The following is a 144,179-nucleotide window of genomic DNA, read 5'->3' as shown; positions in this document are numbered from 1 at the left end:
GAATATTTTGATTTGTCTAGAATTAAGATCTTAAAGATCAATAAAGAAATAAATATTGAGTATGGGAATTTTATTTTATTTTGCTATTGGCAAGCTATTGTTTGTCTTTATTTTATAATAAAGACAAACACGGCGATTTTTTCGATAGCTTCGTCGTCTATCCGAAAGCGGTATTGTTAACTTTCTGAATATCAACACTAATAAATGGTCAAATTAAGGGCATAAAAATCCCTTATTATTTTACAGCCAGTATGCGAAACTCTGAGATCGAAAACTACGATCTAAGAGTTTCATGCCGAAGAACTATCGGCGAATACAAGCGTAAGTGAACACTTGGTAGTACAACACCAAAGCAACTCGAAGCAAAGGTGGAGAAAGATCCCTCATTATCCTTGATATTTTCTCTTTGTGTAAAACACATCTCCTAGGAGATCTATTACTGCCTTATGAGGAGAGGTGGTCACTACCCAGACCGCTTTCAACATTTTTTTTTTGAGGTCTCATTAGTGAGTACGAAGAACTATCGGCGAATACAAGCGTAAGTGAACACTTGGTAGTACAACACCAAAGCAACTCGAAGCAAAGGTGGAGAAAGATCCCTCATTATCCTTGATATTTTCTCTTTGTGTAAAACACATCTCCTAGGAGATCTATTACTGCCTTATGAGGAGAGGTGGTCACTACCCAGACCGCTTTCAACATTTTTTTTTTAGAGGTCTCATTAGTGAGTACGTAGATCTGGATGATAGATCTGCATTATATCAACTTTTATAGTCCTTATAAGGACTGGCTTAAAGGGGCGAAGCAAGAATGCTTTTCATCTTCCCCGTTATCTGTAGAGGACAGTGTAGGGATAAGGTGTTATTGAGCTATTAAAGCTCTGATCATGGCAGGAGGGTAACAGCAATAGCCGAGCCTCAGTTAGAACTTCATTGGCTACAGCATTGCCATCCATTACCCTCCAAGGGTATTGGATTGAATGAATCAATCACCGCATCTCACGATCGATTGTTCATCCCTCATTATATCAACTTATCGTGAAAAGAATTTACATACCTTTACTATACGAATGCCAGAAAGGTGTACTCATATATTAAAACTAAGATAAAAAGTCAAATGGCTATTTTTTTCTGGTGAAGTTGATTAAATTAAGAGAATAAAATTCCAATATTATTTTAAAGCCATTATGCGAAATTCTGAGATCAAAAACTTCCCGAGACTCTTTGCAGTTTTTTCATTATGCTTCCCAAGTATTTCCAGGACAAAGGAAGGTATTAGTTCAGATTTATAAAGATGGGACACGGGAACCGCACTGATATTAATTTTAGACTTTAGACAGGAAATACCTGATATTTTACGCTTAAGGTCACGGATTTTGCCAGGGGAAGAACCCAATACAGTGTTTATCCCTGAATGGCTGATATACTCAAACGCTTTGAATATCTCATCAAGTACTTATCTCATTCCTCTTCCAAACAAGCAAATGATGATTTAAAACACTGCACTTCCAGCCAAATCACCACACTCTCTGAAATCTGCAAAAACCTTTTATTCCACAAATATTCCACTAAAACATAACCAGAAGTGACGCCTACGAAGGAAAAAAAAATTATAAGAGCACTAAGTAACAAATCGAAAGTTATAGAAGTCTATAACAAAGTTATAGGCTTCTATAACTTTTTAATCATGAGGACGTGATATATCTAATTCTAGAGTGCACCAAAAACCTGTAAAAGATTGGTCCGTATGAGAGCATAATGGGGGACATTTTGGAAGCACACTTTCCACACAGGGGGAAGATTAATTTTTCTTTCACTGTGATGTGCAAAACCGGTGAAAACAGATCGGTAGGTGCTTCCACTTTTTGGCAAATACCAAAGTATACCCCAAGAGGATAGTCGAAATGATTGAGAATAACTTCGGGATGCCCAATACGAAATACTTCGTATTTCATTAGCCATGGATAAAGGCTACTGAAGTCCAAATAGCGAATAACTCCCCCCTTGTGACTGAATTTTGTGATAATTTTTAGCAATCAGTTCTTCCACAATGCAGAACACTACAAAATAAGGTTCGTTGTACACTCCCCCCACACAGAATGTACATGTTGTATGGTTATGTTGTTCTGTTGTTCTTGCCATTTGAGCCAAGCCAAAGTCTTTCGCCTTTGCACATTTGTCCCCCTGTAACCCCGAGCAAGAAGCATGGCCAAAGTGTTAGGTTTTAAAAAGTTGTGGAGGAATACTCTCAAACATACACCTACAATTGTAATGTCATGGAGAAAGGAATCAGTCTGGGTAAGCTGTGTGAAGAGAGTGCAATAAACTAAGAATTCCGCTTTCAGACAGTATTCAGTGTCTAGCCAATTTCCTACCAAGTCTCAAACTCTGTATGAGTTTCTTTGTTCATAAATTCTGGCTGGAAATATGAATTTTCAGAGATGATTATGTGATAATCCAGAGAATCAGATGTGTGAATTGTATGAGTAAAGAAACCCTTACGAACTTCAGGGAGATCAAAGATGGCTGGTAGTTTCCTCAGACCCACACTAATGTAGGAAAAACTACCAAGAAATATGGTGTTTAAAGGGTCATAATAAATAACAAGTATCTTCGATCTGTCAAACACTACACAGCATTTAAAATTTTTTAAAAAAGGATATTCCAAAATAAAATACCCCTAAAAACCATGAAAATTGTGTGCAATACACCGACATTTTTATATTTTGGTTTGATAGTTCGAAGGATCCTACCACCATTATCCCTTTTCATGATATTCTTGACAGAAAACAACTTGGCTAAGAAAGAACCCACATAGGTTTCATCCCAGAACTTGCAATCCTGACTACCAAAATTAGCTATATATAAAAGAGGAACGTGACTATGATTTTTAGCAATAGTTTCTATGTCACAAAAATCATAGAAACATGTTTATGAGACCTGCGATTTTTGCACAAAACACATCTGTTTTGGGCGAACTAACTTGCCGTGGCCACAGTAATTTTCAGGTGGACAGACATGGCTTTTATCTGTAAAGAAATTAGCCAAACACTGTCTGCAATGATGAAGTTTTGAACAAATACTATTTTGTATGTATAAATTCAGACAATCGTTGCCATAGAAAAATCTATTGCCTGACTCACACAAAAGAAGGTTCTGCACACTATGATTGGCATTTGTGCAGCAGTGGGTACACACATTTTTATATTTATGCATTTGCAATTTGATAGGGGTGCTGTATGTCCGAAAGCAACTAGTACAATAATAGTTATTCTCAAACAGAGCCATGACACTACACATAAAATTATAATGAGAGTTGTGGTATAAAAGACAGATCTGTTTACTTGCATATGGCTGCCAAAAAACCACCGAAAAGTCAGCATCTGCAGAAAAAATTATAATCTGATACCACAAGAAATGCGTGGAACCCCTGCAATTTTGGGGAGATTTAAAGCCCTCTTTGTCTGTAAGTTTTGCAATCTAATCTCACTTGTTTGTATGTTTTGGCATCACCGACATGTGATGAAACACCCAGAAAGTGCTCGGGCCATGCAAAGATTGTCTTTGTTGGTAATTTGCAAAATATCTTTTTTTACTTAAATTACTTAAATTAAGGGGATATTAAATCCCACATAGTTTTAAAACCGAAATTAGAAACTTAAAGATTGGAATCAGAGAGTTTCTTGCCGAATATAGTAAACTATAAAGTATCGGCGACACTAGCGTTAGCCAATGCAAGTGAACGTCCCCCACCTTGGCAACGAGTCGTCCGGTATTGTACTACGTACTAGGATCACTTGCATTGGCTAACGCTAGTGTCGCCGATACTTTATAGTTTACTATATTCGACAAGAAACTCTCTGATTCCAATCTTTGAGTTTCTTATTCGGTATTAAAACTATGTGGGATTTAATATCCCCTTAATTTAAGTAATGTTTTCATTGCCGAAATGAAGCTTATTAGCTCTTTATACTTAAGTATCTTTTTTATTTTCACTAATTCATCCAGGCTAAGCAGCATTCTTGTTTTTACATTGAATCTGCCTCCACCATTGTTACTTATGTTAAAGAGTACAATATGAATAGTAAGATCATTTGCTAAAAGAAACTCACCTTTCGATTGGGCTACAGCATAAAATGCATCAACTATCCTTTGGATAGTTAATTCAGAAAGCAACATGAATGGTAAGTTAATATTGCTTTCTAAACTGGATGCACTAATGTCCAACCAAACATGATAAACTCGTTAAACACTGAATGATCTCATTAAGCATATCTCGACACATTCAAAAAAAAAAAAAAAACTGGTGGGAGGAGTTTAAGATCACGAAATCGAATTTGATACTCCATTTGATAAGTATCAAATTTGATACTCGTCAATATTTGATAGAATTACGTGTTCGTTCCAACGAAACAGTATAAAAATCCCTGTAGAGTGAGAGGTCAGTAGTAGTAGTAGAGCTTTTAGTTTCACATGCAGAATATAAAAATTGTTCACGAGAGCTTCCAGCAACACCAGCAAGAGAAACACGTGGATTAACGCCATGACCTGTGTGATGTTGTTCATTTTCACTTACAGTTGAATCTGTTAAATCAACTTCAACAATAACTGGTGTATGATTGTGCACAATGCCACCACTAAGAAATCGAATGACTGACTGGTGATCGCTATAAAAAAATAGTGATTTTGGAATTGCAACATTATGCGATCCTTCCACTAACAAAATTTACTAAACTAAACATACCTGTATCATCTCGAAAACAATTAGTCAAATTAGAAATAATGAATATATACAACCCTGGGAAAAATTTACCTTTGAAGAAACCGTGATATGTCTATGAAAGGAAGTGATTCGAATAACTTAGTTATCATCATCACATGAGGTCAAATTGCAAACCTTTGATGCCCAAAAGTAGTGTATATATTTAGTCACATTAGAAATCATGAGTAATGCACAACCCTGAGAAAATTTTACCTTTGAAGAAACTGGGATATGTCTATGAAAGGAAGTGATTATTTATTACAAATATCTGAATAATGTTCCCAAGCTCTGAACGAGATCTTCCCAGATATGAGTCACTCAGTTATCTACAAACAAGTCTAATGAAAATTAACAGTGTGGGAAAATAATTCACACACAGTTAATTTATTTAATTTACTCGGTTATTCTGGTTATAATATGTAGTTAACTGAATTTCAAAAGTAAAATAGAAAATAACCAATTATTTGAAAAAAAAAGAACCATATCAAAAAAAAATCCACAATGAGAGATGGAAATTACTGATCGCTGGCAGGTTTATTAGTCAGGAAAAGACAGTTTGAGGTTACACTCACCACCGTGGGAATAAAAACATAGTATGACCCAATGCTAAGAAATTAATGGTGTACCAAACGGACAGAAAATCTATGGAACAAAAGTCAAATAGCTTATCAGGTTATTAGAGATATTTCATTCTTTCAAGATTGTGTTTTTGTGTGTTTTGGTGTGGATAAAAATTCATCTATTTCCAGAATGATTCTTCTTAATGCAATATCTATTGCATTAAGAAGAATCATTCTGGAAAGACTGCAAGTAAATTAAAATTATCAGTAGAATTTCTAGACTACACGAAAAAGTTATGGTAAGCTTTTAAGTCTCCCTTTATTTTTAATTTATTTTTTTAAATGCCATTTGGATTTTTCATGTGAACTAAAACAATCACCATTACACAAATATTTGTAAACAAGATAACGTTAATTCGAAAAAGGGTTGTCATTTGCCAATAATCTTTTAGTGATGTCACCTCCTACTGATAGTGATAACTTCGGAGCAAAAAAGAGTGTGTGATTGAGGGATACCAGCATATAATTAAATTATTCAGAAAAGCCTAAACATGGTACCATCATGACTCTACTCTAAGAATTCACTCCCTTTATCAGCAAAGATACACCCCAAAATGTATTGGAAAATTAGTACAGCCATCTATAGACAACCAAAGATAAAACATGACGACAATGACGGATATTTGTCACCCTGGGAAAATTCCAAGATATCTTATCTCAAAAACATTGCCCACAATTCCATAGGCAAACCAAAACAACATGTGATGTCACAGAGACATGTTACACAAAAATTAATTCCAAACACATAACGTCACGATTTCTAATCTCTAAATATCACCCACAATGCGATTCTTGAACAAAACACACGACATGATGTCCCTGACAGAAGGGGGCCCCCAACAAAATTCCGAACATTCCAAATTTTATCTCATCACTATCCATCACCCATAATGCCATATGCAAACCATTTACTTATCTACAACTCATAACAATATACATCCAAAACACTGACAACCCTTCCCCCCATTCAACCTACCCCTATTTTGTTCATAATATCCCACCAATCAAGACACGAATTCTAATCCACTAATATACCTCCCTTTTCCATTCAAACAATAATGTCAGTTATTTACAACTAACAAATGACATCTCTTATCTACGTAAGGAATAAAACTTCTATCCATCATCTTTAATAGAAGTGATGGAGGAGAATAGAAAAATTAAGTCTTTATAAGATCTATTTTCATCCCTTATCCTAAAACTACAGGAATGATTGATTGCAGCAAGCACAGAACTATCAGCTTGATTAGTCACGTTGCAAAAGCCCTAATCAACATAATATATAGAAGAATAGAACAGATGATAGAGAGAGAGAATTAAATGAAGCACAGCTTGTTTTCAGGAGAAAGAAGGAATCAAGGAAGCTCTCACAACAATACGTATATTGGAGGAAAGAATGATCGAGTCCAATAAAGATTTAAATCTATGCACTGTGGACTATGAAAAAGCTTTCGATATTATCACACTGTTTTATTTGATATTTTGCATAAAATAGGAATAAATAAAAATATTACAAGAATTTTGTACAGGATATACAAAGCTCAAGAAGCTAGGGTCAAATTTGATGGAGATGACACCGAATGGATTCCCATAAGAAAGGCTGTGGCATGTACCCACTCCTTTTTAATGTCTATAGTGAATGGATGATAAGGGTGGCTTTGGAAGATATGAAGGATGGAATAAAGATAAATGGACATCTGATAAATAATATAAAGTAAGCAGATGGCATTGTACTTATGAGCGAAACAGAGGAAGGCTTGCAAAGAATTTTGAACAGATTGAACAGGGTTGGAAATGAGAAATATAAAATGGAAATAAACATTCAGAAGGCAAAAGTGATGAAGATTTCAAGTAAAGAAAATGATGGGAAGAAAATCACTTTGAACGGAAGAATAGAAAATGTAAAAAGGTTTGAATATTCCAACTTATACGATGGAATTCCGTGCACTTTTCTGTAAAAAAACCCTTAACAATGTACAAAATTACCATAGCCGATTCATCACTCACCTAATTCAACCATTACATTAGGAAATATGAGCAATTTTCTTAAATTTGATTTTCCCTCAGTAAATCCGTACTGTTCTTTGCAGAATATTAGATCAGTTGTCAACATATTTCCGGATTCCAGCTCTTACTAAATGTAAAATGATTTTTACTCTCTATGTTAATCTTATCTTTCTTAATCATGTGATATTCTCTTATCATATTGTAAACGTTCTAGTATTTAATTTAAATTGTTTTGCTTTATTGTCCTAACTTTGTGCACTCTCTTTGCAGTTTACAATTTTATATGTAATTTTGTTAGTTCAATTCCATTTTTAATCATTCCACGCTAGTACCATACTTATAATAGCATAACCACATCTATAAAAATAAATAAACAAACTTATCGGGGAATACGGGTTCCAAACAATCACTGCTTCTGCAATCTTCATAGACGAGAAGGACGAGCACAGCTGATAGTACTGCAAGACTTAACAAAATGTGTTTGCTTGTTTTTAGTTCATACATACATGAAACCTTTAGATTATGAAGCTCTTTCTTCAATCCAAGTAATGTTCAAGGTAGTAAAGGCATCTTAAATTAATGACGACTTACTGTTGTAACGCTCATGAATGGTGGCAACTTCGTAAAAGCTGTATTGAAAGCACAGAAGGAATACGAGAACAGATATCATTGCTTTAGCTTAATGTATTGAAACATATTTCTTAATTTTCTTTATATACTAGTGGTGCACTCAAGCACTTTATCCAAATTAAATGACTTCAGACGGCAACCGTCATTTAGATATTCTAAAGATTCTGATATGACAAATAGTCATCAGAGATTTCCGTGATCGCAATTTATAAATATTCATGTTTGTCCTTCACATTTGTAACTTATAAATATGATATATATATAGAATGAGTTTTTTATGTTCTGTTTTAAAAAGTAGAATGCAATCATCTTAATATCCATTTGCACTCCATGTTTATCATGCGTGTTAACTGCATGTTTTTTTTTTTTTTTTTTTTTTTTGATAGAGAGAGAGAGAGAGAGAGAGAGAGAGAGAGAGAGAGAAATGCAAATATACGTTATTCATGTCGGCATTATGTTTACTTGAAAAAGCGCCGCACTTATTTTATTTTATAGATTAGTATAGGATGTGTTTCCAAACGAAACCTTGGTCGTCATGAAGATATACATATACCTATAATGTTGGGTCTTCTATTGACATTTATGAAAAGAGATTTCATAAGAGAATCTTTAGCATATAGAGTATACTATCAATATAGGCAACCTGCGCATTTTATTCAATATATGGATCCGTATATTCGACGCGATAGTAGAAAAACAGAGCGACATCTATCGTCAAAACGGACGACACACTTTGCTTGAGATTATACTTCTATACACTAGATTATTATTATTATTATTATTATTATTATTATTATTATTATTATTATTATCATTATTATTATTATTATTATTATTTAAATTAAGGGGATATTAAATCCCACATTGTTTTAAAACCGAATAAGTAACTGGAAGATCGAAATCAAAGAGTTTCATGCTGAATATAGAACCTATAAAAGTATCGGCGACTACTAGCTTAAGCTAAAGCACGTAATCGAAGTACGTAGTACAAACTAGAGCAACTCGTAGCAAACGTGGAGAAAGTTCTAATCGCTATTCTTGGTATTTTCCATAATGTAAAACCCATCTCCTAGAAGATGTGTCATGTTATATACATTATGGTGGGAGGTCACTACCCAGACCGGTTTCGATCTTTATTGAGATTGAAATCTCATTAGTGAGTAACTTTCACCACCTTTACTACGAGTTGCCCTAGTTTGTACTACGTACTTTTACTAGGTGCTTTAGCTTACTCTTGTAGTCGCCGATACTTTTATAGTTACTATATTCGGCATGAACCTCTTTGATTCCGATCTTTGAGTTTCTTATTCGATTTTAAAACAATGTGGGATTTAATATCCCCTTGATATAAATAATGTTTTCATCGCCAAAATGAAGCCTATTGGCTCTTTATTTTAAATAATTTATGGGTTCACCTTTTTGACAACTCGCATAGCAGAGCATATAAGGTCTATTCGCTATACCCTTAGTATTATGTTGGTCTAGCTACTCCCTCATGAGACCCCAATGTGGGTTGAAACCGGTGCCAGGCGGATCTGGCTCTGAGAGACTCCGCTTGGAGGTAGGTTTTTGGGTGTCTCTGAGTGGAGCCACCTCTGAGATTATGGCTCTGCTTGGTGGTGGGGTGAGCCTGCCACTTGGTAGAGCCAATGCTGAGATGTTCTTCTCGGTGATAGGGTGAGTCTATCACTGAATGGAACAATGCTGAGTTGGGAGATCTTTCGGGATCTACTTATTTTTAGAGCCTGCGTCACCTATAGATAAGGCAGATCTGGCTTTGAGAGGCTACACTTTGTGGTAGGTTTTTGCTTGTCTCTGAGTGGGGCCACCGCTGTGATTATGACTGCTTGGTGGTGGCTCTTAACCTGCCACTGGGTAGTGATAATGCTGAGACGTTCTTCTCGATGATAGGGTGAGCCTATCACTGAATGGAACAATGCTGAGTTGGGTGATCTTTCGGGATCTACATATTTATAGAGCCTGCATCACCTATACATAAGGCAGATCTGGCTTTGAGAGGCTACACTTGGAGGTAGGTTTTTGCCTGTCTCTGAGTGGGGCCACCGCTGTGATTATGACTCTGCTTGGTGGTGGCTATAAGCCTGCCACTGGGTAGAGACAATGCTGAGAAATTCTTCTCGGTGATAGGGTGAGCCTGTCATTGAGTGGAACAACGCTGAGTTGGGCGATCTTTCGGGATCGTCTTATTTTTAGAGCCGGGTTCAGCTATACAAAAGGGTTGAAACCATTGGGGGCTGACTCTGCGAGGCTCTGTTTGGGTATAGGTTTTTGCCTGTCTCTGAGTGGTGCTACTGCTGAGATTTTGGCTCTGCTTGGTGGAGGGTGAACCTGCCACTGGATAGTGCAAATGCTTAGAAGTTCTTCTCGGTGGCGGAGTGAGCTTGTCATTGGGTGGAACAATGCGGAGTGGTGATTTTTCGGGATCATCTTATTTTAAGAGCCATTTCACTTATTCAACGATCAAAACCGGTGTGTGATACATAATATAATGAAGCAATATAATATAATATAATATAATATAATATAATATAATATATACAGACCAGGTGTACATACTATATCCACCATCTACTCCATCACCTGGTCTGTAGCAGCACTCAACTATATATTTTCTTCTGCTAGTCTTAATCTCCCACCAAATAGCCTCAAATATGCTTTTTTCTCTATCCTGAAGTTCCACTTCTATTCTCCTTGACTGCAGCTGATGAGCTATCATCAATAACACTCCTCCCCCATTTTATTTTTCCTGTCACTCCTGAACACACCATACCCCTCACATTCAATCCCACTAGCTGGGTCCTCTTCTGTCAGCCATGTTTCACTGATGCCAATAACTTGTGGCCTGAAAGTGCCAACCAAAGTGAAAATTTCTTCCTTCTTGTTCCTAATACTTCTGGCATTAGTATACATGAATTGCAGAAGCCCATTTGTCCCATCACTAATTTGATGTCTTATACTAACTATCCCATTCTGATTTGTTGTCCTTCGTACTCGCTCGGGCATATTACACACATTCATACACTCAACAATGCCAGAGATTGCATTACATCCATTACAAATCATCTAAATATCTTAAGCCAAACCCTTATTAATCGATGTGCAGAGAGCACCAATATATCACATTGCACTCATTATTTCACAAACCCAAATGCAATGTCGCTGTATAGTATGCGTTCTGATACAGATTTGTATATTAGAGTAGTTATAAAATGGATGCATTATATGGTTCTGCAGAGGTCGGTAATTATTTTCAATGTATCAAATGTACACAGTTGTTTCAGAGGAGCTGCACCAGCAAGGCATTTATTAGAAGCCGTAATATAGGTCATTTTGAACAAGATCAAGCTCAAGATAAGATAAGGAATTGTGACCTGATTGACTGATAAGATCAATACGTCATTGTGTGTGTGTGACGTCATCGATTGGAATGTTTGAAATTTTCTGGGGAACATATGTGTCATTGACGTTATTTTGTGTGCAATGTTATCTTTCTGAATATAACATACAGAAATAGGAATTTTCAGACATCACCAGTGCCTGTGGTATTTTTCTTGTCGTAACATTTCTCTAATGAGAGATGTGCGATTGGCTGATTTTGATACTGCTTCCCGTATGAGTATGCCAATTTCCAAATCCATTAATATTAGCAGCACTGCTTTAAAAGCAAGCACTTGTCGCTTTTGTGATGGTTCTTGACTTTCACCTGCAAAGAAAAAAAATCTTATTGTTAGTGATGGAAAAGTTAGCAGATTACTATAATCTTAACACAGTAGTTAGTTTTGGAAGAATCAAAGATTTACAGAACCATACAAATTTACCACATGAGACCGCGAAAAGTTGGTCAGCAACACAGCCTACTTATGTGAGGCATAAACCCATTAGAAGAAAGTTTAAACGCAATCAAATCAAAGTCCTGACACTTTTACACACTTTTCAATGTGATTTCGCTGATATGTCATCCAATGCAAAAGGAAATCGGGGCGTGTGTTTCCTTCTTGTAGGCATTGATGGTTTTTCCCGATTTGCGCGGATTCGAACACTGAAGAAGAAATCAGCAGACGCTGTTCTTAATGCTTTCGAGTCTATTTTTAAAGACTAAGTGAGTGTTACTGGAACACAGATCAAAGAAAAGAGTTTTTCAACAAGAAAATTCGTGCATTGTTTAAGAACCATAATATTCATTTCTACACGACCAGGAGCGAAATGAAAGCACCCATTGTAGAAAGATTTATCAGAACATTGAAAACAAAGATCAACAAATGGATGACGTATACTAAAAGTAAAAGTTAAACGAATGAATTGCCGACCCTTGTACATACTTATAACCTCACACCACACCGTACTATCGGTATGGCTCCTTCGGACGTTAACCTTCACAAAGAGGATCGTGTTTGGAATTTGTACGGAACCCAAGAGGAGGCTACCAAACCAAACTTTCACGAAGGTGATAGTGTGGTTTTAAGTGATGATACCCACAAATTTAGAAAAGGGTTTAGGGGTAACTGGACACGAGAATTGTTCACTATTACTCAGGTTATTAATAGAAAATCTGTAGTATATAGAGTTCGTGGTCGGGATGAAGAGTTATTGGAGGGAACTTTCTATGAACCCCAACTGCAAAAGGCTGATATACCGAATGAACTTCCGGAAGACGTGTATCTAATCGAAAGAGTACTTAAGCAGCACAAACAGAAAGGAAAGCTTCAGTATTTTGTTAAGTGGCTCGGTTATCCTGCATTGTATAATTCTTTGGTTCGTAGCAAGATGTTTTTCTTAACCATTCCCAGTGACGTCAGTATGAAAATGTTTCCTGCTAACACGCAAATGAAATTTCAAGTGGAATTACCACATGAGATCAGACTTATAGATAAATGGGAACTTGCACTTGCCGAAATTCATCTTCTGGGAGAATTTAATAATATCGATTCCGGTTACGATGAGTTTCCTATGATACATGGAGCTGGAGCAGGAGTCAACACTATCGATAACAACAACAACATCACAGGAAATAAAGTTTTCGAAGGGTTAAAGAAGGATTTTACAAAGTGTACAATATTCCCATTGCAGTCACAATTCACCCTCTTAACTTCTTCAAGCAGTGTTTGATGTGAGTTCTGTGATTACTGGAAAAAAGATTCCAAACAACACCATTTCTCTGACAGTCCCAAAAGACTACAACCTATTGTTTCCCAAGGAGACGACGGTTTGGAGTTTTTACTGGGTTTTAATCAGATTGGTGTTAGACTGAAAGGCACAATCACTGGGAAATATCCAGTTGATATAAAGATGGGTGTAGCCGCATATTTTGTTTATTTTGATTTAATCCAAGAACAGATATTTGGTGATACATGTGCACCATTGTTACGAGTTGTTCAGTGAAGCACCAAGTGTTCCTTCGTTTTTGTTCACCCTGATTATTATCCGTTATGTAAACAAACATTTCAGGCAATAAGCATTGAAATTCTTTCTGACAGTGGCGAATTGTTTCACTTTCGTGGCGGGAAGACAATAGTTAAATTACACTTCCGACAAGTGAAGGATGACTGATAATATCAGATATTACACACTGCAGGCAGATGGGGACTCAAGTATTTACGGGGCCCCTATACAGCATGGGTACGGATTAGGTAGCATTTTTTGAAGTATCTTCTCCTTTCTAAATCCACTTTTAAAACTGCAGCTCAATTTGTCGGTCGTCAAGCCTTAAAAGCTGGTCAGCAAATAATAGGAGATGTATCGGAAGAGGTGCCTGTACGTCGAGTCTTTATAAAAAAAACAAAGCATCAGAGGTTGGGAACACCTTTGCTGAAAAAGCTCAGAGCCGATTACTTCAGAGAGGTCACGGAAGCAAGAAGAAGAAAACGAATACTAAAAAGCACAAACGAGATGACATCTTTTGCTGAGGATATGATGTCAGAGTTATATCTTTTTTCCCACCCTCGTGTCAACTTATGTGTGGAAAGACGTTCTTATGTCACCTACCAACCAATATCCACTACTGACGGTGGAGGTCCCATGGAATTTTGCATACCAGGTACATCTGAAGAATACTTGGATTTGGGAAAATCATACCTACGCTTTCGTGTGCGCATCACTAGCAATGATGGTAAACTTATTGAAGATTCTTCAGTTGGTGTCGTGAACAATTTTTTCCATTGCCTGTTCAGTCAAACTGACTCTTTTTTCCAAGATAAACTACTGAATGTGGCATCAGAAACGTATACTTATAGGGCTTATATTGAAAACCTGCTAAATTATGACAAATGCTGAAAGCCGTCAACTGGCAAATGAGCTATTTGTTAAAGATTAGGCACATGCCTAATGTTAGTGATATGTTTACCAAAAATGAATGTGAGATGCGTAGACGACAAGCTCGAATTAGCCAATCGAAAAGTGTCGATATGCTTGGGAAAATGAACGTTGATATCCTGAATCAAGACCGGTACTTGATGAATAACGTATTTTTCATGTTCGTTTGGTCGCAGTTCTCTCGAATTTTGTTTACTGAGTGCAAATCCTGATGCTAAGGCTGAAGTGCAAATTGAAGAGGCTTCACTTTTTGTCCACAAAGTCAAAATAAATCGAAAGATTCAATTGGCTCGCTTTCTGTGTTAGACAAGTCAAACATGGAATATCCCATCAATCGAGTGCAAATGTCTTATTTTTTGATTCCCAAGGGTATGTCAGATGTCACACTATACAATCTGTATCTAGGTGAAATACCATCTAGATTAATTATTGGACTGGTCGCTAGTGATGGATTTAATGGCATTTTCTACAGAAATCCATTTAAGTTTCATCATTTCAATCTGAATTTTCTTTTAGTGACAGCTGACGGTATTCAGTATCCCTCACATCCTTTGACTCCGAACTTCAAAGAAAGGCATTACAGGAGATGCTACATATAAATGTTCACATTGCTGGGCAAATGGAACAGAGACTGTGGTAATAATATTTCTTATAAGGAATGCGTAAAGGGAAACGTTCTCTATGGATTTGACTTATCGCCAGATCAAAATGCCGTTGCCCCCCCCCCCATGTCAGCCTGTTAAGAAGCGGAAGTGTGCGCCTCGAAGTTAAATTTGCTAAGTCTCTTCCTGAAAACATCACAGTGGTTCTTTATACAGAATTTGAATGTAGGTTATCCATAGGAAAGGATCGTTCTGTGTAACTGGACTATGAACACTGAACAATTAGTAGCATACTAGAGTTAGAACCCACCACAAGAAAAGTGGGTTTAGGAGTTTGTGCTCGTGATGAATTGCCACAATATCCGATCAGACAAAAACAGTCGATGTTCGTAGTGAACAGAGATCCGACCTGGTTGCCAGGATAACATTGGCAAGCTATCTATATCAAAGACAAACTTCGGTCGTCGACAAGAAAGCGATATGTTTAACTTTCTGAACATCAACACTAATATATGCCTTATACCTGTACAAGCTAAGGAATCCGTCGCATGTGGTTTGCACAGTGTATATTTTTTTAATATTGAGATGTCGTTGTCTTTCGATGCAAAATATTATTAGCAAATGTTATTCTAATGATTTGTGGTTAAATGATATTGTTGTCACTTATGCTGTAACAGATAATTTACTGAAAATAAAATAATTTTTTTTTAAATGGTTTTTCACTAACCATTTTTTCACACCAGTTTCTTATTCCCGCTCAGTTTTTGTGGAGACAAAAAGACGAAATTGGTATTGGTTCTTCTAGCTCTCCTTCGGGCGGGTAGTGGACTGGAAACATTTTCCTCACTGGGAGTGGCTGATGTTGATGACTGACAAGAAAGAGTCTGGGTATTCTGTAAGCAAACTGTACGTTTCGGATTTGACAGCCGAGGCAGCTGCTCTCCTTCTGTATGAACAAGTTCGTTTTTCAAACTTAAATAGTTCTGTAAAGCACTTAAGTATGCTTTTACTTTTTCATCTGGTTGTTGATTTCCCAATTTTAAAATGGCACTGATCTTATAATCTAATATGTACAGTTCTTTCTGTTCTGATAATTGAAGAGGGGTAAATTTTTTAAACAAACGATTCATTTTCTAATAAGTGAACTCAATAAAGGAACAATAATACTGCCTGATAATGGGAACAGTGCTCTCCCGTGCTGTAAAACCAGTTTTCTTCTAGTAATGAAGGGAAGCAATTTGTTGCTTAGTGCTCTTATAATTTGTTTTTCCTTCGTAGACATGACTTCTGGTGCTTATTTAATGGAATATTGCCAGATATAACATTTTTGCAGATTTCACAGAGTGTCGTGATTTGGCGGGAGGTACAGTGTTTTAGAGAATCATTTGCCTGTTTGGAAGACGAATGAGATAAGCATTTGATGAGATATTCATATCGTTTGAGTCTATCAGCCATTCGGGAGTAAACACTGCGTTGGGTTCTTCTCCTGGCAATATCCATTACCTTAAGCACAAAATATCATGTATTTCCTGTCTAAAGTCTAAAATTAAATATGAGTGGGGTTCCCGTTGCATCTTTATAAATCTGAACTAATACGTTTGTTTGTCCTGGAAATACTTGGGAAACTAAATGAGAAAACTGTAAACAGTCTCAGGGATTTTTTAAAGTAATAACATAATTGCTATTCAGAGAAATTGTCCGAAAATGTGTTCCTTTACAGAATAAATTTTGTGTCAGTAGTATGACGCTGTGGATACGGTGATGTGATCCTTTTATGAAAACATCAGCTATTTCCGTGCTATATTAGCCTGGTGAACCAAATCATCGATTATGAGTAAATTTCTCACTTTAGAATCAAACTCAGGTAGCTTAAAACCGTTCACGAATTCTATGTTGCGAATTTGTTTTAAATGTGTCCTGATTTTTAATGTAACAGTAAACAATTCGATCCGGTGGTGGTTTGATTAATTTTTTACAATTTTCTATGAGAGACAACACGAATGTCCTGACTGAGTACTTACGAAATTATGTATGTAAATGGATGTATGAAAATAGCAAATATGATCACATAATTAGACTGTGGTTAATTTTATATAATCAGAGATCACGTAAAATGGGACACACACACTTGTTTTTCAATCAATAAAATCTCCCCATCAAGACTTTTTTATCACAGTCACCATGTAATCATTCCAAGACGATTTTTTTTAAAATTCTAAACTATTTAAAATATAAGAAAGAAAAAGAGCTATTGTGGAATAATAGTAACAATAACATTGATGTGAAAACTGTACAAGAGAAGGGCAACACTGCAAATTATCGTGTGGGAAACATCCATCGATTTTTACCTACCAGGTAGAATGTTGTTTAGTTTTCTATCCCATAGGTGGCATCTTTTGCTTACATGTGAGTGTAAGGAATTATCCTTTAAAATACCCATAGGGAAAAGTGCATGTGTCTCTTGACACTATGCACTTCGCACTTGTTTTAAAAATAGCTGAGTTTGTAACAAAAAGGAATAAATGTCATATTAAAGCGGCCCCCTCTAGAGAACTTATAAAACGAACTTAATTCAGATACAACGGTGTCTCCATGGAGACAAAAGACTCATCGGAAGACCATACACTAACCATTATTCATACATTACTCATCATACTTCTCCTCATTTATAGACGAAGCACTCACAACCACCCCTGGCAACACATTCTCCACATTCACCACCCTCCAAGTAAAACATTCAGTCCTAACATTCTTGTTAACCACACTCTTACACAGTTCCAAGCAATGACCCCCCCTTGTTCTCTCCCTTCCTCGAATGCACAGAAAAAAAGTCATCACTATCAATCCTATAAAATCTCTTTAATAACTTGTATGCTTCTGCCATACCTCCTCTCTTACTCCTATCAGCTAGTTTATGGAGCCCACAAACTTTCAATCTTTCCTCGTAGGAAACAGTCCTCAGACCTTCAACAATCTTTGTAATTCGCCTCGGGGTCCTCTCCACAATTTCCTCGTCATAAAGAAATCCAGGTGACCAGATCTGTGTGCAGTAGTCTAGAAGTGGTCTTATTAATGCTTTATGAAGTGGGGGAACAATAACTTCCCATCCCTGTTTGTCAATGTGTTCTTCAACAGCCATGTAATTGGATGTGCTGTCTTGGCAACTTTTGCAATATACCCTCTAGACTTAAGTTCTCTGCCCATAATAACCCCAAGTCCCTTGCCTCGTCAACTTCTCGCAGTTCAGTTCAATTAATATGGTACACAGCATGGGATCTCATCCTTCCGACGTGCATCACCTTACACTTAGCCGCGTTAAACTGACAGCCATTTACCTTAGCCCATACCACCAGCATATCTAAGTCATCCTGCAGGATATGACTTGATCTTTCTCTCTTAGAATGATTTTTTCTCAGACCTTTGAAAAATTAATACAGCCACACTTGTTGAGAAGGCAGTGTTTCACATCTGATATAGATTCCAAAAATAGTCTCTCAGATCTATATCGACTTCTATGCGTAATAGATTATGTCTTCTTCATTTACTACTGTGTGACAGTATATCCACAACGAATATAACGCCACAAATTGTAGCGTTATATTCGTTGACGCAGACGTTAACAAATCTATTGGTCTGCCCAAAGCAGGCTAAGTTTTAAGGAGGATACAAGTAACTTTATACGAACTCCAGCATGTGGAAGATGACGAAGCTGTTCGGCTGGAAAACGATGAAGTTTCTAGATAAATGAGTGGTTTGGCAGTGCTCTGGAAATTCTATTTGTGAAGACAGCTGTCTTTTCAAATGTACTCCAGATACTCGTATATTGTATGGATGAGGATAATAGCTTTGCTGTAATCTTTTGTGGTGATTGTAGGAGGGACGGAGACATGCAGTATATTTTCTATTTTATTATGGTAGTCTCTGACAACAAAAAAAAAGCTTTACGAAGTGTTACCTGAGTTCAGTGTAAATATGTGAGTCAAATAGCATTGGCTCTATGTGTAAGTGTTTTGTGATTGTCGGCGGTCGCGCTGTTGATCTGGTTATTGATATGACTGTTTATGTTAGCCAATGCTTCATTCTCCCTCACAGTTTTTGAAAATATTCTGATCACCAATCGAAATCATATTTTCTCATCTTGGAGTAACTCTCACATCTAACCTATCCTCGCGCACGTAGTATCTGCATTCTCCACAATGCACTTAAAAATGCAAAATGCCCCAAGCACTTTACAAAGCTGAAAATCTCCCCGCTCTTAGAATATCTTAGAATATTATTCCTATATTTATGCAATGTTCTTTTTATGTAAAAAAAACAGGTGCAGGACTCATTCTTTGCTAACAGAAAAAATTTAAAATTGAAAATATGAAAACAAAAACAAAAAAGCTAAATAACACTAGCTATACTTTTATTACATTTACTTCACAGTTTGATAGTGGTTTTGAAATAAGAAAAAAATTAAGTAAGTAACTCACAGCTAATTAAGGATAAATTTATTGTACAAGTATATAAAAATAACGTAAATGCATACGATGCATTTCATACAAATTTTATATAGCAAATATAAAAGTTTTATATAACCAATATCTTAACAATATACCTAGAAAAAAATGCAAACTCCATTAAATAACTTCTCGCATACAAGGAGGTTAGCATGTAAAAAAGTGTTGAATATTACGCTTTTCTAAATGGATCGCATTCGTACGTCCGTACGTCTCCCTCGAAGAAGCGTACCAGCACCTTCTTAATGAAATTGCTGATCCGCTCTACCCTACCGTTGCCTACAGTCTCAAAACTTTGTTGGAGTAATGCACCTCGTAACCCACCCAAGGAATGCTTGATTGTATTCAGAAGAGAGCACTTGGCTCAACCGTCCGTACGTCTCCCTCGAAGAAGCGTACCAGCACCTTCTTAATGAAGTTGCTGATCCGCTCTACCCTACCGTTGCCTACAGTCTCAAAACTTTGTTGGAGTAATGCACCTCGTAACCCACCCAAGGAATGCTTGATTGTATTTAGAAGAGAGCACTTGGCTCAACTGATATATTATACATTATTTACTTCCTATAGCTATTTCCATAGGAGCTCGTGTACTGAAAACTGGCTACTGTCTTCTCTCCACTTTACTCTACTCATGTAACAACACGATCAGCTTCTGTTTAACACCCACATATATAGTTCAACCCCAAGCTGATCGAACCAACTTCTCAATCCCCACTTTCATTCCATATACCTCCATCCTGTATTGGGGCTGATATATAAAAGTGCCTTCTAGAGTAAGGGTGGAGTTCATTTAAACAAAGGGATAATGAACAGAAGGATAATTTCGTAAGCGGATAAGTGGTGAGTCTAAGAAAGAAAGATATGCATTGGATTCTTTTTCTAGCAAAGTGTATTTTTGAATGTTTATGTCTGAATGTTGATTAATTCAAATGTCATTTGATTTATTGAAATATTTGAATACTTCAAATACGGAATATCTATATAGAATTTCTTTAAAATAAATCTTCTTCTTCTCTCCTGTAATTAGTCCTAAATGGACCGTTGGGTCACTCATGGCTGGTAGACGATATTCTTTGTTAGCCTCCTCCAATCATCTCGGTCTCTTGTTCTTGATATTAGTTGAGAAACGTAGGAAATTGTCCACTTTTTGATCTTATCGGTCCATGATAATCGAGGTGGGCTCCTAACCCTTGATCACAGAACGATTCCTTCTAGTGGTTGCTTTGGAAAGCCATTAGCCCTCTCCATATGTCCGAACCATTTCATCTGTCGTCTTCTGATGACTGTCAGAATATTTTCGCTTTTTTTCCCCTTCTATTGACTCAATCAGTTTTCGGACATGTTCACTGGTTTCGAGAGCTGTACAGGGAATTCCCAAGAGCCTTTGTAAGTTTTTATTTCAAAAGGCATGGGTCTCCTCTCATCTTCCTTCAATAAAGTCTAGACCTCACAACCATACAAAGGATAGAATTCACCAACATATTAAATAGCCTTAGTCTGGTTGTGATTGCTATTCTGTTATCTCCACACAATGGATTTAAGTTCTGTACTTTCATAGTTGCCTTAGGAATTCGATATTTAATGTCGGTTTTGGAGCGACCATCTTGACTAAACGTGCTTCTCAGATAAGTGAACTTGTTTTATTCCAATTTATTTATTGTCAATTTGTATCTTTAAGAGTTCAATGCCTTATTTTGAGGTTATACATAAATAATCCATATTTATTTAATATTCCGAAAACGCGGCTGGTTATCTCTTGTAATCCTTCTTCACTTTCTGCCAGAAGATCGATATCATCTGCAAAACGTAAGTTATTTATTCTTAGTCCTCCAACTACTATTCCAGTGTCATATTCATGAACAGCTTCATCTATGATATATTCCAGAAAACAATTAAAAAGACGAGGGGACAAGATGCATCCCTGTCTTACCCCTCGTTCTCCTCTGAACGGTTCACTGCTGTAATTTTTAATTTCAATTCTCATATCAGATGTGGAATAAAGAGATTTAATCATCCTAATGATTTTATTGTCTATACCATAATGTTCTAAAATTTTTCATAATGCCTCGTGCCATATTGACTCAAACGCATTTTGAAGGTCTAAAATGTTGAGACAGATTATTTGTTATGTTCTATGTATTTTTCACGTACTATGTGTATTGTACAAATATGGTCGATTGTAGTTTTGGACTTTCGGAAGAACAATCCTGCTTGTTCATCTGATAGTCTGCTTTCTATTTTCTTTTCGATTCTTGACAATAATATTTTTAACAGGATTTTACTTGGATGGCTAATAAGGCTCATTTTTCTATAGTTGATACATTTATTGTTGTTTACCTTTCTAGGAATAGGCACAAGGACAGACGTCTGCCAATCAGAAGGCCAAGTCTCCATACATCCTGAAATAAATGTTCCATACATCCTGAAATAACTTTAGCAAGGTGGAACTGATACAATGGAACTGATACGCGAAGGAGGTGACATCATCATAGACACCTCCTTCGCGTATCAGTTCCATTGTAACACCATTAATTCCCAGTGATTGTTCTATTTTTGAAGAGCTAACTGCTGCAATGACTTCTACTTTCTCCATTCGTAGTAAAACGCAAACATTCTTAATGTAGTTTCAAATAAAAGACGTCATTACTACGGATTGTGGTAACGATATGCTAAACAGCAGAATACAGCACTGTTTGGATTTCACAAGCTTAGACTTGAGGTTTCAGATATATTTTTTCAGATAAAAAATGAGCAATATCAAATTAAAAAGTAAAATTAAATTACCTTTTATAAATAGGTTAAATATAAGTCATTTCAGATAAATCTTGTTCCCTTCGGTTACATTAGCTTCGTTTTTAAGTATATTATATCTGTATTCTTGGAGACGATAGGCCCTTTGCTAAATTATCATATTTTCAATGGATTAGAAAGAATGCTTGCCGAAACATTCGTCTTCAGCCATTACTGTCTTATCAAAAATATTGCCAATCGTGAATAAATAAAGAATCATTGATATTATTGACATTTTTAGAAACGTCTTCTTGATCATAAATGACCATTGGACACCACGGTTTACCAATGTAGATTCCTAGTCTCTGTCACTCTCTCTTTCTCTCTATCTCTAATACCGACTCTCATTTAACTCATCAGCACCTTCTTCTCCTTCTTCTTCTTCTTCTTTATTTTGCACTCCACACTGCAGAAATTATGTCGATACACATGATCTACAGCGTTTTATGTATTCTTCTAATTAATGCATTTCTTTGAGTTTCGCGAATAGTATTTATTACTCGTCAATACGTTGCCGATGTGAATGTAGGCTTGCGAAAGAGAGACGTGGCGATGGAGCCGTCTTCTTTTCGGATATGAGTTTGTATCAAGAACCACAGTGGTATTTCCTTTATTTATAGTATTTATGGCGTACCTAAGCTACACAAAGCTAATGTTCCACCTTAGACCCGTCGTAGACTGTATCAGCAGTCCAACTTACAAGTTATCAAGATTCTTATCTAAACTCCTCCGCCCTCACATAGGCCTCTCAGTCTCTTCAATCAAAGATTCTACTCAGTTTCACACAAAAATTAAAGACATTCAACTATCAAAAACTGACCTGTTAATTAGCTTCGATATTGTCTCCCTATTGACAAACATTCCCCACAAAGAAACAATAGAACTAACTCAAAAATTTCAAAACACCAAGAATTACTAACTCAAAAAAACTTGAACAATTCAACTGATATGGTTGACTTGTTCAAGTTTGTTATTGCATGAAGTCAATTCACCTGGTAAGGTCAAATTTACAAGCAAGAAGAAGGAAAAGCAATGGGATCTCCTTTATCACCAAACCTAGCAACGTGTTTCTAGAAAACCTTGAGGAAAAAAATATTCACTTTTGAACCCAAACCAAAAGTTTGGTTAAGATATGTCGAAGACGTATTTGCAGTCTGGGATCATCCAGAACATGAATTACAACTGTTTCTAGATAAAATTAATCTTCTTCATTATCGCATCAACTTTACGTTAGAAAAAGAATCTCCACAGGGTATCACCTTTTTGGATTTACACATCCAAAGAAAAGAAGACGGTTCCATCGCCACGTCTCTCTTTCGCAATCCTGCATTCTCAGGTCGCTACATTCAAAATTCTTCCGCTCATCATCCATCTCAGAAATCTGGCATTATTTAATCACTATTTTCCAGAGGACACAATTTCTGCTCTTCTTAAGAATCTTTAAACCAGGAATTAGAATTAAAACAGTATAATTGCAATGTATTTGCAAATATTAAGTGATTTACATATTTGTACTTCACAAAAATGTTAATCAGCTATATGCATTAACACCATTTTAACCAGAAGATCAAATCTAGCAATGGTTATGACTGAACGGTAAGTTAGGGAAATTATTTGGAAAACGGGCTATCTATTGTCACGCGTTCTCTAAATTTTCTAAACACATACATACATACCTATAGATTTTAATATGCCTAGTTCTTCAATTTGTTTTTAATAAAAATAAAACTATAAATCCTAATCCTTCTTTTTACCAAAACTCTAAATTTTTGTAAAATAATCACTAGATTTAAATGACTAGTTCCAGCAATTAATTAACTTTTAAAATATTCTGTTTGATGTTTTCTTTTGTGGTGGTAAACAAACATTTAAGGCTTCAGATGTTTTCTGTTCTCCTGTATTGCTTCCTTAATTAGCCAATGAGTAACGTTAGCTTGGAATGCTAATTTTGTCATTCTGCTCTAGCAACACTATGAACATAGCAACTAAAATATTAAGGTATAGGTATACAGGAGATAATAAATACGTACACTAATTTATATATCGAGCATTTAAAATATATATATATAAATAACAAAGCATTTGGGATGTTCGCGATAGCATAACATTGTAGTTAAATTCAATGGATGGCATGATTATATCGAGCGACTGGATTATGATCTGTTATCTGTTTTTAGCAAGATCTTTCCTTACTTTTGCGAGTTTAATTTTCAGTTCCAAATCATATCATCAAGCGCTTCTGTAAATATGCTCTTGATGATATATTTTTTCTATAATAGTTACATGGCAAAAAAAAAGTAGCATAGCGTTAAAGAATTTGAGAGAAATCCATGTTTCAGAAGACGTTTTAAAACAAAAAATCCTTATATTATTCTTGAAATTATCTTTGTAATATTAGGCATTCAAAAACTACATTAACGTTCTGAAAGAGGTTACATAGCTCTTTGGTTTCAATGAAACTGTTTAGTTAGAAAGACTTACATTCGAATGCCATCTAAGAATCAAAGGACCTATTTCGGGGCGTTTCATTTCAATGTGAGTTAGCTAGCATCAAAAGTTGTCAGAGAATTTCTTCCCGGAAACTGGGTTTTTTCATCCAACAACCATGAAAACCGACAGGAGAATATACTCAATTTATGACGAAATTACATTATGGCCAATAACATTATACTGGTTTCATACTTGTCAATCACGGCCGTTGTATCGTTATACGCTAAATAAATGAATATCTTTTCAGTTTTACACTTCTGTTATTATTGAATAATTGTAGATAATATTTAGTTTACATTAAATTTAAGCATTTATTAGTTACAAAAATATTTGTGAGAAAATTTCATCCTAAATATAGAAACATAATCCCATCTTGTCTTAGTTGTTTTATTCTTCAGTAGACTGGTTGCAGTTGATCTTATTTATCGTATACCTGGTGGTTATACGTATCTGTTGCGATTTTCTTTCTTTTGTCTACAGAGGAATGCAATATTTTTTTGAAATTTAACTGTATTTTAAAACAAAATTCCGACTTTCTGCAAAAAGGTTTCGTCAAAGTCCATCTATTCCGATAGAAATTCTAACGTTCTCCTCGTCATAAACGAGATGTAGACAGGTCTTTTCTCTAACAAAACTCGACCAGTCTACTCACACTCTTCCTCTTTAAACATTCCTTCCTCAGTCTCTCATTTCATGAAAAATCAAATTCCGAACTATATATGAATGCTCACATTTAGAGCAGTACAGGTACCTAACATTAGTATTCGACTGTCCCTTTATTACATATACTCTATGATATTTGTCCTGGTTTCCGTAGTCAGAGTCGCCAAGTATGTTTGTATGCAGACTTGATAATTTCCTAAAACCTAGAATAAATGGGCGTTGTAAGCAATAAAATATTCTTTTGTCGGCTGCATTCTGTTCTTCAGATGCAGAAAAACACCAGCATTGATCATTAATTCTTAATATAATTGATCGTTAATAGAAGCAGAAGAGATGATTCATCAATTGCAAGAGTAATAAAGACATGTTATTTACGTCCCTGTTGTATGTGATGGCACTGAATCATAATTTATAGCATAATACGTAAGGTTTAGGAATTTGTTTAATTCTCATTGTCAAAATATGGGCTTTCACCGATAGTCATTTTTGATAAAAACTGCTGAGCATTAAATAATTTATTTCACTCAGTTTATTGTTGCTTACAAATTAAGTGCATCCCATTCATAAAATAATAACAAGTGTATTCAGGAGTAAACTTGTCGATAAAATCAGACCTTGAGAGCTTCGCTAGCTTGACGATTTAGTTTCTCTTTGGATAAAGTGTGATTCAGGATCCATACATTTTTTTACGTACACACGAGCAGTTGGGACTTGTTGGTGAGCTAATATTTTCAGTTCTTTCAGATTTATAGCTTTTAGGAGTATGCTGTTTATGAATGTGTTCCAGTTCACATTGATTTTCACTTCATTGGTCTTATTTGTGAGCACAGGTAAGAATTATTTTTCAATGCCATTCTGTAGATTAGAATATTATCCAAGTTTCGTGAAAACATTTATCGATTAGTAATTCAAATAAAGCAGATAAAAGTTTTCTAGAAAAAGCATATAAAACATTATAATTCGCTTAATTAATTTTAGAATTGCTTTTAAAATATCACAAATTTCTCTTATACTTAATACTATAATAAAGTTTCAATCTACTTTATCAATTATTATGCAGACTTTAATTGTTAATTTGTCCAGTAATCTTCAAAAGTTTTGAATATTTGTTACTAGACATTTTTGTCATTGTTTTAATTTTTCAATATGATCTTTGTTTTATTTTCTTTTTTTAACAACTTCAATTAAATTAATATGCATTTTGAAATGGAACCGATGGTGAAAATATCAATATATCGTTTTACATATCTCTAGAAGGATCTGAAGAAATCTGGAAGTGCTCGGCTGTACAAAAATTGGTGAAAGAAATATATCGTGGAAATATGATTACTGAAAATAAAATCGTCATTTTGTATTCTTCGAAATCAGGTAAAGTTAGATAAGTACACTAACATGACTATAGGTGTGGAATACCTGTTGCACACACTATAGTCATGTTAGTGTAAACGTTTTTATTCTAACGCATTTTGACGGAAAAGTTCGTAATGTCTACTGACCAGTAGATTCAGCTTTCATGTTGTTCTCTATATTATGATTGTAGTCAATATTATAATCCCTGTGCACAATCTTAAAATGATTGATTAAGCAGCTAATATGTATAAAATGTATAAAATTAATATGTATAAAATATATTATTAATCACATGAAAAGATACTCTTCATGCTTAGTATAATAATATTCTGAATGGACATAACAGTGGAAAGAAAGATAAACATAAGATAAATATAAACATAAATAAAGAAATTGAAGTATAAAGATATGTTATATTAATCCCACACACGCACGATTGTAGACCTATCGTATGTTAATATTCATCCTGGATGACTAAGTGTGTGATAATTCAGACACGATGCCCGAAACAAAACATGAACTTTTTTTCAAGCTATTTCAGGCCTTCAGTATGCAGAAGATTCTCACACATGGCGAGGAAATTCATACCCCATCCAAAGACATTTTAAATTGGAGATGAAATTTGTGTTTATTGTTGAGAGAGTTAGTATGTTGTCCCTTATGCCTATGTTTTCGTAAACTATAGAACTGGGAATATCGCACAGTTGGCGGGAGATGAATTTCATCACCAGGTGTGAGACTGCCTCCTCCTCGCTTATTGGAAACCTGAAGTGACTTGAAAACGTTCAATAAATCTCTAGAGCAGGGTTCCAGGATGTAGAAATAAATAAAAAATTACAAAAAAATATAAAATTAAGAAAAATGAAAAAAAAAATAAACATCCTTAACCCACTCACTGTAAATGTACTATAGATTTACCAATAACCTTTCGTTGGTGAATATCACATAAAAGGATATTCTCATGTGACTTAAAATAATCACATTTAATTTTGAGAGAGCACAGAGTTGAAAATTCGAATAATTCGAATTTTCAGTTCTGTGCTCTAAATTCCATAGTTAGACAATTCCATAGTTAGAGAGAGAGAGAGAGAGGGAGAACTAATTTGCCACCTTGCTAACAAATTAGTTCCAAATTCAAGCATATTATTATAATTGCTCATTCTATAGAATTAAGAGAAGCCTTATAAAATCGAAAGCTATCATGCTCATCTTTCACTAGACGTGCATATATAAAAGCAAGCTCTAAACTCTGGGGCATACTTTTCTAAATATTCATGGACCAGATGGGATTTGAACACACAACCTGTTAGTTGGAGAGCGGCTGTATGATAATTACTCGCAAATCAGGTCGGCTACGAGGTATTACTTCTCAACAATCAGCCTATGTTCGGATTCGTTCAAAGGTGAGTTCAATAAAGCAACAGTTTGCTGAATTATTAAGGTAGGTAAAGTACATTAATTCACAATTACAATTTCGGCTTACTGTAGAGCTAGCCAGCTAGATTTCGCAACCAAGATTGTTCTATAAACAATTTTCGTGTGTCATAGAAACATCTAAATTGTAAAAATATTTGGAAATGAAACCATTTAAGACTAAGATAAAAATATCAGTCTCAGCTCAACTCACTTACTCATGCATTTTAAATAGCACAGTTCTAATTGCACCGACGCAACACTCCGTTATTTATGGATTATTTGCTATCGTGAGAACGTTGGCTATGTAAACTGAAACCAAACATCAAATAGTCTTTAATTGCTTATTATTTAAATAATTATTACTTTGATTTATTTTTGTTTTCTGCTAATCTTCGCTTTGGGATATTTCAATCAAGTCGTAGATCGAGTGTTCTTTGAACTATTTTATTTTCACTTTGTATGTTACAGATCCGATAACAGTGGCTTGCGTAACAACTAACCTGTCCTCGTTGGGGTATCCGCACATGCTTTTCGAAATTCAGACAGGTTTAAAGACAATCGCTGACATTTACAATCCGTTTATTATAGAGAAGCGCTACGGTTTAAATATGGAAAAGCTACTGTTACTTTATCTGTGTGACAAAGGCCAAGAAAATTTGGATTATCTAACGAAGGTAATTTCAATTCTGTCGCAATTTGAATTTCTTTAATAAATTAATAACTGCTGACATTTTTGGACGGGACACAATTCCATTAGTTTTAAAATGGAGAAACGTTTACAATTATATAATCCTTCCCTTTCTCTCTCTCTCTCTCTCTCTCTCTCTCACACACACACACACACACACACACACACACACACACACACACACACACACACACACACACACACACACACACTTCTTAAAATAAATAAATAATTACACAGTCGAACTGAATGTGTGCGCACATGGAAATGGAAACGTTCATTCTCACCATATGAGTTCGTATTTATTTTCTTGTATTTCGTTTCTTCCTTAACAGCCTACCTTTTTAAATTTTTCTATTAGTTTTGGTTAATTTATTTTTCTCAAATATTTCATTAAAAAACTCTTCTGAATTTTTATAGCGCAGAATATCTCGGTTTTATGATTTTATTTATTCGATTATCCGGTCTGGTTGGCCGAGTGCTTAGCGTATACGCTCTCCAGTCAAAAGGCTGCAGTTGGAATACCGCTGTGGATATTTGTGATTGTCTGTGGAAATATCAGTGGTGGTCGGCGGTAGATGGCGTTGGTGTAGTTGCGGTCAGTTGGTTAGTGAATTGTGGACAAGAAGTTGTAGAGCAGGTGCCCTGCTTCGATGAGTCTTGGACTTCCTGGAGTGTCAAATTATAATAATTATTATTATCCTTACCATGCTTTAGAAAGAGATGCCCGGACACCAAGCTTGGGGATTGGATAATCCAAAGAGGGAAGGGTCAGCAGCTTACCTATTTGCTTAAACGTTTTGCTATTATTTTAGTGGCTAATATAGCCTACTTTCGTTTAGGAGTGCCCCTTTTTTATAATGTCATTAGCCCTTTACGCAAATTCTAGGGCATTACAGAAGTATTATAAAACTAATATATGAAGAATAAAAATAGGAGAAAATTTGGATGTTGTTTTCTGTCTCCTTATTTCTGCGATCTGATAGAGCACTTGCAGCTTAACAGCTTATTTCATATGCTGTTAAAGGAAGGTTTTTTTTTTTTTTTTTTTTTTTTTTTTGGAGGTGGGGTGGTGGGGATAAAGTAATGTGGGGAAATTATTTGAAAAAACCGGGTTTTTTAATAAATGTATAATATTATTATTATTAAGGGAGGGTAGAGAGCTTTTGGGAGTAGGGGTGAGAAAAGGATCTGAAGCTACAAAATAATTTTTGGGGAAAGTGGAGGAATTTAAGGGAAAAAGTCAGGGGTGGGAGTGTTGACTTCCCCCATCAGTCCCGAAGACGACGGCTGTCGAAACGTCTCACACCCCGTCATTTCCACCCCGGACTTTTTCGCTTAAATTCCTCCTCTTCCCCAAAAAATTATTTTCTATATTCAGATCCTTCTCTCACCTCCCCCAAAACGCTCTCTACCCACCCTTAATAATAATATTATACATATATTAAAACACCCGGCTTTTTTCAAATAATTCTCCCACATTACTTTACCCCACTTCTCCCAAAAAAAAATAAAAAAAAAATAATAATAATCCTTCATTTAACAGCTTAACATCATATGAAGGCACATCGCCCAAATAAGGAGATAGAAAACAACATCCGAAAAGGTATGTCCAAATTTTCCTCCTTTATTATTCTTCATATATTAAATATAACACACACACACACACACACACATATATATATATATATATATATATATATATATATATATATATATATATATATATATATATATATATATATATATATATATATATATATATATATATATATATATATATATATATATATATATATATATATATATATATTCATATATAACACTTCAGTAATACCCTAAGTTTTGGGTAAAGAGCCAATGACATTGTAAAAAAAGGGGCAGTCCTAAACGCAAGTGTGACGAAAGTAGGCTATATTAGCCATTAAAGTAATAGTTTATTTTTTAGTGGAGTAAATAATACCGTTAAACGTTTTATTTAAAACAAAACTTAGGCAATTCAAAAATTAAATCTTTTTTCTTTTTCAGCGCGCAAATTATTCTGGGATAATTTTTTTAGATGACAATAATCATGTTATTTTCATGTAGATCTTTGAATCCATTTTTAGGTTATGCATCTAGCGAGTTCATTTCCAAAAAATAAAATAAAATAAAATAAAATAAAATTAAATTAAATTAAATTAAATTAAAAAACGCATAAGCATCTACTCAGATCATTTTGTCTCCTAATCCATACACTCATGTATAACAACTGTACTCTGATATTTGGAAAGATGTTAGTAAATTTTGACATTTGACATCGATAGTAAATATGTCAAGTCATTCTGGTTTTTCTTTGAATCTGATAATGTTTGCAACGCATGCACAAAGTAGCCAAATGTATTCAGTTGTCGTGTTTAGGAATGATCCGAAAAAACAAATATCCTGTTGCAAAACTTGCTTATTTTGACTTCTTCGGAACCTTTTCATATTTATTTAATATATATGAAAAGGTTCATATTTATTTATAGCTTTGCATAGTTTCCATAAATGCAAATTCTTTTTTTTTTATCAATATGGTTAAATTTCTTTTGAAGAAAGTGCCAATGCCAAGATGTATTTAAATTTCAATGTGTTATATAATGGGGAATGTTGTACATATTTTAGCTGCAGTTTTTATCATTTATAAAATTGTTTAACCAGTTGTTTGTTCGTATGTCTACATTCACTCCCATTAAGTTACGTGCAAATTACAATTTTTTACCTTTCCAGGTGCCAGTTTCTATAAAATATTACATGAGATGGTTCGTGTTTGTTGATGTAGCACAGAGCATAGACAATTTATCAGTCGCCTTTTCCAACATGAGTGGGATTTATTACATTGTTTTTGTTTCATACATGGATGAAGAAAAGAAATGTAATGTAAGCATATTGGAAATTTTATTAATCCCATTAATATAATTCTATAATAATTATTCTATTAATGAAACATTAAACGTTTCATTAGTAGCTCAATTGTAAATGCATGATTCAGTTTTATATAAGCAAATTACACATTTGTATATTACATTTGATAGCTATATGGTGTATATATTATTAAAGATGTAAAAGGAATAAATGATGAATCCCCCCCCCCTGGTTAGTTTTATGTTTATAGTGAGTCAAGTTTCATGAAACTGTTGTACAATATATTTCAAATTTTAAATGAGCCAATTACATTATTAACAATTCATAATAATAAATTTAAAAAATTAAATAAAATGATAATATAAAATAACAAAATAAAGACATTAATACTAATAAACAGATAAATGTTAAAATAAATCGTTCATCCATCAGTTTGTGACAAAAGCGTAGTGATTTTTATGCTATTTAATTTTTTTTTAAATCTGCCTATATTTTTTCTTTCCTTTTTTTATTTGAATTATCATCAGCAATCACGATGCGATACTAATGAAATGAGCGGAGATCGAGATATTTTATATTCCATTCGTTGGTTTAGGAGACCATGTTTTCCCTCAAATTCTCTGGAGGTCACTAGCGAGTTCACCATTGCAATGAGCTTCTCTACACTGAAATCGTCAATGTTCTATCACTGCAGGAAATGGGATAATGCTGTAGTGAACTTAGCTGTCATAGAGGTTAAGTATAGTAAAAATATCATTTAATATATTTGAGATTGTAAACTTGTATGTAATTCTATTAAACTTCCACATTTAATTCTGATCGTCCCCAAATGTACTAGGAACAAGCTCAGCTTTCCGGCGCCTTTACGATAAATCCAACAACTCTCTTGTTATTTTCTTTAAAATTGAATTTACTCATTTTTTAAATAAATTTATATGATATTATAATTTCTATTTTAAAATTAATATATTTTAAATTTATTTTATAAATTTCGCTATTATTGAGTTTTCGCAACAAGGTTTCTATATCCAGATGAATTTTAAGATGACTCTGTATTAAAAGGCATCGCGCTAACAATTTTCTTAGAAAGAGGATGACTTTAATTCCTAAACAATACAAAACTATTCGAAATGATAAAATATATTATGTATGATAGAAATAGATCAATTTGGTCTGCTAATGCGCATGATGAAGACAGCTTAAGTTTGCATTTGTGCTGCATGTTAATGATACAACAATGCTATTGTATTGTATTGTGTTGTATTGTATTGGGGTTTTCTAAAAAAGCCCATGATTTGATTATTATTAAAGAACGAAGAGAATAACTTTGAATAATGCACAAATTTTATATATATGGATCAAAGATACCATTACTTATTGGTTGCTTGTGTTATCTGGATGTGGGCTCTGTTAATCAATTGGAAAATTAAATAATAATAACAAAATAATAATAATGTAAAATAATATGTATTTCAAATACATGCTAATTATATATAATGTATGATGATGAGGTGGATGATGATAATAATAATAATATCAAAGAAGAAGAAGAAGAAGAAGAAGAACAATTACTTGATTTCACATCTATTTTAATACTAAATTAAAATGAATATATTTGAAATATGTGAAAATTTAGGGTTCAAATCAGATATAATCTTGCTTTAGCTTCAGAGAACTCCATTCCCATATTTATCCTAAATTTTATACTCTTTATATCTTTGAAGTTTCCTCAGTATCTTGAAGTTAAAGTGGATGAAGATGGGGAAAAAATTATAACTGGTCGTCCAGATGGAATCATAATGCTTACATTAGCTAAATTCTTAAATTTTAGGTAAGCATTTGACTCATATCTTTCTGAATTTTAGTTCACTCTTTGATTTTATTATATTTATTTATTTTTTTACTATCCGTATTAACATAATTATATACATTTGACTTTGGTAATCTGTGAAAGATTATTTTGATATCAAATATGGGAAAATCAACACATTAGTATATTAAAATCAATCTTTACGATTTCACCCAGTAAGATGATAATATGTAACTACAAACCTACTATAAATATAACCCTATGCTATTGATGAACTTTTTGACCATTTCTATAATATGCAATGAATTCTTCATATGCAATTAGATTGAATAAATCAGCCAGTCAGTCCATTTTCAGGGATTCGAATCATTGGAGATTTTTCATGGTATATATTCATGCACAGATTATTGATTTGCCTGCAGTTGTAATTATAAACTTTATCTGAATTAAAACTTATCATGAAATCCCGTATACTACCAATGTAGAAGAAAAAATAATAAATATTTATTTACAGATATAAGTTAAGAGATACAGTGGATGGACAGTGGGGAATGACTACAAAAGACGGAAATGTTACTGGTATAATTGGCATGCTTCATAGACAGGTAAATACATTTACTTACTTTTCATTAGGCGCCATTTAGAGGCAAATAAAGCATTTTTATAATGGTGCACATGCTTATTAAACATGTGCTCGAACAATGTGAAATGTATATAAGGAGAAATCCTCTTGATACGTTTTTCCTTAATGTTTCCTGCATTAAACAGTAAACATTAAGGAAACATTTTTTATTCTATATATATAGATGACGCGATACATGTTGCAGTAATTATTCGTAAACACCCTGTTTATTCTGGAAACCGCGTATCAGTGACTCTCAATTGCAGATGAAGACGTAACGCAAGGAACGTATGCTAAAAATTGAATGTTATTGTAATACTTAATGTTAACTGCAGTTTAGAGTTAAATATCTTCTAGCAAGTTATTACTTTAGGCTACCATACTATTTATTAAACATTACTTCGACTGTAAATAATTATAGAACTAGAGTTCACATAAAACCATTCTCAACTTCTCAAAGGGTTGACAGAGACACTTCGAACAAGGGAAGCACTGCTGAATCCAGTCTGGAAGGTTATATTTTGATGACGATTACTCAAAGTAATTTACGGATCGAGATTTTTGATCACCTCTCGCATACGGTTGGCATCAATTCCCTTCATCTTAGTAAAAATTGGAATAATGAATGTCAGATTATTTGGTGGAGAGTAACTATTTGGAATATTCCGTGAACAAAAGAAGATGATTATTGCTGCAGATGGTACAGCCAGACTAAAATAATGATTATCTTTTAGCCTTCGAGAGCCACCGCAAACGCCTTCGTAGCTCAGTAAGTACAGATGAAGCCGTTTGGTCGGAGGGACTTGAGTTCGATTCCCGTCAGTGATGTGAGGAACCTTTATCTGGTCTCTTTCGACTAAAGGTGAGTTAGCCGGACACACAAGGAGGTAGAGGGATTTTTCCACCGGGAAACTCGGGATTTTCGTCCTTCAGAACAGGCAAATCGGCCCTGTGAACACACATGGATGACAGTCATGAATACGTCCCAGCCATATGACGGTCCCGAGCCTGGATACAATTCGGGGAAGGAAAGAAATGGTGAACAACCCTGTAAAAATCTCACCAGGAATATTTTGTGAGCAATGCTTACAAACTGACTTACGGTCGGAAACGACTGAAAGGGAAAACCAAGTAACCAGCGCAGTTCATTTGGCAAGGTAAAAGATTTTTAAATGGAAGGAGCTGGGTTTCAAGGCGTTGTAAAGGCTTTTCAACTGGGCAACCTAGTTTTTTCCTCTGGAGGTAGAAAGGCTTTCCTTTACTCCTAGAAACTTAGTTTTTTTTTTAATTATTGCAAAATAGGCGAACAGGATGTAAACACACAGTTAAAAATTAGAATAACACTGCCGTAATGGTTTTTGTTTCTTCGGAGTATTTCCATTAGCTGAACCTTTGCAGAAAGTTATCCAGTTATCCAGTGATCGCATACAATTTGTGACGGACATTTATGTAGTTTTTTTTGTATCGATAGATCTTGATATGTAAATTAACTTTTCTCGAATGGTGCTTCTTTCGTGGTTGTTCCTATGTGAACTGCATTTTCACTTGCGTTTTAAAGAGTCCTTATCGAATTTTTTTATTGCAACAAATGTTCGATAATGAGGTACTGTACATGCTCTTTCGAACTTCAGATGAATGCGTGTTGTTTTTCTTCCTCGAGGACTTTTAAATTTGGTTTCTAATGAAACTGGTGTCGATTAACAGGTATTATTACCAACAGCTGTCCGTAAAGAATCAGTGCAAACACTCAAAACATGGATTGTTCCTAACTATATTACAATGTCAAAATCCGAATCATGAAAATTAACATGATTCATGTTATAAAATATAAAGGAAATTCGATTGGATTAATGATTTTATTCAAGAATATTTTCAGTTAAGAAATGGGCATAATTACAAGCCAAGCAGAATTCTCATTGAAATCAGAATTCATTTTAACAGTAGTTATTTTTATCTAAAAAAAATCATAATTTCTTGAAAATTGAAGTTTTTGGATGACGTATTATAACTATTATTGGCTACCTTTCAGGAAGCTGATATAAACGGACTTACTATGATGATAACTTTCGCTAGAAGTCTTGTAGCTGATGTGGTATTCCAGATTTGGCAATCACCTGTTACCTTCATGATCAGAAGTCCAAGGAAATTTCTATCAACTAAGGCAATAATCCAGCCTTTCTCGCTGGTGGTGAGTTATTCGAATTTATATAACTGGATTTTCGGATTAAACTAATGTACGATTGCATAACAGCTATAATTTGTCTATGAAACATAAACGGCATGAACAGGATGCACAGAGCAGGACTTTAATGTATTTATGTTGCCATTAATAATAAAAGAGTCACATGTGGTTGAGAAAACAGCATGCAAGTAATTCCATTCTAAATACAAGAGTTCATAAAACACGAATCGCGAACACTTTCCAAGAAACTCGAACAATCCTTGATTTTTTCAGGTAAAGAATGAAGTGGTCGTCTTTGTCTTATGAAGAGGATTATATACCCAAAATAAAACAAATCCACATATCTATAGTCATTTTTATTTCTTTGGCTTCGTGTCGATTTTTTTGCCAGAAAATACAGAGAGAGAGTAATTGTTTCTTGCAATTATTAATATTATTATCAAAACTGATTATTAACGGGATATTAATGGGACTATGAAAAGAGCACAAGGTTGCTCATGACTACTTTAAAGGAATCATGAAATCATGAATCCTTTAAACTGTAAAAACATAGAAACAAACAAACGAAACAAAAACATTTTTAATACGTTATTTTTTGTTTCCTTCTATTTCTATTTTATTTTTTTATATTTATATTTATCATATATTAGGTCGGTTCCCTTCGTTAGTCTTCTCATCTTGCACTTAGTATTTTCATTTTTAACCTACATGAAAACACTTTCCATTTACCTTTATGCTTTGATTTTTTCATTTAAACTATAAATGTCTAATTCTCTTCAAATTCTTATTTTTGTAGGAACAAGTTTTGTACCTACATTCATACATTTGGGTCATGCTATAAATCCTCAAAACAAAATTAGAATAAATATCATTATTATGCGGTTGACAACGGAAGCCCTCAACACTAAAATAATGATGAATGGCAGACATATTTAGCACAGAATCCCTCGATTAGTGCGTTATTTTTTTCGATACCCAAATTCGATTATTGCGCCTATATACTGTTTATCTAAAAAAATGTTAGTTACCGATTTAAAACATTTTATAAAGTTATTTTTAATACTATACTAAACTATTTCCATGTACTCTGTGTTTCAAATTTTTACCGCAAAAATTTATGTCGTTTGCTATAGTACGCCCACAGAATCGAGACCCTTCGACACTTTTGCGCATCTCATAAAAAGGAGAATCGATTCTGATAATATGGTAATATATCCGTCTTCTGAAATGCGTTGTTTATTATTACACGTCGGAAAATTAACTTCTCTTTTATGATCCTTATAGTTTTTAAAATGGTAACTATTTTGCTTATATAACAGTTGGGAAATTTTATCTATAAAGCACATGATTTCGCGTGTTGGCAACCAATTCGTACGTTGGGCCTTCATTTCTTTCTCCCCTTCAATGATAACGTCCAAGAGTTAATTAAAGCACATTCTGAAGAATTGAATGATTCCGACCTGCTAAATTTAGATGCACACCAGGAAGATCCCGAAGGATATGAGGAAAATTTAACCACTGATAATTAGCCAAAAGATATTTCACAGAAATAATTTTTAAAATATTTTTCGTACAATCGAAATTTTTAAGCAGCAATGCTTACAGGCTGACCCTGATGAAGAGAGAAACAGTAAAATTTCCAGAAGAATAGAAGATGCAATAGGGCCATACCGTCGGTTGTATGAAAAAAAGAAATAATATGCCCGACAAACTGCGTTAGCTCAATGCTTTGTTAAGAAGTAGAAGATTAAAATTTATATTCTGAATATGTTTTATCTTTCAGCTTCATGGTTTTCCTTTAACTAGGCCCTGAGACATATCTTAATTCTTTTATTAAAAAAATGAGGTCAAAAAAGAAATTTGAGGAACGAATTTTACTTTTTACCATAGGTTATTATATTCGATTAGTGCGTTTGTGATTTTAAATCGCATTAGGCATTAGGAGAGTCTAATGCGATTTAAAGAACGCATTAGGCTCTCCCACTAATCGACGCGATTGAGATATTGCTGTATCTGTTTTTGGAGCAAACTTAAAGTCATATTCGTCTCACTTATTCTTTAGTACTTATTATATGTTGATATCATAGTTGAAATAAATAATAGAATTCAGTCCTTTGTTTTTCTGAAGTTAATGTTTTGTTAATTTTTGCTGACATTCTTCTTCAGATATGGATAGCCATAGTGATATCTTTGGTCCTGTTCAGTTTATTTGCATATTTCGTTCAGGTAATTTCTTCTCGCATCACAGGCTTACGAAGTCATAATTTACTAAATATCATGTGGATGTTTTTTGGAACCCTAACTACCAAAGGTAAGTAGTGTTGCTTAAATATAAATGAAACATTTATTTTTTTATGGATAATTGAATACGTCTTTATGATAAATGAAAATAAAAAGCAAGCTTAATTTATTTTTCCCTTTAAAATTTCATTTTTCTTATGCTGTATACTGTATCTCATAAAATATTTTGAAAAAAAGTATCTACGATCCGCAATATCTCTCAGTGACACTGATACCATTTGTTCCCCCTTCTGTTAATAATATTTTATTTTTATTTATTTATTTTGTGTGTGTGTGTATGTGTGTGTTCTCCTATGCTTGCGTAATTTCAAGAGTGCACAAACTATTTATCAAATTATGAACTAAAAATGACATTTTAAATTCAAGATATTGTTAATGATATGAATAAAAGAATGAAAAATTACTTGAAATTACTTGAAAAAAAGTTTATTCAGTGATATTTAAATATCGCGGAAACAATTACATATTTGTTTTGTTTTGTTGAATTATCTCTTCCATCGAGTTTCGCAGTTTTATTATTTATTTACAAATAATTATTTATAAATAATTTATAAATAATTATTTATAAAACGTTATTTCTTATTTTATTGTTATTATTATTTATTTATTATCTTTTCAGGAATGAAGTCATTTTTTGATTCTGGAGCTTTCAAAGTGCTTGCGTTATTCTGGTGGTTATTTATTTTAATCATGGTGTCATCATACAGTGGTTGTCTACTGTCCTACATGACAATTTTGGAGAAGGAATCACTTATAGAGACAGTTGATCAACTGTCAAGAGCTTTGCAGAATAAAAAAATAGCATGCGGATCAATGGCAGGGAGTTCGACGCACAATACTATCATGGTAATTCGAATTTTGGAAATGTGTATTTTGCCGAACAAACATGCAAAATTATTCATGGCTTGTTTTAATAGAGCATATTCTATCTGGATGCCATACTTTAATTCTACACGTTTAAGAATCTCTTACAGCACTATGTAAAATTACCTTGTCGAAATTATTCCGATTTCCAATAATGAACAAGAAAGTTCAATTTCTAGTCAAGAGCAGTCGTCATTATTATGAGAGAAATTCATTAGATATATATTTTAAAAGTTTTATAAAAGTTATTTGTTTATATTAAATATATAGACAATAACAGCAAAGCAATGTTTAAATCTCATAAAGTAATCGTTTTTTTTTTTTGTTTTTTTCAGTTTATCCCTTTAAAATCTAGTTAAATTCAATAGCAGTAAATTCCTTATTATTAGAATTAAATAATTATATTTAATATTCAATAATATACTTTAATTTTGATAGATAGCATACTTCGTTACAGTAGATTGCATTGTATCGGTAGGCAGTGCAATGTGGATGGTAGATTATGCAGTGTAGGTGATGTCGTTCTGATGAAGTTCTGACTGTTCTTGAGGAGGAGAAGGTTTCTAAGAAAATATTTTTGCCCTTCTAACTCACTGCATCAATTCCGGCTATTTCTGCTACGAAGATAAAATATATAAACAAACAAGCGGGTTAGCTATGGGCAGCCCTCTATCCCTAGTCTTAGCTAAAATGTTTCTAGAAGATTTTGAGGAGAGAGCTATTTCTATAGCTACTTTAAAACCTAATCTGTGGTTACGCCACTTTGATGACATCTTCCTAATCTGGGATCATGGTTTAGAGGAACTTCAAAACTTCCTAAACCATTTAAATAATCAACATGAGAACATCAAGTTCACATCATAACTAGAGCTTAACGGCGTCCACCCCCTTCTTGAATCTAAAGATCAGTAGATTACCTAACTGTCTTAAATTTTCAATTTTTTGAAAAACTACCCACACTGATAGATATTTGCATGCCACTTCTCATCACTTCCCTCGTCAGAAACTGGACATCATCTCCACCCTTGTCCATCGAGCAAGATGTCTCACTTCCACGGCAGAAGACCCTCAAACAGAGCTTAATTCCTGAAAAACACCTTCTTAAATAATGGGTATTCATCTCATAACATCACTAAACGTTTGAGACAACGCCAACAACCTCAACAAGAAGATGAATACAACCCTATCACTCACATACAGTTACCATTTATCAGCTCTCTTACCCCAAACCTTTCTAGGATTATAAAGAATTTGAACATAAAGACCGACTATTCTACTCTGCCAAAACTTCATTCTTTTCAGAGTCGACCAAAACCAAAACACAACCAACTGCATTTTCCTGGTGTTTATAAAGTTATATGCGACTGTGGTCGACCTTATTTTGGCCACACAGATAAATCTGTTTCACTTCGTCTTGAGGCACATAGATGTGACATCTCCTACAGTAGAACACGAGCGAGCGCCCTTTCCAGTCATGATCTCTTCTCCGCAAACTTTAACCCCGAAGAACTGCCACGCCAAGTTGATTGAGACCACAAAACCAATTTATATATATATGCAAGGATGAATTTGAAAGACGAATTATAGAATCCAAAGGAATTGTTCTGGACCCTTCACACTTGAACAACGACCTGAGCTGCAATTTGCCTGATTCCTATAGCGCAATATTCCAATATTGGCGTTCTAAAATTAGCTGTCACACACATTCAACTCATGCCAACAGTAGCACGCGGTCACCTATTCAAATATGACTGTTACTATTCTGCTTCTCTTTATTAAGCTGGAAAGTCCATGTTTTTTACCTTGTTATTTTTATTAGTCTTATGTTATTTCTTACTCAACTGAAGAAGTCGGAACACCGATGAAACTAGTCGTTATTTATTAAAGTTTTTCGTTATAATTTCTCGGGATCTAATCAGCTGAATTTTAATCTTATATATATATATATATATATATTTACAAAATAAGTATCAGTACTTTTGGAACTGGAATTCGAAATGCTCAATCTGTGTTTCTCAGTGTTAATGTGTTTATTATTCGTTCGTCTCTACAGAATTCGCATTCAACTTCGTCCTTATGTTATCCTTTTGCAATAAAATTCCATTCTTGCGAATAATCATCGTCATAAACGCATTTTCCTTTTGGCATTGTTAAGGGCTTAAGGAAAGAAACAAAATTTAATTTACCTTCGTGTAATTAATAAAGAAAATTAGTTTACGTTTAATTATATATTTCATGTATTAAACAAATATCGCAAATTCGAAAAGGGCAGGATATTACATGCCTAGTTGGCCGAGTGGTTAACGTATTCGCTCTCCAACTAAAAGGATTTTGGTACGAATCCCGCAATGGGCATAGATATTTGGGATTTTCTGTGAAAACACTAGTGGTGGTAGTGGGCGGTAGATGGCGTTGGTGTAATTGTGGTTCGTTGTAGTTGGTGGATTTGGGTGGTTCAAAGTTGCAGAGTAGATGCCCTCCCTCGATAAGTCTTTGGACTTCCAGGGGATGTGACGTAATAATTATTATTATTTTTTAATAATTATTCAAATAACATCCACTTACTTTTGGACATCGTGCGATACGATACCGCTCTGCACGATGTCCAAATAAGAACTGTTTGAAAATAAGCAATTACAATATATTTGTACAGAATTATAAATAAAATGCTTATACTAAACAAAGAGACGACCAATTAAAGGGACCGTCGCCGTCATGCCGCCACCATAAACTGTAAACACAATTAATTTTCTCGAATTTTCAGTTTTTATGACTTATAAATCAATTTAAGTTGGATTATTCGAAAATAATACTTAAAATTATAATTTCTTAAGATAATATTTATAATTTTTCCTTTTCATTAAAATACTGGACATTAGGCTGTCCCTACAAGTACAATACGGGACAACAAAATTCGACGTAAAATACAGTACAGTCCCGTATATACGAGACTTCTGGCAAGCTTACATTTGTTAACCTCGTTGGCTTGAACGCTGTAGCTTAATGATTAAAATATATAATAATAATCGAGTGTGTGCTAGTGTAATTCCAAAAACCAAGATAGAAATGGCACATATATGTTAATAAAAACGTACCTGTGTGATATGCTGATGGGAAAAAAGTTCATCGTTCTTTTCCTGTCGTTCACGAACAATTTTTAATACTGACAGTGAATTTCAATGTGTTGAAAAGTAGTTCAATAAAGAAATAAGCAGATTTTAAAATTCACAAAAGAACCAATCTGAAAAGAATAAGTATAAATTAAAACCAAGAAAACACAAACTGAAAAAAAAAAAAAACATGAAAGGTTGACTTGAGAAACTGAATATGGAATAAAAGGTGGAATTAAAATCACAAAAATAAAAATAAATAAATAGATAAAATACCAATGATATAATAAAATTGCGGTATTTGGTGGCTGTATCGCATATGGCTTCGGAATTAGAATATACGAGAATGAAAATTAGGCATTTCTTATATATTTCTTAGTTTCTAAGATCCTTTCTTAATTATGAAAATCAGACATTAAAATGACGTTTTATTTTTATTTTCAAGAATCGATAGCCATAAACTTCTTCGTCGTTGATGACTAAAGGAGAAGACTGGGTGCCAAGCAATATCCAAAATTATTCAGGGATAAAGGAGCTGCACCTACTTTCTTCAGGGAGAAAATCACGTTATAAGATTTATTTCATTTACACTTCATGTTGAATATGAATATATCGTAATTGTTTAATATAGTTGATTAATGCTATTTCCGTTTGTCTTTCAGCGTTCTACCTCTGGTGTTTTTTATTATATTAGAAAAATCAATGAAGAGGATCCTTTGCTTAGTCCTAAGAAATCATCGGACTGTATACCCAAAGTCCTGAATGAGGAGTATTGCTACATTCTGAGTGCAAATGCACTTGACCTCCTTGTCCATGAAAACGGCCCTAAGAATTTTTTCATATCAAATGATGGATTTTATAATTCCATTGTGGGGTTCTACATTCAAAAAGCTCATCCTTGCAAAGAAGCCTTCGCCATAATGTAAGAAAAATTACTATTTGATATAATCGACCATTAATGTTGATTCGACAATTTACATTTATATACACTATAATAAGATATTATATATTTGTGTGTGTGTGTGTGTGTGTGTGTGTGTGTGTGTGTGTGTGTGTGTGTGTGTGTGTGTGTGTGTGTGTGTGTGTGTGTGTGTGTGTGTGTGTGTGTGTGTGAAAATATTATTTCTAATTAATTATTATAAAATTATTATTAACTATTCTTAAATAGTTAGAAATGATTATTTATTATTCATATCACAACACGTGACTTTGTTTGAATTCTAATCGAAGCGACTAAGACTGCAACAAGTCCATTATTTCGGGTAACTGCGTTTCTACTCCAATCAGATTGCCTACCCTTTGGGAATGAAAAACCATGCTGGCATTTATATTTAGCACTGTTTGCTTCTGCTTTAGCTGAGAATTCTAAAGTTCTACAATTCCTAGTAGGATACAATCCCAAAGTGTTATCCATTGAAGGGCAAATGTCGAATAGCTATAACGACTGCGATAAAGAGGTGCTTGTCATAACGATAATATAATTTCACTAAAATTCATGTTTAATTAAATTAATGAAGATAATATTATATCTTATAGCCGCTTTCTCTTGTAATTAAGTTTTAGCATTTATTCTCTTCGATATACTGGTGGTGGTAGGCAGTAGATGGCTTATTCTAGATGATGCAGTTCGCTGTAGTTAACGGATAGGGAGAGTTGTACAGTAGGTGGCCTCCCTCGATGAATCTTTGGACTGTTTAGAGGTGTCACGTAATAATAATAATAATAATAATAATAATAATAATAATAATAATAATAATAATAATAATAATAATAATAATATGGTTGATTTTAAGGCCATGTTTTTTTAATCGATAAATATGAAATGATTGATATGATATCCATAACTATAATAACTATAATAATTAAGAATTAGGAATTATGAGCAAATAAATGTACTATAAAAGGGACTTCAGCTCAGAACGAATATAAAAAATGATAAAATAATCTTCTAATTTTTTAATGTTTGCAGATTGTCACTTTTTTCCTGGCATGAAGGTGAAATACTGAAATATTTCTGGCTTCTAGTTTACTTTGTATCATATTGCAATTCAGTCAAATTGTGTGGGGATTTCTGTGATAATTGCTTAAATGGGTTATTCTTCATATTTCCGTTGGACTATTTTATGGTCGTTAAACATTCTGTAAATCAGTGTGTCTCAAACCTTTCTGACCGTGTATATAACTCAGCGGCCCACACTTTTTCGATGGTTATATTTTACTACTAAAGGCGAGTTTTCACGTAGCGCCCCTAAGACAAATTTGTGGAGTAGTTCTCATAATATACAACCTTAATATACAGGGTGGCCATAAAATAACTTTCCCTCTTTGGAGGCATCTGTAGCTAAAACCAATAAACGGAATGGGATCAAATTTTATATTTAGACTTTTGAAAGCATGGGAAGATGAGAAATTTTTTTTCCGCGAAAAAAAAATTTAGTGCCAAAAGTCGCCGATGCGAAAAACTGGGCTCTGGCGGAGCCGGAAACAAGCTGATAATTATATTAAAGGCAGATAAAATGGAATAATAACATTTCGCGACAGCCGCGACACTCTTTTCAGCTGGTTATGTGGCGCTTTACAATGATAATAATAATAATAATAATTAAACTAAAACAACAAATTGCGAGAGACACAAAAATTAATCTAGTGATTGAACTCACAGGATATAATGTTTTATTCATCAGAATCTGGGCCAAATTGACCAAAAACACGATTTTCAATGTGCTGACCTTTCTGGTGTACAAGAAATTGCATCCAGTGTGCGACATGCTCTACAGGCTGAGCGTAGGGAGTAGGATTGGATGTTTTTAACGCCCTTTTTTATGTTTTTAAGACATGCAAGTTGGGAACGCCACCAACATACACAACGCATTTCAAATAACCCCAAAGCCAAAAGTCACATGAACGTTTCCAATCCCGTTTTAAGTGAAATTGGTGGGGCTGCTGTCACGTACGCACAATGAAATTTGCAAAATCCTTTTTACCTGCGTTTACTGAAATATTTGACTGCTTCTGCTCTGCCAGTGCCTAAATAGTCCCTATCGGCGACTTTTGTTACTTTTGTTTTGTTTTTTCGCGGAATTCATCTCCCCATGCCTTTGAAAGTCTAGTAAAAAATGTGGTCTCATTCTGTTTATTTGTTTTAGATACAGACCACCTATGAGGGAAAGTTAATTTATGGCCACCCTGTATTTCAGTAGAATTAAATAGGATTCCTTGGTGCATTTCTGAGCGTACCATGGCGACAGACAGTGATTGATCTTGTGTACTAGTATACTGCCCTTTTTAAGATATACAACATGCGACAAAATGCATCTTTTTATGTTAAATTGAAGGAATTATGTTAAATAACTTTTTTTCATTAATGGAATTTTAATATATCGTATTTTAAATTATATCTGGAAATTTACAGACTAAGATGGGAAAATGCTGTATTTAATTTACTAAAGTCATTCTTTCGCTGCCCACCAGGAAAAATAAGCAGCTCACTAATAGGCCGTGAACCACACATTGAGAAACGCTGCTATAAAAAATGCTTTAAATTATTATTAAAGTATTATTTATAATAAAGTAAGATTACGTAGCAAATTAAATTCCGTTTTCTAATATATAAATCTACAGTTATAGATTACTCTTTAATCATGAAAGAAATTTAATAATAAAAGAACTTGCTCATGATTGGTCAACATCATAATTCATAACTGGAAACCTGGATATTATCTTGGATCCAGCATGGGAAATCTTCTTTAAGCATTACCTCCATACTCTCTTTTTTTATATATAATTTCACTATTTGTAAGGAGTGGAAAGAATGGATCCAATGCTTATGAATCGTGGCAGTTTTATAGCTAAAATCAAATACTCAGTCAAGTCTTTGCCTCATTTCTTCCTAATATCAACATGTGGATAGTGGTAGAAACATTTATCTGTATATAACATTACATCATGTCATTATAAATTTATTTCTGTATATCGTATTCGTCCGTGCAGTAGCCTAGGGACTATATCCTTAACAATCATATGCCTGGGAAAAGAGTGTCTTAGGTTCGATTCCCGTCGACGACGTAAGGAGTTTAATGAGTTTACCTTAGCCACAGCTAAAGTTATCATTCTTTGGCGTTGACATCATGGATTTTCCAGACGGTTTTTCATCACACAAACCGGCGCCGTGAATACACAGGATACAGCCATAGGATATAGTACGGCATTAAAGGCAACGAGAACCCAACTTGATCATAATCATCTCCCTAGTATGTAGCATATAGCTACTAGCCTCACCAGCCGTATGGCAGAAGGGAATAGAATATCGTTTTCACTGTTACATTTATTTCATTATTGGTTTCATTATGTATATCACTCAAGTCATTTATATAATATTTAATTAATTTTATTTATTTTTATTTAATGTATAATTGCTGTAAAGTAAGAGTCAGGCTGTTATAATTTTGGTTTCTTCACAGGATAATGAAGCTTTGGGAGTCTGGTACGATTAAACAGATTAAATCTTTTGCATTGTTCAAAGAAGAGTTAAAAATGAGAAGAAATAAGACCGGCATACAAGAATTCAGTAAATCGTTTGAAGAACTAAATTTGAATCACTTAAAAATGGCGATGGCATTACTAATTGCAGGATATCTTACTTCGATTTTTGGTCTTTTCTTCGAGATTGTCTTTTTCAAAATAAAGCTCGCTGTAAAGCGCCGAAATTAGACTTTTGCAGTTTCCTAAAGTGTTTACCAAGTTTATGCTCAGTGTATTGCTTTCACATCATGAAGCTTTCGAATGAAATATTTATCGGTATCACTAAGGATGTTATTGAAAGTGATGTCTATTATATATTCCTCATATAAATGTATATACTGAAATGTTACTATTGAAAATGTATAATGAAACTGTTAACATGAGGAAAATATGTATTCTGATTTTGAACTTGTTTCAGTGTTTTGTATGTAAATCCCATCCAAGAAAGGATATGTTTGAAGAAGGCGTGATTTTCATCCCACAAACCGGCACAATCAGTTAATAAATATAACATCAGTGTACGATATCGTACACTGGCTGGTCTCATAGCCTTAATTGATTCGGCCGTCATTCTAAATGGCAAGACAATAATAATCTTATTTATTAAATTATTAGTATTATTTTTAAAATTCCCCATACACCAAAGGCTGCAAACCATATAGATATCAGTCCTTATATGGGTAAGCTAGTGCTCTAACCTATTGAAATTTTTCTTGAAGCTAAAGGTTTCAGATGTTGGCAACGTTTTGGTAGAAAGGCTCCTTCATAGGACTCATTTAAAACGAATAAAAATAGAAGGTGAAAAGAGTTAATTGCTTCAACTATAAAAGGTCTAGTACCTATATGTTCTGCAACCATTTTTCTTGGGAGGGGGCGATGAAAAACTTGACTTCTCGAGGGACTCTGATTTTTCTATCAGGTTTTTGTTAGAATTTCCTTGCGGTACATAACTTTGTAACTTGGTTTCGTTTCCATGGTTATTCTAACGATCAGTCAAATACGGAAAAAAAAACTGGAAATACTGTGAATATGTCACTGAGTGTGAAAGCATTTTCTTCTTTTGAAATTAGAAATTTCAAGATATGAAGTTCAAATTCCTTGCTTAGTTGTCCAAGTTAATGATGTCACAGCTCTCCATGCAACAGGCGGTTGATATGAATCCCACTGTGACATGGATGTTATTGAAAGTTTTTAGAAGGTTCACGAATTTTCATTACAATGAGGAATGATTATTCCGATAAATGTAGGTAAGAAGTGGCTTGAAAAAAAGTTCCATGTTTGTTCTTTAGAGAGGAATTCCCAGATAAACCAATTATTCACCTCTCGGACTAACCGCTTTGAAAAATGCGTTACCAACACTCTTTCTCCTCTAGGGTTGACATAACATAATTTAGTCTGATAAATTTATAACTGACTTAATGTTTAAAAGTAAACTATATCTTAATCAATTCTAATGGTGCGAATTCTGCAATTTCTACGATTGTCATCCTTCACAAACTGCACTTACCATTAAAAATATTATAATTAACTTTCACATAGCACCTTTTCGACAACAGTCCCGCTTTTCGTACAGCAGGGCTGATTTAAAAGTGATTAAATTCGTTTTAAATGATCTGAATTCAGAAGTAACCTCCATCAATCAATCAGAACAAATGACCGCAGTCACATAAACACATATCTCCGATTAAAAATATCTGATTAATATTAATAGGGAAAGATTTGAAACATACGCTCCTAACATCTATAAGATGGTTCACATTAATATTTGACGGAGATGGACGTTTTTAAATTGTTATGAAGACAAAAATATAAATAAAAAATACAGGTTTTGATTGCTTAATAAATTTAATTACTGTAATGTTACTATATTTCCTTCCATACTCTTAAAAAATCAATAAGATGAATATTGTATCCAATAAATGATGAACACTTGTCGTCATTTTGAAATCTGGTTTTTCTGGTGTAACTTGAAATAATAAAATCAATTCTGACTGATTAATTAAATTTTTAGAATTAAAAATAGAAAGTTATGAGTCAGCACTCATCAATTGCAGTCATTTACGCACCACTTTTTATTTATTTTTTTATACAGTGCGATTCCGTTTTTCATTATAGAGGTGCGTTCGTCTTCCTCTTTTCTTCGTCCTTCGGTTATGGTTCGATGCATTTTGTTCTTCCAATAGGTCCTTATCCTTCCAACTGGCATTTTGGTACATAGTTTCTTTTTGTGCATTTTCTTGTAGTTATTCTATTCTTATCCATTCCTTTAAAATGCCTTTATCGTTTTCTTTAGTTGTTTTACTAAACTGTAGAACAGTGATGGCGAACTTATGATACGCGTGTCAGCACTGACACACTTGAGGGTTTCAGGTTACACACCTTGCATGTTGAAAGATAGTGGTATTCTGATGAAAGAACTGCAATAAATCGATCGTGTAAAATCGCTCTCAGTTAAGGCGAAGGGAGGTTTCGGTTCATTGAAAGAATTATATTTTATACTTAGCCTATTTCTATTTTATTTTGTAGTTAGCTTATTTCTACTTTATTTTGTAACTAGCCTATAAATAACGAGCGTTTTAAATTTATGTTTTCTTACTTAATCGTTATAATTTCTGCATAGTCATATGATATTTTAAAGATTTATAAAAATTATTAACAACATTATACGAAACAAACTAATAAATACGTGCTTTATATATTATGAACTTAAAGTTTTCATTTTATTTCAGTGTGAAATTCGTTCATGCACCATTCCAAGTCTCTCGACTGAGTAATATAAGTTCTAAACATAATTAAAATCACTTTAACAGAAAATATAATCGCAGCATTATATGTTGAATTTATCTGAGTAAATAATGAAAACATTTTTATAGTTGCAATAAATTCAGTAAATTTTGTTAAATAATGCAAACAGAAATATCTTACGATGAAGTCGCAAACAAAACCTACTAAATAGCTGCTATTTAGTAGCATGATAGAGAGTAAAACGTAACAAGGTTTCTACGAACGTACCGGTAATAAATCTGGCAACCCTGCTGAAAGAAGTAGTGGTAGACTTGTATGATCTGCCACTTAATTAATTTGAGTTGCTGGTGTATAATTCATTTGTAATTGTTTGTTCTTATTAATTGTTACTGCTTAATTACTGCTGTATATAATTGTGCTCTTTTTTAATTTGTGAACCCTTTTACAATGGCAGCTAGCACTAATAAAAAACTAAAATTATCACAAAAAGGAAGTGGAAGAAATTTCCAAGATGCCTGGGCTGAACAATATGGTGTTATTGATAGAGGCGATAAAGTTCTCTGTAAATTGTGTGGTGAGCTATCTGTGAGTAGAACTTGGAATATAAGAAGATATTTTGAAACTAAACACAAATGGCTCCTAGAAAAAAAATTTGAAGAACGGAAAGAATACATATCGTAACATTTAAAACTGGCAGAATCACAATCAGGGACTTTAATTAGATTTGTTTCAAGATCTTCAAATTTAGTAGCCACAAGTTACAGTATTTCACATACTATTGTTGAACATGGAAATCCACTTAGTGATGGTGATTATATTGAAGAAGCTTTGGTAAAGTGTGCACCATTTTTATTTGAGTACTTTCATAATAAGGAAGTTACTATAAAGCACAGAGTTACCATTAAGTAGAATTACCATTAAAGATATTTATTTATTTATTTAGCGTATGGCATAATAAAGGCACATGACATCAGAATATATAAATACATATTTGTGCACACAAAAATGAAACAAGTAATGCACATGTACAAATATCAGGTAAAAAAAGTCTAAAATTTTAAGTCTAGTTCAGATAGTCAATCAAGAGCTGAAGGATCTGCCTCAAAAACGTCTCTCAGGTTACTAGGGTATGCTCTTATGCTACAGTTCTCCACAATGTGCCGGATGGTTTGATTTATGGCCCCCACAGTCACATTGCGGTGTAGGTGATCTTCCCCACTTGTATAAGCTGTCTGCATAGATACCATATCCTCTGCGTATCCTATTTAGGCTTTTCCATAGGTGACGTGGAAGCTCAATCCCTTTCGGATTTTGGTTGTGAAGTATATTAAATACAGAGTTATATCAATGACTTCAAGTATAGAAAATCAAATACAACAAGACTTGAACTCATGCCGTTGTTTTTCCCTTTGTCTCAACGAAACTACAGATATTACGCAGCTCGATTGGCTATTTTTGCAAAGTACAGGAAAGAATGACTATTAGTTGGGTTTTTTTGGTCAAATATATTTAAATTAAACTAAGTTATACCAACTAGTTCCGTCAACTATGGCTGTTGGCTTCATCAGGGTTAGAATTACATAAATACACAGTTGGCTAAACTAGTTGGTATAACTTAGTTGAAAATAAACATATTTGACCAAAAAAAATCCAAATAGTAATCATTGTCTCCTATATTTCTCGTGGTCAAAAATAACAATTTTATTATTGCAAGGTATGTTCACGGTGATTCTATGCACGAGGAATAAATAAAGTTAGAAAGTTTACCTCAAAATACGACAGGTAAAAATATATCCGACTGTGTTGTTAAAGTTTTCCGTGAGAAACTCATAGATTTATCGAAAATATTTTCGATTACAACTGATGGCGTGCCTAATATGGTTGGCCTAATGTCGCTTTTATCAAATAATTTACAGAATATGTTGGTCATCCCCTGGTTTGTTTGCATTGTATTATGCATTAGGAGACACTGTGTGTGAAATCAGGCTTAAAGGAGTTGGATGATGTGATGACAATTGTGACAAGGGTAACTAATTTTATTGCTGCCAGGGCTTTAAACAAACGAGAATTTAATTCACTTTTAAGTAAAGTTGAATCAGTGTATAATAGTCTAATAATGTACAATAATATTCGATGATTGAGTCGTGTCCAAGTACTTGAACGGTTTGTTGAATATTTAAATGAAATGAAATTATATTTAAATACGAATGGCATGGAGCACTAATTTTCTCAGTTGAACGAATGTGCTTGGCTCAGTAAGCTGATGTTTTTCACAGATTTTTCATTGCACCTGAATGAACTTCATATACAATTGCAAGGTTTCGGAAAATCTGTCGATGTTATGTTTGGCACGATCAAGAGCTTTGAAATATTTTGAGAATAAACTCAAAATATTTCAATATGATTTAGAAAGTAACAATATTAAGTGTTTCCCAAGAGTGAATTTTTTTTAACGAAACCAGCCCCAAAAATCGTGAAAACATATTAATCAATCTATCGAAGTTCTAAAGTCAGTAACTGAGCAATTTTCCTCTAGATTTCAGCAATTTCGAATGCTGGAACAAACAATCCAATTCATAAAATATCCTGATGAAACAGAATTGATGGATCTTAAATTAGATGGCTTTGAGTGGTTGGATTTAAAAGATCTAGAAATGCAACTATCCGACGTCCAGTGTAATCCAATCTGGAAAAGAAAGTTTATTGCTCTTAGAAATTAATTAGAAGAACTTGAGCGGGAAGGTCTGCATTATAGATTGGAGTGAGGAGAGGACACACGGAAGGAAGTAATTGGATTTTATGCGGTTATTAAGGGATAACTATCTGCGACAGCTTGTAATGAAAAATACTAGGGGTCAGAGAGTGCTTGACCTAGTAATTACATCTGAGGATTTGGCTGTAACAAATATGACCACATTGCCACCAATTGGTGAGAGTGATCATAGGGTCACTGGAAAGTATAACAAGCTTAGGAGTTTGATTGGCTCAGTGCCATGGCATGTACAACTGCAAGGACTAGAAGTTGATAGTGCATTGGAGGCAGTTAAGAAGTGTTTGCATGAAGCAATGGCAGACTGTATACCTAGAGTCCGAATAATAAATCAAGCAGGGGTTAAATGGACGAATAACACCATTAAGCTTGAGCTGCAAAAAAAGAAACAACTATGGAGGGAATTTAAGGAGAAAGTGACCTGCAGGTACATGAACGGTATAAAGCGCAAGCCAGAAGGGTAACGAGTGTGGTAAGATAAGCAAAAAAAGGATTACTAAAGAACATTGGCCATGCAGGCTAAAGAGAATCCTAAACAGTTTTTTAGATATGTAGCAAGTAAAAGGAAAAATGTACATGGCAGATTGATTTTTAAGAATGCCGATGGTAGGGAGGTAACTGAATCAGTTGACATAGTTGAGTTACTGAGTGAGCACTTTGCAAGTATATATCAACCAAGTGGTGACATTGCAGAAACGAATAAACCAGTAGATTATACGGGAATTGTGGTGAATGAAGTGGAGGTGAGTAATCTATTGCATAACCTCAATGTCAATACATCCGTGGGATTGGATGGTATACCAGCTCGTGTCGACGAGAAGCAGCTAAAGAATTGTCAGTACCCTTGACCATTTTGTTTAATTTGAGTCTCGGGTCTGGGTTAGTCCCGAGGGGGTGGAAAGAGGGAAAAATAGTTCCACTGCATGAAGGTGGTTCCAAGACTGCTGTTGTAAATTACCGACCGATTAGCATATCAGGAATCATTGTCAAGGTATTAGAGAAATTAGTCAATAAATGTATACAGGATTCGATAGATGAAAATGGGATATTGCATGGGGGGACAACATGGTTTTGTGAAGGGTAGATCGTGCCTCAGTACTTGCTCACACACTTTTTATAACAACTTTTATAACACAGTGACTGCTGAACTGGATAGGGGTAATGGGTTTACAGTGATACTACTGGACCTTTCCAAGGCCTTTGACAGGATACCACATGGAACCCTAATCAGCAAACTGGAGCAGATGGGGATAGATATAGGGTTGGTGAGATGGATAGGAGGGTGGTTGAAGGAGAGATACCAGAGAGTGGTTTATTCAGGAGTAGAGTCTAAAAGACTGCTTGTGACTAGTGGTGTGCCGCAGGGCTCAGTTCTTGGACCACTGCTTTTCAATTTGTTCATCAATGATATAGGAAAGGATTTGAGAGGAAGTATTCACTTGTTTGGGCACAGTAGTCCAGATGGGGTCTTATCAAGGCTTGATACAGAGGAACAACAACTTGTTTGTCTCTGCAAAAGTGACTAAATCAGCTTATCAAATCACTTGGCTTCTGAAAAATACGTTAACATGCAGAGACAAACAAGTTGTTGTTCCTCTGTATCAACCTTGATAAGACCCCATCTGGACTATTGTGCCCAGTTATGGGCATCAGGGTTTCTTCGTGATGGGGAGGAAGTGGAGAGGATCCAGAGACGAGTGACCAAGATGATAGCAGGTCTGTGGAATGAACCTTATGAGAATAGGTTGGAGATTTGTGGGTTGCAGAGATTGGACGATAGGCAAAGGAAGGGTGATATGATTGAGACATTCAAATTACTGAAGGGTTTCTACAAGATTGATCCAGATGATATTTTTGAAAATATGACTGGTGGTGGGAGGACTAGGGGCTATGCATGGAAGATGGGCAAGAACGTGGTTGACATGGGTGTTAGAGCTAGGTTTTTTACTTGGAGAGTGGTGAATGAGTGAAATAAGCTTCCAGAGTCTGTTGTGGGTGCTACGACCGTGAATGAGTTCAAGGCAAGGTATGATAGATACTGTGTCAATGTCGAATAGTTGTTCTTGACATGATGTTAGGGCCTCCCTCGATGAGTCTGTCGACTCCTTGGAGTTGCTAGGAACAATAATAATAATAATAATAATAATAATAATAATAATAATAATAATAATAATAATAATAATAATAATAATAATAATAATAATAATTATTATTATTATTATTATTATTATTATTATTATTATTATTATTATTATTATTATTATTATTATTATTATACCGCGTGTAAAAATTCAGACTGTGAAATTCTAAGCGTGTGGAATAGACTTCCCGAAAACTTTCATGTTCTTAAAATCTTTGGTAAAGCTCCTCTAACAATTTTCTCTTCTATATACTCTTGTGAAACTCAATTTTCTGCCTTAAATAATATCAAATCGAAAGGGAGAAATAGATTGAGCAATGATTTGAGCGCTGCCTGCGTAGCATAAAAATGTACACATCTATTGATGTGTACATTTTTATGCTACACAGGCATATTTTTATGCTACTACTTTTATTTCAAAAAATGTACACATCTATTGCCCTTCTATAAAGCAACTTTATACCAGAACTCAGCAAGAGAAAAGTCATTAAATGTAATGTAAGTTTGTAATTTCACTTTATTAAATTAATTGTATAATATGAAATTCATCGATTTTATATCAATGACCTATTAAATAAATAGCCTAATATGATATGCATAAGTCACCATCTATGATTATGTAGTTAAATTTATAATGCATGTATGCAAGTGGCACATCAACAACGTCAGTATTTAAAAACAAAAGATGTTTGACACACCTGGGTAAAAAGGTTCGCATTACTGGTGTATACCAATGGTTTTGTCTCTATCCTTAAGGATATCACCATCAAAGACATAAAAATCATGACCACTTTCCACATAATTTCCTTATTCACAAATATTCCCACAGAGGAAGTTCTCTCACTATTAAAAGAAAAAATACTCAAGAAGATCTTAGCCTTATTGACACACTGTGTTAATTCCGGATACATCATATTTGAGAAAACAAAATTTGAAGCGAGCTATTGGGAAACCCTTTATCTCCAGTTCTCGCTAACATCCACTGGGAAGAATTTGATGAAAAGGCTATCTCATCTATCCCTTTAAAACCAAGGATTTGGAAACGTTACATTGACGACATCTTTTTAATTTGGGAACATGGGCTTGAATCCCGACGGAACTTCCACTACCTGTATAATATACATTATAACATAAAGTTTAAAACTGAGTTGGAAGTCAACGGTTCTCTGTCTTTTCTCGTTCGCAAACTGACCTGTTTAGCAGATAAATTCAAGATTTCTATTTACATAAAACCTACTCATACGGACCGGTATATTTACGCTCACGCACACCACTAGCCTTCACAAAACTTCGAGATTATTTCTACTCTCGGACGGAGAACTTAACTGTGAACTCAATCTTCTTCTAACTACATTTGAACTAAATGACTATTCAATGAAACTATGAACGAACTCCTGTTCAATCCGTTCCCTCGCCGCAGTGAAGATACTACAGTTTTTAAAGGGAACTTTTGCTATTCCTTACGTCAGCTCTGTCACACCAAAAATGGCGAAGATTCTAAGAAAATATAACATACAGACTTTCTTCATGACACTACCAAAGCTACGTCCATTTTAAGTCTGCCGAAGACTAGATATAACAACCTCAAACCTCAAATATACCGGCGTCTACCAGAATTTCTGCAATTGTGGTAAACCATACATTGGTCAAAAGAAAAATCAATTGAACTTCGCATCGAGTAACATCAAAGAGATATAAATTACGAGAGGACACGAGCCAGTGCTTTATCTAGCCATGTTTTGTTTTCCAACGAAGGGCTTCCACATCCAGTTCTCTAGGAAAAGTCAAATAACATTCATCATTGTTACGACGAAATAGAAAGGAAAATAATAGACTCAAAAGAAATAATACTTAACCCCTGTAAATATCAAGAGTAACCGTAGTTTCAATTTGATAAATTTTAACTGTTCTGCTGTCCAATATTGGCATGCTCGAGATCTTAAACGCATGCGTACGAATAATAATATAGTTAGAGAGAGTTCCTTTTAAACATATCAATGCTGGAACATTAACAGTTATTTGCTAATTCTTTTTTGTACTGTTGAGAACCAGTTCCTGTACGGTTATCTTGCTGGTTATTTCTGTTTGTTTGCAAATTAAGAAGTCTGTGAAAGACGAAACTAGTGGTGCGAATAAAATCTGCTTAAATTTTTTAATTCTCAGTGTTCTAGTCATTAAATCTAGTCACAAAACAACACACACACATCATCATCATCATCATCATCATCAAATTCCTGCCATGTACCCTCAAGGGGATGTACAGGATATGAGAGTACTACATGAAAAATTTCCATCATTACTAACTTGCTATCTACAATTTTCCTGCAGATCAGTTTCTTACTTGTCAAGACATGAATATTATTAGATCTTATATTTCTGTCGTCTAAGGCACTTTGTACCCTATCAAACCACCTATTTCTTGGTCTATCTCTGGGTCGTTTTTCTGCCAACCTGAGAGATAACACTTGTTTTGCCAATCTTTCATCGCCTATTCTGTTTAAATGACCATACCAGCTGAGATTAGCTCTGCTAATCTCAGCTGGTATGGTCATTCTTGGATGGCATTCTTGGATGCTGACAATGTCACGTTCTTTCCTAATATCCTCATTTTTAATATGATATTTCCATTGATGCATCTGTTCACGCCTCAAATCTTTCTCAGGGCTCTCATATCGGCGGTCACTAGTCTTTGGTCAAGTGTTATGCTTCTGACCCAGCCCTCCGATCGATAAGTTTAAACTGGTTTGAACACTGTCTTGTATTCAGCTAATTTAGTGTTCTAACTAATTTCTCTCTTATCCCATATGAATTTATTCAATTGACTTCCTACTATACCAGCTTTATTGATTCTTCTTTTTCCATATTTAATTTACCATCTTCTCTAAACATCGTGCCTAAGTAGCTGAAATGTTTACATATTCCACAGGTTCTCCGTTCACAATGCAGGTGACATTTTCAACGATTCTGCTTATTTTCATTGTCTTTGTCTTTTTATTTCTGACCTTCATACCATATCTATTACAACAATTTTTCAATTTAGTCAGTGAATCTTGCAGACTTGTACCGGATTTATTTAGAAGTATAACATCGTACGCATAAAGCAAAGAGCTGACATTAACATCTTCAATTTTGATATCATGTTTAATACCACTTTCCTTCATAATGTGATCCCTATAGATAACGAATAACAGAGGGGATAATGTACATCCCTGTCTCACACCAGATTTAACATTAAACCATCTTCCTGTACTTCCTTCAATTCTAACTGCTGACTTACAACTCAAATAAAGACTAAGCATTGCTTGATATAATGCTCCATTGACATTAATGGAGCATTATATCAATACACTACATATAACTGTAGCGTATTGAATAGCTTCTCTCTTGGCACCTTATCATATGCCTTTTCCAGATCTACAAAACTCAAATAGAGATCTTTGTTATATTCCCATGATTTCTCCACCATTTGTCGTAAAGTGAAGATCTAATCCTGACAGCCTGTATTTGGCCAGAATTCAACTTGTTCTTCACCAAGCTTTTCTTCTACAATTCTTCTCAACCGTTTCTCAAGTATAGTTACATATATATCTTACCAGGAACACTCAGTAGGGAAATACTTCTGTAATTCTCAGATTCAGTTTTATTTTCCTATTTATATATGGGTACTATGAGAGCTCTACTCCAATCATCAGGAATTCGTCCCTCTGTCCAGGCCTTCTGAACTATGCAGTGCAGCCACTGCAAGACTTTTATACCACCATACTTCAGGCATTTCTGGTCGAATATCATCTACTCCTGCTGACTTTCCACATTTCAAGTCTTTGATGGCTTTTTTTACTTCACGTATGGATATGTATTCCTGACTGTATGCCTTCTGAGTGTTTTTTACCACTGTGCTATCACTGCTTATTTCATTTAGCAATTTCTCGCAGTAAGTACTCCATACTTCAAGGATATGTTTTTCCCCTGTTTTCATGTCACATTTATCATCTCTAACTGCTTTTACAACACTCTTTCCTCCATTTCTAAGTTTCTTCAATAACCTCCAAAATATTTTGCCACCTTCTTGATATTTATTTTCTTTGTTCCTGCCACAGTCCCTCCATGATTTTTGTTTTGCTACTTTTACACAGCGTTTAGCTTTCTTACATTTCTCTCTGTATTCTGTAAGAACACAAGCTGACTTATTTGCCAGGAAGTTTTGATATGCTTTCTTCTTTTCCTTCACTGCCTCTTTAATTTCCTGTGTCCATCATGGAGTTCTGATTTTTCTATCCTTGCAGACAACGTCATGGCATGCCTCTCTGGTTGATTCAATCAGGGTTTTCTTCAAGGCTTGCCACTGAATCTCCAAGTTTTGGTTCCTGTTCTCAAACTCTTTCATTTTCTTTTCAATAATATTTCTGTATTTTAGTCTACAGTTCACATCTGAGAGCTACTCAACTTTTATTCGCCTTAAAACTTTCTTACATGTTATTCTTTTCAATATGAAATTCAATTTTATCCTGCTCAAGACTAAATAATGATCACTTGCAATTTCAAATCCTCTGTACACTCTGGTGTCCTGCACCAGGGAGTAAACATCACTATCAGCAATAACATAGTCAATGAGACTTCTTATTCCTTGCCTCTTCTTTCCATGTGAATTTGTGCCCATTTTTATGTTGGAACATTATGTTAGAAATAACCAGTCCATGTCCTGAGCAGAACTCCTACAAATATTTGCCATTATTATTAGCTTTGCTCTTTTCTCCAAATTTTCCCAATATATCTTTGTATGTTTGACAACCATTTCCTACTCTGCTATTTAGATCCCCAACAAGGACCAACTTTTCCTTTTTATTGTGTCAGATGCTTTCTCTAAAGCATTAAAAAATACCTCCATTTCTACCTTAGTAGAACCTTATGTGGAACCATAGGTACAAATAAGTCTCATTATCCAGTTTGCTATTCTGATGTGTCCACATCACTCTACTTGAGATCGCCCGCCATTCAAGAAGATTAGCCTAGTATTTAGTGTTGAATACAATGGCTACTCCTTCTTTTCCTAGATTGTCATTGCTTGAATATAACATTTTGTATATATTGCTCAGAAATATCTCACCAGTTTTTGTCTTTTTTGATTCGGTCACCACTATTATTTCTATCTGGTACTTATCTATTTCCTCAGCTAGCTCCATTTCTTTGCCATTCAGGCTTCTTATGTTGATAATCCCGATCATTAACTCTGGTGATGTTGAGTTGGGGTGTTTTTTCAGATTTGTTCCAGTAGCTGACTTTTCGCTGTTCACCCTGGTTCCCTGGTGAAAACAACGGGGGCCTTGTTTAACCGGGAGAGGCCCCAGCCGGCATGAAATTCTGTCATATTGTACCATCATTTTATAATTTGGTTTAAGCCAATAAGAATTACAATTTGGTCGGCTAAATCCCAAATGGCCAGCCCATCCTCGTTCGTTCAGTATCCAAGTATATACCCAACAGGGTGTCCCACGAGAAGGTCAGGATTAGACATTAGGTCAGAAGCCCTGGTCGGTTATCCGCATTCCTTTAAAGGAGATGTAGCTGTCTTCTCTCAATTATACTGCTTTGACCCTTAAGCACCCCATATATATATATATAATATATATATAGTTAATAATTTATATTAACTATTTTATATTATATAAATTTATATTATATAAAATAATAAAATAATACTTAATAAAATAAATAATGATAATATTTTTAAATATAATAAAAACCGTAAATAAACTGGAATGATGCACGTGAAAGAGAAAAATCTCTGTACATGTTATCGCTTCGAATAAAAATAAACTATTATTGTTCATAATAGTTTATTCTTACAGTCGATAAACTACTATTATAACAGATTTTTTGTCGTAAATTATTATTATCATTATCATTATTATTATTATTATTGCTGTTGTATCTACTGTATTGTATTTTATTATTATTTTATTTTTAGCAAATGGAGATTTTTAGCAACGCAGGTGGATAAGTAGGACTGTGGATCACAATGACTCTTGCTACCATCCATAGTATTGCTGAACATTAATTATTTTATTTGCTTTTCTTTGTCGACATCATGATAGGAGGAATCAAGAGAATAATGCACATAAAACTACCAAGATACCCATTTAGCTATCATCGGAGACGTGTAGAATGTCAACTGATAATCGAACTCACATAAACTTGTCAACATCTGACCCTTTTGCACATCTTGAATGCGATTCTGTTTGCAAAAAATAAGATTATTTTTATATCTTACGAAATGTGTAAACATCTATTTTTTTTTTTGTTTCGGTCCATGCTTACTTACGCTATTTACAACTCAGTTCTTGATAAATCGAATTTAATTATACTTTATGTTGAGAAAATTAATTTTCGCTTAAGTTCACTTTTGTTTTATTGATAAACTTAGAAAACGTAATCTGAAGTTATACAAAATAACTCCTATATGAATGAGACAAAATGGAGTTATTATTATTTGGACTATTTCATCTAGAAGTCGAGGATTCATCGACGAAGGATTTCTTTCAGATCGCACAATTCATAAATATATCTTCTCTAACTCTCTCCTCTCTCTCTTTAAAAAAAATTCTCTTAAGATACATTAAAGCTCAAAACAACGATTGTTAATCCATTCCACACGGTATTGAAGGAACTTGCACCTAACATGCTTTCTGACCACATACTTATCAGTTTCCATGGAAAATACCGAGTTGTTCTTATACCAGCTATGAACAGTAAAATCTCACTTGTCTCTTCTGTAAGATTTCTGACCAACTTTTGTTTCTGTTATGGTTCCTCTCTTCAATCTAATACACAGACCTTCCCTCAGTCTGTTCTGATAAAGACGAAGCCATAGGCGCCCAATATTATCTTGGGTACTAGCCGCTGAATCTTTGCAAATTCTTTCTCCTCTCACCACTGAACCTAGGTAACCATACGTGAGCACGGTAGACACGATATGGTCTTATCAAATCTTTGTGCAGTGCAAGAATAACTTCTTTACTCTTACAAGTTAGTTCTCTCCTCAACATTGTAATTTATCCGATGTGTTGACGTAACTGCCTTAGAAATGTGATTTATAAACTTAAACTCTTCGTCAACTACCACTCCAGTTATATGATAATTGGTATCATTGTAATTTGCTACAGTTGTTGCAAATTACCATTAATAATATGCTCCAGCCGCAGTGATCTTATTAATATTCATAATCTTGTGCATAGCAATACTGAACTGGTAATTTCTCTTCATTCTTCTTCTTCTTCTTCTTCTTCTTCTTCTTCTCCCGTAGCCCTAAATGGACCGTTGGGTCATTCATGGCTAGTAGGTGATATTCTTTGTTAGCCTCCTCCAATCACCTCGGTCTCATATTCTTGATATCAGTTGAGAAAGGGAGGAATTTGTACATTTTTAGATGTTATCCGTCCATTTTAATCGAGGTTGGCTCCTAATCCTTGACCCTGAATGATTCCATCTTGTGCTTGTTTTGGAATGCCATTATCCCTCTGCACATGTCCGAACCATTTCATCTGTCTTCTTCTGATGACTGTCAGAATATTTTTCCTCTTCCTGAGGTCTATTTAATCAATCAGTTTTCGGACATTTTCATTGGTTTCGTGAGCGGTATAGCGAATTCTCATAAATATTCTATAAGTTTTCATTTCAAAAGACAGGAGTCTCTTCTCATCTTCACTCAATAAAGTCCGGGCCTCACAACCATACAAGAAAACAGAATTCACCAAATTGTCAATTACTTTTAGTCTGGTTGTGATTGCTATTCTGTTATCTCCCCACAATGGTATGGTTTTAACTTCTGTATGGCCACGGTTGCCTTAGCAATTCGGTATTTAATGTCGGTTTTTGAACAACCGTCTTGACTCAACGTTATTTCTAGATAAGTGAACTTGTTTATATTCTTAATTTGTTTATTGCCAATTTGTATCTTTAAGAATTGAGTGTCTGATTATGATGTCTACATTTTTTTGTTTTGTTTTTTTGTAGATTTATGTAGAATCCATGTTTTTTTAATGTTCCGAAAACGCGGCTGGTTATATCTTATAATATTTCTTGACTTTCTGCCGGAAGATTGATATCGTCTGCAAAAAGTTAGTTATTTATTCTTTGTCCTCCAACTAATATTCCAGTGTGATATTCGTGAAAAGCTTTATCTATGACATATTACAGAAAACAATTAAAAAGAAGATGAGACAAGATGCATCCCTATCTTATCCCCCCCCCCATTCTGCCCGGAGCGATTTACTGCTGTAATTTTTAATTTCAATTCTCATATCAGATAAGGAATAAAGCGATTTAATTATCTTACTTATTTTATTGTCAATACCATAATGTTCTAAAATTTTCGATAATGCTTCGTTCCATTTTGAGTGAAAAGGTTATTTAGAGCTATTTATTTAGAGATTACTTAGAGCCATTTTATTCAGATCAGTCTGCAGTATTCAGATTCTTTACCGGAAATATCTGTTATCTCCCTTTCTAACTTTGCGTCATTAGCAAATAATACACTCTATATTATTTTCAGAATGAAACTCGAGTATCATTTTATATAAAAATTAAATAAGAATGGCTGAAGTATAGAACTCTCTTGGTATTCCATTTGACAGGTTTCAATGTGAATTGCTGCGTTATGGAGACGTCACTATGCACGAATGCAATGACAGTTCTGCCTCTGCTCCATTCGCTACTTATCATGAGAAATAAATGTTGGTTTCATTTTATTCTGTGCTTTAACTTTCTTTTTTTGTAACTTTTTAAAAATAGCTTTATATTTCTATATAAAAAAGAACTGTTTATCATATTGATTGCCCAACTATCCGAATACAGTTTAATTCAGTATGGATGCAATGTATTTGCAAATATTAAGTGATTTACATTTTTGTACTTCACAAAAATGTTAATCACCTATATCAATTATACACCATTTTAACCAGGAGATGAAATCTAGCAATGTTTGTGACTGAACTGTCAGTTAGGGAAATTATATGGAAAACGGGCCACCTATTGTCATACGTTTTCTAAATTTTCTAAAAACATACATATATACCTACAGATTTTAATATGCCAAGTTCTTCAATTTGTTTTTAATAAAAATAAAAACTATAAATCTTATTTCTTCTTTTTAACAAACTCTAAAATGTTTGTAAAAGAATCACTAGATTTGAATGACTAGTTCCAGAAATCTCTCTCTCTCTCTCTCTCTCTCTCTCTCTCTCTCTCTCTCTCTCTTGATGTGTACTGGGCTGGTGAGAGGGATCTTGCTTGTGTATCCAAGCGTAATTAATAGCAGACAGATTAGCAGAGTTTCTATTTTACGGTTTCCTTCAAAGAGAGAATGCAGATAGATAGATAGTGCGTTTCATTATATTATTTAATATCCGAGTTACCAGAACTGTTTGTTTGCTAAATTCTCTTAATTAGTATAGCAGCCAATTTGAAAGGAGAAAGTAGGCTATCCATTTTCCTACAAAACCAACTGTATATTTTTTGGTTCAGCAATTAATCCCACTGACGGTCAAGATTGCTATGAAGTCGGCAAGGAAGTCTATCGATGCCCTCAGGAAGCTGCCAATTTCTGTAGAGACATTTTCTGATTTCGGAGCAGCAAATATTGTTAAGTTCAGATGGATTCAAGCATCGCTTTTTCCGAAGAGGAAGTAAAGTAAAAATAGGAATATATTTAGGAATATATAAGAATATATTCGAAATCCAAGATAGATATTGCTGTTACCTCTGCAAACATCTGATTGAGTGCAATTTGCAGGTGTACGATTGACGGCTCAGGAGCAACACGAAGCACGTATTGAGAAGCTTGAACTCGGTCCTGGTAAATGTTGACGTCTTTTTCGCTGGCTTCAGCCAGAGCAGTCAATTAATTGCAAAACCGGCTTTGCAATTAATTGACTATGAAAAGGCTTACCTATTCTGAGTCACTTACTGGAGTAGTGTTTTTAAAGCCGTCATAAAATCTTACCTTAGCTCCGTCATTAGTTTTATTATTATGAGAGATATTTCAGAATTGAACACGTTGTTGGTTTGACAAAAGTCATCAATGAATCGTTTCTGGTCATCAAACCCCAACCTGCTGGAATTGGCCGCCCGGCCAAAACAGGAGAAAAAAGATTCCTCCTTATTTCTGTTGCTTGGTCAACGTGTCCAGGCCATCTCCATAAGGGTTTTATCACCTCCGAGTAACAAATTTCTTGCTCGTTAAGTAGCCAATAACTCTCTCATGCATAATAAATGTTCAGCCGAGAGACTGAATTCGCTTTCATCCTTCCAAAAGCATACCTTAGCCAGAGAATAAACTATTTCAAATAAAGTATCCCACAAACTTTGTCTCATTTCTTCGGTTATTCCATGAAACTACTCGTTTCTCTCATCAACCCATCTGTAATAAAAATTCAAAATTGCTCGAATGTTCCTTTCCTCGTCCTGGCTTTAGCTGACTTAGGAGGAACTTTGTAGAGTATCCATGGATAAGCGAATTTCGTTCAGTAATTTCGAGAAGGCGAGGATGAGTCATATAAGTAGAATATTTCATATCTAAGTTACCAACAAGTGTTAGTGCTAATGGTTAGTAAAAATGAAACCACTTGTAACACTCTGTAATTAATTGACTTCACTCTAATTACATTTTTGCGCATTTATTTTTTCCTATTTTCTTTCTTTTTTTATTTATTTCCTATTATTACCTTCTTTACTTGTTATTTTACTTTTTATCCCTTACTCTTTATATTATCATTTATATAATGCACATATTTTATGACGTTTTTGTTAGCAAAAATATCATAATGGGAGAGCCTCCATAGCTCAATCGGTATAGACGAAGCCATTTGGTCGGAAAGACCTGGGTTCGATTTCCGTCCATGACGTGAAGAACATTTATCTGTTCTCTTTCGGTGGGTAAGCTAAAGGTGGGTTAGCCAGTCTCATACTGAGATAGAGTTTTCCCAAATAAATCATAATGGGAAAAACAAAAGGTCTTTCGGAGTTCGATAAAGGACCCTATTGTGGGTGTTCCTCTGGTTGCAGCCACGATTTTGAAAACAGCAGAGCTGACCTGTTTCTCAAAAATGTGAGAACTCCCGGGAGTTTAATCCCTAGAAAAATAACCCACATATTTTGTCTAAGAGGAGTAACTGTGCTACTAGGAGAGTATATTAGAGAAGGCCTGTATGGCCAAATAGAACTTCCTGTGTCAGCAAATGATTGAAGCATTTAATGAAGGTTGTTCCATTCCCATATCTCACCGAACTATGTCCAGGGAATTAAAGAGGATCGGTAATGGGAGTCGCACGTCTATACGGAAACTACTGATTTCTGTGAAGAACCGGAAAGATCGTACACAGTGGTGTCAGGAACTACTGAACACTGGAAAACTAGAAAAAAGAGGTCATTACTTCTCAGCCACTAGCGATGAGGCAGATGTTATATTACTTATAATAACTTATGTGTTATGTGCAATATGTGTTTTTTTTTCTGTTTTATGGAAGGTTTTGTTCTTATTTTACATATAAAAAACAGTTTCTCAGAGAGGGGAAAATCTTTTTTCATACAAGACCAACTAATTCACGGTCAGCTGAAAAGCAATGTATCAGAGATGTTGTTGAAAGGCAGACAATAATAATTCTCGGACAAACAGAACATTTGTTCTTCTGGATTGCTGTTTATGGCAGTAATTATTCATAATATGTTCATATTATTATTCTGTATTTGCTTAATATATATTATCGTGCACATTCTCTAGATTTTATAATATTAATGACGTCATAATAATTAGAACCGGAAAGATGGCAATATGACAACAATGTACATATTTTTCTCCTTCTTTTCCCCCTCTCCAACAAGTAAATTCAAGTACTAAAAGACTTAATGTCAGCAGATTCAAAGCTAAATGTAAACATTCCTGGACGGAATAAAAAAAGGTAAGAAGGAAACTATGCACTTATTTCGAACTCTTTTGCGTTGAAACTGTTTGCATCATATAAAGGAGAACACAGATTTATTCTCTAAAAAAAGAATACCTATTTCTTTGTACTGCATGCCTTAAGGTAGGACAATTTAAGGTAGGATATTCGTGTTACTATTCAAGGTTTTATAAATTTTCACTTAAGGAAACTTCGAACTCATACGAAGTGTTTCTTGTTCTAGGGGTTGTTTTTAAATCCTTTCCTTGCTCCAATTATTATAAACTGATAAAACTGAAAACAAAATGCGTACTAATCTTTGAAAAAATAACTGAGAAAATCCCCTCCTTCAAAGACTAATATGACTAGTTTCTAGTGATAGCTGGTTATTAATTTATAAATGTGCATACGTCGTCACTTGATTTAACTTTCATTTTTGTTTTATTTATTAAAATAAATATTTTTTTTTTTCAACGGTTAGAGAAGATTGTGGAAACTGTCTTAGAAGCAAGTTGGTATATGTTATTTTCTTTAAAATAACGTTAAAAGCATTGAACTAATCGACCTATACTTCAGAAACCGATGAGAAAACAGCCTTAAATGTGAAACGTATGATAGTATCGGTGTTATTTATGGCTGGGGGATGTCTTATCTCCACTGCGATCCGATCCTTCAATTCGAAATATTATTATTAAAATTTATTTCAAAAAGATATCATAAGAGTCGGATAAACAATTCGGTTGAAATGCGCACCTTAGTCTGAATTTCATCCCAACTGCAATGTTATTGGATTATATTTGTTTCTAAAGTTAAGGGAATAAATGTAATTATGATAGTTTTGAATATGCAATTTTTCTTACTTCATAATTAGCTTTCAAAATATTCTGTTTGGTGTTTTCTTTTGTGCTGGTAAACAAATATTTAAGGCCTCAGATATTTTCTATTCTCCTGTATTGCTTCCTTAGTTGACCAATGAGAAACTGTTAGCGAGGAATGCTAATTTTGTAATGCTGCTCTAGTAACACTATGAACATAGCAACTAAAATATTAAGGTATAGGTATACAGGGGATAATAAATACTGTACACTAATTTATATATCGTACAGTTTTTAAAAAAATATCAATATGAAAGCATTTGGGGTGTTTGAGATAGCATAACATTGCAGTTAAATTCAATGGATGGAACATTTATATCGAGCGACTGGAATATGATCTGTTATCTGTTTTTAGCAAGATCTTTCCTTACTTTAGCGAGTTTAATTTTCAGTTCAAACCCACAACTTCAAGAGCGTCTGTGAATAGTCCAAACACGCCCTGTTATTTCTCTAATAGTTACATAGCAAAACAAAAACAAGGTAGTATAGCATTAAAGAATTTGTGAGAAATGCGTGTTTCAGAAGACGTTTTGGAAAAAAAAATCACTATATTATTCTTGAAATTTTCTTTCTGATCTTAGGCATTCAAAACCTGTATTAGCGTTCTGAAAGAGCTTACATAGCTCTTTCAGATCTTGTCTTAGTTGTTTTTCTCTTTAGTAGACTGGTTGCAGTTGATCTTATTTATCTTATGATAAATAAGATCTGATAAATATGATAAATAAAACAAGGTGGTGATACGTATCAGTTACGATTTTTTTTCTTTTTCTACAGAGGAGTGCAACTTTTTTTTTCAAGTTTGCCTGTTATGTAAAAATTCCGACTTTCTGTAAAAAAGTTTCGTCAAAGTCCATCTATTCCGATTGAAATTCTAACAACGTTCTTGCCGTCATAAATGAGATGTAGGCAGGTCTTTTCTCTAAGAAACTCGACCAGTCTACTCACACTCATACTCAGTTTTTAAACATTTCTTCTTCAGTCTCTCATTTCATGAAAAATTTTAACTCCATCCTACATTTGAATGCTGTTCTCACATTTAGACCAGTGCAGGTACCTAACATTAATATTCTATTATCTTTTTTATTACATATACTCTATCATATTTGTCCTGGTTTCCATAGTCAGACTCGCCAAGTAGCTTTGAATGCAGACTTCATAATTTCGTAGGACCTAGAATAAATTGGCGTTATAAGCAATAAAATATTCTTTTGTCCGCTACGTTCTGTTCTTCTGATGCAGAGAAACACCAGCATTGATCATTAATTCTTAATATGCAAGCACGAGAGAGCATTCATCAATTGTAAGATGAACAAAGACATGATATTTACGTCCCTGTTGTTTGCGATGGCATAGAAGCCTGATTTCTAGCATAATACGTATGAATACGTATGCTGGTCATGAATATATTCCTGTTCACTTTTTTTTCACTTTATTGGCCTTATTTATGAGCACAGGTAAGAATGCTTTTTCGATGCCACTCTGTAGGTTAGAATGTTATCCAAGTTTCGTGAAAACATTTATCGATTAGTAATTCAAATAAAGCCGATAAAATATTACTAGAAAAAGCATATAAAACATTATAAATCGCTTTAATTAATTTTAGAATTGTTTTTAAAATAATCACAAATTATTCTTATTCTTAATACTATAATAAATTATCAATCTACTTTATCAATTATCAAGCAGAAATATTAATATGTCAAAGTAATCCACAAAAGTAGGGAATGTTTGTTGCTAGACATTTTTGTCATTCTGTTGATTATTAAATATGATCTTTGTTTTGTTTTCTTTTTTTATTCGATTAAATTAATATGCATTTTGGAATGCAACAGATGGTAAAATATGAATGTGTCGATTTACATATCTCTAGAAGGTTCTGAAGAAATCTGGAAGTGTTCTGCTGTCCAAAAATTCATGAAAGAAATATATCGTAGAAATATGATTACTGAAAATGAAATAGTCATTTTGCATTCTTAGAAATCAGGTAAAGTTAGATAAGTACACTAACGTGTCTATGGGTGTGGAATAGCTGTTGCACAACTGATAACCAAGCCGTTAACAGATTTACTATGTGTAGGTTTGCGGTACAGTTAATATTTGTTTATACAGATAAGGGATGAATTTCAGCTATTCTAACGCAATTTGACGGTAATTTTCGTGATGTTTACTGACCAGCAGATTCAGCTTTCATGTTGTTCTCTATATTATGATTGTAATCATTAATGTAACCCCTGGGCACAATCTTAAAATAATTGATTAAGCAGCTACTGTGTATAAAATATATTATTAAGCACATGAAAATAAACTCTTCATGATTAGTATAATAATATTCTGAATGGATATAACAGGGGAAAGAAAGATAAACATAAGATAAATATAAATATAAATATACAAATTCAAGTATAAAGACATTTTATATGACTCTCTCACACACGCACGTTTGTAGACCTATCGTATGTTAATATTAATCCTGGATGTCTAAGTGTGTGATAATTCAGAAACGATGCCTGGAACAAAACATGAACTATTTTTTCACGCCACTTCAGGCCTTCAGTATTCAGAACATTCTCTGCCATCCGAAGACATTTTTAATGGGAGATGAAATTTGTGTTTATTGTTGAGAGATGCTGTCCCTTATGCCAATGTTTTCGTAAACTATACAACTGGGAATATTGCGCAGTTGGTGGGGAGATGAATTTCATCACCCAGTGTGTGACTCCCTCCTCGCTTATTGGAGGCCTGAAGTAGCTTGAAAACGTTTAATAAGCCTCTAGAGAAGGGGTTACAGGAAGATGTAGAAATAAATAGAAAATTACAAAAATAAATAAAATTAATAAAAATGGAGGAAAAAACATCTTTAACCCACCCACTGTAGAAATGAACTATATATTTTCCAATAACCTTTCGTGGGTGAAAACGATATGAAACGTTATTTTCGTGTGACTTAGAATAATCACATTTATCCACTTAATACTTTAGTACTTTGAATTTCGACTCCGAATATTTTGAAAGAGCACAGAGTTCAAAATTTGAATACTTCGAATTTTGAACGCTGTGCTCTAAATTCCATAGTTAGACAAATAATGAGTCTAACAAGAGAGAAAGAGAGAGAGAAATGAAGGCTCTTTCATTTTAAACGTTATTATTCTTACATAAACGAACAAAACGTAAGAAAACTAGAAAGACTTCCATCCATTCTTACTGAGTGAGGTTTACAGTCCAGAAGTAGTGTATCTTCTAAAATCGTTAGAAATGCATTTTTATCTTCAAATAGGTAAAGTGGTAGTTTTTACAGTGTAGAAGGCGTGTTGGTGGTGGAATACAAGAATCATTGACGGCTAAGAGGAAGGCAAAGCAGAAGTGGGACGAGTCAAGAGTGGAAGAGGAGAGAGAGGAATACAGAGAGAAAAAGAGAGAAGCCGAGAGAGTTGTTGCGCAGGCGAAGGCCATGGCATGTCAAGACCTTTATGATCAATTAGAAACAAAGGAGGACAGAAAATTATTTATCGATTGACAATATGTAGAATGATGACTTCAAAGGACATCTTATATATGATGCAAATCAAAGACGCTGAAGGAAGAATATTACCGGAGGGATGTGGACATAAGAAATAGATGGAGAATATACTTTGAGGGACTTTTGAATGAGGAAATTGCGAGGACTCACTGAGAAGATGGGCAGCCTTGATAGGGGATGCTGCAGACCATCAGTAGAATTGAAGAGAATGAGGCCATGAAGAGGATGAAGAATGGAAAATTGGTGGGTCCAGACAGCATTCCATTGGAGGCATAGAAGGCTTTGACGGAAGAGGGTATTGACCTGGTGTGTGATCTGTTCATGAAAGTTTACCAACAGGAAAATATACACGAGGAATGGAGGAAACGTACTCTTCTCCCCATCTACAAGGGTAAAGTAATGCACAAGACTGTTAAGAATTACAGAGGAATAAAGTTGATGTCCCACACAATGAAAATCCTGAAAGCTTTCTTGATGGAAGACTGAGGAAGGAGGTTACTTTGGAGATAGCAAAGGATCAATTTCGCATCATGCCTAGTCGATCGGCCACAGATGCTATTTGGGGGTATGACAGACGATGGAAAAAATTCGAGAGAAGCAACGGGAGCTACATCTGGTATTTATTGATCTGGAGAAAGCCTATGATAGAGTGCCGAAGCAAGAATTCTGGAGATGTCTGAGGAAGAAGACGGTACCAGAGAAATATATCAGGTTGGTGCAGGAGATGTACAGAAATGTGAAGACAAGTATTCTAACCTGCCTGGTAGTGAAAGAAATATTTTCAGTGACAGTTCGTTTGCATCAAGGATCTGTATTAAGTCCTTTCATGTTTAATATTGTGATGGCAGTGGTGACAGAGAAAGTGAGAGAAGCCGCGCCTTGGATTATGTTGTATGCAGATGTCATCGTACTCTGTGCAGAATCAAGAGAGGAAGTGCAGCCAAAATGGAAAGCTGGACGAAAATAAGAACGAGTATATATGTTACATAGTGGATGGTAACCAGGAAACAGATCTAGAGGAAATGTCATCATTAAGGTCAGTGACTTTAGATACTTAGGTTCAACAACGAAAGAGGATGGTGAGGCTGAGTAGGAAGTGGGATGCAGGATAAAAGAAAGATGGAGGAACTGGAGAGAGAGAGAGAAAGAGATGTCTGGAGTGCTATGTGATAAGAGGGTGCCAATCAATCTAAAATGCAAACGTTGCAACACAGTAGTGAGTGACCAACTATGACGTATGCTTTGGAAACCGTGGCCCTGAGGAAAAATAACATCGCAAGATGGAGGTAGCGGAGATGAGAATGCTTAGGTGGATGTGCGGTGTGACCAGAAAGGATCATCTGAGAAATTACTATGTATGGAGATCGGTGAAAGTTACGAACTTAAGATCAAAGATACAGGAGGCACGGTTGAGATGGTTTGGTCATGTGATGAGGAGGGAGGAAGAGTATGTGGGAAGAAAGGCCATGCAGATGGATGTGCAGGGGAAGAGGAAGCGCGGATAGCCAAAGAAGAGATGGTGGTGGAGGACTTCAGGATGAAGAACTTAGATGTGGCTACAGCCCAACACAGGAAGTTGTGGAGGAGACTCACCACAAACAGCGACCCTATTTAAGAGATAAACGTATCAGGTATATGAAATGTCTAATTGTCAAGAGCGTTCTATAAACCACTTTCGTGTGTTATAGAAACATCGAAATTGTAAAAATATTTGGAAATGAATCCATTTAAGACTAAGATAAAAATATTATTCTCGGTTCAAATCAGTTACTCATGCATTTTAAATAGCACAGTTCTGATTGCACCGACGCAACTTGAACACATTGTCATTTATGAATTATTTGCTATCGTGAGAACGTTGTAAGCAATGTAAACTGAAAACAAATATCAAATAGTTTTTAACTGGTTATTATTTAAATAATTATTTTGTTTTCTACTTATCTTCACTTTGGGATATTTCAATCAAGTCGTAGATCTAGTTTTCTTTGAACTAATTTATTTTCACTTTGTATGTTACAGATCCGATAACAGTGTCTTGCGTAACAAGTAACCTGTCCTCGTTGGGGTATCCGCACATGCTTTACGAAATTCAGACAGGTTTATAGACAAATGCTGACATTTACAATCCGTTTATTATAGAGAAGCACTACTATTTAAAAATGGAAAAGCTAATATTAATTCATCTGTGTGACAAAGGCCAAGAAAACTTGGATTATCTAAGAAATTTTAATTCTGTCGCAATTTTAATTTCTTTAGTAAATTAATTATCTGCTGACATTTTGAACTGCACACATTTCCCATAGTTTCAGAATGAAGATACGTTTACAATGAATTCTCTCCCTCTCTCTCTCTCTCTTAAAATAAATAAATAATTACACAGTCGAACTGAATGTGTGCGCATATGGAAATGGTAACGTTCATTCTCACCATGTGAGTTCGTATTTATTTTCTTGTATTTCGGCTCTTCATTAACAGCCTACCTTTTTAAATTTTTATATTAGTTTTGAATAATTTATTTTTCTCCAATATTTCATTAAAAAACTCTTCTGAATTTTTATGGCGCAGAATATCTCGGTTTTATTTTTTTTATTTATTCGATTAGCCGGTCTCTTTGGCCGAGTTAACCACTTCATGTGCATATCCGCTCTCCAGTCAAAAGGCTGCGAGCTCGAATCCCGCTGTGGGCATGGATATTTGTGATTGTCTGTGGAAATACCAGGTGTGGTCGGCGATAGATAGCGTTGGTGTAGTTGTGGTCAGTTGGTGATTGAATGGCGGACACGGTTGTAGAGCAGGTTCCCTGTTTCGATGAGTCTTTGGACTTCTTGGAGATGTCAAATAATAATTATTATTATTATTATCATTATTATCCTTTAGAAGGAGATGCCCAGATACAACCCTTGGAGATTGGATAATCCAAAAGAGGGAAGGGTCAGCAGATCAACTATTGGCTTAAAAGGTTTGCTATTATTTTAATGGCTAATGTAGCCTACTATCGTTTAGGAGTGCCCCTTTTTTTAATGCCATTGGCTGTTTTCGCAAATTCTAGGGCATTACTGAAGCGTTATGAAACTAATATATGAAGAATAAAAATAGGAGAAATTTGGACATATCTTTTTGGATGTTGTTTTCTGTCTCCTTATTTCAGCGATATGCCTTCATATGATGTTAAGCTGTTAAAGAAAGGGTTTTTTTTGGGAGGGGTGGAGGTAAAGTGATATGGGGGAATAATTTGAAAAAACCCGGATTTTTTAATAAATGTATAATATTATTTTTTTTTATTAAGGGAGGGTAGAGAGTTTTTGGGAGTGCGGTGAGAAATGGATCTCAATATACAAACTTATTTTTTGGGGAAGAGGAGGAATTTAAGGGAAAACATCAGGGGTGGGAGTGACTGACTTCTCCCATGAGTACCGAAGACAACGGCTGTCGTAACGGCTCACACCCCGTCACCCCCACCCCTGACTTTTTTCCTTAAATTCCTCCTCTATATATATATATATTAAAACACCCGTCTTTTTTCAAATAATTCTCTCACATTACTTTACCCCACTGCTCCAAATAAAAAAAATAAAACAAAACCTTTATTTAACAGCATATGAAGGCACATCGCCGAAATAAGGAGACAGAAAACAACATCCATAAAGGCATGTCCAAATTATTTTCCTCCTATATTATCTTCATAGATTAGTTCTATAACACTTCATTAATACCCTACGTATGTCGGATAAGCTAGTGCTGTAACCTATCGACATTTGTTCTTGAAAGACTAAAGGTTTCGGATGTTGGCAACGTTTTGGTAGAAAGGCTACTTCATAGAACAGACTCAGACAAAACGATTAAAAATAGAAGGTGAAAAGAGTAACTGCTTCAACTATAAAAGGTCTGGTACCTATATGTTCTGCAACCAGTTTTTTTTTTTTTTAGGTGAAAAACCTGACTTCTCGAGGGAACTCTGATTTTACTATCAGGTGTTATCCGTATTTCTTTGGGGTACATAGCTTTGTAACTTGGTTTAGTTTCTAACGTCATTCTAAAGATTAGTCAAATACGAAGAGAGAACCTGGAAATAGTGTGAATATGTCACTGAATGAAAGCATTTTCTAATTTTGAGATTTCAAATTTCAAGATATGAAGTCCCAATTCCTGGCTTAGTTCTCCGAGTTGATGATGTCACAGCTCTCTATGCAACAGACGGTTGATGTGAATCCCACGGTGACATGGATGTTATTGGAAGTCTTTAGGATGTTCACGCGATTTTTCATTACAATGAGGAATGATTATCCTGATCAATGTAGGTAAGAAGTCACTTGAAAAAAGTTCCATGTTTCTTCTTTAGAGAGGAATTCCAGGTAAATCATTTATTCACTTCTTGGCCTAACCGCTTTGTTACCAACACTTTGAAAAATTGAAAAATGCGTTACCAACACTTTCGCCTCTGGGGTTGACATAGCATAATTTCGTTTGATAAATTTATAACTGACTTAATGTTTAAAAGTGAACTATTTTATCAATGCTAATGTTGGGAATTCCGCAATTTCTATTATTGTCATCCCTTTGAAAATTGAAAATATTATATATAACTTTCACATAGCACCTTTTGAACAACAATTCCGCTTTTTACAACACACGACTGACTTATAAGTGATTAAATTCGTAAGAAATGATCTGAATTCAGAAGTAACTTCCATCAATCAATTAGAACAAATGACTCCAGTCACATAAATAGATATGTCCGATTAAAAACATCTAATTAATATTTATTTGTGAAAGATATGAAACATACGCTCCTTACATCCATTAGATGGCTCAGATTGATATTTATCGGGATGGATTTTTTTTAATTTCTATAAAGAAAAAATGTAAATAAAAAATTGAGGCTTTGATCTTTTAATAAAAACCTAATTCTGTACTCAGAAAAGGAAACATAACTTCCTAATACAAACCATCATAAAAATTGCAACTTAATTTCATGAAAAAAAATTACATATATACAGTATATATATATATATATATGTAATCTCTGTATCGTGAATGTCGTGTAATACAAAGTGTGATGTGCGACTATAAAAGCTGTTTATATGAAGATGGTGGAAGTATGCATATACATCATAAATGAAAACCTAAAAACAGCATTCATATCATCGAACACTGTTCTTGTCCAGCAACTAATTTGCACCACTGGTTTGTACTGTATTCAAGTATCAGATCAAACTGGAATAGTACACAAGCAAATAGAAAACAGAGTGGAAGATGGCACTATTGCCCTTAACACATAAGGACCCGCTAGGATGATATTTTGATAGAAGATATTTCAGTAGCTGCACTATCACAAACTCAAAACAGTTTGAAAAATTGAAGGACTTGTCACAGAGTGTTTTAACTTCTGGTGGAGTAGAAAGAGCAGTATGTGTCAAGACTGGAGTTCTGTCCATGGAAAATAAATAGCTATAATAATTTATATACAGTTTCTCTCTGCAACCTATGAAAGTTATGCATTATATAAAATGAAATAAATTTTATATTTCATATATAATATATTTCAGGGAAATAAATTGCATAAATCATTTATGTCTTTTATATTCCAAAGGGTAGCGTTTCATTAACCATAACTAAATTTTCAAGACGGTCTCACACTATGCCATCAGTGATAGCTGAGCTAATGCCATTTATAGAGATAGTTAGAGAGAGTAGATAATACTCAGATAATTGCCACCATCCCATGTTTTTAAATCATAAATGGTATATTATTGTATGAAACGGGTGTGAGCTGTACGTAAAATTCTGAATTGCAGGATTAAAAATCGAGTTTCTATAAGTGCGTGAAAGAATCTTCACCTGAACCAACTACTCAGTCAACTAACTTAGAATTCAGTAATTCAGGCTAGCCAATGATGACTAGTCTGAACCTTCTATCGAAACAATGAATGGTGTCAAATTTGAGGGAAATGATGAGATAATACTGAGAGCATGGGATGATGGCAAAATGATGACAGTGCAATACAACTATCCTTATATATAATCCATTTAATGTACTCAAATTCATGAAGTTTGCTATTAAGAAGCCGTTCAAAGTTCTATAGTGCTCCAAGGATCTCGTTGGACCATTTGTGTAACTAGTATCAAGCAAATGTAAATAATAACGTTATTTCTGTTGTCATTCACTCCGAAGAAAGCTTGCTCGTTAATATAAATTTTCATCTCGTTAATTAAAAATACTTTTAAAACACAACACAACACATGCAGATTTAGAGAAAGGAAAGCCATAATTTATGTGCATGTTTTTTTTTCAATATTTCCTTCCATATTCTTAAAAAATCAATAAGGAGATATTTTATCCAATAAATAATAAACTTTTCTAGTCAATTGAAGTTTGTTTTTGGTCGTATAACTTGAAATAATAAAATCAGTTCTAATTGATTAATTAAATATTTTGAATTAAAAATAAAAAGTTATGAGCTCCCAGCACTCATCAATTCCAGTCATTGACGCATTATTTTTTACTTTTTATTATTATAAAGCGCGATTCCGTTTTTCATTATAGAGGTGTGTTTCTCCTCCTCTTTTCTTCGTCCTTCGGTTATGGTTCGATGCATTTTTTTCTTCCACCAGGTCATTAACCTACCAGCTGGCATTTTGGTACATAGTTTCGTTTTGTGCATTTTCTTCTAGTTATTCTAATCTTATCCATTCTTTTAAAATGCTTTTATCGTTTTCTTTAGTTGTTTTACTAAACTGTAGAACAGTGATGGCGAACCTATGACACGCGTGTCAGCACTGACAGACTTGAGGGTTTCAGGTGACACACCTTGGATGTTGAAAGATATTGGTATTCTGATGAAAAAGCTGCAAAAAATCGTGTATGATCCCTGTCAGTTAAGACGAAGGTAGGGTTCGGTTCATTGAAAGAATTATATTTTATAGTAAGCCTATTTCTATTTTATTTTGTAACTAGCCTATAATGAACGAGCGTTTTAAGTTTATATTTTCTCTCTTAATCATTATAATTTCTGCATAGACATATGGTATCATAAAAATTTATAAAAAAAATTGTTATAAATATTATACGATACAATCTTATAAATACGCGCTTTATATATTATAAACTTAAAGTTTTCATTTTACTTCTGTGTGAAATTCGTTCATGCATCATTCCAAGCCTCTCGACTGAGTAATACAAGTTCTAAACATATTTAAAACCACTTTAACATAAAACATAATTCGCAGCATTATATATTGAATTTATGTGAGTAAATAATTAAAACATTTTTATAGTTGCAATGAATTCAGTAAATGTTGTTAAATAATGAAAATAGAAACAACTTACGATGACGTCGCAACAAAACCTAATAAATAGCTGCCATTTAGCAGTATGATGGAGAATAAAACGTAACAAGATTTCTACGAACGTACCGGTAATAAATTTGGCAACCCTGCTGAAAGAAGTAATGGTAGTCTTGCATGATCTGCTCCTTAAATAATTTGAGTTTCTGGTGCATAATTCATTTGTAATTGTTAATTTGTAATTCTTATTATTTATTACTGCTTAATTACTGATGTACATAAATGTGCTCTTTTTTAATTTGTGAACCCTTTTAAAATGGCAGCTAGCACTAATAAAAAATAAACTAAAATTATCAGAGAAAGGAAGTGGAAGAAATTTCCAAGATGCTTGGACTGAACAATATGGTGTTATTGATAGAGGCGATAAAGTTCTCTGTAAATTGTGTGGTGAGCTATCTGTGAGTAGAACTTGGAATGTAAGAAAACATTTTGAAACTAAGCACAAATGGCTCCTAGAAAAAACTTTTGAAGAACGCAAAGAATACATATCGCAAGATCTAAAACTGGCAGAATCACAATCAGGGACTTTAATTAAATTTGTTTCAGGACCTTCAAATTTAGTAGCCACAAGTTACAGTATTTCACATACTATTGTTGAACATTGATAACCGCTCAATGATGGTGATTATATTGAAGAAGCTTTGATAAAATCTGCGCCATTTTTTTGAGGACTTTCATAATAAGGAAGCTATTATAATGCACAAATAGTTACCATTAAGTAGTAATACTATTGAAGACAGAGTTATATCAATGAATTCTAGTATAGAAAATCAAATACAACAAGACTTGAACTCATGCCATTGTTTTTCCATTTGTCTAGACCATAGGTTCCCAAAGTGGACGTTACCGCCCCCAAGTGGACGCTGAAGCCTTCTAGGGGAGGCTATAGTGGGATCAGAGGCATTTCGGGGCGTTCTGGCAGTCTAGGTTTCGGTGGCCCTTTATAGAAGAAATTAATAATATATATTTAAAAAGAAATTATTTTTGTGATTTTTCGATTAGACAATCATTTAAAATTTAAATATTGCATTTTAATTCATCATATGCCCGTCTTACACGATCAATTTTTTTGATCAATTTTCTATTTCAAATATTTAATCATTGGAAAATTTATCATGTAAGATAGAAATATATGTCAATTTTCTATGTCAATGAGAAAATAAAGCATGTATATATGTGTGTATAATAGGTTATGTTTACAATAGCAAATATATTCGTTATATTTCATTTCAAAATAGATATAAAATATATAAAACCACTTTTCTAATTTATTTGTACAAAACTAAACCCAATTTTATATAATTTAATATTACGAGTAAAAATAATAATGGCAAGAAATCAATAAAATCGTAAATTTTAGTTAGCCTAGTTAGTACTAACTTATATTGCTAACTAGAGGCAAAAAACAAAGCAAATATTATTTGAAACTTATTATACAGTTTTCTGTGGTTATGTTTTGTAGGCTTGTTGTTTATATCTTGTGTAATTATTTTATTTATTAATTATTATTTATAATTATTCGGATAATGTCGAGGTCGGACGAACAAAATGCGCTTGCGTGCAAAATAAAAAATTGAACGTGTCATACAGGATATTTTAAATTCTATTTTTTATATACTTAAAACTTTTATTCATTTTTTGCTATTGCAAAAATTGATTACGTAGGTAATTCACTTAATTCAGCATGTTTTGACAGGAATATGGGTGCTTGCATTGACTTGTTCAAAGCAAGAGTACGATGGTATCACAAACAAGTCAATGCATGCAAGTCGATTCGGGCTAGATTTCAAATCTATAAATACCAGTGGTTTAAGAATAAGTTTCATTATTTTTTATGTGCTTTACCAACAATCATCAGTCGAAAGTGATAGAGATAAGTTATAATGGGAGGCGTTATAAAGGAAAACTGTTATAATAGGGTGCGTTACAAAATTTATGTCTTGCAAAGTGGTCGGTGGCCTGTAAAAGTTTGGGAACCTATGGTCTAGAGTCTAGACGAAACCACAGATATTACGTCATCAGCTCGATTGGCTATTATTGCAAGGTAATGGAGAGAATGACTACTATTTGGGGTTTTTTTTGGTCAAATATATTTATTTTAAACTAAGTTATACCAACCAGTTTCACCAACTGTGGCTGTTGGCTTCATCAGGGTTAGAATTATATAAATCCACAGTTGGCTAAACTAGTTGGTATAACTTCGTTTAAAATAAATATATTTGACCAAAAAAACCCAAATGGTAGTCATTGTCTCCTATAGGTCTCGTGGTCAAAAATAACCATTTCATTATTGCAAGGTATGTTCACGGTATTTCTATGCACGAGGAATTGCTAAAGTTAGAAAATGTACCTCAAAACATGACATATAAAGACATATGCGACTGTCTTTTTAAAGTATTCCGTGAGGAACAGATAGATTTATCGAAAATATTTTCGATTACAACTGATAGTGCGCCCAATGTGGTTGGCATAATGTTGGTTATATCAAATAATTTACAGAATATGTTGGTCATCACCTGCTTTATTTCCATTGTATTATACATCAGGAGACACTGAGACACTGTGTGCGAAATCAGGCTTAAAGCATTTGGATGATGTGATGACAATTGTGAACAAAGGTAACTAACTTTATTGCTGCCAGGGCTTTAAACAAACGAGAATTTAATTCACTTTTAAGTAAAGTTGAATCAGTGTATAATAGTCTAATAATGTACAATACTATTCGATGGTTGAGTCGTGACCAAGAACTTGAACGGCTTGTTGAATATTTAAATGAAATGAAATTATATTTAAATACGAATGGCATGGAGCACTAATTTTCTCAGTTGAACGATTCTACTTGGCTCAGTAAGCTGATGTTTTTCACAGATTTTTCATTGCACCTGAATGAACTTAATATACAATTGCAAGGTTTCGGAAAATCTGTCGATGTTATGTTTGGCACGATCAAGAGCTTTGAAATATTTTGAGTTTATTCTCAAAATATTTCAATATGATTTAGAAAGTAACAATATTAAGTGTTTCCCAAGAGTGAAAACTTTTTTTAACGAAACCAGCCCCAAAAATCGTGAACAACATATTAATCAATCTATCGAAGTTCTAAAGTCAGTAACTGAGCAAGTTTTCTTCATGGATCTTAAATTAGATGGCTTTGAGAGGTTGGATTTAAAATATCTAGAAATGCAACTAGTCGACTTCCAGTGTAATCCTATCTGGAAAGGACAGTTTATTGCTATTAGAAATGAATTAGAAGAACTTGAGCGGGAACGTTTGCATTATGCCGCGTGTAAAAATTCAGCCTGTGAAATTCTAAGCGCGAGAAATAGCCTTCCCAAAAACTTTCATGCTCTTAAAATCTTTGCTAAAGCTCTTCTAACAGTTTTCTCTTCCACATACTCTTGTGAAACTCTATTTTCTGCTTTAAATAATATAATAGCAGCGCACAAATAATAAATAATTTGTGCGCTGCCTCTGTAGCATTAAATTTTACACGCAGGTCCTATAAAGCAACTTTCTACCAGTACTCAGCAACAGAAAAGTCATTAAATGTAATGTAATGTAAGTTTGTAATTTCACTTTATTAAATTAATTGTATAATATAAATTCATAGATTTTTATATCGATGTCCTTTTAAATAGCCTAATGATGATGTCACCTCCTTCGCGTATCAGTTCCATTGTAACACCATCAATTCCCGGTGATTGCTCTATTTTTGAAGAGCTAACTGCTGCAATGACTTCTTCTATCTCCATTCGTAGTAAAACTGTTTGGATTTCACAAGCATAGACTTGAAGTTTCAGATATATTTTTTTCAGAAAAAACATGAGAAATTTTATAATAAAAAGTAAAATTAAATTACTTTTTATAAATAGCTTAAATATAAGTCATTTCAGATAAATCTTTTCCCTTCGGTTACATTAGTTTCAGATAATATACATAGGTTAAGTATAATATATCTCTATTCTTGGAGACGATGGGGTCTTCCCTAAATTATCATATTTGCAATGAATTAGAAAGAATGCTTACCGAAACGCTCATCTTCAGCCATTACTGTCTTGTCAAAAATAATGTCAATCGTGAATAAATAAAGAATCCTAGATAATTTTTACATTTTTAGAAACGTCTTCTTGACCATAAATGACTAATTAACACCACGGTTTGCCAACTCTCATCTAACTCATCAGCACCTTCTTCCTCTTCTTTATTTTTCACTGCACACTGCAGAAATTATGTCGATACATATGATCTACAGCGTTTTATGTAATCTTGTAATTAATGCATTTCTTTGATTTTCGCGAACACTATTTATTACTCGTCACTTCGTTGCCGATGTGAATATACGTACCTAGTACATGAAACAACTGTGACAAATCCCTTTGAAATAAGAGTCGCATATAAAGTGGTTAGGCTGGAGAAAATGATAGTAAGCAAAGAGAAGCCTAGTTACATTACACTGAGTTCGTTGAATCATAAAAGGAATTAATAATTCAGTGAGACATGGATACATAATTAGAATAGCCACAAATTGGTATTATTTTACCGAATAGTATAGTCGAGCCACATTATCATCTGTTCAAGCGAATAATTTAGACTAGAGAAGTAATGTCATTATCGTAATGAGGTAGGTAGCAAGTCAAAGCTATTAAAATTGATGAAGTGAAAACAAGGCTTAGAATAAGAACACTTGTCTTGATTAGAAATCAGATGTCATTGACCTAGTACATAACACGCAACCGATTTTCTCTTTCGGTTTGTTTATTATTTTTTTACTTTTTTCTATTGTAGAAAACAATACTAAAATGCATGATGATTCGAATATATTTGCCGAAGTGTTTATAGTTTGCTTCCAGAACTTCCGTGACAGTAAATTATAATTTTCCTTCAGCAGCAGTTGATAGTTTCCCTCAAATCATTCATCATGTTTGAAAGAAGCTGTTAACCGTTAAGCTGTTAAAGTCGAATAATGAGAGTCATAAAAATTAAATCATTCTGTCATTCTGATAAGAGACCCTAAAAAGAATATTTTGAGCTATTTAAACAAAAGGGGGGGAATAAATATTTTATCCCTTGATATCTCTGTTTTTTTAATTTCTATCCATATTTAATTTATTCATTTCATGAAATCATTACTTTGTCGCTAATTCTTTTCAGCGGAGTATCTCCGTATCATACGATGACACACCTTTCATTTCAATGAAGTATAAGGCATGTATGATAACATCATGCAACGATTTCCCAACCTTTTCCTCAACAGATCGGCTGCATTGGTTAGTTTCTCTGAAGAATACGCCACAATGTCCATCTCTGAAAATCAGTTTTTACTTTCCCTAGAACGGAGACAACCTGAAAATACTTGCTGAAAAACATACAATAACCTCTAGCTTTCTAGAATAAATACTGTTCTTCCATATAAAAATATGAACGCACGAGTTTCTGTTTCCTGCTAATTAAAACTAATTGATTTTTTCTGAATTTTGGCTGGTTCACACGCGTGTCACTATGATATGATAACAAGAGTAATGTCACTTTTTTTCCCTTTTTCCAAATGATGATGAAGACAAAATCATATACCTCGTAATATTAATTGAAAGAAAGCTGTGAAGTGTATATGATTATTAGGTCTTGGAAGTGTTTTAGAATAACAATAAAAGAAAGTAAGACCAAAGCCTGTACAAAGTAATTTCAAAAAGAAAGGATCAGGGGCGAATTCTCCATGCTGGCAATGCTTACTGCGCAAGCTCATTACTTAAGAAAGAAGTAATATTTATTTGTTAATAAATGCATGCATTTATAAGCATTCCATTTAGGCTTTTATTTTTGTAGACAGAAGACGTCTTAAGCTTGCGCGGCAATAATTGGGATTTGCGTTGTGTATCGAAGGCAGATGCTTGCTCGTCTAGTCAAAGCTACTTTGGCTTGCTCGGTTGTGGGAGTTTCCAGGTCCTCGCTTCAGCACTGTGATTTCATGTGAGCGCATACCCATTTCCGCTCCCTTCACGTCGTCTCACTCTGTTGCTTAAAAACAGACCATACGCAGTCAAAGTAGCTCTAGTCAGTGACCTTCAGGCAGCCTTTACAAGTCTAATGTTACTTGGGAAAATTAAGTTGCAACCAACTTTTTATGACGATGTTATTGACCAGTTCATAAAGAAGAACCCTTGGGTAGAATTTGCATTCAAGTAGCTAAATTGAAAAAGTTAGAATATCATTTGTAAAATAAATGTTGTATTTGTAAGATTAAATGTACAAAAAATTCTAAATATATAGTTTTAAATGGTCAGTAATTCATTATTCCGCTAATCAGACATCAATAACATTTCTCACTCCCTGAATGATAACAAGAGCAAGCGTGAATTTCAAGACCAGCATTCGCCCCTGCAGTCAGAGTTCATTGTTCTATTTAAATTCTAGCATTTGTTCCTTAACGTGTTAGATACCTTACTCTGTGTTTTAAAAATCTAATTTCTTTACATTGGTTACTGGTATTTATATGTTTATCTCACACTAGATGAAGTCTAATTTTAGACGAAACTAGTAGTGTAATTAAAGATTTTTATTTAAATCTCGGTTCTAGTCATTAAAAGTTTTTAAAATATGATATCAACCCGAGTAATCATCAATCAAACTCACACACACACACACACACACACAAATAAAATAGCCGCTGAATCTTTTCAAACTATTTCTCCTCTCACCACTCAACCTAAGTGACCATATATAAGCACGGTAGACACGATATGGTCTTATCAATTACACCGATAGATTTCTACTGCCATCAATTTGTTTTTTGATTAAGATGTCTAAAAACTGAAGTTGTTTTTCTCTTTCAAGTTCCAGAGTGAATTTAGTAGAATGATGGAAGGCGTTGATCTTTTTGACAAAATCATGTATGTCATCTTTGTTATTGTTCCATACGATGAAGATATCGTCCACATATCGGCGTACAGAAAACCGACCAATACAGGTCGCTACCTACATTTCAACTCCTCTCACCACATCTCACATAAACTCAGCATTGTACACATGTTAAAGAAAAGAGCGATTCGCATCACAACGGACAACAAGACCCTTCAAGATGAGTTAAAATTTATTTCCAACAATCTGTACTTGAACGGCTATCCAAGAAGACTAGTCAATAAAGTCCTTTTCTCTGAACCACCACAAAGAGAACAATAAGATATTCAATATATAAAAACGATTGCAATTCCGTTTGTAAGTGGCATCTCCAACAAGCTCGCCAATCTCCAAAAACAACACAAAATAAGAGTAACATTTAAATCAATAGAATCTATTAATAAACTACTAAGATCTCCAAAGATAATCATCCTTTCTATAAATATGCTGTAGTTTATAATATTCCATGCTAATATTGCTCTAGTTACATCGGACAGACTTCGAGAAGCCTCGAAATCAGGCAAAAGGAGCACATTGGCTATGTCAAAAACAACAGACAGAACATGTCTGGCATATCGTCTCATTTCTCTACAACTAACCATGTCATCGAGTGGGACAAAAGCTGTTCCCCTTACATAGAGGAAGATTACCATTCAAGAATTTTCAAAGAAGCAGCCACAGTCGCCCGTTCTACTGTAAACCCTAACAGAAACCAAGGCCTAATATTCCCAGAGATATGGAAAACCCTAATCAGAACCTTAAAAACGGAAGAAATGAACTTTAATACAAACTACAGAAAGTTCCTCAGCAACAGCTAGCTGATCTTGTACACGCGATACGTGTTTCACTCACGTTTAATACTATTTTATTTGTAATTATTCTAGTCAGTTTTTTATTCTTGTCAGTTTTGCAGTTACGTATAATTGTGAGATTGTTCTATATGTAAGTGCCCTGAAGATGCCAACAGATAAGTGTGGCGAAACTAGTTGGTTCAGTTAATAAAATTGATCAACACTTGATCGGTAAACCAAATATTATTATTTACTAATTTATGATCAAGAATATAACCTTCATAATCTTAATCCTTTTTTTAGCCAAACTCTAAAATGTTTGTAAAATCACTAGATTTGGATGACTAGTTCCAGAAATGCACTCTCTCTCTCTCTCTCTTTATGTGTATTGGGCTGGTGAAAGTGATCTTGCTTGTGTATCCAAGCGTAATTAATAGCAGGCAGATTAGCAGAGTTTTAATTTTACGGTTTCCTTCAAAAAGAGAATGTAGATAGGTGGATAGTGCGTTTCATCATATTATTTAATATCCAAGTTACCAGAACTGTATGTTTGCTAAATTCTCTTAATTAGAATAGCAGTCAATATGAAAGGAGAACGGAGGCTATCCATTTTCCTTCGAAACCAACTGTACATTTTTTGGCTCAGTAATTAATCCCACTGAAGATGAAGATTGCTAGGAAGTGGGCAAGAAAAAGGAAGTTTGCAGATGCACTCAGAAAGCTGCCAATTTCTATAGAGACATTTTCTGATTTCGGACTAGCAAATATTGTAAGTTCAGATGGATTCGAGCATCACAGTTTCAGAAGAGGAAGTAAAGGAAAGATAGGAATATATTTAGGAATATATAGGAATATATTCCAAATCCAGGATAGATATTGCTGATACCTCTGGAAACATATGATTGAGTGCAACTTGTAGGTGTATGAGTGACAGCTGAGGACACGAAATATGTATTGAGAAGCTTGAACTCGGTCCTGGTAAATGTTGACGTCTTTTTCTTTGACTTCATCCATAGCATTGAAAACCGGCATTGCAATTAATCTGACGATAAAAAGTCATTCGTATTCTGCGTCACTTACTGGAGTGGTGAGTGAGTTTTATTATTTGGAGAGATATTTCAGAATTGAACACGTTGCGTTTTTGGCAAAAGTCATCAATGAATCTTGAAATGTGCACCTTAGTTTGAATTTCATCCGAACTGCAAAGTTATTTGTTTCTAAAGTTAAGGGAATAAATGGATTTATGATAGTTTTGAATATTCAGTTTTTCTTACTTCATAATTAGCTTTTAATATTCTGTTTGATGTTTTCTTGTTTGATGTGCTGGTAAACAAATATTTAAGGCTTCAGATGTTTTCTGTTTTCCTGTATTCCTTCCTTAGTTAACCAATGACGAACGGCTAGCGAGGAATGCCAAATTTGTCATGCTTCTCTAGCAACACTATGAACATAGCAATTAAAATATTAAGGTATACAGGGGATAATAAATACTGTACACTAATTTATATATCGCACATTTTTTTAAAAAAATATAAATATGAAAGCATTCGGTATGTTCGAGATAGCATACCATTGCCGTTAAATTCAATGGATGGCATGATTATATCGAGCGACTGGAATATGATCTGTTATCTGTGTTTAGCAAGATCTTTTTCTTACGTTTGCGAGTTTAATTTTCAGTTCCAACTCATATCATCAAGAGCGTCTGTGAATAGTCCAAACGCACTCTGTTATTTCTCTAATAGTTACATAGCAAAAGAAAATCAAGGTAGCATAGCATTAAAGAATTTGTGAGAAATGCGTGTTTCAGAAGACGTTTTGAAACAAAAAATCACTATATTATTCTTGAAATTTTCTTTGTAATCTTAAGCATTCAAAACCTGCATAAACTTTCTGAAAGAGCTTACACAGCTCTTTGGTTTCGATGAAACTCTTTAGTTAGAAAGACCTACGTTCGAATGCCATCTAAGAATCGAAGGACCTTTATCCGGGCGTTTCATCTGAATGTGAGCTAGCTAGCATCAAAAGTTGTCAGAGAATTTCTTCCCGGAAACTAGGTTTTTTCGTCCAATAACTAGGGAAACCGACAGGAGAATACACTCAATTTATGACGAAATTACATTATAGCCAATAACATTATACTTGTTTCACTTACTTGCCAATAGGGGCTTCACGGTCGTTGTATCGTTATACGCTAAATAAATGAATAATTTTTCAGTTGTTCACCTCTGTTATTATTGAGTAATTACAGATAATATTTAGTTTACATTAAATTTAAGCATTTATTAATTACAAAAATATTTGTGAGAAAATTTCATCCTAAATATAGAAATATAATCTCATCTTGTCTTAGTTGTTTTACTCTTTAGTAGATTGGTTGCAGTTGATCTTATTTATCTTATACCTAGTGGTTATACGTATCTGTTGCTATTTTCTTTCTTTAGTCTACAGAGGAATGCAATATTTTTTTGAAATTTGCTAGTAATGTAAAAGAAAATTCCGACTTTCTGTAAAAAAGTTTCGTCAATGTCCATCTATTTCGACAGAAATTCTAACGTTCTCCCCATCATAAACGAAATGTAGACAGGTCTGTTCTCCAAGGAAATTCGTCAAGTCTACTCACACTCTTCCGCTTTAAACATTCCTTCCACAGTCTCTGATTTCATGAACAAATCAAACTCTACACTACATTTGAATGCTGTTGTCACATTTTGAGCAGTGCAGGTACCTAAAATTAATATTCTACTGTCCCTTTATTACATATACTCTATGATATTTGTCCGTGGTTTCCATAGTCAGTCGCCAAGTAGCCTTGAATGCAGACTTGATAATTTCGTAGGACCTAGAATAAATGGGCGTTGTAAGATATATTCTCTTGTCAGCTGCATTCTGTTCTCCAGATGCAGAGAAACACCAGAATCGATCATTAATTCTTCGTATGCAAGTACAAGAGAGCATTCATCAATTGTTGTCACTGTTGTTGCGATGGCATTGAAGTCTGTTTTCATTTCTAGCATAATTCGTAAGGTTTAAGAATTTTTTTTAATTCCCATTGACAAAGTATGTGCTTTAACCGAGAGTCATTTTTCATAAAACCTGCTGAGAATTAAATAATTTATTTCACTCAGTTTATTGTCCCTTGTAAACAAAGTGAATCCCACTCATTAAATAATAACAAGTGTATTCAGGAGTAAACTTGTCGATAAAATCAGACCTTGAGAGCTTCGGTTGCTTGACGATATAGTTTCTCTTTGGATAAATTATGATTCAGGATCCATACATTTTTTTACGTACGCACGAGCAGGTTTTGAATTCGTTGGTACTTATAGGTGAGCTAATATTTTCAGTTCTTTCAGATGCGTAGCTTGTAGAAGTATGCTGTTTATGAACGTGTTCCTGTTCACATTGATTTTCACTTTATTGGCCATATTTGTGAGCACAGGTAAGAATGCTTTTTCAATGCCACTCTGTAGGTTAGAATATTATCAAAGTTACGTGAAAACATTTATCAATTAGTAATTCAAATGAAACAGATAAAATTTTACTAGAAAAAGCATATAACGCATTATAATTCGTTTAATTAATTTAATAATTGTTTTTTTAAAAATAACCACAAATTTCTCTTATACTTAATACTATAATAAAGTATCAATCTATGTTATCAATTATCACGCAGAAGTGTTAATATGTCAAAGTAATCCACAAAAGGAGGGAATGTTTGTTTCTAGACATTTTTGTAATTGTGTTGATTATTCAATATGATATTTGTTTTGTTTTCTTTCTTTTTTAAAAACAACTTCAATTAAATTAATATGCATTTTGGAATTCAACAGATGGTGAGAATATCAACGTATCGTTTCACATATCTCTAGAAGGATCTGAAGAAATCTGGAAGTGCTCGGCTCTACAAAAACTGGTGAAAGAAATATATCATGGAAATATGATTACTGAAAATGAAATCGTCATTTTGTATTCTTCAAAATCAGGTAAAGTTTGATAAGTACACTAACGTGACTATAGGCGTGGAATAGCTGTTGCACAACTGATAACCAAGCCGTTAACAGATTTACTATGTATAGGTTTGGGGTAACGATAATATTTGTTTATACATATAAGGCATGTATTTCAGTTATTCTAACGCATTTTGAGGTAACCGTCGTGATGTTTACTGACCAGCAGATTCAACTTTCATGTTGATCTCTATATTATGATTGTAATCATTATTGTACCACTGGGCACATTCTTAAAATAATTGATTAAGCAGCTACTGTGTATAAAATATATTATTAAGGACATGAAAAGATACTCTTCATGCTTAGTATAATATTATTCTGAATGGACATAACAGTGGAAAGAAAGATAAACATAAGATAAATAGTCTCTCACACACACACACACGGTTGTAGACCTATCTTATGTTATTATTAAAACTGAATGACTAATTGTGTGATAACTCAGAAACGATGCCCAAAACAAAACATGAACTTTTTTTCAAGCCACTTCAGGCCTTCATTATGCAGATCATTCTCACACCTGGCGATGAAATTCATCTGCCATCCAAAGACATTTTAAATGGGAGATGAAATTTGTGTTTATTGTTGACATATGCTGTCCCTTATGGCAATGTTTTCGTAAACTATAGAATTTGGAATATCGCGCAGTTGGCGGGAGATGAATTTCATCACCCGGTTTGAGACTGCCTCCTCGCTTATTGGAGGGCTGAAGTGGCTTGAAAGCGTTCAATAAATCTCTAAAGTAGGGTTCCAGGAAGATGCAGAAATAAATTAAAAATTACAAAATATATAAAATTAATAAAAATGGGGAAAAAACATCCTTAACCCACCCACTGTAGAAATGTACTATAGATTTACCAATAAACTTTCGTGGGTGAAAACCACATAAAACGTTATTTTCATGTGACTTAAATTAATCACATTTACCCACTTAATGCTTTAGTACTTCGTATTTCAACTCTGAAAATTTTTAAAAGAACACAGAGTTGAAAATTCGAATACTTCGAATTTCAACTCTGTGCTCTAAATTCGATAGATAGATAAATAATGAGTCTAACAGAGAGAGAGAGAGAGAGAGAGAGAGAGAGAGAGAGAGAGAGAGAGAGAGAGAGAGAAAATGAAGGCTCTTTCAGTTTAAGCATTATTCTTATTCTTACATAAAAGAACAAAACCTAAGAAAAGTAGGAAGACTTCCATCCACTCTTGCTGAGTGAGGATTATCGTACAGGAGTATCTTCTAAACTTTGTGTGAAATGTATTTTTATCTTCAGGTAAAGTTTTAGTTTTTACAGAGCAGAAGTTGGGTTGATGGTGGAATAATGATTTACAAGAAGCAGTGACGGTTAAGAGGAAGGCAAAGCAGAAGTGGGACTAGTCAAGAGTGGAAGAGGACAGAGAGGAATACAGATAGAAAAAGCAAGAAGCCAAGAGAGTTGTTGCACATGTGAAGGCCATGGCATATCAAGACATTTATGATCAATTAGAAACAAAGGAAGGATAGAAAAAGATTTACAGATTGGCAAAATGTAGAAATAAGTCTTCAACGGACATCGTACATGTGAGGCAAATCAAAGACGCTGAAGGAAGAATATTATGGAGGGATGTGGACATAAGACACAGATGGAGAATATACGTTGAGGGATTTTTGAATGAGGAAAATGCGAGGACTCACAGAGAAGATGGGCAGCCTTCAGAGGGATGGTGCAGAACATCAGTAGTGTGGAAGTGAAGAAGACCATGAAGAGGATGAAGAATGGAAAATTGGTGAGCCCAGACACCATTCGAGTAGAGGCATGGAAGGCTGTGAGGAATGAGGGAATTGACCTGCTGTGGGGACCTGTTCATGAAAGATGGCCAACAGGAAAATATACCCGAGGAATAGAGGAAACGTACTCTTCTCCCCATCTACAAGGGTAAAGGGATGCACAAGACTGTAAGAATTACAGAGGAATATAGTTGATGTCCCACACAATGAAACTCGTGAAAGTGTTCTTGATGGAAGATTGAGGAAGGAGGTGGAGATAGTAAAGGAGAAATTTGGCTTCATGCCTGGTCGATAGGCCACAGATGCTATCTTTGGAGCATGACAAATGATGGAAAGTTTCGACAGAAGCAACGGGAGTTACATCTGGTATTTATTGATCTGGATAAAGCGAATGATAGAGTGCCAAAGCAAGACGTCTGGAGGTGTCTGAGGGAGAAGTGGTACCGGAGCAATATGTCAGGTTGGTGCAGGAGATGTACAGAAATGTGAAGACAAGTCTTTGAACCTGCCTGAGAGTGACAGAAACTTTTCCGGTGACACTTGGTTTGCATCAAAAGTCTGTATTACGTCCGTTCCTGTATAATATTGTGATGAAGGTGGTGACAGAGGAGGTGAGAGAAACCGCGCCGCCTTGCATTATGTTGTATGCAGATGACATCGTGCTGTGTGCAGAATCAAGAGGAGAAGTGGCAGCCGAACTAGAAAGCTGGAGGAAGTAAGACCGAATATATGTGTTGCAAAGTGGATGGCAGCCAGTAAACAGATCTGGAGCTGGAAGGAAATGTCATCAGGAAGGTGAGTGAATTTCGATACTTAGGTTCAACAACGAAAGAGAATGGTGAGGCTGAGAAGGAAGTGGGATGCAGGATACAAGCAAGACGGAGGAAATGGAGAGAGAGATGGCTGGAGTGCTATGTGATAAGAGGGTGCCAATCAATCTAAAAGGCAAATGTTACAACACAGTAGTGAGAGACCAACTAAGACGTATGCTTTGGAAACTGTGACCCTGAGGAAAAATAACATCAGCAGGATGGAGGTAGTGGAGATGAGAATGCTTAGGTGGATGTGCGGTGTGACCAGAAAGGATCTTCTGAGAAATGACTATGTAAAGGGATCGGTGAAAGTTACAAACTTAGGATCAAAGATACAGGAGGCAAGGTTGAGATGGTTTGGTCATGTGATGAGGAGGGAGGAAGAGTATGTGGGAAGAAATGTCATGCAGATGGATGTGCAAGGAAAGAGGAAACGCGGACGGCCAAATGAGAGATGATGGTGCAGGATTTGAGGATGAAGAACTTGGATGTGGTTACAGCCCAAGACAGGAAGTTGTGGAGGAGACTCACCACAAACAGCGATCCTATTTAAGTGGGAAAAGCTTCAGAAGAAGAAGAAGGTAATCTGGTAGTTTTTAAATATTTTTAGGATAAACAGATTATCAACAACATTGTATCAGGTATCTGAAATGTCTAATGGTCAAGAGCGTTCTATAAACCACTTTCGTGTGTTACAGAAACATCTAAATTGTAAAAATATTTAGAAATGAAACCATTTAAGACTAAGATAAAAATATTACTCTCAGCTCAATTCAGTTACTCATGCATTTTAAATAGCACAGTTCTGATTTCACCGACGCAACTTGAACACTCCGTCATTTATGGATTATTTGCTGTCGTGAAAACGGTCGCTATATAAACTGAAACCAAACATCAAATAGACTTTAACTGTTTATTATTTAAATAATTATTTTGTTTTTTACTTATCTTCACTTTGGGATATTTTAATCAAGTCGTAAATCGAGTGTTCTTTGAAATAATTATTTTTACTTTGTATGTTACAGATCCGATAACAGTATCTTGCGTAACAACTAACTTGTCCAAGTTGGGGTATCCGCACATGCTTTTCGATATTCAGACAGGTTTACAGACAATCGCTGACATTTACAATCCGTTTATTATAGAAAAGCGCTACGGATTAAAAATGGACAAGCTACTGTTAATTTATCTGTGTGACAAAGGCCAAGAAAATTTGGATTATCTAAGGAAGGTAATTTCAATTCTGTCGCAATTTTAATTTCTTTAGTAAATTAATAATTAATAATCTGCTGACATTTTGGACTGGACACAATTCCCATAATTTTAGAATTGAGAAACGTCCACAATGACTCTCTCTCTCTCTCTCTCTCTCTCTCTCTCTCTCTCTCTATCTCTCTCTTTGTTTAAATAAATAAATAATTACACAATCGAACTGAACGTGTGCGCATGGAAATGGTAACGTTCATTCCCACCATATGATTTCGTATTTATTTTCTTGTATCTCTGCTCTTCATTAACAGACTACCTTTTTTATTTTTCTATTAGTTTTGTATAATTTATTTTTCTCAAATATTTCATTAAAAAACTCTTCTGAATTTTTATGGCGCAGAATATCTCGTTTTTATTTTTTTATTTTGTAGATTAGCCGGTCTTTTTGGCCGAGTTAACCACTTCATATCCGCTCTCCAATCAAAAGGCTGCGGGCTCGAATCCCGCTGTGAGCATGGATATTTTTGATTGTCAGTGGAAATACCAGTGGTGGTCGGTGGTAGATGGCGTTGGCGTAGTTGCGGTCAGTTGGTTATTGATTTGCGGACAAGGAGTTGTAGAGCAGATCCTCTGCTTCGATGAGTCCTTGGACTTCCTGGAGGTGTCAAATTATAATAATTAGTATTATCCTTGCCATGCTTTAGAAAGTGATGCCAAGACACCAAACTTGGAGATTGGATAATCCAAAGAGGGGAAGGGTCAGCAGCTTACCTATTTGCTTAGAAGTTTTGCTATTCTTTAAATGGCTAATATAGCCTGCTTTCGTTTAAGAGTGCCCCTTTCTTATAATGTCATTGGCCCTTTTCGCAAATTCTAGGGCATTACTGAAGAGTTATAAAACTAATATATGAAGAATAAAAATAGGAGAAAATTTGGACATATCTTTTGAGATGTTGTACTCCTTCTCCTTATTTCAGCGATGTGCCTTCATATGATGTTAAGCTGTTAAAGAAAGGGTTTTTTGGGGGGGAGCGGGGGAAGTTGGGTAAAGTAATGTGGGGGAATTATTTAAAAAAATCCGGGTTTTGTAATAAATGTATAATATTATTATTATTAATGGAAAGTAGAGAGCTTTTGAGGACGGGAGTGAAAAAGGGATCTGAAGAGAGAAAATAATTTTTTTGGGGAAGAGGAAGAATTTAAAGGAATAATTCAGGGGTGGGAGTGACTGACTTCTCCTACGAGTTCCGGAGACGGCGGTTGTCGAAACGGCTCACACCCCTTCACTCCCAACCTTGACGTTTTCCCTGAAATTCCTCCTCTTCCCCAAAATATTATTTTCTATCTTCATATCCTTCTCTCACCTCCCACAAAACGCTCTCTACCCATCCTTAATAATAATATTATACATATATTAAAACACCCGTTCTTTTTTTAAATAATTCTCCCAATTTACTTTACCCCCATTTCTCCAAAAAAAAAAAAAAACCCTTCATTTAATAGTTTAACAGCATATGAAGGCACATCGCCGAAATAAGGAGACAGAAAACAACATCCAAAAAGATATGTCCAAATTTTCTCCTATTTTTATTCTTCATATGTTAGATTTATAACTCTTCAGTAATACCCTAAGTTTTGGGTAAACAGCCAATGATATAGTTAAAAAAAAGGGAACTCCTAAACGAAAATGTGACGAAAGTAGTCTATATTAGCCATTAAAGTAATAGTTTATTTTTTAGTGGAGTAACATGGGAATTTTCCCAGAAATAATACCATTAATGGTTTTGTTTAAAACAAAACTTAGGCAATTCAAAAATTAAATCTTTTTTCTTTTTCAGCGCAAATTATTCTCGGAGTAATTTTTTAGACAACAGTAATCATGTTATTTTCATGTGGATCTTTGAATCCATTTTTAGGTTATGGATGTAGTAGGTTCATTTCCGAAAAAAAAATAATAATAACAAAAATAAAATAAAATAAAATAAAATAAAATAAAATAAAATAAAATAAATAAAATAACATAAATGAAAAATAAAATAAAAAGCGAATAATTATGTACTCAGTCCCTTTTGTCATCTAATCCATACACTCATATATAACAACTTTGCTCTGATATTTGGAAAGTTGTTAGTAAATTTTGGCATTTGACATCGATTTTAAATATGTCAAGTCATTCTGGTTTTTGTTTGAATCTGATAATGTCTGCAACACATGCACAAAGTAGCCAAGTGTTTTCAGTTGTCGAGTTTAGGAATGATCCGAAAAAAACAAATATCCTGTTGCAAAACTTGCTTGTTTTGACTTCCTCGGATCCTTTTCATATTTGTTTAATATAGCTTTGCATAGTTTTCACAAATACAAATCCTTTATTTTTTTTTATCAATATGGTTAAATTTCTATTTAAGAAAGTGCCAATGCCTAGATGTATTTAAATTTCTGTGTCATGTAATGGGGAATGTTGTACATATTTTAGCTGCAGTTTTTATCATTTATAAAATTGTCTAACCAGTTGTTTGTATGTCTGCATTCACTCCTATTAAGTTACGTACAAATTACATTTTTTTACCTCTCCAGGTGCCGGTTTCTATAAAATATTACATGAGATGGTTCGTTTTTATTGATGTAGCACAGAACGTCGACAATTTATCAGTCGCCTTTTCCAACATGACTGGGATTTATTACATTGTTTTTATTTCATACATGGATGAAGAAAAGAAATGTAATGTACGAATATTGAAAATTTCATTCATCCAATTAATATAATTCCACAATAATTATCCTGTTAATTAAACAATAAATGTTTCATTAGTAGCTCATTTGTAAATGCATGATAAAGTTTTATATAAGCAAATTACATATTTTTTATTACATTCGATAGTTATATGGTGTATATATTATTAAAGATGTAAAAGGAATAAATGACGAAATCCCCCTCGTTAGATTTATGTTTATAGTGAATCAAGTTTCATGAAACTGTTGTACAATACTGTGACTTTCTTTCTTGACTACTTGTATTAGAAACTATAACACGTTTTAGGAATGTTAGTCAAGTGAATAATATATTTATTATCTTTCTAGGTTCACCGATTTTTGCTATTAATTATTGGAAGTAATGGTGTACATTTTTATCTATTTTAGGAACGCCATACAATCTTGGAGTCAACGGGTGCATGGATTTTAGCTTTCTTGTTAAGTCTTTATGCCAGTTAGTCATTCCAGGTAATAGATCATTTGTGTCATTATGGTTTGTTTGCGTAGGATCTGTACTGAGAACATCACAGACGGACGTGTCTGATAGTATATGGTTAATTTTCTCTTCTTACTCTTTTGCATTTAAGATAAAAGTATTATTGCCTTTGTTAGCTTTAAGTATGATAATGTCTTTATTATTCTTTAATTTGAGTAGTGTTCTTCTTTCCATTTGATTAGAGTTGGTGTTAGGAGATCTTGACGGAGCAGAGAGGACTATGCTGCATTTTAATCGTAGGTCATTAAATATTGGGTGTGGTAGCACTGAGATCTCTTTTTCTAAGTTGCAGATGAACTCAATTTTAGGAATTGCAGTAGGTTTTAAGGCGAAATCGAATCCTTTTTTGAGAATACAGTTCTCACGTGTTGTTAAAATGTGTTTAGATAGGTTCATTATCACTTGGTTATCTGGTAGAGACGGATTAGAGTTAATGTAATTATCATATAGCAATTTGAATTTATCAATTTGCGTCTTTTTGCTGTAACTGAAGTTTGTTGCATAACTGTTGTTAATCATACTATCTAAAAGTTGCCAGGTATCTACGTCAAGGTTATTAGAGATGTCTGTGAACAAATCATAGCATTGAGAGTCTATTTTGCTTTTCAAGGCTCTCGTATGGCTAATTCTTTCTCTGAGAAGGGCGAGTGAAGTTTTGGAATAAATAATATCAGCTTTGTTTGTTTTAAAATGAGAGAAGAAATGTTGGTATAATATTATTGTCTGCACACCTTTTGTAATTGGCATGAACTTTCACGCCAATTACATTATGTCTCTTAATAAATAAATCATGTTCCCGAGACACGCGAATTGTCTCGCATAGTACTAATTTTGTATGAATTACAACTGTCAATTAAACCCTAGTCTGTTACCTTCAAATCGCTTACCAATTGTATCCCTGAAGATGCCGATTGCACTAATCTGTGAAACTAGTAAGATAATAAATATATTACTCACTAGACTAACATTCCTAAAATGTGTTACAGTTTCAAATACAAGTAGTCAAGAAAGAACGTCACGCTATGAACAGGATCGACGAGATCAATAAACGAAAGGTACGCAATCTTGAAGGTTTAAAATGCAAAAAGGCCAAGTGTTTAAACCATCTGACATTTTTAAAAAGGTGTCGAAACAATAACGTTATCCAAAAATTTCTTCGTCTCAAACAACATTTTAAAACAAACAAATCTAATATTATTTTCCACCAAATTTCATTTGCCGTTCTCTGAGAAAGAATTAGCCATACGAGAAACTTGCTCAGCCAAATAGACTCTCAATGCTATGATTTGTTCACAGACATCTCCAATAACCTTGACGTAGATATCTGACAACATTTAGATAATATGATTAGCTACAGTTAAGCCAAAACCTTCAGTTACAGCAAAAAGACGCAAATTGATAAATTCAACATGCTATATGATAATTACATTAAATCTAAACCGTCTCTACCAGATAACCAAGTGATAATGAACCTACATAAACACATTTTAACAAAACCTGAGATCTCAATTCTCACAAATGGATTCAATTTCGCCTTAAAACCTACTGCTATTCCTAAAATAGAGTTCATATGCAACTAAGAAAAGCCATCTCATTGCTACCACACACAATATCTAATGACCTACAATTAAAAAGCAGCATAATCTTCTCCGCTCTGTCAATATCTCCTAACACCAACTCTAACCAAATGAAAAGAAGAACACTACTCAAATTAAAGAATAATAAAGACATCATCATACTTAAAGCTAACAAAGGCAATAATACTGTTGTCTTAAATGCAAAAGATTATGAAGAGAAAATAAACCATCTATTATCAGACACGTCTGTCTATGATGTTCTCAGTACAGATCCTACGCAAAAAAAACCATAATAACACCAATGATCTATTACGTGGAATGGCTAACTGGCATATACACTTAATAAGAAAGCTAAACTCCATGCACCCGTTGACTCCAAGATTGTATGGCGTTCCTAAAATACATACAAATGTACACCATTACGTCCAATAGTTGATGGAATCTATTCTCCAACTTACCAACTATCTAAATATCTAGCCATTGATCAAAAACTCACAACATTTTATTGAGAAATTAAAAACATCCCTAACTCTGAAAATGATATACAAGCACGCCATGACGTCACATCTCTGTTTACAATCATTCCAGTTGTGAAAGTCATCAACATCTTAGACAACTTGTTACCAAGAAACATCACTACATTGTTCAATCATTGTTTAACTTCGAACTATTACGTTTGGGAAAAACACGTCTAAAAACAACTTACCGGATTAGCCATGGAAAGCCCCCTCTCTCCTTCTTTTGCTGACTTATTCTTGAAAGACCTAGAAGATAAAATCTTATCTCAAATTACTCAAAACCTAAAACTTGGTACAGATATGTAGATGATATCCTTATCATTTGGAATCGTAAGAAAGAAGAACTAATGGATTATCTCAACAAAATGAAGTTTCCACCATACCCTCAAATTCACATTAGAAATTGAAAAAGATGAAAAACTTCCATTCCTGGACATCCTAATATAGAAACAAACCAATAACAGTATCAACCTGTCTGTGTATAGAAAACTTACGAATAATGGACGTTACCTCCATTTCAACTCGTCACATGATATATCTCATAATCTAAGCATTATCCATATGCTTAAGAAAAGAGCTATACAGTACACCACAGACCAAGATGACTTTCAAGAAGAATTACCTACAATATCTAGAGAGCTATCCTTAAATTGTTATCCTAAAAGACTCTGCAAAAGATTCCCTTTTCGGATATACCACAAATACAACGTGATGACACCCACTACATCAGTACTATAAGTATTCCATTTGTTAGCACCATTTCCAAAAAATTGGTTATCCTTCTAAAACCACACAATATTAGAGTAACATTCAAGCCAGTCAATACTATTCGGAAATTTTTAAGATCACTGATGTATATATTGGTCAGATAACACCACAGGTGTTAGATACATTGGTTAAAGACTAACACTAATTAAGACTAACACCACAGGTGTTAGATACATTGGTCAGACCACTAGAAGCTTCGAAACGAGACGCAAGGATCACATACGCTATGCTAGAAACAACATACAAGATATTTCAGACCTTTCTTCCCACTTCGCCACTACCAACAATATTTTTAAGTGGAGTGAGGGTCATATGCCCTATATAGAAGAGAACTACCATTCCAGAACCTTAAAGGAAGCTGCTATAGTCACCCGTTCAACAAGAAACCTAAATAAGAATCAAGGTATAATCCTACCGGAAATTTGGAAAACTTTAATTAGATCATTAACCAACAAAGAAATGAACTTTTCAGCCAATTACATTATGCCTCTAAAGAAATAAATCATGTTCCCGAGACACGCGTATTGTCTCACACAGTACTAATTTTGTATGAATTAGAACTGTCAGTTAAAATCTGGTCTGTTACCTTCATATCACTTACCAGTTGTATACCTGAAGATGCCGATAGCAAAAATCTCTGAAACTAGTAGGATAATAAATATATTACTCTCTTGACTAACATTCCTAAAATGTGTTATAGTTTCTGTTGTACAATACATTTCAAATGTATGACTAAATGAGTCAATTACATTATTAACAATTCATAATAATAAATTTAAAAAATTAAATAAAATGATAATATTAAATTACAAACTAAAGCCATTAATACTAATAAACAGATAAATGTTAAAATAAATCATTCATCCATCAGTTTGTGACAAACGCGCAGTGATTTGAATGCTATTTAATTTTTTTAAAAATCTGCGTATATTTTTCTTTCTTTTTTTATTTTAATTATCATCAGGAATCACGATGCGATACTAACGAAATGATCGGAGATCGAGATATTTTATATTCCATTCGTTGGTTTAGGAGGCCATGTTTTCCCTCAAATTCTCTGGAGGTCACTAGCGAGTTCACCATTGCAATGGGCTTCTCTACACTGAAATCGTCAATGTTCTATTACTGCAGGAAATGGGATAATGCTGTAGTAAACTTAGCCGTTAGAGAGGTTAAGTATAGTAAAATTATCATATAATACGTTTGTGATTGTTAACTTGTATGTAATACTTTATTAAACTCCTACATTTAATTCTGATCGTTCCCAAACTTACTAGGAACAGGCTCAGCTTTCTGCCGCCTTGGCGATAAATCCAACTCTCCTATTATTTTTTTAAAGTAAATTTCCTCATTTATTAAATAATCGTTTATATAGAATGAGAATTTTTATTTTTAAATTAATATATTTTAAATTTATTTTATAAATTTTGCTATTATTGAGTTTTCACAACAAGGTTTCTATATCCAGATGAATTTTAAGATGACTCTGTATTAAAAGGCATCGCGCTAACAATTTTCTTAGAAAGAGGATGACTTTACTTCCCAAACAAGACAAAACTATTCGAAATGATACAAAATATTATATATTACAGAAATAGATCAACTGCCTCTGCTATATGCGCATGATTAAGACAGCCTATGTTTGCATTTGTGCTGCTAGTCAATCATACAACAATGCTATTGTATTGTGTTGTATTGTATTGAGGTTTTCTAAAAAAGCCGACGATTTGATTATCATTAAAGAACGAAGAGAATGACTTTGCATAATAAGCGAATTTTATATATCTGAATCTAAGATGTCATTATTTTCTTGTTCCTTGTGCTATATACTATCTAGCTGCGAGCTCTGTTAATCAATTGAAAAAATAAAATAATAATAACAAATAATATTAATGGATGATAATGATGTTGATGACGATAATAATAATAATAATAAGAAGAAGAACAACAACAAGAACAATTCCTTGATTTCATATCTATTTTAGTATTAAATTGAAATTAATAAATTGGAATATATGTGTAAATTTAAGGTTTAAATCAGATATAATCTTGCTTTAACTTCAGAGAGCTCCGGTTTAAATTCACATATTTATCCTAATATTGTATACTCTTTATATCTTTCAAGTATCCGCAGTATTTTGAAGTGAAAGTGGATGATGATGGGGAAAAAATTATAACTGGTCGTCGTCCAGATGGAATCATAATGCTTACATTAGCAAAATTCTTAAATTTTAGGTAAGCCCTCGACTTAAATCTTTCTGCATTTAAGTTCACTCTTTGATTTTATTATATTTATTTATTTTTTACTATCCGCATTAACATAATTATATATATATTCGACTTTCATCATCTGTCAAAGATTATTTTGATATCAAATATGGGGAAAATCAACACATTAATATATTAAAATAAACCTTGACGGTTTAACCCAGTAAGATGTTAAAATATAACGGCAACCCTAATATAATTACAACCCGATACTACTGATGAACCTTTTGACGATTTATGAAATATGCAATGGATTCTTGATATGCAATTAGATTGAATAAATCAGCCAGTCAGTCTATTTTCAAGGATTCAAATCATTGCAGATTTTCCGTGGTATATATTCATGCACAGATTATTGATTTGCCTGCAGTTGTAATCACAAACTTTATCTGAATTAAAACGTATCATGAAATCCGGTATACTACCAATGTAGAAGAAAAAAATTATAAATATTTATTTACAGATATAAGTTAAGAGATTCAGTGGATGGACAATGGGAAATGACTACAAAGGACGGAAATATTACTGGTATAATTGGCATGCTTCATAGACAGGTAAATACATTTACTTACTTTTCGTTAAGTGCCATTCGGACGCTGATAAAGCATTTTTATAATGGTACACATGCTTATTAAACATGTGCTCGAACAATGTGAAATATATATAAGGAGAAATCCTCTTGATAAGTTTTTCCTTAATATTTACTGCTCAGTGCAGTAAATATTAAGGAAACATTTTTGTAGTGTATATACAGATGACCCGATACGTGTTGCAGTAATTATTCGTAAACACCCAGTTTATTCTGGAAACTATATATCAGTGACTCTCCATGGCACATGAAGATACAGCGCAAGGAATGTATGCTAAAAATTGAATGTCGTTTAAATACTAGTTATTAACTTCAGTTTACAGTTAAATATCTTCTAGCAAGTTATTACTATAGGCTACCATACTATTCATCAATCCTTATTTCGACTGGAACATAATTATATGATTTGAAATCCACAGTCATTAATGCAATTGAAATAGGATAAGTTTGATGATAAAGAACTAGAGTTCACACAAAACTATTCTCAACTTCTCAAAGGATTGACAGAGACACTTCGAACAATGGAAGCACTGCTGAATCCAATCTGAAAGATTATGTTTCGATGACGATTACTCAAAGTAAGTTATCGATGATATTTTGTTCACCTCTCGTATACGGTTGGCATCAATTCTCTTAATATTAGTTAAAATTGGAATAATAAATGTGAGATTATTTGGTGGAGAGTGACCATTTGGTATATTCTGTGAACAAAAGAAGATGATTATTGCTGCAGATGGTGCAGCCAAACTAAAATAATGATCACCTTTAAGCCTTCGAGAGCCACCGCAAGCGCCTCCGAAGCTCAGTAAGTACAGATGAAGCCGTTTGGTCGGAAGGACCTGAGTTCGATTCCCGTCCGTGACGTAAGGAATCTTTATCTGGTCTCTTTCGACTAAAGGCGAGTTAGCCGGTCTCATTCGGTGGATGAGCGTTTTTACCGCTGGGAAACTCGCTTTTTTCGTACCATAAAACAGTCAAACCGGTCCTGTGAACACACATGGATTACAGTCATGAATACGTCCCAGCCATATGACGGTCCCGAGTTCGGATACAATGAGGATGGGAAAGAAATGGTGAACTGTCCTGTAAAAATCTTACCAGGAATACTTTGTGAGAAATGCTTACAAAGGCACTTACGGTCTAAAACGACTGAAGGGGAAACCCAAGTGACCAGTGCAGTTCATTTGGCAAGGTCAATGCTTTTTTAATGGAAGGAGCTGGGTTTCAAGGCCTTGTAAAGGCCTTGAAACTGGACCACATAGTGTTCTTCTCTGAAGGGAGAAAGGCTTTCTTTTTCTCCCAGAAACTTATTTTTGTTTAATTATTGCAAAATAGGCGAACAGGCTAGAAACACACAGGTAAAAAATACAATAACACTGGCTTCATAGTTTTTGTTTCTTCGGAGTATTTCCATTAGCTTAACCTTTGCAGAAAGGTATCTAGTTGTCCAGTGATCACATACAATTTGTGTAATGGACATTTATGTAGTTTTTTATCGATGGGACTTGATAGGTAAATTAACTTTTCTCGAATGGTGCTTCTTTCATGGTTGTTACAATGTGAACTGCTTTTTCACTTGCGTTTTAAAGAGTCCATATCGAATTTATTTATTGGAACAAATGTTCGATAATGAGGTACTATACATACTCTTTCGAACTTCAGATGAATGTGTGTTGTTTTTCTTCTTCGACTTCTTTTAAATTTTTTCTAATGAAACCGTTCTCGATTAAAAGGTATTATTACCAACAACACCTGCCCGTAAAGAATCAGTGCGAACACTGATTGCCCATCAAGCAAGATGTCTCACTTCCACAGAAGAAGATCTTAAAACAGAGCTTAACCTCCTGAAAAACACCTTTTTATATAATGGATATTCATCTCGTAATATCACTAAATGTTTGAGACCACGCCAAAAACCTTGACAAGAAGATGAGTCCAATCCTATCACTCAATTTCGAATAATCATCGTAAGAAACGCACTTTTGTATTGCCTTTGTTAAGGGCTTAAGGAAGGAAAGAAAATTTAATTTACCTTCGTACAATTAATAAAGAAAATTAATTTACCTTTAATTATACATTTTATGTATTAACCATGTATGGCACATTCGAAAAGGCCGCGATATTACCTGTCTGGTTGACCGAGAGGTCAGTGTATTCGCTCGACAGCCAAAAGGCTTTTGGTTCGAATCCCGCCATGGGCGTGGCTGTTTGGGAATGTCTGCGAAAATACTACTGGTGGTAGTGGGCGGTAGATGGCGTTTGTGTAATTGCGGTGAGTTTTAGTTGGTGGATTTGAGTGGTGGAGGGTTGTAGAGTAGATGCCCTCCTCGATGAGACTTTGGACTCCTTGGAGATGTCACGTAATAATAATTATTATTTTTTAATAATTATTGAAATAACATCCACTTACTCTGCGGATACCGAACCGCACGATGTCCAAATAAGAACTGTTTGAAAATAAGCAAATGCAATATATCTCTACCGAATTATAAATAAAATGCTTATACTAAACACAAAGCGACCAAGTAAAGGGACCGTCGCCGCTATGCCACCGCCGTAAACTGAAAACGCAATTACTTTCCTCGAATTGTCAGTTTTTATGGCTTACAAATCAACTAAAGCTGTATTATTCGAAAAGAATATTAAAAATTATAATTTCTTAACATAATATTTAAAATTTTAACTTTTGATTAAAATAAGTAGCATTAGGCTGTCCCTACAAGTACAATACGGGACAACGAAATTCGAGTAAAATAGAGGACAGTCCCATATATACGGAACGATTGGCAAGCCTATGTATGTTAAACTCGTTGGCTTGAACTCTGTAGCTTAGTGATTAAAATATATAATAATAATCGAGAGTGTGCTAAAGTAATTCCAGAAACCAATATAAAAATGGCAAATATATGTTAATAAAAACGCACCTGTGTGATATGCTGATGGTAAAAATAGTTCATCGTTCTTTTATTGTCGTTCACAAACAATTATTAATACTAAAAGTTAATTTTACCATGTTGAAAAGTAGTCCAATAAAGAAATAAGCAGATTTTATTCCCAAAACAACCAATCTAAAAAGAATAAGTAAAAATTAAAACCGAGAAAACACAACCTGAAAGAAAAAAAAAAACTACAACTAAAAAAAACAAACAAAAAAGCATGAAAGTTTGACTGAATTACTGAATATGGAATAAAAGGGGAAATTAAATACACAAAATAAATAAATAAATAAAACATCGATCATATAATAAAATTGCTGTATTTGGTGGCAGTTTAGAATATGGCTTTGGCCTTAGAATATAAGAAAATGAAAATTATGCATTTCTTATATATTTCTTAGTTTCTAAGATCCTTTCTTAATTATGAAAATCAGACATGAAAAGGACTTTTTATTTTCATTTCCAATTATCGATAGCCATAAACTCTGTCGTCGTTGATGACTAAAGGAGAAGACTGGGTGGCAAGCAATCTCCAAAATTATTCAGGGATAAAGGAGCTGCACCTACTTTCTTCAGGCAAAAAATCGCGTTATAAGATTTATTTCATTTACACATGTTGAATATTAATATATCGTAATTGTTTAATATAGTTGATTAATGCTATTTCCGTTTGTCTTTCAGCGTTCTGCCTCTGGTGTTTTTTATTATATTAGAAAAATCAATGAAGAGGATCCTTTGCTTAGTCCTAAGACACCATCGGACTGCATACCCAAAGTCCTGAATGAGAAGTATTGTTACATTCTGAGTTCAAATACACTTGATTTCATTGTCCATGAAAACGGGCCTAAGAATTTTTTCATATCAAATGATGTATTTTATAATCTCTTTGTGGGGTTCTACATTCAAAAAGCTCATCCTTGCAAAGAAGCTTTCGCCATTATGTAAGAAAAATGTATTATTTGATATAATCGAATATTAATTGATTCGCAGATTTACACTTATACACACTATAATAAGATATTATATATATATATATATATATATATATATATATATATATATATATATATATATATATATATATATATATATATATATATATATATATATGTTAAAGATACCAAGCAATTTTAAACCTGGTTTTACTCCATTTCCCAAGTAAGCAAACAGACTAAAAGTCAAGTTTGCGCCTGCAATTGATGCAAGACTAACTGATCCCACAGGTAGTGCAGGATCAGGGCAACTCATGGCAAAGTATTTTTACCCAAGGTAAAAATACTTTCTACATTTATATCTCCTCCAGAGATTTTTATTTAATAAGGTTAAAACACCTTATGGTAACTTGTTTTGGCGGAATACTTACAAGCTCAGTATTACTAAATCTTGGTATTTCCAGCCTAGCTCCCACTGAGGAGACCTCAATAAAGGTCGAAACCGGTCTGGGTAGTCGCCCCTTGCCTTTAATACAAAACATCATACATCCCCTTCTTGGAGATGTGTTTTGGCATTAAGGGTAAATATTAAGATTAGTGATCGGAGCTTGTCCCACCTTTGCCATGAATTGCCCTGATCCTGCACTACCTGTGGGATCAGTTAGTCTTGCATCAATTGCAGGCGCAAACTTGACTTTTAGTCTGTTTGCTTACTTGGGAAATGGAGTAAAACCAGGTTTAAAATTGCTTGGTATCTTTAACATATTTTTACCCAAGGTAAAAATACTTTCTACATATATATATATATATATATATATATATATTTGTGTGTGTGTGTGAAATTATTATAATTAATTATTAAAAAACTATTATTAACTATTCTTTAATTATTAGAAGTGATTATTTATTATTCATATCACAACAAGTGGCTTTGTTTGAATTCTAATCGAAGCGACTAAGACTGCAACAAATCTATTATTTCGGTTAACTGCGTTTCTACTCCAATCAGATTGCATACTCTTTGGGGAATGAAAAACCATTCCACCATCTATATTTAGCACTGTTTGCCTCTGCTTTAGCAGAGTATTCTAAAGTTCTACAAATCCTAGTCGGATACAATCCCAAAATGTTTTCCATTGAAGTGCAAATGTCGAATTGCTGTAAACTGCTCTAAAGAAATGCTTGTCGTAACGATAATATAATTTCACTAAAATTCATGTTTAATTAAATTAATGGAAATAAGATTATATCTTATAGCCGCTTTCTCTTGTAATTAAGTTTTAGCATTTATTCCCTTCGATATACTGGTGGTGGAGGTGGGCAGTAGATGGCATTAGTGTAGATGATGCGGTTCGCTGTAGTTGGTGGAGAGGGAGAGTTGTACAGTAGGTGGTCCCCCTCGATGAATCTTTGGTCTCCTGAGAGGTGTCAGTTAATAATAATAATAATAATTTTTTTTGATATGATAATATTTTTTATTGATTTGCTAAAATATTTACATATATAATAAACATCTTGAGTGACATTGCAACTTATAATTTTACAGAATTCAGCACAAAGTGCTACATTTTCTACATTGGATTTCAATTACAATTTTTAAAAATACTTATTTTTTGCCTCTATATTATGTATTTACAACACATGTTCTTGTAATATTAACAATAAAGATTACAGAATTTTTGAATATAGAATATACATAATAATAATAATAATAATAATAATAATAATAATAATAATATAATAATAATAATATTTTATTATTTTTTGTTAATTTATATATATATATATATATATATATATATATATATATATATATAATAAAATAAGTTTAATGACTATTACCGAGAGAAAAGATGGCAAGATATATTTAACAAGATACTACTAGTTTACTAGTTTCGTTACAAGAACATCATCAGGTATCATACTCAAAGAAGTATATAAAAAACTACAGAGACTTAACATTGTGCTAACAGAACAAGTGAAAAACAGTAGCATGTTTGAAAAAATGCAAGTATGAGTTCCATACAAACGAATACTACGCGCTGTCGCGAGTGCGCCAGTACCGAACAGAAGCAACGTGTCCGTCCGAGAGATTGTAATTCAGGCTGTTGTTGATATGAGAGGGATCTAGAGAAATTTCTCTTGATTCAACAATCTTTCTTTACAGTTCATCGTAGCACACATGGATATTAGCAGTTTGAGTCCAGTTTACAATGTGCTGGCGGCCTTCGTCTGAGTTAGCAGAAAAGAGAACGTGGCTAGGGAGAGCGCTGCTCTAGTCCGTTGCTTCTGTTCGGTACTGGCGCACTCGCGACAGCGCGTAGTATTCGTTTGTATGGAACTCATACTTGCATTTTTTCAAACATGCTACTGTTTTTCACTTGTTCTGTTAGTACAATGTTAAGTCTCTGTAGTTTTTTATATACTTCTTTGAGTATGATACCTGATGATGTTCTTGTAACGAAACTAGTAAACTAGTAGTATCTTGTTAAATATATCTTCCCTTCTTTTCTCTCGGTAATAGTCATTAAACTTATTTTATAATATTCCAACCGAGTTAAAATGAATTTTCAATATATATATATATATATATAACACATTACAATTGTGAATAGCAGCTACTTGCAAGTTAATAATTTTCTTCCTCGAAGCTTAGCAGAGCTTATATGATGAAGATAATAGATTATATATGGTGGTGGTTTCATAGTAATGTTCCAATATTGGTCATAAGCCAGGTGTTGATTTTACTGTTTGTTGGTATGTGCTTGAAAGACTTAGAATGCCATTACAGTTTAACCTTCTTTTTTTTAATTTTGCAAATTGCGTTGGATTTAGACATGGTGTGTTTGTTTTTTTGTTCTTGTAGTGATGGTTTTTGAGAGGGGGTTTGTCATAGATTTGTGTGTGTGTGCATGTGGGGGGGAGAGAGAGAAATAGGAATTGCTCCAATTTTCGTTCTCGCTATAATATTTATATAGCATCTGTTTCAGCTCTGTATGTTCCTAGGTTTCTGTTGTCGAATGGCAGTTTGTTTATCATGTCAGGTACGTAGCAGTTTCCGGTGGCTTTGCCGTAGTGATTGTTGTACTTATATGTTATGTAGTTTGTTGACTGTGGTCTTATTATTTGATGTGTTGTTCTGGTTACTCTATAGGTTGGGCTGTAGTAATATTTTAACATGACTGTGTAGTGGCATAAGTGTTTCACATTAAATATTTTGTGTTTTGTCTGTGCTTCCTGCATAAGAGTGGGTTGTTCCCAGAATATCAGTTTTACTATTTTATCTTGCAACCATTGTAGCCTGTTAAGTCCGTAGTCTTAGCAGAATGTGTATGATGTGATTGCATGTCTTAAAATGTTTTCACATAATACTTTATAGATTAGTATTTTTATGTGCATTGGAGCAATGTCTTTTAATCTGTATAGTTTGCTTGCTATTATCATAAGCTTGGTATATAGGTATTTTGTATGGCTATTCGAACTTTGATCAGTATCGAGGTGAAGTCCGAGATAGCGTGTTGTTTTCACCTGTGTGATGGTTATGATTTTAGATTCTGCGCTTTGTGTATAGGAGGACGAATGTTGGATAGTAAGATATTTAGTTTCTATGGGCAGGGTTTGGGGGGGAGTTGAATACCATTAACTTGGTTTTTCCAGGGTTTATATATATATATATATGCCGTTTTTGGTTAATCAGTTAGTGATTTGATTGATGTCGTTTTGTATATTTGTGTCAGCGATATTTACATTGTTGTGAATAGATACTATGGCCATGTCGTCTGCATACTGGAAGATTTTACTTTTTAGGCGAAGGTGGCTTATGTCTTGTGTGTATATGTTAAATAGAATAGGAGATAGCACAGCTTGGTACTCCACGGGTTACATGTACCTCTTTGCTGTGTGCTGATCCTATACATGTGGTGTACTTTCTGTTTTTCGTGTATACTTTAAACCACTGGAATAGACGACCTCCAATTCTGATATGCGTTAGTTTCGTTAACAAGGTTTTTGTGTGTTAGTGTGTCAAATGCTTTGTTAGGTCAATGAGTACCACTAATTGTATTCTATTTTTATCCAATACAGCGTTTATTAGATCTGTTTTGGCTATGATTTGAAATTTTTCAACGTATGTGGAGAGTTTCTGATGCACGATGCGCTCCATGATTTGGTTGATTACAGATAGCGTGTCGTTGGGTCTGTAATTACTTATAATGTTTCTTTTTCCCTGTTTGGGTATTGGTGTGATTAATGCAGTCTTCAGTGTTTCAGGTTGTGTCCCGTTTCGAATACTTTATTTAACAGTTTTTGTATAACTGGAAGTAGGTTGGTTGAGTGTTTCTTAATGTCTTCTTGTCTGATTCCGTCTATCCCCGCTTCTTTCTTTCTTTCTTAGGGTTAATTTGTTGAATTGCCAGTGATAGTTCTTCTTTTGTCACTGTGGGGAACCACATTGACTGGGTTGCTCATCGACCTAGCGGAGAATGTTCGTTTGTGTGACGAAAGGTTGTTTTTTATTATTATTATTGTTCCGGGAAACTCCAAGGAGTCGACAGACTCATCGAGGGAGGCCCTAACATCATGTCAAGAACAACTATTTAACATTCACACAGTATCTATCATACCTTGCCTTGAACTCATTCACGGTCGTAGCACCCACAACATACTCTGGAAGCTTATTCCACTCATTTACCACTCTCCAAGTAAAGAACCTAGCTCTAACACCCTTGTCCACCACGTTCTTGCCCCGCTTCCATGCATGACCCATAGTCCTCCCACCACCAGTCATATTTTCAAAAATATCTTCTGGATCAATCTTATAAAAACCTTTCAGTAATTTGAATGTCTCAATCATATCACCCCTCCTTCGCCTATCATCCAATTTCTGCAACCCACAAATCTTCAACCTATTCTCATAAGGTTCATTCCACAGACCTGCTATCATCTTGGTAACTCGTCTCTGGACCCTCTCCACTTCCTCCCCATCACGAAGAAACCCTGGTGCCCATAGCTGGGCACAGAAGTCCAGATGGGGTCTTATCAATGCTCAATACAGAGGAACAACAACTTGTTCGTTTCTGCATGTTAAAGTATTTTTCAGAAGCCAAGTGATTTGGTGAGCTGTTTTAGTTACTTTTGCAATGTGCCCCCTAAACTTCAACTCCCTATCCACCAACACTCCCAAATCCCTTGCCTCATCAATCTCCTGGAGTATGATTCCACCAATGCGATATACTGCTGCTGTTCTTTTCACCCCAAAGTGCATAACCTTACACTTTGCCACATTAAATTGACATCCATTTTTCCTAGCCCAGTCCTCCAAACTATCCAAATCATCCTGTAAACGTTTTACATCTTGTGCACTCACAATTGCTCTACCCAACTTTGCATCATCAGCAAACAAGTGAACACTTCCTCTCAAATCCTTTCCAATATCATTGATGAACAAATTGAAAGCAGTGGTCCAAGAACAGAGACCTGTGGCACTCCACTAGTCACAAGACATCTTTTAGACTCCACTCCTGAATAAACCACTCTTTGATATCTCTCCTTCAACCACCCTCTTATCCATCTCACCAACCCTATATCTATACCCATCTGCTCCAGTTTACTGATTAGGGTTCCATGTGGTATCCTATCAAAGGCCTTGGCAAGGTCCAGTAGTATCACTGTAAACCCATTACCCCTATCCAGTTCAGCCGTCACTGTGTTATAAAACGTGAGCAAGTTACTGAGGAATGATCTATCCTTCACAAAACCATGTTGTCCCCCATACAATATCCCATTTTCATCTATCCAATCCTGTATTCTTTTCTTGACTAATTTCTCTAAGACCTTGACAATGATTCCTGATATGCTAATCGGTCGGTAATTTACAACAGCAGTCTTGGAACCACCTTTATGCAGTGGAACTATTTTCCCCTCTTTCCACCCGCTCGGGACTAACCCAGACCCGAGACTCAAATTAAACAAAATGGTCAAGGTAATGACAATTCTTTAGCTGCTTCTCGTACAACACGAGCTGGTGTACCATCCAATCCCACAGACGTATTGACATTGAGGTTATGCAATAGACTACTCACCTCCACTTCATTAACCACAATTCCCATATAATCTACTGGTTTATTCATTTCTGCAATGTCACCACCTGGATGATATACGTTTGCAAAGTGCTCACTCAGTAACTCAACTATCTCAACTGATTCAGTTACCTCCCTACCATCGGCATTCTTTAAAATCAATCTGCCATGTACATTTTTCCTTTTACTTGCTACATATCTAAAAAACTGTTTAGGATTCTCTTTAGCCTGCATGGCCAATGTTCTTTCGTAATCCTTTTTTGCTTTTCTTACCACACTCGTCACCCTTCCGTCCTGCGCTTTACACCGTTCATGTGCCTGCCTGTCACCTTTCTCCTTAAATTCCCTCCATAGTTGTTTCTTTTTTTTTGCAACTCAAGCTTAATGGTGTTATTCATCCATTTAACCCCTACTTGATTTATTATTCGGACTCTAGGTATAGAGTCAGCCGTTGCTTCATGCAAGCACTTCTTAACTACCTCCCATGCACTATCAACTTCTAGTCCTTGCAGTTGTACATGCCATGGCACTGAACCAATCAAATTCCTAAGCTTGTCATACTTTCCAGCCCGATAATTCCACATGTACCCTGTCTTAATTGAAAATTCTACACCTTTAGCCACCTCCGAAGTTAAGACCCTATGATCACTCTCACCGATTGGTGGCAATGTGGTCATATTTGTTACAGCCAAATCCTCAGATGTAATTACCAGGTCAAGCACTCTCTGACCCCTAGTATTTTCCATTACATGCTGTCGCAGATAGTTATCGCTTAATAACCACATAAAATCCAGTTCCTTCCTCCAGTGTGTCCTCTCCTCACTCCAATCAATGCGACCATAGTTGAAATCTCCCATAATAATCACCCTCCTTCCACCCATTTCTTCTATTTGCTTGTGCATACTGTCACCACCATCTTTTCCATCACCTGGTCTATAGCAGCACCCAATTGTATATTTAGTTCTGCTAGCCACAATCTCACACCAAATGGCCTCAAATGTGCTCTTTTCTCTATCCTGCAATTCAACTTCTATTCTCCTTGGCTGGAGCTCATCTGCTATCATCAACAATACTCCTGCCCCATTTTATTCTCTCTGTCATTCCTGAACATATTAACCCATCACATTCAATCCCACTAGTTATATCATCTACAGTCAGCCATATTTCACTAATACCTATAACCTGTGGTGTGAAAGTGCCAACCATGGCCAAAAACTCTTTCTTCTTGTTCCTAATACTCCTAGCATTAGTGTACATGAATTTAAGACCCCCATTAGCCCCAACCCTACCTTGATGCCTTATATTAACTATCCCATTTCTGATTTGTTGTCCTTATTTGCTCTGGCATATTATATTCATTCTTACATTCAACTGCCTCCATAAGGACTGTATCTCTACTCCCCCCCCCCTAACAAATCTAGTTTCCCTGAATTTGCACATCCACTACATTCAGCAACACTTTCTCAAGTCTTCTTACACCGTAACCATTCAAATGCAAGCCATCCATCTTATATAGATCCTTTCGCCAATCAAACTCACTCCACACGTCCACAAATTCTACACCACTCGTCATACATAACCCACGCATAAAGTCATTCGCAATTATATCCATCCTTTTAAACATTTCACTGTCATACCGTGGCAAAAGACTAATCATTCTAACTCTCTCACTCTTTTCTTTTGCTACCTCAAACAATTCATTCAGGTCTTCTTGTTTCTTGTAGTTTTTGGACAGAGTTCACGAAGTGCTGATTAAAGTTGTTTGCCAACTGTTTGAGGGATTTGGGGTCGCAGGCAAAGCTATTTTATTGTTTCTGAGGCCGTGGTTCTGTGTATATTGTCCAGTATTTCATTAATCAGGTGCAAGGTTTGCTTTATGTCATTCTAAGCTGTTGTTAATTTGTTGATGTAATAGTTTCTTTTTGCTGTTCTAATCTGTATTGCTAGGAGATTCGGTTTTCTTTTGTATTCAGCTTTTAAAGCGATATTGTTCGGCGACTTCTTAAGTTGTTTCCATAGGGCATCTTTTCTTTGTATGTCTGTTAGTATGCTGTCTGTTATACATGGATTTTGTTTCGTTTGGGGGCGTATTTTTATTTTTGTTAATGCTTTGTTTTATATTTTGTTAAATGCAAGTTTAAGATTATTATATACAGCTTCAGCAGGGTCTAAAGATGCTAGTAGTAGGGGAGCCACTAGTGTCCAGATCAAGATCAAGATAAGATAAGGAATCGTGACGTGTTGGGTGATGACGTCATTGTGTGCATGGCTTCATGGGTCTGGAATGTTTGGAATTTCCCTGTGGGCATATGTGTCACTGGCTTCAGCTCTTGTGTTTTGGTTCGCGTATGGGATTATGGGTGATGGTAGAGATAAGGATTCGTGTTGTGATTGGTGGTGCGCTAGTGACCAGATCAAGATCAAGATAAGATAAGGAATCGTGACGTGAATGTTTGTTGTTATGACATGTAGATAAGTGACGTCATTTGTTATTTGTAAATAAATGTCATCATTTGTTATTTGTAAATAAGTGACGTTGTTGTTTTGAATGGAAAGGATGATATTTGTGGATAAGGAATCGTGTCGTGATTGGTGGGACACTTCTGACCAGATCAAGATAAGATAAGGAATCGTGACGCGAATGTTTGTTGTTATTGAGTTTTGAATTTCGCTGGGCCCCCCCTTCTGTCAGAAATATCACGTGGTGTGATGGGTGATATTTAGAGATAAGAATCGTGACGTTATGTCTTTGTGCGGTATTTTGGTTTGGCTATGGAATTGTGGGCTATGTTTTGAGATAAGGTATCTTTGAATTTTCCCATGGTGACACACATCCGTCATTGTCGTCTGTGGGAATTCTTAGAGTATGTCGTGATGGCGGGTGTGATTACATTTTTTTGAATAATTAATTATATACTGGTGTCACTCAAACATATGGTTTTTTTTTATTATTTTATTTAATATAGATGTTTGTACTAATTTTCCAATACATTTGGGGTATTTGTTTCCTGTTAAAGGGTGGGAATTCTTAGAGTAAGTAGTGATGGCGGCAGTTAGTGGTTAAGTAATCGTGTCGTGATTGGTGGGACACTTCTGACAAGATCAAGATCATGATAACATTAGGAGCTGTGATGTGAATGTTTGTTGTTATTGAGTTTGGAATGATAATTTAATTTAACTATATTCTATGTCACACAAACGTACAGTTTTTTTCTTCTATAGATGGTTGTACTAATTTTCCAATACATTTTTGGTATTTCTTTCCTGTTAAAGTGTGGGAATTCTTAGAGAAAATCGTGATGGCTCTCGTGTTTCGAGTTTTTCTGAATAATTAATTATATACTTAAAGTACCTGTCCTTAAACACACACACACACATACACATTAGACATAAAAAATCGCTAATGTGTCCATGTTGATACTCTTATATATACCCTATGATTATTCTTCTTATGGAAAAAAAAACTATTCAGTATTAGAATTATGCTTACCAAACAACATGTGATCAGTTATGTTTAAGCTAAAAAAGTACTTACAGTTTTTCAGATGACTCTTCTAAATACGAATATTCCAAAATAGTTCAATTTTATATCCACAACACAACACAAACACCAAAACCACAAAGAATGAAATTTCTGTAAATATTGTAACCTGAACTAGTTACTTTGTCCTTTAGATTACAGACTGTAGATGCTGGGGTTTTGCCATTTGCAATATCCCCGAGCGAGCGGTTTTCTTCAAAGGGGATGACATGAGTCACATCCGTAAATTGGGGTATTGTTCGAAAGGTAGCATTCCCTCAAGTTTGGATATTTCTCAAATAATTACATATGACTAAGGACTTAGTATCAAGATGTTTGAAAAACATATATCCTAAAATTATTCATTCTTCGTTACCGTCGGAATTCATTGGTGTTTTAAATTAATGCTTACATTTAATTTTAATTTAGAGTAGTATCCGATTGGTTCTCTGTATTAATTCTTTCCCACTGTTGTCCAAATTTGGTGGGAAAGTCTATGCGCCATTTTGTTTAGGGTAAGTGTTATTTCCGGTTTCGAATTCCGATTGCTGTTAGAGTATGGAATTCAGACAAGTGAAATTTTTTTTTTCAATTGATTCGTTATTTTCTGTATTTTACTTTTACAGGTCATATTCTAACAGAATAACTCAGCAGAATTAATAAATATATAAAGTATATGAGAATTTATTTTCCAACACTGTATATTTCTCATTAAGTCTTAGCTTTAAGGTATCTATCTTATCCGGTCGCCTTTTGTTGTACGTAGGTGAGAAATCGTGTGTTTTGTTTCGAACTCTTGGTTTCTGTTGATAAATTACCAATATAACTATTAATTTTACCTTCGATTCCTTGTGCTGTTAACCTATTTCTGTAAGTTGAATTTATTTGTGAATTATTTTCCCACATTGTTAGTTTCCATTCCTTAACCTTGTTTGTAGATAACGAACAAATAAATCTGTTAATTCAAAGAATCAAAAAAAAAAAAATTCTCTGGTTACTTTGTAGCATGAAATTTCTCAAGGAAAATAAATGTTATCTTCCTTCTTAAATTTGTATAACACATATACGACACCCAATTTGTTCATTTAAATTTACACATTTTATTGAACAAAATATTATTTACAAATTGTATTTACTGAATCTAACAATACAGAAAAAAAATAAAATTAAAAATACATCAAAAGTTCTTCCATGGTTGTGGAATTGCCATCGTATGGTTTTGACAATGTGACTCTCATCTGAAAGTTAATTTTTCGTTTGGCGTTCATTGGGAATTTATTACTGTAGTAAAATTAAGGGTTTTGTATTATTTCTTTGAATCCAATACGTATACTTCAGAGAATTATTAAAAGCACAGAATCTTTTGTTATGTTTCCAAAAGCATTTAAAAGTACACGTTATGTTTTCACGTTTTGGGCATCCAATTTCATTTAAATCAAGAACAGGCCTCCCTATTAACTTCGTTAATGTTTTTGATTTTTCTCTTCCTTTGGCAAGTAATATATGATATTTGCATGTTGATTCTATCATCCAATTTCTTAGTTTGTCCAAAGCTAGTGAACCAATTTCCCACTTCAGCTGATGGTTATATTTTATTAACCAAGAATTCTGTTTTTTAACTCTTTCAGGTAATTCTTTCCAACTACAAGGTGATTTTGTCACTGCATATCTTACACTAATTCCATCAGAAATACAGATTTCTTTAGGAAATAAATTTGAACTCTTATTTAACAAAAATTGTACATCAATTATCCCAATGATAACTGAAAATTCGTATTTTTCACCCACTGTCGATTTTTCATAATCGTCTTCCTTCATTCTTCTTCTTCTTCTTCTTAGATTATTTCATATGGCACCACAAATAAATTAGTTATTTATTATTATTTCACTGATTATTAGCTCTGATTGTATACTTTATGGTAACTTTAGTTTACAAAATTCTAAACAATTAGAACTTTTCACAAAGAAACTTCAAAGAATTTGTGGCTCACCCATTATTTTTGCATTACCAAACACAAATCACAAAACAGCAGCTGCAGTGGATGAACGATTACCTTAAGTCCAAACTCACTTGACTCTCTAGTATTTTCTTATAGTACTGTTTACACTTACCATCCCCTACCCTGACCATTCCTTCAAAAATGAACCTCTTGCACAGATGACTCAATGACATGTTTTTACATGCTGTTGGATATACTGTTGGTGTGTTTTTATCTTACTTTGTGTAGGTAAAGGTAAAATTTGTATATGTCTTATCTGTAGAGTACAAACATTTTCTCTATGCCAAACTTTAAAGAAGTGTTAAAGTCACATTTTGTTGGTTTAATTAGATGCTTCTCTCTTTCTCTCTCTCTCTGTAAAATAACCAAATTCTATCAGTTCAGATTTTCGATTATGAGAACGATTTGTTTTCAGATAACTCAAATAATATCAATAGGTAGCATTAGACAATTTCTAAAATAGTCAATATATGGATTTTTGTTTTCAACACTTTTTTTTTCCTGTCCTGGCATTAATTTCACAGTTTTGATTTTTTTTAATAATAAACAGAATTGCATTAAGATATAAAGTTGTGGATTTAAATATCAAGATCTAATCAGAATAACTGAGTAAAAATTCACTGTGGAAAAACACAACAACAAAAACACACATCTTTGTTCATTTAAGTTTATTTATTTTGCTGAAATACTATTTACAAGTATATTCACTGAGAAATTCGAAACATGTAATTACCTAAAAATATTTCACAATATTTAGTTTAGACTCTTAACATTTTCCGAAGAGTTCAGTGAATAAAATTTTTGTTACTCACTGTTTCTTGGTTACATTACATCAAAATAGCTGGTCACGCAAAAGAATTTTTAAATCAGATACCATGGTAACCACACTTCAATACGTTTGATCTTGTGTCAGTCTGGAAATGACACCATGCCTCACTAAACATTCTGTGTATTCTTTTGTCAGCAAATATACACAAACAGTTTTTGTAAAATGTTCGTAACTGTCCCAAAATAAAGAATCTTTATCGAATTGGATAAAATCTTGAAAGTCTAATTTTACCATTGATGAAATTAAATGTTGGGCGATAATTTTTCCCATTATATGAACAGATGGTAATTCAGTTTCCAAAAATAGTAAATGATTGTCAATGTCGTACATTTTTGGTGAAAATCTCTCAGCTTCTTCACAACTAATAGAAAAAACATTACTTCCATCAGCTCCTGTATCATCAAGTATTAGTTCCCCATCTTAGCATTTCAGAATATAACACTAACCGAGGTCCATTTCGTAGTCAACTCTTCTTTGCAAGTAGCCGAGGATATCAGACCACTTCCTGCGTAATTTTTCCCGAGTGGTCCTGGATAAATACATCACAATGTACGTGTCTTCTAAAATAATAATCGGTTTCCATCCTTTTAGAGCTAGGTGAAGAGTTTTGTCTCGTGCTATTTTCCTGAAGAAAGAAAATTTCAATGACTTTTGTGGCTCAACCATTATTTTACTTTACTTTACTTTCATGGATACCAATCATCACAACACAATACGATAACTTCACAGGATGAACGAATTGTCATAACTGCAAAGACACTTGACTCGTTTATTTTTCCTTATAGTACTGTTTACCTGCCCCTTAACCCTGACTGTTCCTTCCAAAATGAAACTTTTGCGCAGATGATTCACGGGCATGTTTCTACATGGTGTTGAATAAACCATAACGACAATGACGGATGTGTGTCACCCTGAGAAAATTCCAAGATATCTTATCTCAAAAACATCACCCACAATTCCATAGCCAAACAAAACATGACAACAATGTCGTTATGTGTTTGGGTATTTCTGGGGAACAAATGTCTCTCATTCTGTGATATCACTCTGTGTTAGTGGAGATGAGTGAGCTCATCGTTTGCAGCTATCTTTCAGTGATGTCACCTCCAAATGATACTGATAACTTTTTGGGGGGGGGGATTTAAAAAACGCGTTTTTTATGATAACTTTTTAGGAAAAAAACGCGGTTTTTTCCTAACTTTTTTATGATAATTTTTTTCCAAAAAAGTTATCATAATATATCATAACATCATTTTGCTCATTGTCATCTCCCTAGTATGGTAGCATATAGCTACACTCACCGTATGGCAAAAGGGAATAGCATATCGTATTAACTGTTACATTTGTTTCATTATTGTTTCATTATATATATATCAATCAGGTAATTTATTTTTATTTAATGTATAATTGATGTGAAGTAAGAGTTAGAGTAATTTTGGTTTTCTTTATAGGATAATGAAGCTTTGGGAGTCTGGTACGATTAAGCAGATTAAATCTTTTGCACTATTCAAAGAAGAGTTAAAAATGAGAAGAAATACGACTGGCATACAAGAATTCAGCAAATCATTTGAAGATTTAAATTTGGATCACTTAAAAATGGCGATGGCATTACTAATTGCAGGATATCTTATTTCGATTTTTGGTCTTTTCTTCGAGATTGTCTTTTTCAAAGTAAAGCTCGCTGTAAAGCGCCAAAATCAGAATTTTGCAGTTTCCTAAAGTGTTTACCAAGTTTATGCTCAGTGCATTGGTTTCACATCATGAAGCCTTCGAATGAAATATTTATCGGTATCACTAAGGATGTTATTGAAAGTGATGTCTATTATATATTCCTCACATAAATGTATATGCTGAAACGTAATTACAGAAAATGTGTAATGAAACTGTTAATACGATGAAAATATGTATTCTGAATTTGAACATGTTTCGATGTATTGTAGGTAAATCCCATCCAAGAAAGGTTGTGTTTCCCAACCTTCTGTGCATCCACATACCGGCACAACCAGTTAATAAATATAATACAAGTGTACGATATCGTACACTGGCTGGTCTCATAGCCTTAATTGATGCAGCCATAATTCTAAATGGCAAGACAATAACAATCTTATTTATTAATTTATTAGTATTATTTTTAAAATTCCACATACACCAAAGGCTGCAAACCATATAGATATCAGTGCCGTATGTGGGTAAGTTAGTGCTGTAACCTATTGACATTTTTCTTGACAGGCTAAAGGTTACAGATGTTGGCAACGCTTTGGTAGAAAGGCTCCTTCATAGAACAGACTCGGGTAAAACAAATAAAAATAGAAGATGAACTGCTTCAACTATAAAAGGTCTGGTACCTATATGTTCTTCAACCGTTTTTTTTTTTTTTTTGTGTGTGTGTGTGGGGATTAAAAACCTGCATCTCGAGGAAATTCTGGTTTTTCTATCAGGGTTTTATAAGTATTTCCTTGGGGTTCATAACTTTGTTACTTGCTTTCGTTTCCAAGGTCATGCTAATGATTAATCAATTACGGAAAAAAAAACTGGAAATACTGTGAATATGTCACTAAGTGTGATAGCATTTTCTTGTTTTGATATTTGAAATTTCAAGATACGAAGTCCCAATTCCTGGCTTAGTCGTCCGAGTTGATGATGTCACTGCTCTCCATGCAACAGGCGGTTGATGTGAATCCCACGGTGATATAGATGTTATTGAAAGTTTTTAGGAGGTTCACGATATCTTGTATGATAGAGAGTAAAACCTAACAAGGTTTCTACGAACGTACCGGTAATAAATCTAACAACCCTGCTGAAGAAAGTAGTGCTAGTCTTGCATGATCTGCCACTTAAATAATCGTTGCTGGTGTATAATTCATTTGTAATTATTAGTTCTTATTAATTATTACTGCTTAATTACTGCTGTACATAAATATGCTTCTTTTTTTTTTAATTTGTGAACCATTAATAGAATGTTCACAAATAACAAAAACTAATAAAAAACTAAAATTATCACAGGAAGGAAGTGGAAGAAATTTCCAAGATGCCTGGACTGAAAAATATGGTGTTATTGACAGAGGCGATAAAGTTCACTTTAAATTGTGTGGTGAGCTATCTGGAATGTAAGAAGACATTTTGAAACTAATCACAAATGGCTCCTAAAAACACTTTTGAAGAACGCAAAGAATACAATTGTAACATCTAAAACTGGCAGAATCACAATCAGGGACTTTAATTAAATTTGTTTCAGGACCTTCAAATTTAGTAGTCACAAGTAACAGTATTTCACATACTATTATTGAACACTGATAACCACTTAATGATGGTGATTATATTGAAGAAGCTTTGGTAAAGTGTGCACCATTTTTATTTGAGGACTTTCATAATAAGGAATCTATTATAATGCACAAATGTTACCATTAAATAGAAATACTATTGAAGACAGAGTTATATCAATGAATGCTAGTATTGAAAATCGAATACAACAAGTCTTGAACTCATGCCATTGTTTTTTCATTTGTCTAGACGAAACTACAGTTACATCTTCAGCTCGATTGGCTATTATTACAAGGTACAGGAGAGAATGACTACTCTTTGGGGTTGATCTCGTCAAATATATTTATTTTAAACTGGGTTATACCAATTAGTTTCGCCAACTGTGGCTGTTGGCTTCATCAGGGTTAGAATTATATAAATGCACAGTTGGCTAAACTAGTTGGTATAACTTAGTTTAAAATAAATATATTTGACCAAAAAAACCCAAATAGTAGTCATTGTCTCCTATATTTCTCGTGGTGAAAAATAATAATTTTTATTTCAAGGTGTGTTCACGGTGATTCTATGCACAAGGATTTGCTAAAGTTAGAAAATTTACCTCAAAGCATGACAGGTAAAGACATATGCGACTGTCTTTTTAAAGTGTTCCATCAGAAACAGATAGATTTATCGAAAATATTTTCGATTACAACTGATGGCGCCCACAATATGGTTGGCCTAATGTCGCTTTTATCAAACAATTTACAGAATATGTTGCTCATCCCTCGTTTGTTTCCATTGTATTATACATCAGGAGAACTGTGTGCAAAATCAGTTTTAAAGGATTTGGATGGTGCGATGAGAATTGTGACAAAGCTAACTAATTTTATTGCTGTCAGGGCTTTAAACAAACGAGAATTTAATTTACTTTTAAGCAAAGTTGAATCAGTGTATAATGGTACATTAATGTACAATGCTATTCGATGGTTGAGCCGTGGCCAAGTACTTGAACGGTTTGTTGAATATTTAAATGAAATTTAATTATATTTAAATACGAATGGCATGGAGCACGAATTTTCTCAGTTAAACGATTCTGCTTGGCTCAGTAAGCTGATGTTTTTCACAGATATTTCATTGCAATTAAATGAACTTAATATACAATTGCAAAGTTTCGGAAAATCTGTCGCAGTTATGTTTGGCGCGATCAAGAGCTTTGAAATATTTTGAGTTTATTCTCAAAATATTTCAACGTGATTTAGAAAGTAACAATTTTAAGTATTTCCCAAGAGTGAAATTTTTCTAAACGAAACAGCCCCAAAAATCGTGAACAACACATCAACCAATCTATCAAAGTTCTAAAGTCGGTAACTGAGCAGTTTTCTTCTTGATTTAAGCAATTTCGAATGAACAAACAGTCCAATTCATAAAGTATCCTGATAAAACTGTATTCATCGTTCTTAAATTACATATTTTTGAGTGGTTGGATTTAAAAGATCTAGAAATACAAATAGCCGACTTCCAGTGTAATCCTATCTGGAAAAGAAAGTGTATTGTTCTTAGAAATGAATTAGAAGAACTTGAGCGGGAAAGTCTCCATGATACCCCGTGTAAAAATCCAATAACCTTCTCTAAAACTTTCATGCTGTGAAAAGTTTTGCTTAAGCCCTTCTAACAATTTTCTCTTCTACATACTCTTGTGAAAATCTATTTTCTCCCTTAAATAATATCAAATCGAAAGGCAGAAATAGATTGAACAATGATTTGAGCGCTGCTTCTGTAGCACTAAAATGTACACGCTATAGCCCTTCTATAAAGGAACTTTCTACCAATACTCAGCGACAGAAAATTCATTGAATGTAATGTAAGTTTGTAATTTCACATTATTAAATTAATGATATAATGTGAATTCATAGATTTTATATCAAATCTTATTAATTAAATAGCCTAATAGCATATGTAGTTAAATTTATAATGCGAGTGGCATATCAACAACGTCAACATTAAAAAAAAAAAAATGATGTTTGACACACCTGGGTAAAAAGGTTCGTCATCACTGGTGTATACCATAATGTTCTAAAATTTTTCATAATGCCTCCTGCCATATTGAGTCCAACGCGTTTTGAAGGTCTAAAAATTTGTGATAGATAATTTTATTACGTACTATGTATTTTTCACCTACTATGTGTATTGTAAAAATATGGTCGATTGTACTTCTGGACTTCCGCAAGAACAATTCTGCTTGTTCATCTGATAGTCTGCTTTCTATTTTCTTTTCGATTCTTGACAAAAATATTTTTAACAGGATTTTACTTGGATGGCTAATAAGGCTTATTTTTCTATAGTGGCTACATTTATTGTTGTTTCCTTTTTTAGGAATAGATACAAGGACAGACGTCCGCCAATCAGAAGGCTAAGTCTCCATTCAACCTGAAATAAATGTTCCATACGTCCTTAATTAAATTTAGCAAGGTATCTATGATGATGTAACCTCCTTCGCGTATCAGTTCCATTGTAACACCATCAATTCCCGGTGATTGTTCTATTTTTGAGAGCTAACTTTCTCCATTCGTAGTAAAACATTCTTAATATAGTTTCAAATAAAAGACGTCATTACTTCCGATTGTAGGAACGATATGCTAAACAGCAGGCATACAGCACTGTTTTGATTTCACAAGCTTAGACTTGAAGTTTCCGATATTTTTTTTCAGATAAAAAATGAGACATTTCAAATTAAAAAGTAAAATTAAATTGCTTTTTTATAAATAGGTGAAGTATAAGTCATTTCAGATAAATCTTTTCCCTTCGGTTACATTAGCTTTAAGTATAACATATCTGTATTCTTGGAGACGATGGGCCCTTCGTCTCCAAGTATCACATTTTCAATGAATTAGAAAGAACGCTTACCGAAAAATTCATCTTCAGCCATTACTGTCTTGTCAAAAATAATGCGAATCGTAAATAAATAAAGAATCATTGATATTTTTAGAAACGTTTTCTTAATCATAAATGAGTAATGGACACCAATGGTCATTTATGATCAACTTTTTATGACAAGATTTATATAAACCAATCTATATTGGTTTAACAATAAAGATTCCAATCTCTCTCTCTCTCTAGCACCAACTCTCGTGTAACTCATCAGCACCTTCTTCTTTATTTTTCATTCCACACTGCAGAAATTATGTCGATACATATGACCTACATTGTTTTATGTATTCTTGTAATTAATGCATTTCTTTGAGTTTCGCAAAGAGTATTTATTACTGGTCACTTCGTTGACGATGTGAATATACGTACCTAGTACATGAAACAACTGTGATAAATTCCTTTGAAATAAGCGGTGCATATAAAGTGGTTAGGCTGGAGAAAACGATAGCAAGCAAATAGAAGCCTAGTTACACTGAGTACGTTGAATCATAAAAGGAATTAATAATTCAGTGAGGGATGGATACATAATTCGAATAGCCACAAATTAGTATTATTTTACCGAATAGTATAGTCGTGCCACATTATCATCTGTTCAAGCGAATAATTTAGACTAGAGAAGTAATGTCATTATCGTAATGAGGTAGCTAGCAAGTCAAAGCTATTAAAATTGATCAAGTGAAAACAAGGCTTAGAATAAGAATACTTGTCTCGATTAGAAATCAGATATCATTGACCTAGTACATAACACCCAACCGATTTCTCTTTCGGTTTGTTTATTATTTTTTGTACTTTTTTCTATTGTAGAAAACAATACTAAAATGCATGATAATTCGAATATATTAGCCGAAGTGTTCATAGTTTGCTTCCAGAACTTCCGTGACAGTAAATTATAATTTTCCTTCGGTACTACTTGGTAGTTTCCCTCAAATCATTCAGCATGTTTGAAAGAAGCTGTTTACCCAAGTCAAATGATAATAGTCATAAAAATTAAATTTTTCTGTCATTCTGATAAGAGAACCTAAAAAGAATATTTTGAGCTATTTAAACAAAATGGGGGGATAATAAATATTTTATCATTTTATATCTCTCTCTTTTTTTTAGTTTCTATCCTTATTTAATTTATTTATTTCCTGAAATCATTCCTTTATCGCTAATTCTTTTCAGTGGAGTATCCTCGTATCATACAATAACACACCTTCCATTTCAATGAAGTATAAGGCATGTATGATAACATCATGCAACGATTTCCCAACCTTTTCCTCAACAGATCGGCTGCGTTGGTTAGTTTCTCAGAAGAATACGCCACTATGTCCATCTCTGAAAATCAGTTTTTAATTTCCCTAGAGCGGAGACAACATGAAAAGACTAGCTGAGGAGTGACAAAATATATTACTAACTCAGAGTTTCAACTAGTTTCTCTAAAACATACAATAACCTCTAGCTTTCTAGAATAAATTCTGTTTTTCCATATAAAAATATGAACCAGCTAAAATTCATAATTTTAGCTGGTTCACACGGTCATCACTTTTATTGTAATGTCTCTTTTTGTCCCCTTTTTCAAATGATTATTAAGATATAACAATCATATACCTCGTAATATTAATTGAAAGAAAGCTGTGAACTAATGCCACGAGGGTATATAATTATTAGGTCGTAGAAGTGTTTTAGAATAACGATAAAGGAAAGTAAGACCAAAGCCTGTACAAAGTAATTTCAAAAAGAAAGGATCACGGGCGAATTCTCCATAATTGAGAAAGAGCTCATTATTGAAAATGAAATAATATTTATTTGTTAATAAATGTATGCATTTATAAGCATTCAATTTAGGTTTTTATTTTTGTAGACAGAAGACGTCTTAAGCTTGCGCGGCAATAATTGAGATTTGCGTTGTGTATCGAATGGCGATGCTTGTTCGTCTAGTCAAAGCTACTTTGGCTTGCTCGGTTGTGGGAGTTTCCAGGTCCTCGCTTCAGCACTGTGATTTCATGCGAGAGCATAGCCATTTCCGCTCCCTTCATGTCGTTTCACTCTATCGCTTAAACACATGCCAATACGCAGTCAAAGTAGCTCTAGCCTGTGAGCTTAAGCTAGCGTTTACAGGTCTGCGTGTTGCTTGGGAAAATTAAGTTGCTACCAACTTTTTATGACGATGTTATTGACCAGTTCATAAAGAAGAACCGTTGGGTAGAATTTGTATTCAAGTAGTTAAATTGAAAAAGACAGAATATCATTTGTAAAATAAATGTTGTATTTGTAAGATTAAATGTACAACAATTTCTAAATATATAGTTTTTAATGGTCAGTAATTCATTATTCAGCTAATCAGACTTCAGTCACACCTCTCACTCCCTGAATGATAACAAAAGCAAGCGTGAATTTCAAGACCAGCATTTGCCACTGCAGTCAGAGTTCATTGTTCTATTTAAACTCTAGCCTTTGTTCCTTTCAGTGATAGATACCCTACTCTGTGTTTTGAAAACCAATTCCTTTAGATTGGTTACTGGTATTTATATGCTTATCTCACACCTGATGTAGTCTACGTTTAGACGAAACTGGTAGTGTAATTAAAGATTTTTATTTAAACCTCGATTCTCTTCATTAATTTTTTTTTTAAATATGATATCAAACCGAGTAAATCTTTAATCTCACACACACACACACACACACACACACACACACACACACACACACACACACACACACACACACACACACACACACATCTATATATATATATATATATATATATATATATATATATATGTAATACTAACTGTATTATTAGGCATAGGAGTGCGTTTAGAATCTCGAGCACGTCAATATTGGATAGCAGAACAGTGAACATCTGACACATTGTAACGAAGTTTACTGTTGATATGTACATAATGAACGATTATTTCTTTTGATTCTACTATTTTCAAGAGATCCTCCTAGAGAACTTCATAACCGCACAAACAATCTCTTGAGAACTACAATAGAATTGCCCAGAAATTTACATCTTTCCCTCTGTTCCATCCACTGAACCCTCGTCTATATGGATTATCTAAAGTCCACAAGGAGAATAACGCATTACATCTCATAGTTGAAGGTATTGATTCTCCAACATACAACCTTTGTAAATATCTTGCCTCTTCTCTAAAATGTTTCTCCGCCAAATCTTCATCCTTTTTCAAAAACTCAACGGATTTTGTCTCTATCCTTAAGTATATCACCATCAAAGACATAGAAATCAAGCCCAGTTTCGACATAATTTCCTTATTCACAAATGTTCCGACAGAGGACGTTCTTTCACTATTAAAAGAAAAAGAACCCAAGAAGATCCTAGCTTTATTAACATACTGTGTTAATTCCGGATACTTCTATTTGAGAACACAATCTACAAACAAAATTCGGAGCGAGCTATGGGAAACCCTTTATCTCCAGTTCTCGCTTACATCTACAGGGAAGATTTTGAAGAAAAGGCTATCTAATTTTTCCTTTAAAACCAAAGATTTGGAAACGTTACATTGACGACATCTTTTTAATATGGGAATATGGCCTTGAACCCTACGGAACTTCTACTACCTGAATAATATACATTATAACATAAAGTTTACAACTAAACTGGAAGTCAACGGCTCTCTTTCTTTTCTGGATGTCAAACTGATCCGTGTAGCAGATAAATTCAAGATTTCTATTTACAGAAAACCTACCCATACGGACCGGTATCTTGACGCTCACTCAGACCACTATTCTTCAGAAAACTTGGAGATTATTTCTACACTCGGACAGCGAGCTCAACAGCTGATTTCTGACGAAAATTAACCTAACTATGAACTCAAAGTTCTTCTAACTACATTTGAACTAAATGGCTAATTAATGAAACTATGATCAAACTCCCCTTCAATCCTTTCCCTCGCCGCAATGAAGATACTACAATTTTTAAAGGGAACCTTTGCTATTCCTTACGTCAACACTCTGTCACACCGAAATTGGCGAAGATTCTAAGAAAATATAACATACAGACTTTCTTCACGACACTACCAAAGCTACGTTCCCTTTTAAGTCTGCCGAAGACTAGACATAACAACGTCAAACCTCAAATATCCTGGCGTCAACCAGATTTTCTGCAATTGTGGTAAACCATGCTATGGCCAGACGGAAAAATCAATTCAACTTCGCACCGAGGAACATCAAAAAGACATAAATTGCGAGAGGACACGAGCCACTGCATTATCTAGCCATGTTTTGTTTTCCAACGAAGGGCTTCCACTTCCAGTTCTCTGGAAAACGACAAATAACATTCATCGTTGTTACGACGAAAGAGAAAGGAAAATAATAGAATCAAAAGAAATAAACCTTAACCCTGTAAATATCAACAATAACCTTAGTTTCAACTTTTCAGATTGCAACTGTTCTGCAATCCAATATTGGCGTGCTCGAGATCTTAAACGCTGGCGTACGATTAATAATACATTAGAGAGAGTTCTTTTTTAACACAGTAATGCTTGGACCTTAACAGTTATTTGCTAAAACTTTTTTGTACTGTTGAGAGCCAGTTCCTCTCTCTCTCTCTATAAACTAATAAATTAATAATTAATAAAATAAATAAAAACACAAATATAATTAAAACAGTAAATAAAGTGGAATGATGCACGTGAAAGAGAAAAATCTGTGCACATGTAATCACTTCGACTAAGAATAAACTATTATTGTTGTTATCGTAAATTATTATTATTATTATCATTATTATTATTGTTGCTGTTGTATCTACCGTATTGTATTTTATTATTATTATTATTATTATTTGATTTCTAGTAACGCAGGTGGATACGTAGGACTGTGGATCAAAATGCCTCTTGCTACCATCTACGGTATTATGGAACTAATTATTTTATTTGCTTTTCTTTGTCGACATCATGAAAGGAGAAATCAAGAGAATAATGCACATAGAACTACCAAGATACCCATTTAGCTACCATCGGAGACGTGCAGAATGTCAACTGATAATCCTACTCACATAAATTTGTCACCATCTGACCCTTTCGCACATCTTGTTTGCGATTCTGTTTGCAAAAAATAAGATTATTTTTATATCTTACAAAATGTGTAAACATCTATTTTTTTTTGTTTCCGTCCATGCTTACTTACGCTATTAACAACTCACTTCTTGCTAAATCGAATTTAAATATACTTTATGTTGAGAAAATTAATTATCGCTTAAGTTCACTTTTGTTTTAAGGATAAACTTAGAAAAAGTAATCTGAAATTATACAAAATAACTCCTTATATGAATGGGTCAAAATGGAGTTATTATTATTATTTGGACTATTTCATCTATAATTCGAGGACTCATCGGCGGAGGGTTTATTTCCGATCGCACAATCCATAATATATCTTCTCTATCTTTCTTCTCTTTCCCTTTGAAAAAACAAATTCTCTGAAGATACATTAAAGCTCAAAACAACCATTGTTAATCCATTCCACACAGAATGAAAGGAACTTGCACCTAACATGCTTTCTGACCACATACTTATCAGTTTCCATGGGTAATACCCAGTTGTTCTTACACCAGCTATGAATAGCAAAAACTCACTTGTCACCCCTGTAAGATTTCTGACCAACTTTTGTTTCTATTTCTATATGCGTCCTTTCTTCCATCTAATACTCAGAGACTTTCCCTCAGGCTGCTGTGATAAACACGTTGCCATAGAAGCCCAATATTATCTTGGGTAGTAGGGGGTACTAGCTGCTGAATCTTTGCAAACTCTTTCTCCTCTCTACGCTGAAACTAGGTGACCATATGTGAGTAGACACGATATTGTCTTATCAAGTCTTTGTGCAGTGCAAGAATAACTTCTTTACTCCTACAAATTACTTCTCTCTTCAACATGGTAATTTATCCGATGTGCTGACGTAACTGCCTTAGAAATATGATTGTAAAACTTTAACTCTTCGTCATCTACCACTCCAGTTATTTGATAATTGGTACTATTGTAATTTGCTTCAGTTGTTGCAAATTACCATTAATAATATACTCCAGCCGCAGTGACCTTATTAAAATTCGTAATCTTGTGCATTGCAATACTGAATTGTTATTTCTTCTTCTTCTACTTCTACCGTAGTCCTAAATGAACCGTTGGGTCATTAATTTGACCATTTTTCGATGTTATCAGTCCACTTTAATCGAGTTCGGCCTCTAACCCTTAACCCAGAATGATTCGGTCTAGTGCTTTGGAATGCCATTATCCCTCTCCACATGTCGGAACCACTATTCACCTGTATTCTTTTGATGATTGTCAGAATATTTTCCCTTTTTCTCCTGTCTATTTAATCAATCCGTTTTCGGACATTGTCATTGGTTTCGTGAGCGGTATAGCGAATTCTCATAAGTATTCTGTAAGTTTTCATTTCAAAATATAGGGGTCTCCTCTCATCTTCCCTCAATAGATAAGAGTAAGTCCAGGCTTCACAACCATACAAGAGGAGAGAATTCACCAAGGTGTCAATTAGTCTTAGTCTGGTTGTGATTTCTATTCCGTTATCTCCCCACAATGGTATGGTTTTAACTTCTGTAGGGCCACGATTGCCTTTGCAATTCGGTATTTAATGTCGGTTTTTGAACAACCGTCTTGATCCAACGTGCTTTCTAGATAAGTGAACTTGTTTATATTCTTAATTTGTTTATTGCCAATTTGTATCATTACGAATTGAGTGTCTGATTTTGAGGTCTACATTGTTTTTGTTTTTTGTAGGTTTATGTATAATCCATATTTTTTAAATGTTCCGAAAACGCGGTTGGTTATCTCTTGTAATTTTTTCTTCACTTTCTGTGGAAGATCGATATCGTCTGCAAAACGTAAGTTATTGATACTTACTCCTGCAACTACTATTTCAGTGAACAGTAGTTGCAGGACCACTATGTCATAGATGAAGTTCTTCATATTCATGAAGAGCTTCATCTATGATATATTCCAGAAAACAATTAAAAAGAAAAGGAGACAAGATGCATCCCTGTCTTACCATATTTTTATTTACTTAACAAAAATGTTAATCAGCTATATGAATTATACACCATTTTAACCAGGAGATCAAATCTAGAAATGTTTGTGATTGAAAAGTAAGTTAGAGAAATTATATGGAAAACGGGTCACCTATTGTAATGCATTTTCTAAATTTTCTAAACACGTACATACATATCCACATATTTTAATATGCCTAGTTTTTCGATGTTTTTTAATGAAAATAAAAACTATAATTCTTAATCCTTCTTTTTACCCAAACTCTAAAATATTTGTAAAAGAATCACTAGATTCGAATGACTAGTTCCAGAAATATACTCTCTCTCTCTCTCTCTCTCTCTCTCTCTCTCTCTCTTTATGTATACGTGGCTGGGGAGAGGAATCTTGCTTGTGTATCCAAGCGTAATTAAAAGTGCATATTAGCAGAGTTTTAGTTTTAATGTTTCCTTCAAACAGAGAATGCAGATAGATAGTGCGTTTCATTATATTATTTAATATCCGAGTTACCAGAATTGTTTTTTTCTTAATTCTCTTAGTTAGTATAGCAGTCAATTTGAAAGGAGAAAGTAGGCTATCCATTTTCTTAAGAAACCAACTGTACATTATTTGGCTCAATAATTTTTCCCACTGAAGATCGAGATTGCTGGAAAGTTGACAAGGAAGAAGAAGACTCTAAATGCAATTAGGAAGCTGCCAATTTCTGTAGAGACATTTTCTGATTTCGGACTAGCAAATATTGATAAGTTCAGATGGATTCAAGCATCGCTGTTTCAGAAGAGGAAGTAAAGGAAAGATAGGAATATAATTAGGAATATATAGGAATATATTCCAAATCCAGGATAGATATTGCTGATACCCTGGAAACATCTGATTGAGTGCAACATGCAGGTGTAGGAGTGAGAGCTGAGGAGCAACACAAAGCACGTATTGAGAAGTTTGAACACGGTCCTGGTAAATGCTGATGTCTTTTTCGTTAGCTTTATCCAGAGCATTGAAACCGGCATTGCAATTAATCCGACTATAAAAAAAAGGCATACGTATTCTGCGTCACTTACTGGAGTGGTGTTATCAAAGCGATCGTAAAATCTTACCTCAGCTCCGTATCTTAGCATTAGTTTTATTATTCGGAGAAATATTTCAGAATTGAACACGTTGCGGTTTTGGCAAAAGTCATCAATGAATCGTTTATGGTCATCAAATACCAACCTACTGGAATTGGTCGCCCGAACAAAATAAGAGAGAAGATATTCCTGCTCATTTCTGTCGCTGGTTTTATCACCTTCGGATAAAAAATTCTTGCTCTTTAAGAAGGCAGTAATTATCACACTCTCTCTCTCATGCATGTTAAACGTTCAACTGGGAGACTCACTTCGCTTTCATCTTTCCAAAAGCATACCTTACCCAGAGAATAAACTACATCAAATAAAGTATCATACAAATTTTGTCTCATTTCTTCGGTTATTCGATGAAACGAATCGTTACTCCCATCAACCTATCTGTAATAAATATTCAAAATTGCTCGAATTTTCTTTCCTCATCCTGGCTTTAACTGAATTCGGAGGAACTTTGTAGAGTATCCATGGATAAGCAAATTTCGTTTGGTAGTTTTGAGAAGACGAGGGGTAAATTAGCTGTCATTTGTGGGAGTAGTATAAAATGAAGCCAAATACCATTCTTAAAATTTTAGCATTGTCTTGAATTTATAACAGATTCTCTCAACAAATAAACGTATAATATTGAGCCCAGTGTTGTTACAATCTGGGGAAATGATCTAAAAATGAGAGAGACCTTATAATGTGGCCAGAGAGTATTTTAAAGCGTTCTGCGCTATGTCAACTGATTCTGAGAATCATTAAACGAATTACTGTTTTTATATGTAGCAAAAGTTCTCTTTTTCTAAGAGGACTTACAAAAGACAGATCCTACACTCAAAATGGTTTCAAGCATTAAACAGAATTTATCCGCTTTTCTTTCATCATAAAATCAACTTCGTGTGCATATGAATGAAATTTATAATTGAGAATCATACTGTTATCTCGTATTTACTGCAATGGTTCCTCATTTATTTTTCCATGCGTGCTATCTCTGCTAATCGAGAACAGTCAATTCTTAGTTTTGTTTTGAAACGTGTGCGTTTTCCATTTCGAGTTGAATTTAATTTTGAGAAGGCGAGGATGAGTCATATAAGTAGAATATTTCATATCTAAGTTACCAACAAGTGGCGGGGGGATGAGTCATATAAGTAGAATATTTCATATCTAAGTTACCAACAAGTGTTAGTGCTAATGGTTAGTAAAAATGAAACCACTTGCATAACACTCTGTAATTAATTGACTTCACTCTAATTACATTTTTGTGCATTTATTTTTTCCTATTTTCTTTCTTTTTTTATTTATTTCCTATTATTACCTTCTTTAATTGTTATTTTCTCCTTTTTATCTCTTACTCTTTATATTATAATTTATATAATGCACATATATTATGATGTTTTTGTTAGCAAAAATATCATAATGGGAGACTCGTCCATTGTTGATCACAACAGGAGTGCCTCCATAGCTCAATCGGTATAGACGAAGCCCTTTGGTTGGAAAGACCTTGGTTCGATTTCCGTCCATGACGTGAAGAACATTTATCTGTTCTCTTTCGACTAAAGGTGGTTTAGCCGGTCTCATACTGAGATAGAGTTTTTCCACCTGGAAAGTCGGGTTTTTTCATCGTTCAGAACAAATAAACTGGCCCCATGAGCACACACACACACACACACACACACACACACACACACACACACACACACACACACACACTGAGTTACAGTCATAAGATATATATACATAATCACTCATTTGGTGCACTCAACCTTTCTCTCGCAAAGGGACAGGAAGAAAGGGGGGAAGACCCTCAAGAATAAATAAATCACAATGGGAAAAACAATGGATCTTTCGGAGTTCGATAAAGGACCCTATTGTGGCTGCTCGTCTGGTTGCAGCCACGATTTTGAAAACAGCAGAGCTGACAGGTTTCTCAAAAAAGGTGAGAACTCTGGGAGTTTAATCCCTAGAAAAATAACCCACATCGCTTGTCTAAGAGGTGTAACTGTGCTACTAGGAGAGTCTGTCAGAGAAGGGCAAATAGAACTTCCTGTATCAGCAATTGATTGAAACATTTAATGAATGCCGTTCCCGTATCTCTCCGAACTGTGTCACGGGAATTAAAGAGGAACGGTAATGGAAGTCGCACGTATATACGGAAACTACTGATTTCTGCGAAGAACTGGAAAGATCGTATACAGTGGTGTCAGGAACACCTGGAACTGGAAAACTAGAAAAAAAAAGGTCATTACATCACAGCCACTAGAGATGAGGCAGAGGTTATCTTACTTATAATCACCTGTGTGTTATGTGCATTATGTGGCTATTTTGTTCTGTTTTATGGAAGTTTTTGTACTTATTTTAAATATAAAAAAACAGTTTCTCGAAGAGGTGGAAATCCCTACCTTTTTCATATGAGACCAACTAATTCACGTTCAATTGAAAAGCACTGTATCCGAGATGCTGTTGAAAGGCAGACAATAATTATTCTCGGACAAACAGAACAAATGTTGTTTTGGATCGCTGTTTATGACACTAATTATTCATAATATGTTCATAGTATTATTCTGCATTTGCTTAATATATATGATCGTGCACATTCTCTTAGATTTTATAATATTAATGACGTTAAACTAATTAGAACCGGAAAGATGGCAATATGACAACAATGTACATAGTCTTCTCCCACCCACACCCAAGTAACCTATTTAAAGTACTAAATGACGTAATGTCAGCAGAATCAAAGCTGAACGTAAACATTCCTGGATGGCATAAAAAAGGTGAGAAGGAAACTATGCACTTATTTCGAACTCTTTTGCGTTAAAACTGTTTGCATCTTATAAAGGAGAATACAGATTTATTGTCTCAAAAGAATGGCTATTTCTTTGTGTTGTATGCCTTAAGGACAACTTAAGGTAGGATGTTCGTTTTACAATGCAAAGTTTTATCAATTTTTACTTAAGGAAACTTTGAACTCATACGAAGTGTTTTTTGTTTTGAGGGTTGTTTTTAAATCCTTTGCTTGCTCCAATTATAAGAAACTGATAAAACTGAAAACAAAAATGCGTACTAATCTTTGAAGAAATAACTAAGAAAATCCCCTTCTTCAAAGACTAATATGGCTAGTTTCTAGTGATAACCGGTTATTAAATTATAAAAGTGCAAACGTCGTTACTTGCCTAACTTTCCTTTTATTTTATTTATTAAAATAAATAAATAATTTTTTTTCGAAGGTTAGGGCAGATAATGGAGAGTGGTTTTAGAAGCAAGCTGGTAGATGAAATTTTCTTTGAAACAACGTTAAAATCATTCAAGTAATCGACCAACACTTCAGAAACCGATGAGAAAACAGCCTTAAATGTGAAATGTCTGATAGTATCGGTGCTATTTATATCTGGTGGATGACTTATCTCCGTTGTGATCCTTCAATGCGAAATATTATTTTTAATTTTATTTTAAAATATATCATAAGCGTCGGATAAACAATTCGGTTGAAAGGCGAACCTTAGTCTGAATTTCATCCCAACTGCCACGTTATTGGATTATATTTGTTTCTAAAGTTAAGGGAATAAATGGATTTATGATTGTTTTGAACATGCAGTTTATCTTACTTCATAATTAGCTTTCAAAATATTCTGTTTGGTGTTTTCTTTTGTTCTGGTAAACATATATTTCAGGCTTCAGACCTATCTGTTCTCCTGTATTGCTTCCTTAGTTAACGAATGAGGAACTGTTAGCGAGGAATGCTAAATTTTTCATGCTGCTCTAGCAACACTATGAACATAGCAACTAAAATATTAAGTTATAGGTATACAGGGGATAATAAATACTGTAGAATCATTTATATATCGTACATTTTTTAAATAAATATCAATATGAAAGCATTTCGGATGTTTGAGATAGCATAACATTGCAGTTAAATTCAGTGGATGGCATGTTTATATCGAGCGACTGGAATATGATCTGTCATCTGTTTTTAGCAAGATCTTTCCTTACTTTTGCGAGTTTAATTTTCAGTTCCAACTCATATCTTCAAGAGCGTCTGTGAATAGTCTAAACACACTCTGTTATTTCTCTAATAGTTACATAGCAAAACAAAAACAAAATAGCATAGCATTAAAGAATTTGAGAGAAATGCGTGTTTCAGAAGACGTTTTAAAACAAAAAATCACTATATTTTTCTTGAAATTTTCTTTGTAATCTTAGGCATTCAAAACCTGCATTAACGTTCTCAAAGAGCTTACATAGCTCTTTGGGTTCGATGAAATTCTTTAGTTAGAAAGACCTACGTTCGAATGCCATCTAAGAATCGAATAACCTTTATCGGGGCGTTTCATTTCAATTCGAGTTAACTAGCGTCAAAAGTTGTCAGAGAATTTCTTCCCGGAAATTCTCTGACAACTTTTGACCAGGTTTTTTCGTCCAATAACCCTGATAACCGACAGGAGAATACACTCAATTTATGAGGAAATTACATTATAACCAATAACATTATACTGATTTCACTTACTTGTCAATAGGGGCTTCACGGCTGTCGTATGCAATACGCTAAATAAATTAATAACTTTTCAGTTGTTCACCTCTCTTATTACTGAATAATTACAGATAATATTTAGTTTACATTAAATTTAAACATTTATTAATTACAAAAATATTTGTGAGAAAATTTCATCCTAAATAATCTCATCTTGTTTTAGTTGTTTTATTCTTCAGTAGACTGGTTGCAGTCGATCTTATATATCTTATAAATAAGTGGATATACGTATCAGTTACGATTTTCTTTCTTTTGTCTACAGAGGAATACAATATATTTTTGAAATTTGCCTGTATTGTAAAAGAAAATTCCGACTTTCTGTAAAAAAGGTTTCGTCAAAGTCCATCTATTCTGATAGAAATTCTAACAACGTTCTCCCCGTCATAAACGAGATGTAGACAAAGGAAACTCGACCAGTCTACTCACAATATTCCGCTTTAAACATTCCTTCCTCAATCTCTCATTTCATGAAAAATCGAAATCCATACATTTGAATGCTTTTCTCATATTTAGAGCAGTGCAGGCAGATAACATTAATATTCTACTGTCCCTTTATTACATATACTCTATGATATTTGTCCTGGTTTCCATAGCCAGACATGACAAGTAGCCTTGAATGCAGACTTAATAATTTCCTAGGACCTAGAATAAATGGGCGTTGTTAACAATAATATATTCTTTTGTCAGCTGCATTCTGTTTTTGTCATGCAGAGAAACATCAGCATTGATCATTAATTCTTAATATGCAACTACAAGAGAGCATTCATCAATTCTAAGATGAATAAATACATGTTATTTACGTCCCTGTTGTTTGCCATGGCATTGAAGCCCGATTTCATAAGGTTAAAGATTTTTTTTTAATTCCCATTGTCAAAATATGTGCTTTCAACGATAGTTATTTTTGACAAAAACTGCTAAGTATTAAATAATTTATTTCGCTCAGTTTATTGTTAATTGCAAAAGAAGTGCATCCCTTTCATAAAATAATAACAAGAGTATTCAGGAGTAAATTTGTCGATAAACTAAGAGCTTGGCTAGTTTGACGATTTAATTTCTCTTTGGATAAAGTATGATTCAGGATCCATGCATTTTTTACGTATGCACGAGCAGGTGGTGAATTCGCTGGTACTTGTTGGTGAGGTAATATTTTCAGTTCTTTCAGATTTATAGCTTTTAGAAGAATGCTATTTAGGAACGTGTTCCTGTGCACATTGATTTTCACTTTATCGGCCTCATTTGTGACCACAGGTAAGAATGCGTTTTCAATGCCACTCTGTAGATTAGAATATTATCTAAGTTTCGAGAAAACATTTATCAATTAGTAATTCAAATAAAGCAGATAAAATTCTGCTAAAAAAAGTATATAAAGCATTATAATTTGTTTAATTAATTTAAGAATTGTTTTTTTAAAATAATCACAAATTTCTCTTATACTTAATACTACAATAAAGTTTCAACCTACTTTATCAAGTATCACGCAGAAATGTTAATATATCAAAGTAATCCACAAAAGTATGGAATGTTTGTTGCTAGACACTTTTGTCATTGCGTTGATTGTTCAATATGATCTTTGTTATGTTTTCTTTTTTTTAAACAACTTCAATTAAATTAATATGCATTTTGGAATGCAACAGATGGTGGAAATATCAATGTATCGTTTTACATATCTCTAGAAAGATCTGAAGAAATCTGGAAGTGCTCGGCTGTACAAAAATTGGTGAAAGAAATATATAATGGAAATATGATTACTGAAAATAAAATCGCATTTTGTATTCTTCGAAATCAGGTAAAGTTAGATAAGTACACTAACATGACTATGGATGTGGAATAGCTGTTGCACAACCGATAACCAAGCCGTTAACAGATTTACTATCTGTAGGTTTACGGTAAAGATAATATTTGTTTATACAAATAAGGGACGTATTTCTGCTATTCTAACGCATTTTGACGGTAACCTTTGTACTGCCCAGCAGATTTAGCTTTCATGTTGTTCTCTATATTGTGATTGTAATCATTATTGTAACCCCTGGGCAAATTCTTAAAATAACTGATTAAGCAGCTACTGTGTATAAAATATATTATTAAGCACATGAAAAGATACTCCTCATGCTTAGTATAATAATATTCTGAATGGACATAACAGTGGAAAGAAAGATAAACATAAGATAAATATAAACATAAATATACAAATTCAAGTATAAAGACATTTTATATGACTCACACACGCACGGTTGCAGACCAATCGTATGTTAATATTAATACTGAATGATTAATTGTATGATAATTCAGAAACGATGCGCGAAATAAAACATCAACTTATTTTCACGCCACTCAAGGCCTTCAGTATGCAGAACATTCTCACACCTGGCGATGTAATTCATCTCCCATCCGAAGACATAATAAATGGAAGATGAAATTTGTTTTTATTGTTGAGAGATGCTGTCCCTTATGCCAATGTTTTCGTAAACTATAGAACTGGGAATATCGCTCAGTTGGAAGGAGATGAATTTCATCACCCGTTTTGAGACTGCCTCCTCGCTTATTGGAGGCCTGAGGTGGCTTGAAAACGTTCAATAAATTTCTAGAAGAGAGTTTCAGGAAGATGTAGAAATAAATTAAAAATTACAAAAAATATATAAAATTAAGAAAAATGGGAAAAAAACATCCTTAACCCACCCACTGTAGAAATGTACTATAGATTTACCAATAACCTTTCGTGGGTGAACACCACATAAAATTTAATTTTCATGAGACTTAAAATAATCACATTTATCCACTTAATACTTGAGTACTTCGAATTGCGACTCCTAAAATGTTAAAAGAGCACAGAGTTGAAATTCTATGTATTCGAATTTTCAACTCTGTGCTCTAAATTTCATAGTTAGACAAATAATGAGGCTAACAAAGACAGACAGACACAGAGAGAGAGAGAGAGAGAAATGAAGGCTTTTTCAGTTTAAGCGCTATTATTCTTACATACACGAACAAAATGTAAGAAAACTAGGAAGAATTCCATCTATTCTTACTGAATTATGTTTATCGTCCAGAAGTAGTGTATCTTCTAAAATTGTGCCAAATGAATTTTTATCCTCAGGTAAAGTGTAGTTTTTACAGAGCAGAAGAAGAGTTGGTGGTGGAATAATGATGTACAAGAAGCAGTGACGGATAAGGGGAAGGCAAAGCAGAAGTGGGAAGAGTCAAGAGTGGAAGAGGACAGAGAGGAATACAGAGAGAATAAGCGAGAAGACGAGAGAGTTGTTGCACAGGCGAAAGCCATGGCATATCAATACCTTTGTGATCAATTAGAAACAAAGGAAGGACAGAAAAAGATTTATCGATTGCCAAAATGTAGAAATAAGGCTTCAAAGGATATCGTACATGTGAGGCAGATCAAAGACGTTGAAGAAAGAATATTATGGAGGGATGTGAACATAACAAATAGATGGAGAATATATTTTAAGGGACTTTTGAATGAGGAAAATTCGAGGACTCACAGAGAAGATGGATAGCCTTCAGAGGGGATGGTAAAGAACATCAGTAGAGTGGAAATGAAGGAGGCCGTGAAGAGGATGAAGAATGAAAACTCGGTGGGGACAGACAGCATTCCAGTGGAGGCATGGAAGACCCTGAGGGAAAAGGTAATTGACCTGCTGTGGGACCCGTTCATGAAAGTTTGCCAACAGGAAAATATACACGAGGAGTGGAGGAAACCTACTCTTATACCCTTCTTCAAGGGTAAAGGGGATGCACAAGGCTGTAAGAATTACAGAGGAATAAAGTTGATGTCCCACACAATGAACATCCTGAAAGAGTTCTTGATAGTTCTTGATGGAAGACTGAGGAAAGAGGTAGAAACAGCTAAGGAGCAATTTGGCTTCATGCCTGGTCGTTCGGGCACAGGTGCTATCTTTGGGATATGACAGATGATGGAAAAATTTCGAGAGAAGCAACCGGAGCTACATCTGGTATTTATTGATCTACAGAAAGCGTATGATAGAGTTCCAAAGCAAGAAGTCTAGAGGTATCTGAAGGAGAAGACGGCACAGGTAAAATATGTGACGTTGGTGCATTAGATGTACAGAAATGTGAAGTCAAGTGTTCGAACCTGTCTGAGAGTGACAGTTGGTTTGCATCAGGGGTCTGCATTAAGTCCGTTCCAGTTTGATATTGTGATGGAGGTGGTGACAGAAGAAGTGAGAAAAGTCGCGCCTTGGACTATGTTGTATGCAGATAACATGGTACTGTGTGCAGAATCAAGAAAAGAAGTGGCAGCGAAACTGGAAAGCCTGAGGAAAGTAAGACCGAGTATATGTGTTGCAAGGTGGATGGTAGCCAGGAAACAGATCTGGAGCTGGAAGGAAATGTAATCAGGAAGGTCAGTGAATTTCGATACTTAGGTTCAACAAAGAAAGAGGATGGTAAGGCTGAGAAGGAAGTGGAGAGAGAGAGAGAGAGAGATGGCTGGAGAGAGAGAGAGAGAGAGAGAGAGAGAGAGAGAGAGAGAGAGAGAGAGAGAGACAGAGAGATGGCTGGAGAGAGAGAGAGATAGCCGGAGTGCTATGTGATGAGAGGGTGCCAATCAATCTTAAAGGTAAAATTTACAAAGCAGTAGTGGGACTATGACATATGCTTTGGAAACTGTGTCCCTGTGGAGAATAACATCAGCAGGATGTAGGTTGCAGAGATGAGAATGCTTAGGTGGATGTGCAGTGTGACCAGAAAGGATCATCTGAGAAATGACTATGTAAGGGGATCGGTGAAAGTTACGAACTTAGGAGCAAAGATACAGAAGGTAAGGTTGAGATGGTTTGGTTTTGATGTGGTGAGGAGGGAGAAAGAGTATGCGGGAAGAAATGTCATGCAGATGGATGTGCAGAAGAAGAGGAAGAACGGACGGCCAAAGAAGAGATGGTGGTGGGGGACTTGAGGATGAAGAACCTGGATGTGGCTACAGCCCAAGACAGGAAGTTGTGAAGGAGACTCACCACAAACAGCGACCCTATTTAAATGGTAAAAGCTGCAGAAGAAGACGAAGAAGGTAAAGTGGAATGAATTTTTTAAATATTTTCTGGGTAAACAGATTATCAACAATATTGTATCAGGTATATAAAATGTCTAATTATCAAGAGCGTTCTATAAACCACTTTTGTGTGTTATAGAAACATCAAAATTGCAAAAATATTTGGAAATGAATCCATTTAAGACTATGGTAAAAATATCAGTCTCAGCTCGACTCAGTTACTCATGCATTTTAAAGAGCACAGTTCTGATTGCACCGACGCAACTTGAACACTCCTTCATTTATGGATTATTTGCTATCGTGAGAACGTTGGCTATGTAATCTGAAACCAAACATCAAATAGCCTTTAACTAGTTATTATTTAAATAATTATTTTCTTTTCTACTTATCTTCACTTTGGGATATTTCAATCAAGTCTTAGATCGAGTGTTCTTTGAACTAATATATTTTCACTTTGTATGTTACAGATCCAATAACAGTGGCTTGCGTAACAACTAACCTGTGCACGTTGGGGTATCCACACATGCTTTTCGAAATCGCGAATTAAGCAATAGAAATACGAATTCAAATTCCAACAGAATTCCATGTGTGGAATTCACACACTTTCACATCCACTTTACCAACATCTCTGAAGTGCACCACTCTATTTGCAGGCATTCAAATCAGTTCTGTTATTCATCAGTCAAATCGAACTGGCATAAAACGATTACAATCCACATAAACTCCAACAGTACACTATTCATGCTTCTTTCCGCGAGGTGTGATTTTGTCAAGTCTGCTAACTCATGCCAAATACTACTAGACTTGGAATCTCCTTTATGCTTTTGGTCAAGATGTTTCATTTTCTCATTTTGTGGTCTTCATTTATTGCTCTCTTTCAAATATTTCGTAAAGAAATGTGAAATATTATTGTCTGTGTGTTGTAATTCAATTTTGTGTGTTAGGTGCGGAATTCAAGTAAGTAATTAAATTATATTTATTTTATAACAGAATTTAATAACGGGAGGTCTGAATAACTTCAGAGCTGAATCTTACATGATCTTTCACTTGCGTCATCAGACGTAAACGACAGCATCCCTGAACTTTTACAACAAAAATGTTTCTTCATCGATTCCTAAGATACCTAAATTAATTTCTAATTTAAATGTGCTGAAAAA

At 34.2% G+C, this 144,179-nt stretch overlaps 2 protein-coding genes across 2 annotated transcripts; both read left to right on the top strand.

The window, feature by feature from the left end:
* The first annotated feature begins 39,273 nt into the window (after positions 1 to 39,273).
* Positions 39,274 to 121,274, top strand: LOC150107999 (glutamate receptor ionotropic, kainate 2-like). The gene is made up of 3 exons (XM_090415505.1): positions 39,274 to 39,496; positions 106,538 to 106,797; positions 120,663 to 121,274. Exons 1-3 carry the CDS (start codon positions 39,341 to 39,343, stop codon positions 120,928 to 120,930), a joined length of 684 nt encoding a protein of 227 aa, XP_090271631.1. The 5' UTR covers positions 39,274 to 39,340; the 3' UTR covers positions 120,931 to 121,274.
* LOC150108000 (uncharacterized) lies at positions 89,992 to 104,842 on the top strand. The gene is made up of 7 exons (XM_090415358.1): positions 89,992 to 90,140; positions 93,770 to 93,975; positions 96,528 to 96,677; positions 101,028 to 101,234; positions 102,189 to 102,298; positions 102,795 to 102,885; positions 104,654 to 104,842. Exons 1-7 carry the CDS (start codon positions 90,095 to 90,097, stop codon positions 104,840 to 104,842), a joined length of 999 nt encoding a protein of 332 aa, XP_090271484.1. The 5' UTR covers positions 89,992 to 90,094.
* Positions 121,275 to 144,179: the final 22,905 nt, after the last annotated feature.

Source organism: Typopeltis vanoorti, chromosome 3 (assembly GCF_054136105.1).
Source record: "Typopeltis vanoorti isolate ZY-2024b chromosome 3, IOZ_Tvanoo_1.0, whole genome shotgun sequence".
NCBI lineage: Eukaryota > Metazoa > Arthropoda > Arachnida > Uropygi > Thelyphonidae > Typopeltis > Typopeltis vanoorti.
The sequence above is the reverse complement of the archived record's forward strand: the minus strand, read 5'-3'. Positions and strand labels throughout refer to the sequence as shown.

What these genes read in the sequence shown, in the direction of transcription:
- LOC150108000 (XM_090415358.1), top strand. Translation starts at nt 90,095, where the DNA reads ATGATTACTGAAAATGAAATCGTCATTTTGTATTCTTCAAAATCAG. An exon ending in TTTGTATTCTTCAAAATCAG is followed by an intron (nt 90,141 to 93,769) that starts GTAAAGTTTGAT and finishes TGTATGTTACAG; the next exon opens with ATCCGATAACAGTATCTTGC. An exon ending in ATTTGGATTATCTAAGGAAG is followed by an intron (nt 93,976 to 96,527) that starts GTAATTTCAATT and finishes TTACCTCTCCAG; the next exon opens with GTGCCGGTTTCTATAAAATA.
- LOC150107999 (XM_090415505.1), top strand. Translation starts at nt 39,341, where the DNA reads ATGGTGTCATCATACAGTGGTTGTCTACTGTCCTACATGACAATTTTG. An exon ending in CGACGCACAATACTATCATG is followed by an intron (nt 39,497 to 106,537) that starts GTAATTCGAATT and finishes TTTGTCTTTCAG; the next exon opens with CGTTCTGCCTCTGGTGTTTT. An exon ending in AAAGAAGCTTTCGCCATTAT is followed by an intron (nt 106,798 to 120,662) that starts GTAAGAAAAATG and finishes TTTTCTTTATAG; the next exon opens with GATAATGAAGCTTTGGGAGT.